This window comes from Eurosta solidaginis, chromosome 3, assembly GCF_040869045.1.
Source record: "Eurosta solidaginis isolate ZX-2024a chromosome 3, ASM4086904v1, whole genome shotgun sequence".
In the NCBI taxonomy this organism is placed as follows: Eukaryota; Metazoa; Arthropoda; class Insecta; order Diptera; family Tephritidae; genus Eurosta; species Eurosta solidaginis.
Genome location: NC_090321.1, coordinates 31,554,261 through 31,698,439, shown reverse-complemented (window position 1 = coordinate 31,698,439; position 144,179 = coordinate 31,554,261). Strand labels below are relative to the sequence as shown.

Genomic DNA, 144,179 nt, shown 5'->3' with positions numbered 1-144,179 from the left:
AATTTCAAAGGTGATTATGATGCCAGATTGTATGCGCTAAGAGGAGTATAATCGTGGCTATGTTGCCAAGATTTCACCAAGTCAAGTCAAGTCTATGCTAAGTATCAGTAATGGGCCCTTCACTCTCCATCGCACGGCTGTCGCAAAAATGTTAAGGTTCCCTGTGAGAAATATTACGATGGAATAACGCAACTGGTATGACGGCCTTTCCATGTGTAGCTCATCTTCCAATCATGTTTAGGTTTGAGCTTTTACCTTTTTGGGTATGTTGTATTAAATAACTTTTCAATACAATATGAGTTTTTTAAATTATTTTAAAAAAAGTTGTATTAATTTCATTCTGGACTCTTTTTTTTCTGCGCCAAAAAAATTGAACGTCTGCACGGCAAAAAACTAGTATTGAATATTTAAGAAACTCTGCGAAATATTAAAAAAAAATGTACATGAATATATCTTTATGTTTATGTTTTTTAAATCAGATAGATATTTTTTTAACATTTTGTATTTCCCCGGTTGCGCAAATGTATTAGTCTCGGAAATATGATTTTTTAAGCGAGTGATTCCCTCTATTTTTGTAATATTTGAGGGACTTGAAATATTTCAAACAATTTCTGAATCAAAAATTAAATTTTCCCAAATTTTTGGTATAAATGCATCCTCTGCATGTTGTTATTTTAACCATAGTTTCCTGCTGGGTTGCTCATGCTCTCGCTCTCACTAATACATTTATATATTAATATTTGCCTACCACTCCCTTAAAACAATTGCTCAATCTTTTTGTGAGCGAAATGAGAGGACTGAGATGAATACCGTTGAAACAGAGTTGAGTTTTATTTCGTATAAATCTTTGCACGAAAATATACATAGGTTTGAGTATACTATAAATTACATAGATTCCATACAATTTTTTACTTGTATTTTGTTGTTATGACTTTACAATCCATGCAATCCGTGCAATCCATGCATTCCGTGCAGTCTGTGCACCGTTTGCAAGGCAAAGCGAATCCCCTTAGTATGTTTAGTATGCTATTTTTTTTTTTTTTGTACAAGCAAAATGCATTGAGGCGTTCATGCAACAAACGGGTGAACTAATGGCCGCACTTGCATCTCTGCTGCTCTCCCGCTCGAATAAAGCAACGGTGAGTAAATCGTTACACTAAAATTAGCAAAACGATAGCAGCAACAGCATAACATTTTGTAACATATCCTGTTTGCAACAACAAACTTAAATCATAATAATACGAAATAATAATAGCAATAAATATTAATATGTAGAGCATTGTGGTTGCAAAGCCATGACCCATTGCAAACCAGTTGAAATTAACGAAATTTTTTTTTAAATTAAAACACTCTACTCCGAAAAAATGTATCATACTAGAGCTATTGACAATTTAATTGAAACTTTTTAGAATCTATACATATGTATAAAGAAGGATGTATGTTTATAAGCAGCTTATGGACTCGGAAACTACTCTCTCGCTTTTATTCAAATTTGTAGGATAGATTCGCTTCAACCCGGAGCGTGTTCCTATTCGATTTGCCTGAAATTTGGTATATAGGTAGCCCTATGCCCAGAATAGTATTTAAAATAAATAAATGTAAGGCGCGATAACCTCCGAAGAGATCTAAGGCCGAGCTTCTCTTCCAATTTGCGTCGTGCTCCTCTTGATTTTCTCTACAAATTGGCCGGAGGGGACCTACATGTTTTATGCCGACTCCGAACGGCATCTGCAAGGCAGATGAGTTTTCACTGAGAGCTTTTCATGGCAGAAATACACCCGGAGCGCTTGCCAAACACTGCCGAGGGGCGACCCCGCTTAAAAAAATTATCTTCTAATTGAAAAACCTTATTTCTAAAATTTTGATGTTGCTTTGCCCGGGAGTTGAACCCAGGGCATACGGTGTGATAGGCGGAGCACGCTACCATCACACCACGGTGGCCGCCCCAGAATAGTATTTGCGATACTATTTTTTCCGGGAAGTGGACCAGGGACCGATCTATTCGAACTAATTATATTCATGGTTTCTACCAATATAAAGAAGGATGTACGTTTCCATACAGTTTATGAACTCCGAAACCACTCCGCCGATTTTATTTGCAGGATTGTTTTACAGCTACCCGGAGAGTGTTCCCGTGAAGTTTCTTTCTGGGAAATCGACCGGGATCAATATATTTGAGCAAATTATATGGTATATGTATAAGTAGCCCTTTGCCCAGATTAGTATTTACGACACTTTTTTTCCGGGACGAGGGACCGACTGGGACTGAGACTGACACTGAGACTGGGGCTGGGACTGAGACTGGGACTGATAATATCGGATAGAGAAGAATAAGAAGAACTAGAAAGGACAGCAAAGAGCGACGGAGAATGAGACTGAGATAGAGGTAGAGTTAGACGAAGATAGAGAGATAGCAAAAAATGTATTTATATAAAATAAATAAATAAATGCAAGCGCAGATAACCTCCGAAGAGATTTTACGCCGAGCTTCTCTTCCAATTTTTACGTCATGCTCCTTTTAATTTTTCCTACAAATTGGCGGAAGGGGACCAACGTATTTTACTTCGACTCCGAACGGCATCGGCAAGGCTGATGAGTTTTCATTGAGAAGCTTTTTCGGAGTGTTTGCCAAATCACTACCGAGGAGCGACCCCGCATAGAAACATTTTTTTTTCTAACAGCAAAAACTTGTTTCTAAATGTTTGACGTTGTTTTGCACGGGGCTTGAACCAAGGATCCTCAATTTTGTAGGCGGAGCACGCAACCAGAGGCGCTATTTTCACGTCCACAACGCACATTTCAATGGTCGTCTGGCAATCGCCAACAAAAAAGGCGAAGACTGGCGAGGTCGCGCATAGGATCACATACCCAAATGCTGGTCCTACGTCAACTTCTATAAGGAGAGCATTTCGCTACTCTCCCACTTACGACATAATAGACACTTTTTTGGAGCAACAAGTGCTATAGACCGACTCGGTTTATTGTGACCAATATATCAAAAATTATCAAATCTTATACGCAGCGAACTGCTCCATAAAGACAGCGAGCGTTTACATTGACCGGGAGGGTGTGATTGAACAATACATAAAACACCGGAGTTATGCAATGGTTAACCGAGAGGCAATCAACTATATCATCAATACTATGTTAAACTTTTGCGTGTCCACAATAATTGCTGCGATATCTATTTCTTATTCAAGAATTCCCACAAAATCCATCAGTTGTCTTTTGGGATACTCATGTTTCTGGGTGTTCAACAGAAAGTTTTTGTTTAGCATTTCATTTCTCTCCTTTATGGGGAGTACTATCGCATCACTGTGTAGATGGTATAGCGGTATTTTGACAGGCTTGCAGTTTTTTCCATTCCTTAGGCTCGTTTCTGAGTTCTGCAGTCTGCGTTTTCTGAAAACGAAATTTACTCTAAGTCTTGAACTTTCCTTCCTTCTTTTAATTGAAAAACTTGTTTCTTAAATTTTGATATTACTTTTCCGGGCGCACGAACCCAGGATCTTTGGTGTGATAGGCGGAGCACGCTACCACCACACCATGGCGGCCACCTATGATTATATTCACATTAAATTTGAATGAAAGTTTTTCCAAAATGTGAATATCGGTTCCGCCGTTCTTTTTGGACTTGTTGTTGTTGTTGTAGCAGTATACTGAAATGACAGCCCTTGGTCGGGAAAAATCCCGAGTCGTTCCGGTACATAGAACCGGCTGCCTTGGGAAGCGCTTTTGGGCTTGTGGTTTGGTACTCTACACGTTTTATGCTCCTGCCTATATTTCCAGTATTTACTTTCCCAATCTTCCAAGTTACTGTTATGAGCGCTCAACTTGCAGGTTTAGTTTGTGCCTCATACAAGTTGTGGAGCAATTGGAGCGTTGTGCTATAATTTATTTAGGTAGGGCAATTGAAAATATATTCCACTTCTGAATTATGAAAGATGCATCTTAAGCCTACTACACATTTTTTGTACACATTTTACAATTTATAAAATTGTCAGTCTATCAGTATTCAACTCAAACTAGTTGCCAGATACTTCAATTTGAAGAATTTTTTTTTTTTATTCAAACACCACTTTTTAACATTAAGTCTGTACTTAAATCCTAAACATGTGCACTGTACATGTATTTATTATGATTTCAAAACAAATTAGTAATACAGTTTCCTTACCAGCAACAATTACCTGCAAGTCTCACTCACAAACGCCAAGGCCTGCTAGTATTTACGAGTAAACCTTTAATCCAAATGAAATGGAAATTACATTTTATCTATCATAACAAGCGTACAAACATATCACCACCATGAATAAACAAGATCTATATCAATTAAATGACTTGTGCATTAACACGCCTGAATGTATGTAGCTTCAATGCAACATAGTAGATACAACCGAGCAATATGCAACTAAGTTGCAACATTGCATGCTATATACCAGTGATGATAATCGTGGTACATTTGTACTTTTTTTGGTACATTTCGCTTTCCGAAAGTATGTTGGTACTACATTGACATATTTGGTACATTTTTGTAAAATACAGCACTACATATCAAGTCATTTGCAAAACAGCACTGAATGTACACAAAAATTTTACATTTTTCGAAGAAAATATATAATTAAGTTATTTTGTTGCCGAGCACAATTTGCCATTTGCAATTATGGATCATTTAAATATGCTTATGAAAAATAGCACAACTGATTCTAAAATTCTGAACAAATTTTGCATCAATAGAATTAAAGCACAGAAAATAATAACTCAAATAAATGAAAAAAACTGATATATGTACTTCAAAAAATTTTGTAGTTTCGATTCGAATTTTTCATAAAAAGTGCATTGATAGATTTTTAGATTTGATACCTTTGACCGATAGTAGCACGGAGGGTATTTTTAATGCCATTATTAAATCTTTGAAAGACCATTCAATACCACTCGAAAAAATTATTGGTTCCACAAGACAAGCAGTCATAGATAGAATTCTTGAGCAATGGGATGCCCTCAAGTATTATTTTAATCTTTACGCATTTGAAAATAAAAGCAGTAATCAAAATATTAATCTTATATATGATATTTTTCAAAGTCCTATTTATAAAGTATATTTTACATTTCTTTCTTATATTTTAAATGAAATAATTAATGTGAATATGGGAATGCAGTCTGAAGACATTCGCATACATTTACTTATTACCAAACTAAAAATTTTATAAAAAAAAATGTTATTTAGACCCCAGTCCTATTTGGATATTAAATATTGATTCAGATGAAAATCACTTAACCCCGGCTGAAGTTTACTGCGGTGTTAATTTTGGATATTATTCTATCAAGCAACCTTTTCGAAAAAGATGACGTACACATATTTAAGAGCTGTTAAACAATTTTATATACAATTTTGTTGTACTTTATTAAAGAAAGTAAATATTTTAATGATAAAACTTTGTTGTGTGCTGCAAAGCTTTCACCAGAAAGTATTTTAAGCGGTGAAACAAATAGTATTGTGTCTTTAGTTGTGGACTTGTTTCCGAAATCTGCATTTGATAGAATAGAGAAAATTAATTCTGAATTTAGAGCTTTAGCAGAGAATGAGAGCCTTAAAAAAGTCAAGAATTTAAATATATGCAGTTTTTGGTAAGAATTAAGATCAGTTAAAAATGAATTAATCACGCAAATGTTTTCCAATATCTTATAAATAAATGGACAAGATGAAAAAATGTGGAACCGTTTTCTGCTAAACTATAATTCTAAAGTATACAAGTTATATATGTATTGATAGGAAATTTTGAGGTGAAGTGTTATCCATAAATAAAAAAAATTTGAAAAATCATTTTAATATAAAAAATTTATACTATAGACACGCTGCACAGTGGCCAATTTGGCTTCGCTAGCGGCATTTTATTCATAGCTTCCAAAGTAAAGAAGTTATCTTCAAAAATTTTTTTTTCTCAATTCAGAAAAAAATCTAACAATTTTTGGAGAAAAAATTAAATTTTTTTTTTTTAATTTTTAATTTTTTTTTAATTTTTAATTTTTTTTTTAATTTTTTAATTTGTTTTTAATTCAATAAACATTTTCCACCATATATTCATATATAAAATAAGAAAAAAATTGTCAACTCAAAGAGAATCCATATTATAAAAGAAATATTAATCAGATTCTTCAGTATCAGATTCAGAGAAATCATCTTCAAAATGATGCATTATAAGCAAGCTTTTAACTTCCTTATCGAAACTAATATTTCTGGAATAGGAAATTGATGAGCCGTTGGACAATGAAGATATTAACGGATCGGAAGAAACAAAAAGAGCGTTAATTATATCTTCCATTGTATTTTTTTTTCAATTTTTTCTGGTATTATTTTCACGGATGTTCCGATAATCTTTATTTCTGGCTTCAAGCGCTTCCTCGGACATCATACCAAATTGGAAGCGAAAAATTATTGATTATGTCTGCTCCATGAATTAAAATTCTGTGAACAGACGAGGGCATGTAAAACCAAGGGTATAAAGTAACAAAAATTTCGGCAGTTTCCATTGCGTAAAGTCTGAATGCCTCCGTGTTTATATCGTATCCACATGCAAGTGCTCGTAAGACGACGCTGAATCGATATATTAAATTTTCGTTCACCCCAGTTATACGAGCGGCTAAATCTGGTTGTTGAAAGAACCTTCTTGCCCTATTTCCGTTGTTGGTATTTCCAGTAACAGCCATTGGTATGTCGACCAACAAATGCATTTCTTCTCGTAGCTTCTGCTGTATATTTGTTTTATTTTGTCCAACAATATCCTTGTCAGCACCACGAGTTTGCCACTTTTTTTATTGGTATTCTATAGGATATGTGCAAAATACATTCAAAAAACCTTATCCAGGCGTGGAGACTGGATAGCTCATATTGAAAGAGGTCCACTTTAATATGGAAAGCTCTTCACCAAATTTAAGTCATTCATATTTTTCGGTGTTGCCTTGCAGATTCCGCATATTTGCGAAGAAGATTCTGAAATGACGCTGAAAGTTTTACCATCAAGCATGGTCATGTGAAATTGGTGATCAATAATCAATGAGTTTACATATGTTGGTACAATATTTAATATTTGGCTCTTAATATTTTCAATTTCCCTGCGACTCCGGTCCGCCGTTTCCTTGTCGCAAAGTATTTTGATTGGTCGACAGTATCGTGTAGAAGAAGGTCGATTGTTTTTCCATAAAAATGTCGGTCCGTTCTGCACTTGCAGTGGTACAATACAAATTGAAAATAAATATTGGTCTCTCATGTTTCCTTCGCAGTCGTTAAATTTTTGCCTATATGTGGAATGGCCGCTGCTGCCATCACAACCCCATTTGTAGACAGCAGTTAAATGGGTGTTATTATTAATTCTAGATGGGATTTCAAAACTTTCAGAGTGTGCTTCCATGATCCTGTTTATTGTATGGTCCACAAGACTTTGTAGTGGCACTTCAGCATAATAATCAGTGACTGTAATGTCACTAGGATAGCACTTTTTTTTGGCGAAGCGTAATTTTTCGTAGCATGGATATATATCGGCGTTTTGGTTTTTTGCGCGCTGTGTGTGTGTGTACTTGCTTTTTGTGTACTTATTGAGAATTAGTGAAGCGAAATCATTTCCAAGAGAATAACGCCGTACCAATGTAGTCTTTGTTTTTGGTTTTGTATGTTTTCTGGATATTCGAAAATTACTGTATTTTTGTTGCTATTTTTTCACAACTTTATACTGTTAGCACCAAAAGGGGGTTTTGGCGTTCTTTCACTTTAGATGAACTTATTTAATTAGTTTACCGATACGTTTGCCAAAGTGAGAACCTCTTTTAACTCTATAAATAGTACATTAAATAAAACGTGGATTTACATAAGCTATAAGTCTTATAAGTAAAATTTAATTTAAAAAAACTGTCATAATTTTGTTTACAGAAGGTAAGAAAAAAAATTTCTTAATTAATATGTTAAAATTTGTGATTTTAATTATTGCATTTGCATCAAGTCCAAATATCCGTTCCTTTCCTGTACTTCGCTTTCTCTTCCTTTCCTTTCCTTCTATTTTTTTCTTTCCTTTGCTTTCCTTTCTTTTCCATTCTATTCTTTTATTTTCGTTTCCTTTGTTTACTTTCCTTTGCTTTCCTTTCCTTTGCTTTCCTTTCCTTTTCTTTCCTTTCCTTTCCTTCCTTTCTTTTCCTTTCCTTTCCATTCCTTTCCTGTCCTTTGCTTTCCTTTCCCTTCCATTCCTCTACTTTTCTTTTCTTTCATTTATTTTATTTTCATTTCCCTTCCTTTGACTTCCTTCCTTTCCTTTCCTTTCCTTTCCTTTCGTTTAATTTTCCTTTTATTTCCCTTCTTTTACTTTCGTTTCTCTTCAATTCATATTCCCTCCTTTCCTTTTCTTCCTTTCTTTTGCTTTCCTTTCCTTTCTTTTCCTTTCCTTTCCTTTCCATTCCTCTGCTTTTCTTTTCTTTCATTTCTATTATTTTCATTTCCGTTCCATTGATTTTCCTTCCTTTCTTTTCTTTACCTTTCCTTTCCTTTCCTTACCTTTCCTTTTCTTCCCATTTGTTTACGAGAAGCAGATTGATTAAATCATACCCTTCCTGCCAGAGCAATATAAAATTTCCCTATTTTGAGCTTACTTATTCATTATATTGCCCATCGAATGTTCCTATTATTATATTAAAATTAGAACAAATAAATAAATATAAATTAAAAATTTAGTTAATTTTGAACTATGTTATAGTTTTTTAAGATTTGGTTAGTATTGAAATTGTTAAATTTAGCAATATATTAATATTAATAAAAATTATAACGTTTTTAAATAACTATTTTTCTTACTAAGGTAAATATCAATAAGTATGAACAATAAAAATTGTATATGTTATTTTAACTGCTTATGTGGTTGAATTTCACTGGGCGACCTCGAGTTTATAGAATAGTTCAAGGCATATTTTCGATTCCACATTCATCCACAAACGTGGAAAGGGTATTTTCTATTCAAATTTAATTAAAACAAATTGTAGAAATAGACTTCAAATAAACACAGTTTCGAATTTAATAAAAACTAAAGACTTGATGAAATCAACTAACACTAGTTGTCATAATATAGATACGAAAAAAAGCTTTTTGTCAACCAGGGTATTTAAAGAACTCAAAGAAGAAGAACTGTTTATGTAGTAATTGAAACATGAGTTATTACTATAGATGTAGGCGACAATTTTTCAACATTTATACCTGAATCTAAATCTTTTCTACCTAAAATGTGTTTATGAAATATTTTTGCATTGAATGCAGCTGTTATTTTTTTTTTTTTTAATTTATTAATTTTATGTTCTTTGCTGCTACTCAGTAAAGAAATGTTTTTATATATGTACATAATTGTACGCTTCAATCGATAAACTTCTTTTATTATTTTGATAGGAAAAGTATTTCTTCATAAATCATATTTCCCTGTTATACTACCTTTAATTTGTGTTAGAAATTTTCCTGAATAAAAACAGTTTTTGGATAAAAAAGCAGAATATAGCTCTAGTTTGGTTAAAATTCACATCCGAAGACTTTTGGTACATTTTTGGATGATTTGGTACATTTTTTTCCACATTTGGTACAAAATGCAAATATCCATTTATCATCCCTGCTATAATACAATCCACTATATACAATCCACTGGACGCTTGTTCACTTGCTTTCTTAACAGGGACACACACACGCGCACACAAAACAACCACATTAATTGACAGCGCGTAGTGCCTTAACGCATTCAATAGCAAGGAATATACGAATTACATACTACATTAGTTAGATGAACCGCACCCATATTAGAAGCAGAAATTGTAGCTTATTTCGCATGAATGGTAATTGCAATGAAATACTTATGTGCATACATACATACGTACGTATGTGTGCGTATTTCAATGTATGCTTAAGCACGTACTTATCAACTTCGTAAGTAAGTATTACTGGCATACATTCGCATCATTTAATTTGAACCTTTACTCATTTGAAATTATTACATATATGAATGGGTATATGTGCATGAATGCAATATACATGGGTGCTTAAGCAGGCTTTTTATTTTGCTTGTTGTTGCTCACTTTTAATCAGCAAAACAAAATTATTGAGTACATCACTTTGCCACTTGAATTGCCCTATCAAACTACGCCACCCTTTTCATTATGTATTTTTATCAATGAACATCTCATATTTACTGTGAAACTCGACCTTCAACTAACATGTGCTGTATCGTGAAGTAGTTAAAATCATAAAAAGACAAGTAAAGGTGTCTAAGTTCGGGTGTAACCGAACATTATATACTCAGCGTGAGCTTCAATTGTACATTTCATTTTAGATAAATAACTTTTCTACTTAACACGTGGCACCGCCGGTTTAAAAAAAAATTTCTCACCATTTTCTCTTACAATAAAACTTGATAACTGAAATATTATTGATTCAAAACTATTTTTTGCTAAGTTATAGCTTATTATTCTAGTCTACGACTTGTTTTATATCTAAGTTGCCGTGGTCTTTAACCGATCCCGTCTATTTTTACTAGAAATATTTTCTACTATAGGAAAAATGTGTGTACCCAATTTTATTACGATCCGTTAATTGTTCTTCGAGTTATGGCTCCCGAAACATATAAAATTGCTTAGTCATAAAAGGGGCGGTGCCACACCCATTTTTTTAAATTTGAAATTTTTCCTATTTATTGTTATAAATCCACTTGGAAAATGAAATACCATTGATATAAAGCTCTTTTTTACAAAGATATAGCTTATTTTATTCATCCACGACCCTTTTAAAAATCTTTTATATTAAAGTGGGCGTGGTCCTTAACCGATTTCGTTAATTTTTCTTCAAAGCATTCCTTATAGTAAAGGCAACTCTCTGCCGAATTGTGTTACGATAGGTTACACGATTTTTTATTAATAATATTTGTAAAATTGGTTTAATCAGAAGTGGGCGGTGCCACGCTCATTTAAAAAAAAAAAATTTTTAATTTTTATCAAGTCTCAATATCAGTCCACACGTTAAATTTCAACATTCTAGGTGTATTATTTACTAAATAATCAGGTTTTTTGTGTTTTCCAAAATGTTATATATATAAAAAGTGGACGTGGTTATCATCCGATTTCCCTCATTTTCAATACCAATCTATTCTGGGTCCCGATAAGCTTGTGTACCAAATTTGGTTAAGATATCTCAATATTTACTCAAGTTATCGTGTTAACGGGCAGACGGGTGGACAGACATGGCTCAATCAAATTTTGTTTCAATACTGATGATTTTGATATATGGAAGTCTATATCTCGATTCCTTTATACCTGTACAACCAACCGTTATGCAATCAAAGTTGTACAAGTACAGCTGGGTATAAAAAGTAAGAGTCTAAGTTCAGGTGTAACCGAAGCTGTATTTACGCTGCTGTTTATCTTACATATTTATATATAAGCCTAACATGTGTATCGAATTTTGTTACGAGGGATTTATTTATTTTTAGGCTCTAGAAATTGTCTAATGCTTGATCGAAATAGGGGCGTGGCATCGCCCATTTAAATAAAAAAAAAACTCTCCCAATTTCCTCTTACACTAAAACTTAGTAAGTGAAATATCATTGATACATCTTTTATATAAAAGTGAGCGTGGCCTTTAACCGATCCCGTCCATTTTTACTAGAAATCTTCCTACTATATAATTAATATGTGTTTCTTCGTTAATGGCTCACGAAACATAGAAAATTGCTTAGTCAAAAAAGGGGCAGTACCATGCCCATTTTCAAAAATTTTAATATTTTCTAACTTTTTGCTGTAATTCCAATTAGAAAGTAAAACACCATTGATGTTAAGCTCCCTTTCGCAAAGGCATAGCTTAATTCAAAGAGATTAAGGCAAAGCTTCTCTTCCGATTTGCGTCATGTGTCAAATCGGCGGGTTGGAACCTAAAACCCTCGGAGTGTTTGCCAAATCAACTTTGAGGGGTGACCCTGATTAGAAAAACTCTTTCTATTTGAAAAAACTTGTTTCTAAATTTTTATGTTACTTTGCTTGGGAGTTGAGACCAGGACCCTTGGTGTGGTAGGCAGAGCACTCCACACCACGGCAACGGTCGTTGAGACTTAAAGTCTCAGCAAGCAGCAACAAAGTAGGGGTCACCTGTCCACTAAGCCGTTCTTAACTAAATTATCCCGTGGCACATTAAAATTATAACGTAGCCAAATAAGAGCCTCGTTTAGCATTTTATTGAGCTATGTAGATGATGCTCAGACATCATGTGGAGGCATTTCATAGCGGGGTTTAATAATTGTGAAACTTTCCCTTCCTTTTATAGCGTTAAGTAAGCTCCTCGAAGGCTTTGGGGTGTTTGATCAAGATTGAGAGTCCTCATGAATTAAAGTACAAACGCGACCATCTCGAGGACGTTTTAATATAACCACGTTGAACCTTTTCTGTCATCCAATTAGTTGGCAGTTGGATTGGAGAAGCTTTAGTGCGCCAGCCGACTGCCTTGTATTTTATCGGCAACGATTTTTCAGCTTTCCTACCAGTGCTGCCGGAAAGTGACTTGAGGAGTTTTTTACACCTTTACAATTTAATGGCAATTGCGCCCACATGTGTAGCGAAGTTAAGCCTACTACGAGATGACACCAATCGCTATCTAGTTTAATAGTTTGTATTGGCTTAACGCGTGCGATACGAAGGTACCCTGATGAAGCACTTAGTGCGTTAATGGGAATAATTCTCTTCGTACGGATTTATATCGGGCAAAGGAACCTCAACATCGATAGCACTCCCCAAAGCCTTCGGAGAGTATTTCATCGCTGCAAAAGGAAGAAGAAATATCAAGCTACCACCCACCACGGCGTTCGTCGTCTGAGACCATGAGTTCATCCTATATGCGAAAAATAATATCGCTGGTCATAATCAAACAATTCGGGGTGATAATGGCTACGTTTTGCTTTCAAATAGGTAAATATTTGGGATACCTTTTGTACCGGAAGGAACAGGAACTGACCTATTCTACAAAAATTTAGAGGAAAAATAATAGAAAAAGGAGGTGTGAAGTAGAGGTCGTAGATAGAGAGGAATCGATCGGAAAATAGGTATAAGAATAAAGTAAGAAAATGAGGTAAAGTGCAAAAAAATGGGAGAGAAAAGGTCATGCGCCGAGTAAAAGTTAATAGTTTTTAAACTATGATTATTTTTCTTACCCCATATTCATAAGAAATAGAAAAGGTCCCGAACCGATTAGGGCGGGATCCACAATATTTCCGCGCAAAACTCGCTGGACAAGAAACACCTTTCTGGGGTGGGAGTGCAGCAACAAATTAAATGGGGTTACTGCCTCCAAGAGGGTTAAGGGAACATCTCTATAAGCGCTTTATGAGATGTGGCACCAGCCAACACAGCTGTTTGAACCACACAAGCATAAGGTCTTAGGCAAAATACACACAGTATAGGTAAACGCCTTTGCCAGGACTCGCCCGGTGAACCCAATATACACTATTCTCCTCTTGCAGGAGAATGCACACTACCAAGGGAGACACGAGTCACCCTGGCTTAACTTCGTTATTGATACTGTTATAGGTTAAGCTCGTATTTGTCCCGAATCAACCCCAACAAACGTAATGTATGCCCTGCATGCGAGGTGTCTACACATGACCCCAATCATCTTTTCAATTGTAAAATGGAACCTACGCCTCTAACACCAACTTCCCTACGGTCCAATCCTGTTGAAACTCTTAGTTTCCTTGAACCCCGTTAGAGGACTTTGATGACAACTTGTGAGGGGTCGCACCCATAAAATGGGGTGAAGCATTGTTAACACAACAACAACAACAAACACCTTTCTGCTCAGGTGTGTGTACAGCAAACTCATCGAAAATCCAACAACTGCTTTGATAACACAAAACTAATCTTCAAATCAAGGCGAATTCAGTACCATTTGCTGTTATTCCAACAGCTGATTGCTTCTTCTTTATTTTTTCCATGCAACGCCTTGGTCAAGGGCAAGGCGAATTCAGTAGAGGTGGTGTTATCCCAACAGCTGATTGCTTCTTCTTGATAATTTTCCATACAAAGCCTTGTACAACAATATGTCAGTTAATCGAAATCTATGTAAATTTTCCTTTGACTTGACATTCTTCTGTACGGCGAATTGGTTGAATTCGCTTTGCCACCACCTGGTATAGATTTGCCTTGGTCAAGGGGAATACAAGGTGATGGCGAAGCGAATTCAATCAATTTGCCGTGCAGAAGCATGTCAAGTCAAAAGAAAGCTTTTATTGGCCCTACTAGGGCTGTGAATTGCATCCGGATTTTTCAATTATCCGGATAAACCGGATATTCGAATAACCGGATAGCTAAGCAAAAAATTCGACTATCCGGATTCACAAATGGGAAATACGGATCTCCGCTGTTCGGCTATCCGGATACCTAAATGGAAAATCCGGATACCCGTATGTCCGAATACTGGAATATAAAAGTTGAATATCTGCATATCAGAATTGAACCAAGCAACTATCGAAAAATTATTCACAAAATATATTTGTAGATTATTAAATTAACGTCAAAAATTAAAAACTACAATTTTACAAACAAGTGAAAATAAGAACAGTGACATTTGTTTATATTGTGAAAAAACGCTGTTAATTGATTTAAATGCCCCACGAATTTATTGTTTTTAATGTTAAATAAACATATATGGTACATCAATTTTTTGCTTTCACCGGATATCCAAAAATACGGTTATTAACCGGATCTTCATAAATCCGGATATCCGGATAGTTTCACAAACGAATATTAACCGGATATCCATGTCATCCGGATTTTATCCGTGTCAACGGATATCCGTATGGATACCCGGGTATTCGAATATGTGGATAGTCCCAGCCCTAGCCCCTATTATGAGAATTATTCGATCTTCGCTGGCTATCGAACATCCAAAATCGAATTTGAAATTGGTTTATGACATCTAATCTCTGTCGAAATTTTCATTGTGTATCTAATTTTGAAGCGAATTGAAATTTGTTGTCGACGCTGCATCGAATTACAAGAAAATTGTTTGAAACGTAAGTTGTTTGTGTTTATCTTCTACTTTTTTGCTATCTAATAGTAATTTAAAACTATTTGTATTAATCGTACATATTGTAGGATGCTTTATTTTTATTAAAATTGATATCCACACAAAAATTATTTAAAATAAAATGTTATATTTTCATGATGCAAAATTGAATAATAATGAAAATTTTTGAAAATAGAAAAATCAATATTGAAAATTTAAAATTACAAAGTTCAAAGTAACATAATTACAAAGTTAAATAAAAATAATTGAGTCAATATAATTTAAGACCCCTACAAATAGGTCCAAGCGCGTGAATACAAAACAACTGCTTGAAAGACTGGTTTCAAAAATTGAACAAAATCCGTTTATAACAAAAGGAACTCACACAGAGGATCTAATGGAAACAAGTAAGGAAGGCTAAGTTCGGGTGTAACCGAACATAACATACTCAGTTGAGAGCTATGGTGACAACATAAGGGAAAATCAATCTGGGGTAACCCTGGAATGTGGTTGTATAACATGTGTATCAAATGAAAGGTATTAAAGAGTATTTTAAGAGAGAGTAGGCCATAGTTCTATGGATGAACGCCATTTAGGGATATCGCCATAAAGGTGGACCAGGGCTGACTCTAGAATTTGTTTGTACGATATGGGTATCAAATGAAAGGTGTTACTGAGCATTTTAAGAGAGAGTGGGCCTTAGGTCTATCGGTGGACGCCTTTTCGAGATGTCCCCATTAAGGTGGACCAGGGGTGATTCTATAATGTGTTTGTACGATATGGGTATCAAATGAAAGGTGGTAATGAGTATTTTAAAAGGGAATGGGCTTTAGTTCTATAGGTGAACGCCTTTTTGAGAAATCGCCATAAAGGTGGACCAGGGGTGACTCTAGAATATGTTTGTACGATATGGGTATCAAATGAAAGCTGTTAATGAGTATTTTGAAAAGGAGTGATCCTTAGTTCCATAGGTGGACGCCGTTTCGAGATATCGCCATAAAGGTGGACCAGGGGTGTCTCTAGAATGTGTTTGTACGATATGGGAATCAAATGAAAGGTGTTACTGAGCATTTTAAGAGAGAGTGGGCATTAGGTCTATAGGTGTCCGAGATATCGCCATTAGGGTGGGCCAGGGGTGACTCTAGAATGTTTGTACGGTATGGGTATCAAACGAAAGGTGTTACTGAGCATTTTAAGAGGGAGTGGGCATTAGGTCTATAGGTGGACGCCTTTTCGAGGTATCGCCATTAGGGTGGGCCAGGGTGACTCTAGAATGTGTTTGTACGATATGGGTATCAAATGAAAGGTGGTAATGAATATTTTAAAAGGGAGTAATCTTTAGTTCTATAGGTGGACGCCTTTTCGAGATATCGCCATAAAGGTGGACCAAGGGTGACTCTAGAATGTTTGTACGGTATGGGTATCAAACGAAAGGTGTTACTGAGCATTTTAAGATGGAGTGGGCATTAGGTCTATAGGTGGACGCCTTTTCGAGGTATCGCCATTAGGGTGGGCCAGGGGCGACTCTAGAATGTGTTTGTACGATATGGGTATCAAATGAAAGGTGGTAAGGAGTATTTTAAAAGGGAGTAATCCATAGTTCTATAGGTGGACGCCTTTTCGAGATATCGCCATAAAGGTGGACCAAGGGTGACTCTAGAATGTTTGTACGGTATGGGTATCAAACGAAAGGTGTTACTGAGCATTTTAAGAGGGAGTGGGCATTAGGTCTATAGGTGGACGCCTTTTCGAGGTATCGCCATTAGGGTGGGCCAGGGTGACTCTAGAATGTGTTTGTACGATATGGGTATCAAATGAAAGGTGGTAATGAATATTTTAAAAGGGAGTAATCTTTAGTTCTATAGGTGGACGCCTTTTCGAGATATCGCCATAAAGGTGGACCAAGGGTGACTCTAGAATGTTTGTACGGTATGGGTATCAAACGAAAGGTGTTACTGAGCATTTTAAGAGGGAGTGGGCATTAGGTCTATAGGTGGACGCCTTTTCGAGATATCGCCATTAGGGTGGACCAGGGTGACTCTAGAATGTGTTTGTACGATATGGGTATCAAATGAAAGGTGGTAATGAGTATTTTAAAAGGGAGTAATCCCTAGTTCTATAGGTGGACGCCTTTTCGAGATATCGCTATTAGGGTGGGCCAGGTGTGACTCTAGAATGTTTGTACGATATGGGTATCAAACGAAAGGTGTTACTGAGCATTTTAAGAGGGAGTGGACACTAGGTCTATAGGTGGACGCCTTTTCGAGATATCGCCATTAGGGTGGGCCAGGGGTGACTCTAGAATGTTTGTACGATATGGGTATCAAACGAAAGGTGTTACTGAGCATTTTAAGAGGGAGTGGGCATTAGGTCTATAGGTGGACGCCTTTTCGAGATATCGCCATTAGGGTGGGACAGGGGTGACTCTGGTATGTGTTTGTACGATAGGGATATCAAATTAAAGGTATTAATGAGGGTTTTAAAAGCGAGTGGCCCCTAGATGTATATGTGAAGGCGTTCTCGCGATATCGACCAAAATGTGGACCAGGTGATCCGGAAAATCATCTGTTGGGTACTGCTAATTTATTTATATATGCAATACCACTAACAGTATTCCTGCCAAGATTCCAAGGGCTGTTGATTTCGCCTTGTAGAACTTTTTCATTTTCTTCTACTTAATATGGTAGGTGTCACACCCATTTTACAAAGTTTTTTCCAAAGTTATATTTTGCGTCAATAAGCCAATCCAGTTACCATGTTTCATCCCTTTTTTCGTATTTGGTATAGAATTATGGCATTTTTTTCATTTTTCGTAATTTTCGATATCGATAAAGTGGGCGTGGTTATGGTCAGATTTCGCCCATTTTTTATACCAAGAAAAAGTGACTTCAGGTAAGTACGTGGGCTAAGTTTAGTAAAGATATATCGGATTTTGCTCAAGTTATTTTGTTAACGGCCGAGCGGAAGGACAGACGGTGGACTGTGTATAAAAACTGGGCGTGGCTTCCACCGATTTCGCCCATTTTAACAGAGAACAGTTACCGTCATAGAATCTATGCTCCTACCAAATTTCAGAAGGATTGGTAAATTTTTGTTCGACTTATGGCAATAAAAGTATTCTAGACAAACTAAATGAAAATGGGCGGAGCCACGCCCATTTTGAAATTTTCTTTTATTTTTGTATTTTTTTGCATCATATCATTACTGGAGTTGAATTTTGACTTAATTTACTTATATACAGTAAAGATATTAAATTTTTTGTTAAAATTTGAATTTAAAAAAATTTTTTTTTAAAAAGTGGGCGTGTTCTTCATCCAATTTTGCTAATTTTTATTTAGCACATATAGAGGAATAGTAGTAACGTTCCTGCCAAATTTCATCATGATATCTTCAACGACTGCCAAATTACAGCTTGCAAAACTTTTAAATTACCTTCTTGTGAAAGTGGGCGGTGCCACGGCCATTGTCCAAAATCTTACTAATTTTCTATTCTGCGTCATAACGTCAACACATCTACCAAGTTTCGTCGCTTTATCTGTCTTTTGTAATGAATTATCGCACTTTTTCGGTTTTTCGAAATTTTCGATATCGAAAAAGTGGGCGTGGTTATAGTCCGATATCGTTCATTTTAAATAGCGATCTGAGATAAGTGCTCAGGAACCTACATACCAAATTTCATCAAGATACCTCAAAATTTACTCAAGTTATCGTGTTAACGGACGGACGGACGGACGGACGGACATGGCTCAATCAAATTTTTTTTCGATCCTGATTATTTTGATATATGGAAGTCTATATCTATCTCGATTCCTTTATATATGTACAACCAACCGTTATCCAATCAAACTTAATATACTCTGTGAGCTCTGCTCAACTGAGTATAAAAATTCAAAGTGCATCCTCGTACCCGATGCTCAGTTGAGACAATCCATAGTTCACAATCTGAGAATTGTTGCCAATTTCAAAAATGTTGGAATAAACTTGGCTCTTGCGCATTTTTGCAGACATTCATCTTTACTGGATAGCAAGGCCATGAACGCTTCTATGGTCAGCAGGGTCGTGCGCAAGGGGGGAAGGGGTGTTCAAACCCCCATTTGCTTACAACGACATAATTTTTTCATAAAAAGTGGTAGATGGAAGGGTGCATTTGTTAATATGGTAAATGTTTCTCTTTATTCCCGTTTCTATTAATTTTTATCGCAAAACTAGTCTTTACAATAACGGATGCTTACTGTGAGCTTCCATATGTTCAAACCGCAATACCGAATGAAATTTCGTTCGATCAGCTCTTTCGACCACGTTCAAATATCGAATTTGTCTCATAATAGTGGCCTGTGTAATTTTCGTCACTCATTCTAGGTATAATAAATTAGCTCCTAACGTATATTTGCTTGCCGGGGAAGCCTTTTTTCACTTCCATTTAAGTTCATCGCATTTAAATAGCAAATTGTTTAATTTCTCGTAACTTTTGACAGCAGACCACCAACTTAAAACATATCTTAAAAATTGAAATCGGGCTCATGTCATTTTAAATTTAAAATACTTTTTTAGAGATAAAATAACAGTGGACTATAACAGACTTAAAATGATATTTAATTTAGGACCATGTTTAAACCAATAAAACTATTTTATTGCGACGATGATTACGGGCCTTTGTCTTTGTTTGTTTTTTATTTTTACGAAGCACACTGTGCAGAGCTGTAAAAGTGTGCAATCATTTGAAATTTTAAATCATTGATTTAAGAATGCTGTTTCTTCATTCTTTCATTCTTTGTTAAGGAATGTGGCTTAAAAGTCAACCCATTCTTCATTCACTAGTGGGAAAAAAGAATGCACTCTTGAACTCTTCGAAGAAAGAATGAAGTAATTGAATGAAACACAAACATTTTTCAACACAGAATAACCATTCAAATGAATGCAGCCTTTGCTGAGTGTGCACACACTTTTCTAGTACCAATCAATTATGAAGAATGTCGTATAAGCACAAAACCCGCTCAAATATCACATGGTTGTTTTTAATTAAAGCCACTTCAAAATATCAACACAAAAATTTAGTTATTGACAGTGATGACCAGTTTTTTCGTTATTTAAATGGTAATAAAGCACAAAGAAGTTAATTGAAAAAGTATTTTTATTAAAATTATTCTAAAAATTTAATAATAAAAAATGTAAATGACAAATATTTCAACATCCCTGTTCCGAAAATTGTCATCTTTCCAAATAAGTGTTGCCAATGTGCCATATAAAAGGTACTTGCATGTAAAAGTACTAACCTACATTTGAACGTCCTCAATTGGTGTTTAAACAATTGAAGAAAATGTAAGTCGGTAGCTCTAGCGTGCCATCGATTTAAAGGGACACATTCGCATGACAAAATTAATGAAATCATCATGAATATCCACACAAAATTCGGTCTAAATTCGAATAACGTCAGAGCATCGGTGACAGATAATGGGTCAAATTTTGTAAAAGCCTTTAAGGAATTTGGCATCCCAAACAGTTTGGATGATGAAATTTTGGAGTGCAGCGATTTTGTTAATTATATTTATGAAAACTGTCTCCCTAAACACATTAAATGTGCTACGCATACGCTTAATTTGATTGCATCCAACGATTTTATTAAAATTTTAAAAAAGTACCCCTCAGCGTATGAGAAGCACACTTTTGTAAGTATTGAATATTCCATTAGCTAGATCCTTGCACCCTCATTTAAATAATCAACCTATAATATTATATTTCTAGTTAATTTCGAAGTGCTTGAGCTTATGGACTAGAGTAAATAGGTCTAAAAGCTCCGAAAGGATCAAAACAATTTTTGGAGCTCAGCTAAAGTATTCTGTTGTTACTAGGTGGAACTCCTTGTACGATTCCATATGTTCTTTGTGGTCCCATAAGGACAAACTTAATACGCTTTGCGAAATTTTTGAAATTGAAAAATTTTATGAAAATGATTTTGTTTATATGGAGGAGTATATTCATTTGTTAAAACCATTAGCCGAAGCGGTAGTTTTTTTGCAGGGTGATAAAGAAATGCTATATGGTTACCTGTTGCCAACACTTGCCACCATTTGTACAAAGTACCACTTAATTACAACAGATAAACTAACATATTTTTGGCAAATTGTGTCACCCTTGATCGAGGCTATCAGAGAGCGCTTTAAAAACTAATTTGCACTTCAAGAAGACGTTGATGAAGCCATAACTGCATCAGCTTTATGCCCAGACCTAAAACTCCAATGGGTACATGCACTGGATCCTATATATGGAGACGCAAAGGTTTCAGATTTGAGCGAGACGGTCAGAAGTATTCTCTCGATGAAGTGCCGAAATGAAATTGTCGCAACTAGTTCCTTAAACGATAGACCCCAATTTTTCGATTTTGGAAACAGAAGTAATTAAAATTTTAGTTTAATCATATATCACATTATATATTATAAAGTTTTCCAAAAATCATAGATAAAGCTGTTGCATCCGAAAGTTTGATAATCAATAATGAATATTCCAATTATATTGCAGATCCCAGCACTAGTAAAGGAATGCTTTATAAGTATCCAGAGCTGAAAAAGTGCTATATGAAATTTAATATTCCTTGGCCCTCATCAGCATCAGTAGAGAGATTGTTTTTAGCAGCAACTATATTGAATGCGCCGCGCCGTGGATCCCTTTCTGACGAAAATTTTGAAAAGCTTCTCTTAATGAAAGTTAATTAATAAGGTTTTGCTGTTGATATATTCTAAACCTTGTTAATTTTTTATAAGCGTTATAACAACTTTAATGTTATATACCCCTACATTTACCTCAAATTGCAATTACATTTGATTACCACTTGAAATATTTGATGACGTGTTTAAATGTCGGGCGATTTTCTCTTTTTTATCATAATTAAATGGTTTTCATTGTGATACCTCAATCAACATTTACAAAATTGATTATCTGGTATACAAATACATATTTTGCTTAATACAGGAACCATCGTCTCGCCACAATGACACAGCGAACATAATGGGACGCTAGACGGAACATACGCCGTTTCGATTAAAAATTTACATATTTGATCACATAGATTTATAACCTTTTAAAGAAAGCATTCCTTTAACATATCTGTATAGCTACTGAAGTATAAAAATATCAACTCTGAATGGTAAAAAAGTGTGCATTCATTTCAAGTTTACATTCAATAAAGAGTGGGAATGGCTCCTACATTCACACTCTATGTTGAATTATATTTTACCATTCAATAACACTCACACTTTAGATTTGAGTTAGAGTATATTAAGCCATTCAGGAATGGGAATTTATAATATGCAACCAATAAATCACAATTTTTTAAAAGAATGCTGAGAGAATGCATACTCAATTGATTAAATCTTTTTACAACTCTGGCACTGTCCCTACAAAAAATTTGGTCACAAAACTTACCTACGCCCATGCAAATGTGACTATGAATATAACCTATGACTGTAAAATGACTAGTGAAATGACGTGGATTGACGCGAGCGTTTTCGCAGGGGTGTTATTGCTGTAACTTTTCTCAAACCTCTCCTGTACCCTACAAGAATACTGACTATCATATGACTATCATCTGATTGTCAGCAATGTCAACCTAACGATCAGCGCCTCATACAAACTTTCTATCACAAACTTAAGCGGCTTGCGCAAATGTGATGTAAACAACTGTGTACGTGTGAGTTTTTGTCTCCTTCTTATACACCAACATGGCCTACTGATTAACTATATAGCCGTACTGCTCACTCTCATTCCTTTTCCTGGATCAGTGCTGACACTCTTACTATCAAAAAGTGTCATAAATGATAGTTTACTGTAGATATCAGGTTTGACTCTTATACTATCATAAATAACCATTGTTATATTCCGCCAAAAATGAAACAATGCTTTTTGCTTTTCATTTACTTTAGTTCATTACGTTTTTAATTTTGTACGTGATAAAAGCATACATGTTTCTTATTTGCTTAAAATAAATAGTTTTATAAGAATTCGAGTTCAGAATGTTCAATTTAAATTCAGGAAATAACAAAACAGCAGAAGAGCTATTTCCTCATGCGGAAACACATTTAAAAATGAATCATCACTAACCACTATTATTTTTCGCGTATTATACCACTATTATATTTCGCGCCCATACATTCCGACAGCTTTTGTATTTTTTAATATTATTTTCGATTTTTATTCTTTTAGCATGGAGCTTTGAAATGCTCTCTATTTCATTTTTTAAACTTATTTTTTATATGGTTTTCGTCGGTTGAAAATGGCGGAATTTAAAAAAATAACAAAACAACCGTGATAATCATTTATTGTCATATGACAGTCAGTAGTGACAAAATGATTAAATCGGATAAACTGTTCTCGCATACATAAAATTCCGTTGAGAATTATGTATCTGTCTCACATGCATAATGGTATCTGCTGTATGTTCTTTTGTTCTGTACCAGGTGTCCGAAGCTTTCCCAGTTTGAGTCCTTTTTCATGATTATAGGCTGTCGTTGGAAACATGCGGACATGCGTGAGCGAACAAAGGAACATACATAAATTTGAGTATCAATGTTTACGTCATCGCAGGATCAGCATTGTCAATTACAAGTGTGAGTGTATTAGTAAAACTATCAGCGTTTCTTGTAGGGTATATTGGAATATGTTGCACCTTTTTGCTTTTTTTGCTGTCAGCTTAACAGCTGATTCTGACAGCTGTTTATTTTCTGTTTATAAAATAACTTGCTTTAAGAATTCAGTTTATTATTTATTAATTTATATCAATTGCAGTAAAATCAATAAAAATGTTAAAGCCTCAATTACTTACCCTGTTTCTGCTGAGTAAGTTCCTATCAAAACCAATTTGTTTCTAGATATTAATCAAACAAGCTACTCTCCTTAGTCACCGTCCTCAGCAGCACCACAGCTGAAATGCCAACATTGAAGACGATTTTTAAATTCTTCGCCGGTAGCAATAGCGCTGATACAACCAACAACGCCACACGCACCAAGGACATCTCACAAATGACACCAGACGAGTTGGGTATTTCACGTGGTCAATGCCACTACGATTTTCTGTCGTATATAACATATAGTGAACGCTTGTATTGTACACCCGATGATCGCTATATATTACATTTACTACCAACCAACTATAACGAAGTAATACGCAAACCACCCATAATGGTGCGCTGCATGCAATTGGAACGGCCTGAAAATGCGACACGCAATGACAATACTTTACTCATGATGCAAAATGTTAAGGACATTGTAGCTCTGCTAAAACCAATTGGTAATGCAACTAAACGTCATGAACCAGGCAGTTGTGTATTCGTGCTATTCTACACCGCATCTAGTCTTGGCTGTGCACACGTTGCGCCTTATGCCAATATGCTGCCCATACTTTTTCCAACTCTACGTTTTGCCGCCATCGATGCATTCGAATTTCCTAGTTTTAATACAGAATTTGGCATTGTAGGTTTGCCAACGCTGTTGCTATTTCATCAGGGTCGTCCAATTGTCAAATTCTACAGTGATGTTGGCACATTTCATGCATTCGTTACACGTCATACCGGCATTAAGCATGTGGAACCCATTCCACCGAAGTCGGAAATGACCGGCCCATTGCCACTGCAGCCTGTGCAACAAATCGATTATGTTCTAATACTTGCGTGGTCGTTCATTTTATTGTGTTTGGGAAATTATTTTACAAAATCTCGTTTGTGCAAACAAATTGTCGAAATGATTAAACGAAATTGGCGTGAATCGGAAGCGCGTATGGAGCGCAATTGAAGATGAGACTATGGTGAGCTTTAGTTTTAAGGTATTTGTTTTGAATGTGTTCGTAGGATTCTCAATCTTTTTAATTTCAAGTTATAGAAATAAAAAAAAAATTTAAAACAATGACTTGTTCGACCATTTTGTAACTTTAGATAAAAGACGTAGAGGTTAGGACCAATCTTGGGCTTAACATCAACCCATCAAAGGCAACCATCATCCGCTTCACCAGAGGAAGAGTCCTACCAGCCCTGAGAGCAATAACAATAGATGGCGTGACACTAGAATATGGAACCGCTGTGAAATACTTGGGGGTCACCTTTGACACCAAGCTCCTATGGAAACAACATTTCGACTACATGAAAACTAGGGCCACGAGGTCCCTCATGTTATGCAAACGCCTAGCAGGCAAATCAAGAGGCTGTAGCCCACATGTGCTAAGATCGATGTATACCACGATAGTAAAGAATATGATAACATATGGCTCGATAACCAGGGCATCGAGAACAACTCGGGCGATGGCGAGGCAAGCATTGTCAAAATTTCAGCGACTCTCATGTGTGTGTATCCCGGGAGCTATGCGCACATGCCCTACAACAGCGCTGGAAGATATCCCCGATCTAACGCCGCTGCATATATCGATAGAGCAGTCAGCCAAGCGCGCCCTCCTAAATATCGTCAGGGAGGGCTCGGGCAAAGGTAAAGTCATATCGTCCCGGAACATGGAGGAATTGAGAGAGAAGATCCCATTCTCCCCTCAGCGGGCCAGGGATCAAAATATACCCGCGGTAGGTATGCCCGTCGTAAGAGGCGACTAAAATACCAGATTCAAGGGGCTGTGTAGCGCAACCCTTCAGGTTGCCAGCGCAATATATAGCTTCTCCACACCCAATTGTCAACTTCACCTATCCGCCGCGAATTCTGTTTCACTAACAGACGAGGGTCTGGCGACCCCAAGCTCCTCATGGAACTTGGGGGGTGGGGAGGGAGGGAATGGCCTGAAGGTTTAATGTGGCCACATAAATCGTTCCCGAGATGGTCGGGCTAGCACCTTAATGGTGCTATGGTACCGGAGCGTACCGGATCTGTATCCGGCAAAGGACCATCACATCGATAACACTCCCCAAAGCCTTCGGGGAGCAACCTTATCGCTACAACAACAACATCCCACTCTCTCAACTCCCGGGGGATGATATCCTCAGGCAGATGGTGTATGATAAAAGGTATAAAGTGGAACTGGGAGACAAGGGTACATGGGAGGAAAGCAGAATTGAGAGCATGCATCAGCTAAATGGGATAGTATGGTATACCGACGGCTCGAAGACGCCAGAGGGGATTGGATCAGGAGTCGTAGGACCCAGAGCCAAGATATCATTTCCCCTCTTTCAAGCGGTAGTATTCGCCATAAGCCGGTGCGCTGACCTGAACCTTCAGCGCAAATAATCCAATGAAAGAATCGCCATACTCAGTGACAGTCAGGCCGCCCTCAAGGCAATCTCGGCGTTTGAAATAAAATCAGTACTGATCCTTGAGTGCATTGAAAAGCTAAATCAACTAGGAGCACACAACGAGCTGATGCTGGCCTGTGTTCCTGACCACAGGGGAGTTGAGGGTGATGAGCAGGCCGACAGCCTTGCCAGAGAGGCAGCAACGACACGGCCTATTGGTCCCGAGCCGTTCCTGTCAGTAGGCCCGCAGGAAATTAGGGGGCATCTATTAGTAGAAGAAAGGGAAAAGAGGGAAGAACACTGGCGCAATATGCCAGGCCTGAAACAATCTAAGTTACAATTAGGGTGTTATAGCACAACTCGATATAGGGTGTTAATAGGCCTCTCAAAAGATAACCTAAGAATCCAAACAGCTATTCTTACAGGACACTGCAAGCTGAACAGTCACATGCAAAAGCTGGGTATAATATCGAACAACTCATGCCGATTTTGTGATCGATCAGCGGAGACGACGGACCATATCCTCCTGGAGTGTGACGCAATCTCAAAACGTAGGACTACGTTTATGGGCTCACCAGGGCCAGAGCATTCTCACATCAAATCCATCAAGCCAGGTGAAATGCTAGGGTTCAGCAGGGATGTCGGCTTGGAAGAGGTGCTGTGAAGCAGCTGAGGGCACAATAGACCAATGGTCGCAGTGCGATCCTCAATTAATTATCTATCTATCGAGGACCAATCTTCCCAAAACAAATCACAGCCGCGGATGCGATCTGGTAAACACCATACATCAACATTGAAAGGCTTTAAATGAGTCGCTTTCTATTATCTACTTGAATCTCCGACTAGCTTTCAGCGTGAACGGTTGTTGATTTTTTGTTTTTTTCTTTCTGTGCTCTCAATTCGTTTGACCTACACAAAAATTTAGCGAATTTCCTTCTCTATCTGATCCAGTTCAGGCTAGAACAAATCCAAAATACATTGTGGTATCCGCAATAAACGAAAACAAACCACTTACGCATTTCTCATGCTTTGCAGTTGAAAAATCGCTCCAAATCATAAGCAAAGATATCATCAGCGTATCAGAGCTTAGAGATGGAAGCCTCCTGCTCCTTGTGGAAAATATACAGGTAGCCCAAAAATTCCTAGCAGCTAAACAATTAGCAGGAATTTGTGAAATAAAGTGTAAGTATCACGAGAACTTAAACTTCGTAAAAGGTACAGTATATGCTCCTTACCTAAGCCACGTGCCAGAAGATGAAATTGTGAAAAACTGGGAGCCCCAAGGGGTGGTCTCCGTGTACAAATTTAAAAAGTTCGACGATAAGTCAAAAGAGAGTGGTGTGGTGTTACTAACCTTTGATTTGTATAAACTACCAGAGTCTATCGATGTCTCGTGGCATAAAGTGAAAGTTAGGGAGTACATCCCCAGCCCCATGCGCTGCAAAACATGCCAGTTATTAGGACATACAGCAAAGTACTGTAAAAACGATCCCTTATGTGTAAATTGCAGTTTACCTCTCCATAGCGACAAGAATTGCTCACGCACAAAGTGCGCCAACTGTGAAGAGGAGCACCCCTCCAATTCAAACAAGTGTTCCAAATTTATACAACAGAAAGAAATTCTGAAAATAAAAATTCGACAAAAATGCACACTAAAGCAGGCAAGGTCACAGTACCTCGCACAATTCCCACAAACTTCATCACCCACTTCTTATGCCGGCGCAACCAAAAATCACCCTACAAAATTAAATCCACCATCCGCTAACAAAATTAGCACTCCTCCAGTAACCTCCAATCTCAAAGATAAGCCAGGTACTTCTTGCACCCTATCTAAAGAAAACAATAGATTCTCCTTTACTGATCTCAAATCCAAAGAAACAGCAGTTCCATCATCATCCGATAGCAACAACACCACAGCCACCACCTTCTCCAACACCTCAGCAACACCAAATCCCAATATATTAGAAAACCAACAACAGTTAACATCATCTCGAATGAAAGCATAACCTTAACAACCGCACTATCACTGTCCGAACGCGACAACACCACCACAACTACCTCCACAGACTCACCCTCAATAATAACAACTGCAAACAACGAAGCTAGTTGGGCTCAATCAGCACCATCTACCTTCTCTCCCATCACAAACCTCACTAAACAACTTTTAGGACAAAACGACTATTACTCAACATATCCGGGATCTTCGGACTCGGATGTTGAGATGTCGAAATAACCCCCTCCTCCCCTCTTTTTCTTTTTTAGTTTTAGTTAAAACCTTTGCTCATTTTTACAAAATGCACTTTGGCATACTGCAATGGAATATGAAAGGACTTTTCAATAACTCACACGAATTACAACTCTTAATCAAAGAGCACTCACCATCATTCATAGCGCTGCAGGAAACGCACCTACCATGCAACAAAACCGCAAATATCTCGAATTCGTATACACACTATTTCCACAATTTACCCTATAACACCTCTGGCAAACAAGGCATCGCGGTCCTTGTCAAAAAAGGCATCCCACACAAATATATCCCTGTTCAATCGCGACTTTGTTCAATCGCTATTGAAATCGATTTAGGCTTCAGATTTACTATGGTGTGTGTATACATCCCTCCACAGCAAACATTCAATCTGGATGACTTAAGGGGATTAGTTCCTACTTTCAACACCCACGTCATTATAACAGGTGATTTTAACTCGTGGAGTCCGCTATGGGGTTCAGATGTAACAAATCAGAGAGGAAGGACACTAGAGGATCTAATTCTCACAGAGAACCTCGTCGTCCTGAACGACAATGCGCCAACCCACTTCTCGTCGCACAAAACTAACTAACGTAGATGTTACAATGTGCTCGGCCGCAATTGCCCCAAAATTCACTTCATCAACATTAGAGTGCTTACACGGTAGTGACCACTTCCCTGTAATCACAAAACTCACGGTCGGCAGCTCAACCTCAGCTCGCCCCAAACCGAAATTCCAAACCGATAAAGCAGACTGGTCCAAATTTCAAACAATAGCCTGCCAAACCATTGTCGAAGCTAAAAAGTCGAATAACGTCAACAAAGAAGCAGCTACTCTGCACAGAGCCATTCGTACAGCTGCGCACTTTTCAATTCCGCAAACACATTCAAAGCCCCTAAAAAAGATTGTCCCATACTGGTCTAGTACCCTCTCCACACTAAGGGAACATAAAAAGAATATGTGGTGCATTTATCGTAAAGGCCGAACAGAAGCCAACTTGTTGAACTATAAAAGAGCCAATGCTCTATTTAAAAGAGAAATGAAAGAAGCCAAGCGCAAAAGCCTCGAAGAGCTTACAGAATCCATAAACCCTTCCTCCAACCCCAGAAAAGTTTGGACCGACATCAGAATACTTACAGGCTCAAATGATTCACACTTCATCAAATTTATAGAAACTAACAGTGGGCCCATTTACGAATCAGATAAGATTGCAAACCATTTCTCAACTTTATGGTCAGATTATTCGAAAGACTCGAACTTTCACAAAGATTTCACGGACCAGAAATATGATGTTGTAAACGATGAATATCATATGCCTTATTCATCGATTAATAAACAGATTGAATGTCCTGTAACAACTTTTGAATATGACCTCACAATTGGCACCATGTCTGGTAAAACACCTGGCAGAGATAGAATATCTTATCCTATGCTCAAAAACCTCCCTATCCAGGTCAAAGAAAGAGTTGTCGACCTCTACAATAGTATAATCGATCAAGGGGTTATCCCTCAGATGTGGAAACATTCAGTTGTAATACCAATACTAAAAAAAAAGGACTGCGTCACGGAGGTTTCTGGATATAGACCGATCTCTCTCCTTGCCTGTTTAAGCAAGGTACTAGAACGAATCGTCGCGAAGCGGATCATGTGGTTTGCACTTAGAAATAAGTGCATTAGCTCACACCAGACCGCGTTCAAAGAAAATCAAGGAACAATGGACGCGCTCCTAGTTTTTGACAACTTTATCTCTAACGCTGTATCAACCAAAAATCATGTTTTCACGCTTAGCCACGATTTTGAAAAGGCCTACGACAGGATTGGAATTCATCTAGTCCTGAGACAACTCGCCAGATGGAAAGTCGGCTCTAAAATATACAGCTTCGTTAAAACATTCTTATTGAACAGAACATTCTCTGTTAAAGTTAACAATAGTTATTCAAATACGCGTAAGCTATACAACGGCATACCACAGGGCTCGCCCCTATCCGTTGTTTTATTTGTTATAGCATTTGATGAAATTAATAGTATATTCACTAAGTACAAAAGGATATCTCACGTTATCTACGCTGATGATGTGCTTTTATTCACAAAATGCAAAGAACACTCTCTAGTACAGAAAGATTTTAATGACATCCTTGTAGACATTTCCATCTGGTCAAAGTCGTCAGGTGCCTCTCTTGCACATGGAAAATGTAAGATATTCCACATTTGCAGAAAGCACATATGCCCACCTATAAGCTTAAATAATGTAAATATTGCCAATAGTTCTAGTCTAAAATTCCTTGGAGCTATTTTTGATAAAAAGCTTACGTTTAAGGACCATTGTAAATATCTAAAAGAATGTCTAACAGTACGTCTTAATATTATAAAATATCTTTCGTCCAAGCACTGCTTGGTACACACTGCAACACTAATAAATATCACAAAGGCACTAATCTTATCAAAGATAGACTACGGACTAGCCATTTACGGACATTGCTCAAAAAGTAACCTAAAAATAGTTACCCCACCGTACCACACAGCAGCTCGAAGAAGCATCCGTGCTTTTCCTACGTCACCACTAAATTGTGTACTAGCAGAAGCAGGACTTCCATCTATATGTGAGCGAGTAAAGCACAGCACGCTAAAACTCATCCCGAAGGTACTGCATGGCAATAACAGTTTGATTTACAATTTGTCAGCAGCCGAAGCCAAAAGAAAGAGGCAACTAAGGCAACCCTCCACGATAGCAAAGTGCGTGTTGTTGGCCAGAGAGCTGGGCTTAAACTCCACCCCTATAAGGCCTACAAATAACAAACCTCCACCATGGCAGTGCTTTAAGGACATCATTTGCACGGACCTAATCCGACATCGGAAAAGTGTAACTAGCCCGGTCGTGTACCAACAGCTTTTTAAGGAATTAGCCTCAGGCTTTGCAAACGATGAATGGCACTTCTTATACACTGACGCCTCGAGATTAAATTCAGTCACTGCGTTTGCGGTTGTCGAAGCAAACGAGAATACGTTAAAGGCAGGACACCTGCTTCCATTTTGCTCAGTATACACAGCTGAAGCCCTAGCGATATATTTAGCTGTGCAATATGCATCTGAAACCAAACAAAAATATATAATATGCTCTGACAGCCTATCCGCAATAAACATGTTAAATAACGCAAACAATAAATCTGATATTGCACTATCGGTTCGATCGATGTTAGCTGACAAAACAGAAATGATAAAAATTATGTGGGTTCCAGGCCATGTCGGTATCAAAGGCAATGAAGCAGCGTATCAAAGGGCAAAGTTGGCCACAAATGAGCCATTGATCTCTTCCGGAGTAATGCTGGCTCCAGACTTCAGACGGCTTATTGCAAATCATCTTGGAGCAACCAAATTGAGTGAATGGCAAAACTTCAATCACCACTACAAAAATTACAACATAAGTGGAGAAAACCCAGTTTTTCCACAGAAAGTCTTATGCAGCGACTTAAAAGCGTTTATACGTCTGCGTATCGGCCACACTATAGTAACTCACAGCCATATAATTAACTAAAAGCACACAGCCGCAATGTCCGTTTTGTGCTTCCCGGACATTGTCTGTAGTCCATCTTCTAGACGAATGCACAAATTTACAGAACGCCCGTCCATCTAACTGTTTGCGAAATATGGAACTAAAGAACATACAAACAGTAGCTAAATTCTTAAAATTGTCAAATTTGAAAAAACTAGTTTAAAAAGACAAATAGATATATGTACACATATGTATATAAGCATATGTAACTACCATTAATGATATAAGATTTAAGTAAAATACTAAGTAGTCTTAAGGAGAGCCGATGGCCTGTGTTACTTGTGCTCCTTCTATTGTAATTTGGTGATTTATCACCTCTTTTCTATATAATAATAATAATATTATCTACTTCGTTAAAGCTAAACAACACAGCATTATGGCGGCGTAATATGGTGCATATACTCCCTCTAACTCAATTAGAAAGAAACTTCTTTTGCATTTGAAAAAAATGTATTGTAATTTGACAGTTTCGAATCGCATTTCCATTCGAATCGAGTTATATTGTAAGTTACCAGTTTCACCAAACAAAGTTTCTACTTTTTGAGGAGCCAAGAGGCTTCCGGAACACATATTTAAAAACCTGTATATTCCTTTTACGTTTTCTTTCACGTTTTCAAAGCAAAGTATGCTGTTTTGTGACTGAAATAATAATCCCTTAAGGCTTACAACGTGGCAGTCCTTGGCTGAAAGCATGGGTGAATTCGAGACGCCATATAATAACAGCAGTATTGCTGAAGGCTTACTTAATTGATAGAATTATCCTAATAATCATGCTGATGTGCTGCAAAAGCACATTCATTCAACGAGCGCGTGACGTTGCCTCAGCTGCTCAAACTATTCCAAAGAACGTGGGGTTGGGTTATGTTGCGAGGGCTGAGCTGAGGCTATGGTACCAGCTTTCTACTTAGGCCGCCAATGGGCCCATTGTAATACCCTATGCGATCTCAAAGAGGACCCCTACCCTGCCTAAAGCGTGTCGAACCACTTCGTGGAATTTATAGATTTTGCTAGAGCCTTGACTTCATAGCTAGAGACCTCAGCAAGGTCATGTAGAAAAAGTTTACCAAAGATGGCCAACCTACGCCTACTAAGCGCTGGACACTGACAGAGAAGGTGCTGGACACTCTCCTCCTATTCTATACATCTGCAGCTGCGACAATATTCGAAGGTCATTACCCCCATTCTAGCACCATGCCTGCTTATTAAACAATGCCCTGTTAGAACCCTTATCAGGGACGATAGAACTGATTTGCTTAAAATCAGAAGCGCTCTTGTGCGCCCCTTGTCATATGAGGGCCAGGTTAGCCCGGATGTCTCACACGATGATATGGCTGGCCATAATCCATTTGCATTTCTTATAGTGCTTATGTTCACACGAAGCATGAAAGCGGCCATGGGTATACCTACCTAATCATTTCCCGGTAGGATATGGTCGGTTACCCATATAAGAGATCTGCGGCATTCAGTGAACGAGTTTGCGTTGTCGACGAATGAGTCCAGGGCCTTTAATATCGAAGAAAAAACTCTTGCTCATAAGAAGCAATTGCAACGCCATCCAGCTATATTCTTAGCGTCACAACCATTGAACTGCACTGAGTATGACAGCAGTGATGACGACGATATGACCACTCAAACAGTCAACGGAGCGTCCACACTCCCGGAAGTAACGTATAGGTACTGTCTGCATAGATCTTAGCACCATATGTCAAAATATCTCAACCTATCCGCCATCATCATCATTGATCATGAATTGGCACTTAATTGGGATTTTGGCAGTTTCATAACAAATCATGCCAGCTTCCCCTGTTTCGCGGTAACTGACGGCGATTGGGAGCACCATGAGAGGTCAAGTCTTCCTCCACCTTCGCAAACTGCTGTTTCGACTGAAGTACTTTCTTGGCCGTAGCTACATTATGCACTTGTTGGAAAGAAATGTCCTACATTTGTTTTCAAGCTTCGGGATGTACACACCTTGAAGAAAACTTGGGGTACACTATACCCAAGCCACCATTTTAGCAACATGGTCAACGAAGCATCAATACTTCCGCAAGTAACATAAAAGTATAAAATTAATTAAAATAACTTTTGAAAATTAACACCCTACTTATAGGTTTCTGAATTCGAACTGTAATTTTCTGAACTTGAAATGTAATTTTATGAACTTTAATTGTAATTTTCTGAACTTGAATTGTAATTTTCTGAACTTGAATTGTAATATTCTGAACTTAAGTTGAAGTTTTCTGAATTTAAATTGGAATTTCTGAATTTGAATTGTAGGGTCTGGTACGATATGTAGAAAATTTTAATATCGAAACTGAAAATACCGAAAAAAAAATGTCGAAAAAAAATGTCGAAAAAAAATATTTCGAACACCAAAAAGCCCGAAAAATAAAATGTTGAAAAATAAAGTGTCGAAAATAAAAATGTCGAAAAAAAAATGTCGAAATAATTCAATGAATGATGTTTAAAATTCGCGCAAATGGATTTTTCATATAAAACATCAACTAGGTACCTAATTATTGCAAAAATCATAAAAATTCAGGGTACTTTAGTGGTTCAGCATCACCAAACCTATGTAAACTCCCAAAACTATTTATGTTCAGAGTTCAAATTTGTTAAGAAAGAAAGATACTTATGTATATAAAATGTATACATATTAGGGCGGGTCGATTTAAAAATCGCTCATTGCTGTGAAAATCGTATTCTAGGGATCAAAATAAGAAACTTTGCCGAAGGAACCATACCTCTAAAACGAATTCTGATGTCCCCCCCTTTGGGACGAACTTTCGGGTAGGGGCAATTTCAATTCTACCTGCTGTGTCTTGTGGTGGCTTAAAAAAACAAAACAAGCAATTTTACGATCTGCAATTGTGTCACAGTGATACCTTCATTTTTTAAAACGGTTGAATAAAAAACCCACACAACTATGTTTACGACATGCAAATGCAACACAGTGATGCCTTGGTTTTGAAAGGGGGTTGTAAAAACGCTAATTTCTAATAATTTTTTTTAATTTCTTTTCTATTACTAAGTTAAATTCATTTTTCATTTACATATGTTCTGACTAAATAAATTTCTAAAGAAAATAAAGAAAAAATAAACTCCAAAAAGAAAAAACATAGGCATTTCAAAGTGGGATTTTTCAAAATTTGTCCCTACGACCCAAAGGGGGGGACATCAGAATTCGTTTTAGAGGTATGGTTCCTTCGGCTAAGTTTCTTATTTTGATCCCTAGAATATGATTTTCACAGAGCAATGGGCGATTTTTTTGCCTCCCCACAAATCGACCCGGCCTAATACATATATATGTAAATCTTATTAAATTTTATTCAACTCAAATTATATATACAACTAAAAGCTAACATTTGGAAATTCAAGAGGAAAAATACTTACATTTTGATATACATAAATATTTAAATAGAAAATGTGAAACGCAAAAATCTTAATTTAGAAGCTCATGTGTATCTGTGTGGGCTTTAAACTATTTGTTATTATTGAAACAATTATGATAATGTAGTGTATATGCTAAACTTAAAAAAAAATGGAGTTTGGAATACTCTTCTTTTTTATTTAAAATTTTATTTATTTCCTTTTTTCTTTGATACGCTTTTTTTGGTTTAATAATATTTTACGATCTAATTAAATTTATTTTATTTTTAACAACAATATATTCTTCTTTTAAGTGATGTATAAGTTTGTATACTCCAACATGGTCCTTGTCGATTATCACTTGCATTCTTCTATGCCAAGCTTCTACAGAGTTTTGCGTTGTTGGTATGTTTATATCCATTTGTTCATGTATTAACCAAAACGATGGTGGATACACTGAGAGATGATTTTTTACTGAAATCACGCCTTTTTTTGACTTATCTGTTGTGGCTATGTAGTCCTTTCCATCCATTTTAATATACCTGCAGTTTGATTGCTCATGGATTTTTTAATTTTCTCGAAGTATTGTGGTATTTCCTCTGCTTTCAAGAAAGCTAAGCATTTTAGCATTCTCACCTGCAAAGAAAAGTGTTCATCTTTTCCGTAAATCGAGGCAAGTTTTTCGCTTTGAACTTTCCGCCACAAAATCTGCCGAAAATGGAAAAAACAGCCTTTATTGCATTTGGAAAGAACGACTTCGTGGCTGAAATGATTGCTTTTTCGAAGTCAGAAATAATATAATCAGGGTTTAGGTGTATATTATTCTCGCAAGCTAGCTTAAGGATTTCGTAAAAACTTCCTCGTAACATTGTTTTTTTTGCTACTCATTAGGCAGTAAACGACAGGAACCACATTTCCGTTTAAATGGGCATGTATAGTAAATAGTTGTCTCAAAATTGTTGGTACAACTTTGAATGTCCCATCCACAAGTCATACCCTCCAATCCCCCAGAACCCCTAAGTTTTCTATTGTGCTAAAAGTTAAAATTCGCTCATTACCAAACTTTTTATCCGAGAGTAAAAAACGTTCCTCTTCCACGAGCTGGAGGTCTTCTGGAACGTTGATTTCATCCATAGTTGAAGGTTCCGTCAGTATGCTTGTTCTTACTCTTTTGATTTTTTGCAAGTTGCTCTGGGAACTCGGTAGGTATATCCTGCATTCTCTTTTACATCCAACTATAGATGCGTTTATTATTTGTGATGGTTTGCTCTTGCTAGTTTTGGCTTGTTGATTTAAATTAGCATTTGCTTTGTAAATTTCAGCTTCATATGCCAATGGATCGTGGACGTGTGCTTAAGCAGACTTTTTTACTATATGCACGTTTCCATCTAACACCGTGGTAACGCGAGCGTTACATTTAAATTAATTTTTCTTCTCGCACTTCCAGTAAAACAAATCTTTATACGACTTTTCTGAATGATATACATATCCGTTCAGAACAAGCTTACTCTTGCCCTTATTAGATGTAACAATTTCGACACTCATTCTTTTGGGCGTTGCAACAAACAAGAATCAACTAAATTGTTTCAAACAAAAAATTTAACTAAAACAATTAAAACAAAAAAAAGAAATACACATAGCCTTGAGTAACTTAAAAAAAAATAACAAACGCAAAGGTAACGTAGATTAAAGGAAAAGTAAAGCTCCATCATATTAAAAAAACCTCATTGTTTTTAAAAATTACTCATATGTGCCTCGTGTATACTTAAAAATGAAAAAAAAATAAGGTAACTTAGATTGAGAACTGAGTGAAGTGGAAGTAGTACATATTTTGAAAAAAGAAACATACACAATTATTTCCTGACACAAAATATTCATACTACCATTACAAAATGAATCTAAGATACTCAAAATCGAAACACATTAATTGATGCTTTATTCAGATCTTATAATAAAGCGCAACTGGGGCTTCTAAGCATTGAATTTTGTAGTTTTGCAGATTACGACCGACGTCGATATATAAAAACACCTATTTTGATATAAACGTTTCTTGAAAATTATTGGAAAAAATGGATTTGGCATGAAGTGCACCACAAGTATTCCACAAAACAGCAATGACATTTTTTCAGGAAATTGTTATAACTACGTATATATACATAATATGAATAATTGGAAAATTACCATAATTTTAAATGTATCTTGCAAATGTCCACTGAAAACTTGTCATCAATAACACTCCCCAAAGCCTTCGGGGAGCAACCTTATCGCTGCAACAACAACAGCAACAACAGGATTGCTATTGTTAAAGCTTTTTTTCTTTTCATATCATTTTATCTACGATCTCGTCCATAATTCGTTCCAAGGCATCTGTTTTGAGCAAATAAGTACTTACCTAAATTACTTAAGCACTGAGACTGATTTGAGACGAGGAACGTAGGAATTGAGTACTTACGCTTACATAGTTCATAAAAACGTTACACTCACGTGATGGTGGATAATTTTTTATATGTATTTTATTGAACTTGTATTTTTCTTATATCGCAAAATTTTACAACTTGCAGCGAAGTTTTTAACTAAAGTTTTAAAAAATAATTAAAAAAAAAAAGCTAAAATTACAGCTTTGTTTTCCGGGTATTAGAGAATCTGTTTTAAACCCGCAAGTTCTTATGAAAAATTATTTTATTTACGATAAAAAAAATTAAAACTGTTTTATGTTAAAATAACGCATTGCTGTAATTTGTAATCTAGAAAATATTTGCACGATTCCAAAAAATCTAAGTACAGTTTATGCGATCGATCCAACTATTTTTTGAAAAATTTGCGCAAGATATTTTTTTAATGGGATTTTAATAGCTACTTTAAAAGGCCTCTGAAGTACTAGCTGACAACTCTTGTCAACATTGTTTCAAGGTTTTGAAAATGTACTTAATTTTTGAAATGCATACAACAGAAAACATCAGTTACATATACTAAAATAAACAATACACAGTTTGCTTGAAAGCATAAAAAAACTATCTTTAACAGAAAATGATTTATAAGCAGTTTTAAATACAATTCTATAGGGTTGTTTAATTAAGTGAAAATTCAGTTTCAAAAAAAATGTAAAGTTTCTAATGCTTAATTGTTTTGATATTTTCCGGTTCTGCGCTCTTTTTTGTTTTAAATTGGGCTTCTAATACAAAACATTAGAGGATATTCAAATCAAAACTCAGTATTAAAACATAGGAGTAAGAAATCGTACTTGATTTTTTTTATATTTTACTGTAATGCTGGCTGGCAACGGCACAAAAAATGCTGCTGGTAACCATAGCAACGGGTGGTTGTGTCCGTATCGGGTGATTGTCGCTAAAGCGCCAAATACACGACACGAACATTTCCGCGAACATTCCCGTTATGTCATGTTTCTGCGACCTTTTCTGTCGTGTATGGTGGTGTTTGCCAGTTCGCGCAAATGTTCGCCAAAAATCAAAATATTTTAATTTTTGGCGAACATTTGCGCGAACTGTTCGTGCGTGTATGGCGAAATAGCTCATAATCGTAGGTATTTCTAAACGGAACAGACGTGCGCGGAAAAGTAAAATGGACAATAAAAAATTTATGAGTGAATTTATTGAAATGTATAAATCTTTGCCATCATTGTGGCAAGTAAAAAGCAAAGATTATTGTAATAGAATTAAAAAGAATAATAACTCTCTTTTTTACGCTTAATTGCCACAGCGAGCAATATTGCTGCAGCACAATTGTTGTCCGTATTCATCGCTGTCTGAAAGAGAACTAATGTTCGGCCAAAAGTTCGTATGGTGTAGGGCCAAAGCTGCGAACAAGATTGCGGAATGTTCGCGGAAATGTTCGTGTCGTGTATTTGGCGCTTTACCCGGCCACCCCACAAGCAGAAAGCATCAAGCCCATTTGTATTGAAAATTCGTAGCGTGCAAACGTAAACATGCCATCGGATGGCGATTTTTATTGCTTGTAAATTTTGCGAATTTTCATAAAAATTTTTGAACTTTTTTCTAAGAATTTTTTCGAGTATGCAGTTTTGTAGCTTATTCAATTTTAATATAATAAGATGCTTATCGTAAGCTACTAAGAAAATTACCTGATTTTTGGCAATTTTTTTCCATCCGACCTTTGCATTCGTAGGTTTCAATAAACCAAAACGTAAAATCGTTTTCTTCCGCGAACTTGCTCAGTTCACGTTCTCACAAAGCTAACACACTAATATATGTCAATCACGTTGGCCACGATCAAATTGACCAGCTGTCAAGCGAAAAAATCTAAAAATTTTGATTTTCATCAACGCGAAGCCAACAACAAGTACGTGTGAGCACGCTACCGCCGATCGTCCGTTGCTATGGTTACCAACAACATTTTGTATCCGTTGCCAGCCATCATAACTCATAAATAACGTCAAGATATTAAACAAGATTATCCTCTAAAACCAGTTAGATATTATAATTGTAATTATTTCATTTTAGTCTGAAAACCACTCTCTTTTATAGTGAGTACTTATTTGTTTATTAAAACAGCAAACTTTTGAGATACCAATGAAATCAGTTAAATTTGGAATATTTGCACTCATTACCATTGCTATCGAAAATTGTACCGGATATCTTATTCTGTAATGATGCCAAATTCGCCCACATTCGGATTTTGTGTACATCGTACAGCTTTTTTCGTAGATATAGTCAAATATCAACTGCAAGCAAATTACTTTGCCCCGAATAAACTTTTGAATCGCGCTGCAGAATAAGCTATTTCCACTTAGATATATGTACATACAGCCAAATACAGAAAAATTCAAATTTTACTGCAATCATCAGTTGCATTTATATGAAATTTCAAATATAATTGCAAAAATACAATCCAAAATATACTTCATAATACATAGCTAAAGTTTAGAATTTATATAATAACTCTTTATATTATAGCGAAATCAAATACACAGAAAGATTTTGAAACTGTGTGATTCATATGAAAATTGTTGATAAACTTGAAATCGAGCAGCAGGTACGGCAGAGGCAGAGCAACAACACGAGACTTAATAGTTGCCGAATCAGTTATGCAATTTCTTTGTTTGTTTTTTTTTTTTTTTTTTTTGTTATTAAATTTGCTTTTCATTACTACTCCACTAATTGAAAAAGTAGCGCGTATGTTGAATGCGAGCAACAAATAAACACGCCTCAAATTTTGTACATATATAATTTATGAGCATATGTATGTAGCATAAAAATATGTGTAATTGTAATTATTATTAAATATTAATATTTTTAATAAATGATACAGTTTTTATTTTTGAAGTGTCATTCGAAGCTAGCGTTTTTTTGTTTTGTTGTTTATATTTCGTTTCGTCTACACCTTTTCCAGTTTAAGTTCAGAAATTTACAATTCAAGTTCAGAAAATTGCAATTCAAGTTCAGAAAATTACAATTTAAGTTCAGAATTTCCAATTTAAATTCAAAAATTTACAATTCAAATTCAGAAATTTACAATTCAAGTTCAGAAATTCCAATTTAAATTAAGAAAACTACAATTCAAGTTCAGAAAAATACAATTTTAAGTTCAGAATTATCATTTCAAGTTCAGAAAATTACATTTCAAGTTCAGAAAATTACAGTTCGAATTCAGAAATTTATAAGTAGGGTGTTAATTTTCAAAAGTTATTTTAATTAATTAATTTTATACTTATATGTTACTTGCGGAAGTGTTGATGCTTCGTTGACCATGTTGCCAAAATGGTGGCTTGGGTATAGTGTACACCAAGTTTTCTTCAAGGTGTGTACATCCCGAAGCTTGAAAACAAATGGAGGACATTTCTCTCCAACAAGTGAATGATGACGCTACGGCCAAGAAAGTACTTCAGTCGAAACAGCAGTTTGGAAGCAGTGGAAGGGAGAGACCTCCACAGAGCTGCGAAGGTGGAGGAAGACTTGACCTCTCATGGTGCTCCCAATCGCCGTCAGTTACCGCGAAACAGGGAAAGCTGGCATGATTTGTTACGAAACTGCCAAAATCCAGATTAAGTGCCAATTCATGATCAATGATGATGTTGGCGGATAGGTTGAGATATTTTGACATTATGACACTAAGATATATGCAGACAGTACCTATACGTAACTTCCGGGAGTGTGGACGCTCCGTTCACTGTTTAAGTGGTCATATCTTCGTCATCACTGCTGTCATACTCAGCGCAGATCCATGGTTGCCACGCTAAGAATATATCTGGATGGCATTGCAATTGCTTCTTATGAGCGAGAGTTTTTTCTTCGCTATCTTGCAAAATTGATTTAAACGAGTTAAGATGTCCAATGCTTCCTTAACACATAGATACCATCTTACATACATTTATTTCCATTGGATGAAAAAAAAATACCCGACAAATTTTCTGAACTTGAATTGAAAATTCTGAACTTGAATTGTAATTTTCTGAACTTGAATTGCAATTTTCTGAATTTAAATTGTAATTTTCTGAACTTGAATTGGAAATTTCTGAACTTGAATTGAAAATTTCTGAATTTAAATTTGAATTTCTGAACTTGAATTGAAAATTCTGAACTTGAATTGTAAATTTCTGAACTTGAATTGTAAATTTCTGAATTTAAATTGGAAATTCTTAACTTGAATTGTAATTTTCTGAACTTGAATTGTAATTTCCTGGACTTAAACTGGAAAGGGTGTATATGAGCTCATTTGCTTAAAATACTATAAAATAAGTTTAAACGACGCGAAACAACCCATCATTTCGCTCGCAAGTTCCTAATACATGTTTTTTTTTACTAAAATAAATTTATACGCGCATTACTTTACCGCTACAAAAATTGTTTAATTTTTCAACCTCAACACTTTCGTAGTTGAAGCAAAAAGTTTATCTACTACACAAATCAAAACGTGCTGTGTCTTCATTAGCTTTACAACACACATTTATTAACCCACCCAAGCGCATAAATATTATTTTATGTAATTGGTTTTGTTTTTTTTTTTTTTTTTTAAATGAATTTACTGTTTAGATGTTTGAGATTTTGTAGTCGTTGTCTTAGTTGCTGCTGCCGTAGCTGAGGGATTAACAACTGTCTCCTCTGCTCCTGAGTCATCATCTTCATCTTCTTCTATAACTGCTGTTGGTGGTATTCCTTTTTGTTGCTCCTCTTCCTCATCATCATCGTCAATTATTTCGGTTATGGTCAGTTTTTGTGGCTCATGTGGCTGTTGATGTTGTTTGGTATGTTTAGAGCGATGATTACGACGTGCAGCCGAGGACTTATAAGGATGAGGATGGACACTGTAACAATTCGACAGTAAGCAAAAAATTGAAGTTGGTTAATTTAAGTTTAAACTTTAAAGTTGTATTAAAAAGACTAACATAAAAGAATTTATTGTATAAAAAAATTAGAAAAAAGTTTTAAACTAAAAGTTATACAGAGAATGCTGCAAAATAAAATATTAACGCAATGAATGGCATGCAAGTGATGGGTGATGGATACGGCAGGCGGGTGTGCGATGCGTTGCAGACAAATGGCATCATTGAATAGAAAAATAAGTATGAAATTTACGTCAAGTCACAAATTTGAAATGAATAGAAAACGACCGCACATCGACTCCCTTTCGTCGCCGGCAATAAAACTAACTAACGAAAGTTTATTCTGTTATGGTTTTTTTAAGTAATAAATCGAATATTATTTATGAACGATTGCACTTCCATTCTTTCTCGGCTGCGGCAATAAACGTTTGGTACGCTTTCCGTTCGGCCTTTACTGCAACTTCAAAACTTTAACCGAACAATTTTAACATCTTTTCAATACTGTCATCGCAACTTTGATTTGTACTCGAACATCCGAATTACGATCAGGTCTGTTATGGCTTTCATAGACAATTTCGAATGGCGTTTTTAAGGGGTTGATAAGCGCAATTCATAGCTTTCGCAGCTTAATTTTCAACCTCACATACGCGAGGCGCATCTTGTTACAAATATGAATATTTAGCATGCGAGGCTCTGGCAACCGCAATTTCCTCATGCAACTAGGAGGTGCGGGCGGAATGGCCTAGAAGGGTCAATGTGGTCATATCCTTCCCGAGATGATCGGGATAGTACCGTAATGGTGATTGTGACCGGAACGTACCAGATCTATATCCGCCAAAGCACCAAAAATTACAATTCAAGTTCAGAAAATTGCATTTCAAGTTCAGAAAATTACAATTCAAATTCAGAAAATTATAAGTAGGGTGTTATTTTTTTAAATTTATTCCAGTTCATACTACGTAATGTAATACTTATATGTTATTTGCGGAAGTGGTGATGCTTCGCTGACAATAGTGGCTTGGATATACTGTACCCAAAGTTTCCTCCAAGCCGTGTACATCCCCAGCTAAGAAATTAAACGGAGGATAACTCTTTGAAACAAGGGCATGAACTGTACTTATACGTTACTTGCGGGATTGTGGACGCTCCGTTGATTTCGTCATCACTGCTGTCATATTCAATGCAGATCAATGCTTGTGACCTTTAGAATATAGCTGGATGTCCTTGTAACTGACCTCTTATGAGAGGAGGAGAGTAAAGAGAGGAAAGGGTTTTTTTCTTAGTTATCTCCTTCAAGTGAGCAAAACTGATTAAAGTGAGTTAAGGAATCCAATGCTTCCTTAACAGACAGTAGGCCTTCATATCCTTGTATCAAATTATTAATGCTAACATTTACCATCTTACATACTTTAATTTACATTGCGTGAATGAAAAAGTTCCTGACAAACTTTCTGAGCTTGAATTGTAATTTTCTGAACTTGAATCGTAATTTTCTGAACTTGAAATGAAATTTTCTGAATTTGAATTTTAATTTTCTGAACTTGAATCGTAATTTTCTGAACTTGAAATGCAATTTTCTGAACTTGAATTGTAATTTTCTGAACTTGAATTGTATTTTTCTGAATTTAAATTGGAATTTCTGAACTTTAATTGGAATTTTCTGAACTTGAATTGGAAACTCTGAACTTGAATTGTAATTTTCTGAACTTGAAATGAAAATTCTGAACTTGAATTGTAATTTTCTGAACTTGAATTGTATTTTTCTGAATTTAAATTGAAATTTCGGAACTTTAATTGGAATTTTCTGAACTTGAATTGGAAACTCTGAACTTGAATTGTAAATTTCTGAAATTGAATTGTAAATTTCTGAATTTAAATTGGAAATTCTGAACTTGAATTTTAATTTTATGAACTTGAATTGTAATTTTAAGAACTTGAATTATAATTTTCCGAACTTAAACTGGAAAAGGTGTAGTCGATTTTCAATTAATAAAAAAGTTGCTACTCCACTAAACATCTATTTGAATAATCGACTATAAACAAAAGTCCCAATTTGAAACCACATTGTTTTTATTGTTCTAATAAATATTTTTTGCAAAGGCTGGAAAAATTTTAAAATTTCTTAAAAGCTCTATGAAAATTGAAAATTTTTTAATTATTAAACCGTTTTGTTGTCCGATACGTTTTGGTTTAATAACGTTAAGACTGCCAGTATGCCCATTGATTTTTGACCATTTTTATTTAAGAAGGGTACTTCGAGGCTTTCCTCCATACAAAACGTGTAAGATTTTATTTTTTAAATTAAATAGACCACATAACTGTTAATTCAAAAAGTTTGCTAAAATCCTAAATAAAAATTTGAAAATTTCATGAATATTTTTTAAATATTCTTATTTCTTCGAAAATGTTTTCGAAATTAGTTTACGTTTTACAATTCTTTACGATTTGTAACAAAAATAAAAAAAGGAAATTACCAATAAGGTTTGAAACTATTTTTGCAGCCAATTTTAACACCGAGTTGTAGATTAAATTCGATTGTTCAAGCATAGTCGAATTGAAAACTAAAATTATCGGTTGAAGAAAATCTGGGGCCAAAATGGTTGTTGTTGTTGTTGTTGTAGCGATTAGGTTACTCCCCGAAGGCTTTGGGGAGTGTTATCGATGTGATGGTCCTTTGTCGGATACAGATCCGATACGCTCCGGTAACACAGCACCATTAAGGTGCTGGTCCGACCATCTCGGGAACGATTTATATGGCCACATTGAACCTTCAGGCCATCCCTCCCTCCCCACCCCCAAGTTCCATGAGGAGCTTGGGGTCGCCAGAATCTCGTCTGTTAGTGAAACGGGATTCGCCGCTCGAAGGTGAGGTTGACAATTGGGTTGGAGAAGCTATATATTGCGCTACACAACCCCTTGAATCCCGGCCAAATCGTAACATCCGTGATCGTATAACTCGTCACGTAACAATATGATTTTCGGATTATGACATACGTGAACGTACTACTTCGATCGTAATTTTGGATCGCAACATACGTGACGAGTGACTGAACATCCACGTTCCGTTCCACTTTCATTCGAACACAAACTGGCGATCGTATACACACAAATTTCAATGAAAATGTAAGAAAATTGTTAAAATAGATGACCATATAATAACAAATTGCAAACTCTTATTATTAACAAAGGTCGAAATTAAACAAGCTTAATCCAAGCCAAAAGGAAATATTGGCGGAATTCATGGCAAGACACCCGCTTTGGCTTGCTTCAAATTTAACTTCTCCAGAAAGTAACTAAAAGCTTCTTAAGTTAAGCGCAATCTCTTCAAGAAACAGCAATAATTTTTTGTGACAAAGATATAATACATAAATGACATGCTTGCGCTTTGTTCGATAAGTCCAAAGGGTTATCCGCCTTTGAACTATCTTTTCATCGCCTTCGCTATTACTGGAGCTCAAACAAAACAATACAATTTGATCCATCGCAGTTATTTACTTTATTTTTTATATTTTGTCAACCAATTTGACAATTCAAAATCTATTGTGAGCTAAAAATACTATCCAACCTAATTTAGATCTTAGAATTTATTGTGAATTGAAAATAAATTACGTTCCGTTTGCCAACGAATGTTATAATCCCATTTTGTTTATACATTTGCCGTATCACGTAATTTTCTTTCGTATGGTTGCCGATCCGTGGTCGTATGTTACGATTAGAGCCCTGAACTGCTGAACGACGATTTTAGGAAAATTTTTCGATAAAAATTCGAAAATCGGAGCATGGCTATATAGTTTTGCTGTTATATTTTCCTTGTGGGTTTCGTTTTAATAATAGTAAAAGAGAAATAAACTAGATTATTCGCACCAAAGTTTCTGACGTATAATGTTTGTATAGTCCAAATTCCCGAATTTTCGACGTCACTTGCTGTCTTTTCAGTTTTTGCATCGTTATGGTGAAAATTTTCAAAGATTAGATGTCTTCCCCCTAAGAAATCGATGTTTAGTCGTTTTAAATTGAAGTGGTTATACGAAAGAAATTTCATTGATTGACATACAAGAAAAAAATTAAGATTATGATAAGACCTTTGTATTAAAATTATAAAAACTAAAAAGTTAAATTAAAAATAAGTATGAAAATTTTTACAAAAGACCTTGAATTCTCGAAAATAGCCAGTGTTCTTTACGGCAGATTCAAACAAAATATGTCTGGCTACATATTTGTTCAAAGATATAAAATAAACTTTTCTAAATTCATTGCACACAAGATAAGAGAGTTTCGAGTACAGAGTCCCTATTACCGAGGTAAAAGTAAAAATCACAATGAAAACACGTCAAGGTCATCATAGTCGAGCATGGAAATGATATATCACAGATATGATCAAGCCATCTGAGTAACCAAATAGTTGTCATTATTTTGAAGCAAAACATTTTCTCCCCTGTGATGACTTTCCGTCCCACACTAACCCCGCGGCAATTAGATTATAAGTACTAACCTAACATTTGCTTCAGCAGCAATCGCGCTATGGATACCAGAGTGTCTTAGATAACATAACTTCATTCCTGCTTCAAGCCCAACAACTGCAGAACAACAAGAAGAACAAAATTTTTGGTCCAAGCTTGCCGAATCGAAAGAGCAGATCTAAAAGTCTCTCGTCACAAGCTCAATCAATTTTTTTTGATCAGTTTTGAATCGAAAATCTATGGTAATTTTTGTATGCAACCCATACGACAATCATTACCACGATATACAATAAAAACTTCACCAACAAAAAAGAAATATTGCACAATTCGTCCATATAGCAACAAGCAATTACGAATAATCAACCAATGCTAACTTTCGAGGAAAATTTACTATTTCGATGTAATTGATACGCATATTTTCCAAACTACTTCCGATACTGTATACTCCTTGTTTCTTTAAATGCATAAACTCATCGATTTCTGGATCCGCGCTTTCTATGGCTAAAGCATTTGTTCAATTCAATTGCTACAAATAAAAATAGACTACACGCAGTTTCTTTCAGCAGACATATATTTACGGCTTTATATTTGATTACAACTTTCTGATAACTAAATTCTTACACATAAAACTGTAATTCCATTAGATAATTAATATAGTAAATTCAGTAGATGAAGAGACGACTGTTAGAATCAAAATTATCAAAACCACGAAGTTGGAAAATTCATATTTTCCTTACAAAGCAAATCGAGTATATTGATTTCATGCTCATTTTTGTTGATGGTTGTACTGGAATGAAATTCTACCAATAACAACTTTTAAAACGCATCCACAATCGTTCGACTGATATTAAATTACTGTTTTATATTTGTTGCTAATGTTTTTGAAACAGCTGTACCATTCTTTTCCGCTGTTTAATTTAGTCCATATCAATTATTGACATTTGTTTTCTGTTTCGTTCGCCAATACTTTCAATATTCTTAAATTATTAGTTCTGCCTTGATCTCGACTTGCTGCAATCGCTTATGTTTGTGTTATTGTTGTTTATTATGGGTTTACTATGATGTGTATATATGTAGTTGGACGGTAAAAACGTGGATTATATAAACGACGACGTCTGTTGAGTGAAGAATTATTTTGAAATTTTAATAAATGGACGACTTAAAAATAACCAAAATCACAATGTGAGATATTTTCTTTAAACAAGTCTAGAATACATCACATGTTTCCTGTTTCGATTCTTATAAATTTTTTAATTCTTTTTATCTTCCAAATTTTATTATAATTTTGTTTCAACGATTTTATATTATTAGTTTAATTGAACTTCTTTTATTTTCTTTTGCTTGATTTAAGTTTTTTTATCATTTTTCTTTTAAATTTTTTTCCTTTTTTAAATTCTTTTTACTTTTTTTTGTATTTTTTAATTTTTATACTCAGTTGAGCAGAGCTCACAGAGTATATTAAGTTTGATTGGATAACGGTTGGTTGTACATATATAAAGGAATCGAGATAGATATAGACTTCCATATATCAAAATAATCAGGATCGAAAAAAAATTTGATTGAGCCATGTCCGTCCGTCCGTCCGTCCGTCCGTCCGTTAACACGATAACTTGAGTAAATTTTGAGCTATCTTGATGAAATTTGGTATGTAGATTCCTGGGCACTCATCTCAGATCGCTATTTAAAATGAACGATATCGGACTATAACCACGCCCACTTTTTCGATATAGAAAATTTCGAAAAACCGAAAAAATGCGATAATTCATTGCCAAAGGCAATTAAAGCGATGAAACTTGGCAGATGGGTTGACGTTATGACGCAGAATAGAAAATTAGTAAGATTTTGGACAATGGGCGTGGCACCGCCCACTTTTACAAGAAGGTAATTTAAAAGTTTTGCAAGCTGTAATTTGGCAGTCGTTGAAGATATCATGATGAAATTTGGCAGGAACGCTGCTACTATTACTATATATGTGCTAAATAAAAATTAGCAAAATTGGATGAAGAACACGCCCACTTTTTAAAAAAAAAAATTTTTTAATTCAAATTTTAACTAAAAATTGTTTTTGTTTTTATCGGCCTATTGATAAATCATTCAAGGTTCGAATCGAGCTCAAGGCCAGAACAATAATTTTTTTCTAACGATAGTTATTGTTATTTTTTAATTTTTCTAAATTTGAAAAATTGAATTTTGTTTTTGGAATAGTAAGTAGAAAATTTTTCAGACAACCTGCCATAGCTGCGCAGATAGATCCATTTCGAAGGGTGCTAAGCCTTCATCATCAGTACGCTTTAGGCATGCTGCGTTAACCATTTAGCCATACAGCGGTGGTTTGTTTGACTGGCAAATTTGCTACTTCTATTCCTTTTTACCAACTATATTTATTCAGTGTTGCGCCATCTGGTGCAAAGCACTGATAATGCTGGATTTTTGTTTATTGTCAATTACTTTGTTTGACATTCCCAAGTGCTCATGGTTTATTAACAATTGTTTTTGTTTTTATCGGCCTATTGATAAATCATTCAAGGTTCGAATCGAGCTCAAGGCCAGAACAATAATTTTTTTCTAACGATAGTTATTGTTATTTTTTAATTTTTCTAAATTTGAAAAATTGAATTTTGTTTTTGGAATAGTAAGTAGAAAATTTTTCAGACAACCTGCCATAGCTGCGCAGATAGATCCATTTCGAAGGGTGCTAAGCCTTCATCATCAGTACGCTTTAGGCATGCTGCGTTAACCATTTAGCCATACAGCGGTGGTTTGTTTGACTGGCAAATTTGCTACTTCTATTCCTTTTTACCAACTATATTTATTCAGTGTTGCGCCATCTGGTGCAAAGCACTGATAATGCTGGATTTTTGTTTATTGTCAATTACTTTGTTTGACATTCCCAAGTGCTCATGGTTTATTAACAATTGTTTTTGTTTTTATCGGCCTATTGATAAATCATTCAAGGTTCGAATCGAGCTCAAGGCCAGAACAATAATTTTTTTCTAACGATAGTTATTGTTATTTTTTAATTTTTCTAAATTTGAAAAATTTAATTTTGTTTTTGGAATAGTAAGTAGAAAATTTTTCAGACAACCTGCCATAGCTGCGCAGATAGATCCATTTCGAAGGGTGCTAAGCCTTCATCATCAGTACGCTTTAGGCATGCTGCGTTAACCATTTAGCCATACAGCGGTGGTTTGTTTGACTGGCAAATTTGCTACTTCTATTCCTTTTTACCAACTATATTTATTCAGTGTTGCGCCATCTGGTGCAAAGCACTGATAATGCTGGATTTTTGTTTATTGTCAATTACTTTGTTTGACATTCCCAAGTGCTCATGGTTTATTAACAATTGTTTTTGTTTTTATCGGCCTATTGATAAATCATTCAAGGTTCGAATCGAGCTCAAGGCCAGAACAATAATTTTTTTCTAACGATAGTTATTGTTATTTTTTAATTTTTCTAAATTTGAAAAATTGAATTTTGTTTTTGGAATAGTAAGTAGAAAATTTTTCAGACAACCTGCCATAGCTGCGCAGATAGATCCATTTCGAAGGGTGCTAAGCCTTCATCATCAGTACGCTTTAGGCATGCTGCGTTAACCATTTAGCCATACAGCGGTGGTTTGTTTGACTGGCAAATTTGCTACTTCTATTCCTTTTTACCAACTATATTTATTCAGTGTTGCGCCATCTGGTGCAAAGCACTGATAATGCTGGATTTTTGTTTATTGTCAATTACTTTGTTTGACATTCCCAAGTGCTCATGGTTTATTAACAATTGTTTTTGTTTTTATCGGCCTATTGATAAATCATTCAAGGTTCGAATCGAGCTCAAGGCCAGAACAATAATTTTTTTCTAACGATAGTTATTGTTATTTTTTAATTTTTCTAAATTTGAAAAATTGAATTTTGTTTTTGGAATAGTAAGTAGAAAATTTTTCAGACAACCTGCCATAGCTGCGCAGATAGATCCATTTCGAAGGGTGCTAAGCCTTCATCATCAGTACGCTTTAGGCATGCTGCGTTAACCATTTAGCCATACAGCGGTGGTTTGTTTGACTGGCAAATTTGCTACTTCTATTCCTTTTTACCAACTATATTTATTCAGTGTTGCGCCATCTGGTGCAAAGCACTGATAATGCTGGATTTTTGTTTATTGTCAATTACTTTGTTTGACATTCCCAAGTGCTCATGGTTTATTAACAATTGTTTTTGTTTTTATCGGCCTATTGATAAATCAATCAGGCTTAGCACCCTTCGAAATGGATCTATCTGCGCAGCTATGGCAGGTTGTCTGAAAAATTTTCTACTTACTATTCCAAAAACAAAATTCAATTTTTCAAATTTAGAAAAATTAAAAAATAACAATAACTATCGTTAGAAAAAAATTATTGTTCTGGCCTTGAGCTCGATTCGAACCTTGAATGATTTAACTAAAAATTTAATATCTTTACTGTATATAAGTAAATTAAGTCAAAATTCAACTCCTGTAATGATATGATGCAACAAAATACAAAAATAAAAGAAAATTTCAAAATGGGCGTGGCTCCGCCCATTTTCATTTAGTTTGTCTAGAATACTTTTAATGCGATAAGTCGAACAAAAATTTACCAATCCTTCTCAAATTTGGTAGGTACATAGATTCTATGACGGTAACTGTTCTCTGTGAAAATGGCCGAAATCGGTGGAAGCCACGCCCAGTTTTTATACACAGTCCACCGTCTGTCCTTCCGCTCGGCTGTTAACACAATAACTTGAGCAAAAACCGATATATCTTTACTAAACTTAGCCCACCTACTTATCTGAACTCAGTTTATCTCGGTATAAAAAATAGCCGAAATCCGACCATAACCACGCCCACTTTATCGATATCGAAAATTACGAAAAATGAAAAAAATGCCATAATTCTATACCAAATACGAAAAAAGGGATGAAACATGGTAACTGGATTGGTTTATTGACGCAAAATATAACTTTGGAAAAAATTTTGTAAAATGGGTGTGACACCTACCATATTAAGTAGAAGAAAATGAAAAAGTTCTACAAGGCAAAATCAACAGCCCTTGGAATCTTGGCAGGAATACTGTTAGTGGTATTGCATATATAAATAAATTAGCAGTACCCGACAGATGATTTTCTGGATCACCTGGTCCACATTTTGGTCGATATCGCGAGAACACCTTCACATATACATCTAAGGGCCACTCGCTTTTAAAACCCTCATTAATACCTTTAATTTGATATCCATATCGTACAAACACATTCTAGAGTCACCCCTGGCCCACCCTAATGGCGATATCTCGAAAAGGCGTCCACCTATAGACCTAATGCCCACTCCCTCTTAAAATGCTCAGTAACACCTTTCGTTTGATACCCATATCGTACAAACATTCTAGAGTCACCTCTGGCCCACCCTAATGGCGATATCTCGAAAAGGCGTCCACCTATAGACCTAATGTCCACTCCCTCTTAAAATGCTCAGAAACACCTTTCGTTTGATACCCATATCGTACAAACATTCTAGAGTCACCCCTGGCCCACCCTATTGGCGATGTCTCGAAAAGGCCACCTATAGACCTAAAGCCCACTCCCTCTTAAAATGCTCAGTAACACATTTCGTTTGATACCCATATCGTACAAACATTCTAGAGTCCCCCTGGCCCACCCTAATGGCGATATCTCGAAAAGGCGTCCACCTATAGACCTAATGCCCACTCCCTCTTAAAATGCTCAGTCACACCTTTCGTTTGATACCCATATCGTACAAACATTCTAGAGTCACCCTTGGTCCACCTTTATGGCGATATCTCGAAAAGGCGTCCACCTATAGACCTAATGCCCACTCCCTCTTAAAATGCTCAGTAACACCTTTCGTTTGATACCCATATCGTACAAACATTCTAGAGTCACCCTTGGTCCACCTTTATGGCGATATCTCGAAAAGGCGTCCACATATAGAACTAAGGATTACTCCCTTTTAAAATACTCATTACCACCTTTCATTTGATACCCATATCGTACAAACACATTCTAGAGTCACCCCTGGCCCACCCTAATGGCGATATCTCGAAAAGGCGTCCACCTATAGACCTAATGCCCACTCCCTCTTAAAATGCTTAGTAACACCTTTCGTTTGATACCCATATCGCACAAACATTATAGAGTCACCCCTGGCCCACACTAATGGCGATATCTCGAAAAGACGTCCACCTATAGACCTAATGCCCACTCCCTCTTAAAATGCTCAGTAACACCTTTCGTTTGATACCCATATCGTACAAACACATTCTAGAGTCACCCTTGGTCCACCTTTATGGCGATATATCGAAAAGGCGTCCACCTATAGAACTAAGGATTACTCCCTTTTAAGATACTCATTACCATCTTTCATTTGATACCCATATCATACAAACACATTCTAGAGTCACCCCTGGCCCACCCTAATGGCGACATTTCGAAAAGGCGTCCACCTATAGACCTATTGCCCACTCCCTCTTAAAATGCTCAGTAACACTTTTCGTTTTATACCCATATCGTACAAACATTCTAGAGTCACCCCTGGCCCACCCTAATGACGATATCTCGAAAAGGCGTCCACTTATAGACCTAATGCCCACTCCCTCTTAAAATGTTCAGTAACACCTTTCGTTTGATACCCATATCGTACAAACATTCTAGAGTCACCCTTGATCCACCTTTATGGCGATATATCGAAAAGGCGTCCACCTATAGAACTAAGGATTACTCCCTTTTAAGATACTCATTACCATCTTTCATTTGATACCCATATCATACAAACACATTCTAGAGTCACCCCTGGCCCACCCTAATGGCGACATTTCGAAAATGCGTCCACCTATAGACCTATTGCCCACTCCCTCTTAAAATGCTCAGTAACACTTTTCGTTTTATACCCATATCGTACAAACATTCTAGAGTCACCCCTGGCCCACCCTAATGGCAATATCTCGAAAAGGCGTCCACCTATAGACCCAATGCCCACTCCCTCTTAAAATGCTCAGTAACACCTTTCATTTGATTCCCATATCGTACAAACACATTCTAGAGACACCCCTGGTCCACCTTTATGGCGATATCTCGAAACGGCGGCCACCTATGGACTAAGGATCACTCCTTTTCAAAATACTCATTAACAGCTTTCCTTTGATACCCATATCGTACAAACATATTCTAGAGTCACCCCTGGTCCACCTTTATGGCGATTTCTCGAAAAGGCGTTCACCTATAGAACTAAAGCCCATTCCCTTTTAAAATACTCATTACCACCTTTCATTTGATACCCATATCCTACAAACACATTCTAGAGTCACCCCTGGTCCACCTTAATGGCGATATCTCGAAAGGGCGTCCACCGATAGACCTAAGGCCCACTCCCTCTTAAAATGCTCAGTAACACCTTTCATTTGATACCCATATCGTACAAACAAATTCTAGAGTCAGCCCTGGTCCACCTTTATGGCGATATTCCTAAATGGCGTCCATCCATAGAACTATGGCCTACTCTCTCTTAAAATACTCTTTAATACCTTCCATTTGATACACATGTCATACAACCACATTCCAAGGTTACCCTAGGTTCATTTTCCTACATGGTGATTTTCCTTATTTTGTCTCCATAGCTCTCAACTGAGTATGTAATGTTCGGTTACACCCGAACTTAGCCTTCCTTACTTGTTAATTTTGTTTTTATATTTTTTTTTACTTTTTTTACTTATTTTTTTTTTTTTAGTTTTTTACTTATTTTTTTTAGTTTTTTTTCTTATTTATTTTTTTAGTTATTTTTTTTACTTATTTATTTTTTTTTTTAGTTTTTTTTACTTATTTATTTTTTAGTTATTTCTTTATTTATTTATTTTTTCTTAATTTATTTTTTATACTTTTTTTATACCATTTTTATTTACTTTTGTTGTTCTCTTATTTACTGTCCAAATCAATTTTAATTTTGTTGTAAACCAGTTTTTTCTTATTTATTGGCTTTTTTAAAATTTGTATTAGCTTTTATTTTTCATGTACGCCTGATGACTTCAGAACGAAATACCGACCGATTAAAAACTATAAAATCATCATAAAACTTGGTTTTATTTAATTTTTTTTTTTATTTAATATTTTGTTTTTAATTTTTGGTTTCTGATTTCGAACTGTTTTTAATTTTCTTATTTCTTAGCTTAATTTTATATATGTTTCTCCTAAATATGTTTTTATTTTTTTTATAAATTTTTTTCATATTTCCTTATTTATTTTTTATTGTCTTATTTGTTATTTTAAAGTTAATTTGATTTAAGTGTTTTACTTAATCATTTTTGTTTTTTAAATTACCATATTTATTTTTTTCTCTTTTCATATTATTTTTATTCATGAATTTTCTTTTTTCATATATATTTATTTTTTATTTATTTCTTTTTTCTTTATTTATTTATTATTGTTTTTCTTTATTTATTTATTTTATTTTCTCTTATTTATTAATTATTTATTTTCTTTAGTTATTTATTTTGTATATTATATTTCAATTTTTAATTTCTTGTTCATTCATTTTCCTTAGGATTTTTTTCTTTTTGTCCTATTGTTTGAATTTTTTTTTTTTTTTTTTGTTATTTATTTTCTTTTTTGGTCGTCAGTATAAACTGTTATTTTATATTTTTGAGCTCACGGCCGGATAAAATAAAACACTTTTAATTTTGTCTTGAAAGCGCATTTGAAGATTCAGTCCTGATGATGAATTCAGAGTGAAGTCGAAATATTGACGAATAATTAAAATAAAACAAATTAAACTAAAAATTAAGTGTTTTATTTTTTGCTTTTGTTATTTTATTGTTTTTCTTTACTTAGTTTTTTTATTTTCTTTTATTTATTTATTATTTATTTTGTATATTATATTTAAATTTTTAGTTTCTTGTTCATTCATTTTTGTTTTTTTTTTTTTAGGTTTTTTTCTATCTTATTACTTTAACATTTTTTTGTTGTTATTTTTGGTTTATTATTTACTTTATTTCGATTTATTTAAGTTGTGACCTTCTTTTAGTTATGTCCTTTTTATATATCGATAGCTTAAGGCTCTAACAAGGGCTAAATAATAAAATAAAATAATTATTTTAGATATATTGTAGGCAAAGTATGCGAAAACGGTCGAAAGGAACCATCCAATCTTGAAATTCCTCAAAACGAAACTTTTGCACAAAAGTAATTGGTTTAATACTACGCGAGATATTATAATAGTTCAATCTATATTTGTTTTTCGAATTCGTTGACGTGGTTTAAACTGTAAACGAGAAAAGCAATTACTAAATCTAGTAGTAAAGTAAATTTGTGTAGTCGAGGTTATAATCGTTTTTATACTCAGTTGAGCAGAGCTCACAGAGTATATTAAGTTTGATTGGATAACGGTTGGTTGTACATATATAAAGGAATCGAGATAGATATAGACTTCCATATATCAAAATATTCAGGATCCAGAAAAAATTTGATTGAGCCATGTCCGTCCGTCCGTCCGTCCGTCCGTCCGTTAACACGATAACTTGAGTAAATTTTGAGGTATCTTGATGAAATTTGGTATGTAGGTTCCTGAGCACTCATCTCAGATCGCTATTTAAAATGAACGATATCGGACTATAACCACGCCCACTTTTTCGATATCGAAAATTTTGAAAAACCGAAAAAATGCGATAATTCATTGCCAAAGGCGGTTAAAGCGATGAAACTTGGTAGATGGGTTGACGTTATGACGCAAAATAGAAAATTAGTAAGATTTTGGACAATGGGCGTGGCACCGCCCACTTTTACAAGAAGGTAGTTTAAAAGTTTTGCAAGCTGTAATTTGGCAGTCGTTGAAGATATCATGATGAAATTTGGCAGGAACGTTACTACTATTACTATATATGTGCTAAATAAAAATTAGCAAAATTGGATGAAGAACACGCCCACTTTTTAAAAAAAAAATTTTTTTAATTCAAATTTTAACAAAAAATTTAATATCTTTACTGTATATAAGTAAATTAAGTCAAAATTCAACTCCAGTAATGATATGATGCAACAAAATACAAAAATAAAAGAAAATTTCAAAATGGGCGTGGCTCCGCCCATTTTCATTTAGTGTGTCTAGAATACTTTTAATGCCATAAGTCGAACAAAAATTTACCAATCCTTTTGAAATTTGGTAGGAGCATAGATTCTATGACGTTAACTGTTCTCTGTGAAAATGGGCGAAATCGGTGGAAGCCACGCCCAGTTTTTATACACAGTCCACCGTCTGTCCTTCCGCTCGGCCGTTAACACAATAACTTGAGCAAAAACCGATATATCTTTACTAAACTTAGCCCACGTACTTATTTGAACTCACTTTATCTTGGTATAAAAAATGGCCGAAATCCGACCATAACCACGCCCACTTTATCGATATCGAAAATTACGAAAAATTAAAAAAATGCCATAATTCTATACCAAATACGAAAAAAGGGATGAAACATGGTAACTGGATTGGTTTATTGACGCAAAATATAACTTTGGAAAAAGCTTTGTAAAATGGGTGTGACACCTACCATATTAAGTAGAAGAAAATGAAAAAGTTCTACAAGGCGAAATCAACAGCCCTTGGAGTCTTGGCAGGAATACTGTTAGTGTTATTGAATATATAAATAAATTAGCAGTACCCGGCAGATGATTTTCTGGATCACCTGATCCACATTTGGTCGATATCGCGAGAACGCCTTCACATATACATCTAAGGGCCACTCGCTTTTAAAACCCTCATTAATACCTTTAATTTGTTATCCATATCGTACAAACACATTCTAGAGTCAACCCTGGCCCACCCTAATGGCGATATCTCGAAAAGGCGTGTACCTATAGACCTAATGCCCACTCCCTCTTAAAATGCTCAGTAACACCTTTCGTTTGATACCCATATCGTAAAAACATTCTAGAGTCAACCCTGGCCCACCCTAATGGCGATATCTCGAAAAGGCGTCCACCTATAGACCTAATGTCCACTCCCTCTTAAAATGCTCAGTAACACCTTTCCTTTGATACCCATATCGTACAAACATTCTAGAGTCACCCCTGGCCCACCCTAATGGCGATATCTCGAAAAGGCGTCCACCTATAGACCTAATGCCCACTCCCTCTTAAAATGCTCAGTAACACCTTTCGTTTGATACCCATATCGTACAAACATTCTAGAGTCACCCCTGGCCCGCCCTAATGGCGATATCTCGAAAGGCGTCCACCTATAGACCTAATGCCCACTCCCTCTTAAAATTCTCAGTAACACCTTTCGTTTGATACCCATATCGTACAAACATTCTAGAGTCACCCTTGGTCAACCTTTATGGCGATATCTCGAAAAGGCGTCCACCTATAGAACTGAGGATTACTCCCTTTTAAAATACTCATTACCACCTTTCATTTGATACCCATATCGTACAAACACATTCTAGAGTCACCCTGGCCCACCCTAATGGCGATATCTCGAAAAGGCGCCCACCTATAGACCTAATGCCCACTTTCTCTTAAAATGCTCAGTAACACCTTTCGTTTGATACCCATATCGTACAAACATTCTAGAGTCACCCCTGGCCCACCCTAATGGCGATATCTCGAAAAGGCGTCCACCTATAGACCTAGTGCCCACTCCCTCTTAAAATGCTCAGTAACACCTTTCGTTTGATACCCATATCGTACAAACATTCTAGAGTCACCCTTGGTCCACCTTTATGGCGATATCTCGAAAAGGCGTCCACCTATAGAACTAAGGATTGCTCCCTTTTAAAATACTTATTACCACCTTTCATTTGATACCCATATCGTACAAACAAATTCCAGAGTCACCCCTGGCCCACCCTAATGGCGATATCTCGAAAAGGCGTCCACCTATAGACCTAATGTCCACTCCCTCTTAAAATGCTCAGTAACACCTTTCCTTTGATACCCATATCGTACAAACATTCTAGAGTCACCCCTGGCCCACCCTAATGGCGACATTTCGAAAAGGCGTCCACCTATAGACCTAATGCCCACTCCCTCTTAAAACGCTCAGTAACACCTTTCATTTGATTCCCATATCGTACAACTAGAGACACCCCTGGTCCACCTTTATGGCGATATCTCGAAACGGCGTCCACCTAGGGAACTAAGGATCACTCCTTTTCAAAATACTCATTAACAGCTTTCATTTGATACCCATATCGTACAAACATATTCTAGAGTCACCCCTGGTCCACCTTTATGGGGATTTCTCGAAAAGGCGTTCACCTATAGAACTAAAGCCCATTCCCTTTTAAAATACTCATTATCACCTTTCATTTGATACCCATATCGTACAAACACATTCTAGAGTCAGCCCTGGTCCACCTTTATGACGATATCCCTAAATTGCGTCCATCCATAGAACTATGGCCTACTCTCTCTTAAAATACTCTTTAATACCTTCCATTTGATACACATGTCATACAACCACATTCCAGGGTTACCCTAGGTTCATTTTCCTACATAGTGATTTTCCTTATTTTGTCTCCATAGCTCTCAACTGAGTATGTAATGTTCGGTTACACCCGAACTTAGCCTTCCTTACTTGTTGGATATTGGCGTTGTATGCTTGGCAAATTCATTGTCGATAGAATACGAGAATATGAAGTAAGTTAAACAAGTGCTGGTTCTTCTTTTCCATTTTCGTAACTTTGGTCCGTAGAAGATAGACTCACCATTAAGTATACCGAACTGATCAGGGCAACGAACTGAGTTGATATAGCCATGTCCGTCTGTCCGTCCGTCCGTCTGTATGTTTGAACGCAAACTAGTCCCTCATATTTTGAGATATCGCAATGAAATTTGGCACAAGAATGTATTTTTGTATTATATTAGACATTTGTCGGATCCGGTAGGATCGGACCACTATAACATATATATACCATACAACCAATCGTTCAGATAAGACGATTTTGGTCATTCCTGCCGCAAATTAGAAAGTATAAACGTGAAACTCGGTGATATACATTCTAATATATCATGGAAGATATCCTGAAAAAATCACTTTGATCGGAGCTATATATAGTTATACGCCATACAACCGATCGTCAAGATAGAAAGATTTTTGTCCATTTCTTCCTTAATTTAGAAAGTATAAACGTGAAAGATTTTCTGAAAAAATCACTTTGATCGGAGCTATATATAGTATATATCCCATACAACCGATCGTTCAGATAGAAAGATTTTTGGCAATTTCTCCCTTAATTTCCAATATAAAAACGTTAAACTTGGTGATATTTATTCTAATATATCATAGAAGATTTCATGAAAAAATCATTTCGATAGGAGCTATATATAATATATATCCCATACAACCGATCGTTCAGATAGAAAGATTTTTAGCCATTTCTCCCTTAATTTCCAATATAAAAACGTTAAACTGGGTGATATTTATTCTAATATATCATAAAAGATTTCCTGAAAAAAAAAACTTTGATCGGAGGTATATGTATATAGTATATACCTATCCCATAAAACCGATCGTTCAGATAAGGGGGTTTTCTGCCATTTTTTTATATTTATCTTAAAATCGTTTAGGTATGTACATCTGTTCACTATATATTTCTTATCTTATACAGCGCATTATTTGGAATTACGAATGGGATAAGATTATTGTTCAGCCCCATTCATGAAAGGTATGAAGTCTTCGGCACAGCCGAAGACAGTTCCATCCTTGTTTTATTTAACTTGGTGGGTTTTTTAATTTAACTTATAGTGACACAAACCTTGTCGTAGTTTCCGTGTTGTAACTGTGACTAGTTGGTATTGTGGTTAACGGCGATGATGGTGGCGTGCGCAATGGACGACGAGCCTTAATGCCGCGATGATAAGGGTGATATCGTGCAGTAGCGGCTGGGGAACGACGCATTGAATTCGATGAAAAGTGGTTATTTTTATTGTTGTTATTTCTATTATGACTGTTGTTGTGGTTGTATTCGCTACGTGACTGTATATTCTCAGTGTAGAAATTGGCATTAAACGAATCAACTGACGATGAATTATTGTACAACGTAGAGCTGTATTTAAAACGAAGTGCGAAAGTCGAAGAAAATTTATTGTAAAAACATTTTTTAAGCGCTTTACATATTTTTTTTTTTTTTTTGTTGGTGAAGAGTGATGATTTTGATATCTATATTTTTTTATTGCGAAGAGTCTTGCAAAAATTTTAACTAGTTCTTGAAGCGAATGAAATATTAAGCAGATGAACGCAATATGGTCAAATAATGTAGAATAAATTAAAAATCCGTAACTGTCTTTGGTTACTCAATTTATTACGCTTATTTTAATATGTTAAAATATTAAGGTATTGGAATACATATTTGTAAATATGTCGTTACGTTATGGAATAAATATGCTGCGCCAAAAATAATACATCAATTTTAGTTTGATACCTAAATAGTCCCAAATGTGTATAACAGAGCTGAAAAGAATACGTGGTAGGATTTGGGACACTGAGCTATTGTAACTGGCAGTGTGTTCAACTTATTTTTGGACAAATCAGTGAAAGGTTTAAAAGTAATGCGTATTTCATGTTCAAAAACGTGATTTTTAAATTGAGTTGGCAGTATTAAACTCAGATATAGCAGTAGAAATTTACAACGGAGCACGGTACTATTTATGTACTTGCAAAAAATTTGTTTACTACAACAAGTAAGGAAGGCTAAGTTCGGGTGTAACCGAACATTAAATACTCAGCTGAGAGCTTTGGAGACAAAATAAGGGAAAATCACCATGTAGGAAAATTAACCTAGGGTAACCCTGCAATTTGTTTGTATGACATGGGTATCAAATGAAAGGTATTAATGAGGGTTTTAAAAGGGAGTGGGCCTTAGTTGTATATGTGAAGGCGTTTTCGAGATATCGACCAAAATGTGGACCAGGGTGACCCAGAACATCATCTGTCGGGTACCGCTAATTTATTTATATATATAATATCACGAACAGTATTCCTGTCATGAGTCCAAGGGCTTTTGATTTCGTCCTGCAGAACTTTTCATTTTCTTCTACTTAGTATGGTAGGTCTCACACCCATTTTACGAAGTTTTTTCTAAAGTTATATTTTGCTTCAAAAAACCAATCCAATCACCATGTTTCATCCCTTTTTTCGTATTTGGTATAGAATTATGGCATTTTTTCATTTTTCGAAATTTTCGATATCGAAAAAGTGGGCGTGGCGTGGTCATAGTCGGATTTCGGCTATTTTTAATACCAAGATAAAGTTAGTTCAGATAAGTACATGAACTAAGTTTAGTACGGATATATCGATTTTTGTCAAGTTATCGTGTTAATGGCCGAGCGGAAGGACAGACGGTCGACTGTGTATAAAAACTGGGCGTAGCTTGAACCGATTTCGCCCATTTTCACAGAAAACAGTTATCGTCATAGAATCTAAGCCCCTACCAAATTTCACAAGGATTGGTCGACTTATGGCATTAAAGCTATTCTATACAAATTAAATGAAAAAGGTTGTTGCACCATATCATTACTGGAGTTGAATGTTGACATAATTTACTTATATACTGTAAAGATGTTCAATTTTTTGTTAAAATTTTACTTAAAAATATTTTTTTTAAGTGGGCGTGGTCGTTCTCCGATTTTGCTAATTTTTATTAAGCATTCATATAGTAATAGGAGTAACGTTCCTGCCAAATTTCATCATGATATCTTTAACGACTGCCAAATTACAGCTTGCAAAACTTTTAAATTACCTTCTTTTAAAAGTGGGTGGTACCACGTCCATTGACAAAAATTTTACTAATTTTCTATTCTGCGTCATAAGGTAAACCGACCTACCAAGTTTCATCGCTTTAGCCGTATTTGGTAATGAATTGTCGCACTTTTTCGGTTTTTCGAAATTTTCGACATCGAAAAAGTGGGCGTGGTTATAGTCCGATTTCGTTCATTTCAAATAGCGATCTGAGATGAGTGCCCAGGAACCTACATACCAAATTTCAACAAGAGCTCAAAATTTACTCAAGTTATCGTGTTAACGGACAGACGGACGGACATGGCTATATAAATTTATTTTTTCGCCCAGATCATTTTGATATATAAAAGTCTATTTCGATTAGTTTATGCCGTTACGGATTACCGTTATGCGAACAAAATTAATATACTGTGAGCTCTGCTCAGCTGAGTTACAAATTATAACGCCTGAAAGTGGAGACTGAGTAATAAGATGTTTTCCAATTGAATTTCTATGCGACTGTCGAAAAAGGAGTACGTAAGATGAAAGCGATGAGTATTCATAATAAATTAAGAATTATTAAAGTTCAAACATAGAAAAATTTAGATTCATTGAAGGATAATGTAAAGTGCAAATGATTTATCAAAGAATTTCGAACTACAAAACGATAGTCACAAATAATCAGAATTAAAAAAAAAGTTATTAACAAAATTTGAAGCTGTTTAATTTACAAAATGGCCTACCTCATATACTCGCTTTCAGGATGAAAATTTGGCTTTTCGGGACGCATTTATTTTAATAGGTGAAGCTTTTACTGTTATTAATTAGTTTGTGAAGTTGACTAGAAAGATGGTGTGAAATTTTAAAAAGTCGTAGTCCATCAGTTGCTCTAAAGAGATAACTGCCTTTTTAACGCTTTATTTGCAATTATTAGTATTTTAGTATGTCTGTGTATATAGAATATGCATAAATATTTCTGGCAACTATTATTGTATTTTTTAGTTTTTATTACAATATGTAGATAGATTTTTTTGGACAAACTTCGTTTTTGAATAGATTATTGCTTGTAGTTAATAGGAAATTCGATTTTTAGGTTGTTTGGTATCCAGTTTGGAGTGTTGGGTAATGATAGCAGTAGTGGTTATAAAAGTAATACATATTATAAATATATATATATATATACATTTTAAGTATGTAATAGCAGTTGTATTTTAGTAGTCGAAGTTAAATTCAATCCTCAAGCAATTTTATTCATTGTCTCTATTTATTTGTTTCTTATATTTTATCATATCTGCAAGTAGATACAAAGTAACAAATTTTTCTTTGAGTAAAGCAATTTGCAAATGATTTTCTTTTTGTTGTACAAAAGCAAAAAATATTGCAACACAAGTATGTTTAAATGCATAGAGGGATTTTAAATAAAATGTAAAAGGCAAATAGCGAAGACAAAAAAGACAAAAGCAAAAAAATACACAGAAAATTAACTTCGATAAAAACGAGTGAATATCGTTACGGTTGTTAGTAAAATTAATAACGCATTTTTAAAACAAGAGGACGAGACTACAAAAAAGGAATAACCACAAGGAATTTAAATGTATTATCATTTAGAGTTAAGGACAACTCTAAAAAAAACACCGCACGCGCCTAATTTTATACAATACGTAAACCATACAAAACTTTCTCGCGTCACAAAAACATTCAAAATAAATGTTTATTAATAAGTAAAACTTTACTAACACACGCTCACACAAACCATTTAGCTCTTCTTCCCCTTTGACAATGTTTACACTTATTCCTACAACGTACATACACCAATTATACTTTTAATTTTAAAACAAATAAATTAGTACAAAAAATTGTTCCATACAAAAACTTACCTAGCTTGTTCTTGTGGTGGCGCAGTCAATGCTGGTAATGCTCTGCGATGGTGTCCACCACTACCATGATGCCTGCTATAATGACGTGGACGTACGTCATCATCATCATCGGCCGATTCAATTGTGATCATCTCCTGTGGACGCGTACCGCGTACAGAAGACATACGAGCGCGATTTGTGAATTCACGGTCGAAATCCTCAGCTTCTTCTTCATCCAAATTTATAAATTCTTGACGCTCTTCCAATTGTCCTGAACGTAAGTCTTGTTCTTTTTCAATAATATGCCCACGTTCGCCAATATGATGTCCAATAGCCATTTTCTTCATACCACGCCTCGAATCTTCTACAGTTTTACGCGTCTCACGTATGCCGCCGGGACCAGTTTTTGTGCTAGTTGTAGCCTGATATATTTGTGGACGACCATCTGGCCCAGGTGACATGGTAATGACAGAGCTAGAACAATACGATGCACCATTGGGGGAGCCGATGTCTGTGAACAATACAAATATATTGTGATTTATTTAAGTTTTTGTTAAATACATTTATATGAGAAGTATCAACTTACTACCTGCGCTGAGTAATCTATTTATATTTGGCATTGCAGGAAAACCGAAAAGACCACCCATTGGATTACCGCCATGTGGATTACCACGTTCCACAAGCGCATTTTGTTGGAAGCCTGAATCAAACGGAGCAGCTAGCATATTGAATGGATCAGGCATGAAAGAATTCATCAAACGATTCATTGAACGCATTTGCTGATTCATTGCATTCATGTGATTGCTGAAATTTATATAGATAATTCAATTAGATAAATACGTAGTATACCTATAATTATTGAGACAGAGTTACATGAGGGCATATATTATACAGTTTTATATGAAATATAAAAAAAGCAACGCAGTTGAGTGGTTCTTACGAATGTGACCGTCGTCGTGCGCCAGCAGGCATTTTCACAAACAATTTATTTTACTTCCGAAAAAATATATGTGGATTATATTAAACAAATCGCCCAAAACAAAAAAAATTAAGTCAGATAATTGAGAGGTCTGACTTTTGAATGAACCAGACCAGTTTACTACGTGTAAAGAATGAAAAAGCATTAAAGAGAAGTTTTCGAGTTATTTATTTATTTATTTATTTTTTTTTTTTTTTTTGACACTTGATTTCAATGGTGGGGATTCTGAGATCGACATATACCAGGTTATATTCCAAAAGTATTCATTACATCGTATGTACATATATTATTTCAATCTATGGTTTGCCATCTTTTTCCAAATTGCTCCACCAACACCCAAATAATGCACTAGATAGACAGATAGATAATTAATTGAGGATCGCACTGCGACCATTGGTCTATTGTGCCCTCAACTGCTTCACAACACCTCATCCAAGCCGACATCTCTGATGAACCCTAGCAGTCCACCTGGCTTGAGGGATTTGATGTGAGAATGCTCCGGCCATGGTGAGCCCATAAACTTAGCTCTACGTCTTGAGATTGCATCACACTCCAAGAGGATATGGTCCGCCGTCTCCGCTGATCGATCACAAAATCGGCATGTGTTGTTCGATATTATACCCAGCTTTTGCATGTGGCTGTTCAGTCTACAGTGTCCTGTAATAATAGCTGTTAGAATTCTTAGGTTATTTTTCGAGAGGCCTATAAATGCCCTGTATCGAGTTGTGCAGTAACCCCCTAACAGTAGCTTAGATTGTCTCAGGCCTGGCATATTACGCCAGTGTTTTTCCTTCTTTTCCTTTTCTTCTGCTAATAGATGCCCCCTAATTTCCTGCGGGCCTACTGGCAGGAACGGCTCAGGACCAATAGGTCGTATCGCTGCTGCCTCTCTGGCCAGGCTGTCCGCCTGCTCGTTTCCCTCGACTCCCCTGTGGCCAGGAACCCAAGCCAACAGTAGTTCATTGTGTGATCCTAGTTGATTCAGCCTTTCCACGCACTCAAGGACTAGTGCTTATTTTATTTCAAATGCCGAGATGGCCTTGAGGGCGGCCTGACTGTCACTGAGTATGGCAATTTTCTCATTGGGGTATTTTCGCTGAAGGTTCAGGTCCGCGCACTGGCTTATGGCGAATACCTCCGCTTGAAAAATGCTGGGGTATGCTCCCAGGGGTATTGATATCTTGGCTCTGGGTCCAACGATTCCAGATCCAATCCCCTCTGGGGTCTTCGAGCCATCGGTATACCATACTATACTGTTTTGCTGCTGAATGCTCTCAATTCTGTTTTCTTCCCACGTACCCTTGTCTCCCAGTTCTACTTTATATCTTTTATCATATACTATCTGCCTGAGGATATCATCCCTCGGGAGTTGAGAGATTGGGATCTTCTCTCTCAATTCCTCCATGTTCCGAGACGATATGACTTTACCTTTGGCCGAGCCCTCCTTGACGATATTAAGGAGGGCTCGCTTGGCTGACTGCTCTATCGATAACTGCAGCGGGGTTAGATCGAGGATAGCTTCCAGCGCTGTTGTGGGGCATGTGCGCATAGCTCCCGTGTTGCACAAACATGCCAGTCGCTGAAGTTTTGACAGTGCTTGCGTCGTCGTCGCCCGAGTTGTTCTTTATGCCCAGGCTATTGAGCATATGTTATCATAGGTTTTACTATCATGGTATACATCCATCTTAGCACGTGTGGGCTACAGCCCCATGATTTGCCTGCTAGACGTTTGCATACCATGATGGACCTCGTGGCCCTAGTCTTCGTGGAGTCGAAGTGTTGTTTCCATAAGAGCTTGGTGTCAAACATGATCCCCAAGTATTTCACTGCGGTTCCATATTCTAGTTCCACGCCATCTATTGTTATTGCTCTCAGGGCTGGTAGGACCCTTCTTCTGGTGAAGGGGATGATGGTTGTCTTAGATGGGTTGATGTTAAGACCCACATTGGCGCACCATTCCCTTGTAATGTTCAATGTTCTTTGTATTATGTCACAGTGCGTACTCTCGAATTTACCCCTTGCAATTATGACGATGTCGTCAGCATATCCTTGGCATTATGCCACTGTCTGATAGCTTTTGCAGGAGTTCATCCACTACTAGGCTCCACAAAAGGGGTGACAGGACACCTCCCTGGGGGCACCCTCTGGTAATAACCTTAACTGCGCTGCTGCCTACTTGAGCTTCAGCGATTCTTGTACGGAGTAGATTGTCAATCCATCTCTGGATAGGCAACTGAACTCCTCTTCTCTGCAGTGCTATGTTTACGCTTTCGTGAGATGTGTTGTCAAAGGCACCCTCGATATCAAGGAAAGCGCAAAGCACTGTTTCCCCTGTTTCGAACGCCCTCTGTATAATGCACTAAGGCCAGAACCATGTGCGTAGGTTTCTGCGTAATTGAGGTAATTATATATATTTAGATATATTCTGATTTCATGGTTTATTCCAATTAAGATAATTTTATTAGTTTTTAAATAATTTAAATTTAATTTTTTGTCATTTCGATTCCCGCACGATCCGCCATTTTGTTCTCTACAGCATGAATACCGTCCTTTTATAGCACACGGTTGAGTTGTGGGGAAAACGAACTTGACGCGACGACGTTACAAAACGAAGTGAGTTATTTATTTTTGAAGGTTTTTTAAAAGGCTGCTGCTATTGATTATCCAAAAATTCTAGTTCTTTTTTCAATTGTCTGCCTTTAGTTTCTAAAGAAATCGGTAATATTGTTGTAGCGAAGCCTTTAGGGAGTTTTATTGATGTTTATGGTCCTTTGCCCTTATAGATCCGGTACGTTCCGTAACAAGCACAATTAAGTTACTATCCCCCACCCCTTGTTCCATGAGGAATTGGGTTCGCCAGAGCCTCAGCTGCTAAATGTGTGTACGAGACTCTTATACATATTTATAACAGGATTCCCCTTGCGTGAGGTTGACAATTGGAAGCGGAAGCTGTGACTTGCTCTTATCAATCCTATAAATCGATAATGTTTTATATTAGCTCACAACTGTTAAATTTACTTAAAAAGTCGAGTATCCTGGTTAAATACAATAAAAAAGGAGAGCGTTCTTTAGTAGATTTTTCGTAGTTCATGGTCGAAAATTTTACAGAAAATCAACTCGTCTAAAAAGTCTTTAACCTTTTAATAATAAAGAGACTGAGTCATGAAGCGTGCAACCTCACTACTCCAGCTGTTTAAAACTTATTCAGCTCCCTACGTTACGGAGTCGTAGGGAGATGGTAGGTGTGTTATTTGTAGTAAAACTTATTAGAGCGATGGTAAATAGCCCTTTTCTGCTCGGGGAAATTTTATTTAATGTTCCCTTTCGACCATCTAGACATTTTCAACCGCTTCATATAAACACATGCAGATCGAATTTTGAAATACACGAACCTCTTCGTTGTCTGTGTACTGACTTCAATAAGCACTGCAAAAACATTAGGGGGCTCATGAAACTTATAAGGTGTAAAATTATATCCATTTACACACGCTGTTATATGAACGCACCTAGTAATATTCTTGATAAACTTAATTGTTTATCAGCTGTATTATTGCCAAAAAAAATTTTTTTGATTGTTATACAAATTAAAAAATGCCAAGATTAAGTGAAAAATCAAAACTAAAACGTCTTTACTAAGATATACTTGTAAATGACTTGCTGATGATGGAGATTTCTGATGAAAATGCCTGCTATAATGTCCGCAAGGTTGCATTCCTTTGAGTTTACCGCGTTTAGACAATGAATTGTGCGCGTAAATTTATACAAGTAGTGCAAATGATTTTTCATACAAAATTTGACAGCTCGTTTACGCACTAGATAAATGTATACATTTACACACTTTATAAGGCATTAACAAGGTTACATGAGTTCCCCTATTGATACGTGTGACTCACTCTACGTAACAAAAAAATATCTGCTGACTACCTTAAATACGAAATGATTTGGGTGGGTGGCTTGGAATCACGTCCTTTCCAACCTCCCACTCTTACCACTAGCTCCAGTAACTATGGGTGGATGTTTTGGAATCACGTCCTTTCCAACCTTCCACACATCGCAGCCCTACTTGTTGTGTGTCAAATATACTTCAGCTGCTCGAAATCACGTCTTATCACCACCTCCAGTAACTTTGGTAAGAAAATAATTATGTTCTGCACACAGACAAAAAATGCTATACGTTCCGTTATTGATTGATTGGTAGTTTAGTAATAATATTACCGTAAAATACAAATATCCAGCGGTGCTATTAAGCAGCGTGACAATGTTTATCAGTAACCAGCACTCGCTGGGCGCTGGAGCAAAATCGTCCTCCCAAGGCTAAAAAAATGATGATGAACTTATTTAATTGGCGGTTAACCGTTTAAATGGCAATGGCCGAACAAAAAGGCGCGACAATCGCTTCTATAACCTGCTAACTGGTCAAATGGCTCACCAAGGGAATTTAAATGTTTTCCAACTGGTTCTTCTAGCGCATTGCGGACCGCTCTTTTCCTCTGCTACCATAGGCGGGTTCCGATAAAAGTACTTTCTTAGCAGCTTTCTTAGTCAGCATAGCCGGTGCGTTTTAATTCGCTGGTCTATGTTGATAACTGCAAAACGCTCATCATTAAGTCGTCTTCGGCACTCGCCGTCGCTAACGCATAGAGGTTCGTAAATCTTCGAAGAGCTTTTCTCTCTAACACTCCCAGAGCCACATCATCTGATGTTGTCATGGTCCATGGTTCTGCACCATATAGCAGTATAGCAGGAAGGGTACGATAAGTGATTTTTAAAGCATAATTTTGGTGTGCCGAGAGGACTTTACTTTTGAATTATCTACTTCCGATTGCGTGTGGGCATGTATCCTCTGGGTAGCCACTGACATACTAGGTTTAAGGGTTAGCTGGAGGATTTTCATCGTCAGCGTCAGCCCACCACAAAGTACGGCTGCGAGCGGGCGCCTGTCAGGGATCAAGCGGCCCGCTATATAAACTTACAAATTCATCCCCACTGAACTTGGAATCGGCCACGTCAAATCACACTATAATTAAAAACCCAATGCCGATGATCACTAAAGTAAAAAAAATTCCAACAAATCTCTTATAATTGGTTATGCCCACCAGAGAGGGTTCAAGTTCGTCCTTCCGCGCTAGGTGTTACCTAAAATGTCTCGTGCTTGCAAATAAACCGGTATTTTCTTAATGCTGAAAAATATTTAAAAATTAGATTTTTAGCTGGAACTTTTCAAGCTCTTTAGAGCATTAAGGATGGCACGGATTTTATGCTTTGAAACGCTGCACATCTGGTTGATTGTTATTTAAAAAAGCGTTCACCTCAAACCGCTTATATCAATCGGGTACTTTCATTCTGTTGTTGTTGTTGTTGTAGCGATTAGTTACTCCCCGAAGGCTTTGGGGAGTGTTATCGATGTGATGGTCCTTTGTCGGATACAGATCCGATACGCTCCGGTAACACAGCACCATTAAGGTGCTGGCCCGACCATCTCGGGAACGATTTATATGGCCACATTAAACCTTCAGGCCATCCCTCCGTCCCCACCCCCAAGTTCCATGAGGAGGTTGGGGTCGCCAGAGCCTCGTCTGTTAGTGAAACGGGATTCGCCGCTCGAAGGTGAGGTTGACAATTGGGTGTGAGAAGCTATATATTGCGCTACACAACCCCTTGAATCCCTAGCTTTCATTCTGTTGTTGCATCTTATATTATTTCATTACTACCCAACGTAACTCGTTTTGTAAGAATAATTAAATCACAAGTAATTGAATCATTTTTTCAAAGCAAAGTATGAATTATTATTTAAATTACGCTCCGGTTTCGGTTCTGGTTTCGTTCTTCAATATTTATTTCGGGTTCGTTCCGGTTTCGATTAAGGAATAGAAATACAAAGTTAAGTTTGAGACAATATACTTATTAAACAATGAATGCATGTAAGCACATATAAAGAAAACAAGAAACTAATTAAGCTCCTCACAGTTCCTTGCTCACAACCCCAGTCCCGGTATGGCCTAGAAGGTTTAATGTGGTCATATCTATTTTCCGTGGTGGTCGGGCTAGTAGCTTAATCGTGCCTTTATTACCGGAACGTACCGGATCTATATCCGGCCAATCAACATCGATAACAATCCCCAAAATCTTCGGGGTCTTTATCGTTAATACAAAAACCCCTATTGTAAATTAATACCATATCAATTAAATAATATTGTAATTCTAATTATCTACAAGTTAAAAGAGTTTCGTGTTTCCAATAGCTTGAATTTTTGGCAAAACAGTTTGGAACTGGCTCAATGCCTTAAACAGTTTCGACGTTTTACGTACTAAGATACCGGTTTTTGGTTACGTATTCGGTTTTATTCCTTGTTTGAAAGAAATTTTTGTAGTTTTCCAAAAAATTATACGTAATTTGACGGCATTCCAATCGCATTTCCATTCGGATTGAATTACAGATTAAATAAATAAAAGATTAAATAAATAAATAAAAATAAACGGCAATAATAGTACGTCCCAGGATATTCGAGAACAAGTTGACAAAAATTGTACTGCTTTCCTAACTTTTCTCGGCCATTCAAAAGCGTTTGACTCGGTCAACTACACCGTTCTCTGCAACAAGCTGGACAACCTATTTAATTTCTCCAACTGTGCAACAGCCCCAATCAGATCGTATTTGGCCGAACGAACTCAGGCAGTAAGTGTTGGTATTAGAAAGTCTGACTTCGTCAGTGTTTTAAGAGGCGTCCCACAAGGCTCAATCCTTGGTCCCGTTATTTGTTTTGTATATAAACGATCTGCCTGGTGTTCTCAAGTATTGTAATATTCACATTTATGCTGACGACGTGCAATTGTATATGTGCTGTCCTAGTGATCGTACCAGTTCGTGTATTAATAACTTAAATTACGATTTGTGTCAAATTATTACATGGGCTTCTATGAACGGCTTATGTCTAAACCCTATGAAGTCGAAATGTATAGTCATTCATAGAAGGTCACTAGATAAAATTAAAATGGAAAATTTAATTTTAGACAACACTATTATAGAATACGTTGACACGGCAAAAAATCTAGGTGTAGTTTTTAACAAAACGTTGACATGGAAAGATCACATCTTCCGCACAGTGGGAAAAGTGTATGGGATGCTTCGTACACTCTGGCTTACACAATATTTTACTCCGTTACATATTCGTCCACTAATAGCAAAAACGTACTTAATACCTACGCTCCTTTATGGTTGTGAGATTTACTCTAATTGTGACTATGTATGTAATAGGAAACTTAATGTTGTTTATAAAAATTTTGCTAGATACGTATATGGGTTGAAAAGACTTGACCACGTCTCTCATCATGCTTACAGGTTGCTAAACATTTCTTTCGATAACCTTATTAAACTTAAAACGCTCACTACGCTACATAAATTAATATATATGAAGGAACCTGTCTATCTGTATCGGAGGCTAAATTTTCTCCAGTCGTCTAGATCTGTTCTCCTTACCCACTTCAGACATCGTATGATAATATCTGATCGCCAGTTTTTCATTACTTCCATACTTCTTTGAAACTCGCTACCTTCTAGACTTAGGCTTATAAGCAATGCTCTGCTCTTCAATAAAGAATTAACAAGTTTCTATAATAACATCGGCAATTAAAATACTGATTTCTTCTAAGCAAATGTACTCTACCATTAGTTTTCGCTTCCCAAGGCAGTCGGTTCTATGTACCGGAGCGGTTCGGGATTTTTCCCGACCAAGGACTGTCATTTCAGTGTGACCCCTTTTAATTTGTTTCGTCCCTCCCACAGATTGTCGCCCTCCCAGCAGTTCCTTGCAGCAGGACTGCTACATATTCTCTTACTCCAGGAAGGTATCGAACCCAATCCGGGTCCGTCTCCTGACCCCGGTCCTGAGAAATGGTTTTGCTGCATTTGCCAGAAAAGAATCTTTTTAGGAGGTCATACTCTGTTCAGTGTGTCTCGTGCAAGGGATGGTTGCATCGGACAGGTTGTTCTGGGCTTGATCCCAAAACCCGACGTCCACGTAACTTTTATAAATCTTTTGTGGCTCCTTGCTGCTCACGCCCAAGGGCGTCCCGTAGTCTACGCCTAAGCGGCCCCCCACTACCTTCCACCAGCCTCGCTGCTCAGCAAGCCACAACAAGTACCCGCTGCTGCTCGCGTCCCACGGCGCCAACAACTCAAACAGCTGATACCACTCATAACTACTACCTTCGTAGTAGAGCTGGTAGCAATGCTGAGCATCAGCCCCTGCCCCCGTCTTCTTCTCCCCCTCTTTTATGGCAGCAATCGTGCAGGTCAGGGAAACAGACTCTTAGTCCCTACCTCCGTTTGCACCGTCTGCCAGCACAGAATATATAGGTTTGCGACATCCGCTCAATGCAGCTCCTGCCTTGGGTGGTGCAACTTTCCTAGAAGTTCTGGTCTCCGCGATGGCAACCCCTCGACGGGTTTCATCGCGCCATGTTGCCAGGTCGCAAACCCAAATCATCCGGGTACCCCAATGCTTGCCCAAGGGCGCCCAGTCCCAAGGCCACAACAACAATTGCGTCCTGACCTTCCACAACCTAGGCGTAGTCACCCGTCACTTACCCCTAGAGTGGCGGCGTCACCCCTCATGCACTTCAGAATTCTGCAGTTAAACTGTAATGGACTAACTGGGAAGATTACGGAGATAGTCGATTTCATGAAGCGGCACAACATCCGCATTGCTGCGATTCAAGAGACTAAACTCACAGCAAGATCTGCATTGCAGACCTGCTCTGGGCATAATGTCCTCATGAAAGACCGCGACAGCGGAAATGGAGGCGGCCTCGCGTTTATTATACACCACTCTGTGCAATATTATATATTTGATCATGGCAACGACCGCAGGGAAAATGTCTTACAACGTCAAGGCCTATCTGTTCGGTCAGGCGATGCAAATCTAGAAATCATCACCATCTACATCCCTCCTGTCACCTGTTGCCCCAGTGGATACCGCCCTAATATCGAGGCCTTACTCACTGGCAACAATCGCATTATCTTAGGCGATTTCAATGCCCATCACGACCTATGGCATTCAAACTTGCGGGCGGACAGTAGGGGTGAGATGTTGGCGGATCAAATAGAAGAAACGACGATCTGCACAATAAACGGAGACGCCCCCACACGTATGGTAGGAAGCTGTCATAGCTCGCCAGATACCTCAATCGTGAGCGCAGAACTCGTAAACTGCGTCAACTGGCAGCCGATGGTAACATTGGCATCCGACCACCTGCCTATACTTATTTCGCTCGAGCGTACCGCCGACTTCATCGTCACCGAAAAACGCACTTTCATAAACTTCAAGAAAGGAAAGTGGGAATAATATCAATCTTTTACAGACAATTGCTTTGCTGCCCTCCCTATCCCAACTGATGCCCGCCAAGGGAAGCGTGCCTTCCGTAAGGTCATTGAATCCGCCTCGGCACATTTCATTCCCGCCGGGAGAATTCCCGAAATCCGGCGCTTTCTGCCGACAATATATAATGCATCCTACGGTTGACAAAGATAGACGGAGAGCCAATAGACACGCACATAAACACAAATTCAGCGCGTCACCAATCACCATCACCGCTAGAGAGGTTGAGGGCGCCATTGGTCGCGCTAAACCATCCAAAGCAGTGGGCCCAGACGGCATAGCCATGCCGATGCTTAAAAATCTAGGGAAAGAGGGTTTCAAATATTTAGCGCATGTTTTCAACCGGTCTCTTTCCACCTTTGTCATACCCGAGAAATGGAAAATCGCCAAGGTGGTCCCGCTACTAAAGCCTGGCTAACATAGGTGAGTCATATCGTCCGATATCTCTCCTATCGCCAGTGGCAAAGACGCTTGAAGCCATTTTGCTCCCTTATTTCCAATCACATTTGCAGCTAGCCCCTCATCAGCATGGCTTCAGAAAACTCCATAGCACTACCTCCGCGCTAAATGTCATTAGCACCCACATAAATTGCGGTTTGAATCAATACCCCACCATAGACCAGTACTCGTAGCGCTAGACCTATCAAAAGCCTTTGATACGGTCAACCATGGCTCGTTACTGCAAGACCTGGAAGGGTCTACCCTTCCCCCATGTCTTAAAAGGTGGACCGCAAATTATCTAGGTGGTCGGCAGGCATCGGTGCAATTCAGAAACGAAACATCAAAACGAAGGAGAATTAAACAAGGGGTGCCACAGGGTGGTGTCCTATCCCCACTTTTGTTTAATTTCTACATATCTAAGCTACCTTCACCACCGGAAGGAGTCACAATCGTTTCCTACGCCGATGACTGCACAATAATGGCCACAGGCCCAGAGATCGATGAGCTATGCAATAAAATAAAAGACTATCTCCCTGATCTCTCCAGTTTTTTCGCCTCGCGAAACCTAGCATTGTCACCGACTAAATCTTCCGCGACCTTATTTACAACATGGACGCCCCAAATGTCGACCATATTGAACACCCACGTCGATGGCACTACGCTACCGACTGTCCTACACCCCAAAATCTTGGGTGTGACGTTTGATCAGGATCTACATTTTCGTGCGCACGCAACCGCAATTGTTCCGAGAATTCAGAGCCGTAATAAAATCCTCAAATCCCTTGCTGGCAGTACCTGGGGAAAAGATAAAGAAACGCTCATGACCACATACAAAGCAATTAGCCAGCCGATTACGTGCTACGCGTCACCCATATGGTCGCCAAGCCTAAAAACTACCCACTGGAAGAAACTACAGGCCTGCCAAAATACTGCTCTCAGAATCGCCACGGGCTGTCTTCTTATGTCCCCAGAACACCATCTGCATAATGAGGCGAGAATACTCCCCATCAGGGAGAGAAATGAGATGCTGACCAAACAGTTTCTGTTGAATACCCAGAAACCTGGGCATCCCAACAGAGATCTGATTGACGAACCAGCACCGCCTAGGGGCTTAAGGAGTCATCTCCGTAAGCATTTTGAGGAAATACGGCACCTGAGAACCCAGCCGTATGAAGCGAAAAAACACAAGCAGGTCCTTGGTGAACTCCATAGACAGGCGTCGGACATTTATGTCGGGAATTGCCCGGTGAATCCAGTACTTGAAGAAAAATATCCAGAACTCGCGGAAGAGGAACGCATACTCCCCAGGGAAACGCGTTGTTGTTGTTGTTGTTGTTGTAGCGATACGGTTGCTCCCCGAAGGTTTAGGGAGTGATCGATGTAATGGTCCTTTGCCGTTTACAGATCCGGTACGCTCCGGTAACACAGCATCATTAAGGTGCTGGCCCGACCATCTCGGGAACGATTTATATGGCCACATTAAACCTTCAGGCCAATCCGGTATTTTAGTCGCCTCTTACGACAGGCATACCTACCGCGGGTATATTCTAACCCCCTGACCCGCTGGGTTCAGGGAAACGCGTGTCACTCTTGCTCAACTTCGTTCTGGATACTGTAACAGGTTAAACTCTTACCTATCCAGAATCAACCCCGACATACAAAATGTATACCCCGCTTGCAATGTGTCCCCACATGACACCAACCATCTCTTTAATTGTAATGTGGAACCAACGCCTCTAACACCCCTTTCCTTATGGTCCACCCCTGTTGAAACGGCAAGTTTCCTTGGACTCCCGTTAGAGGATATTGATGACAATTTGTGATCGGTCGCGGCTATTAGGTGGGGCGAGCATTGCTACAACAACAACAACAACAACAACAACCATTAGTTTATTTATTAAATAGATTATTTATTGTAACCTTTTCTTAGCCATAGTCATTAGCTTTAAGTTTCAAGTTTAAATTGTTCCTATTTTATGCCTTTTACCGACTAACACTATAAAATAATTTTTGCCAAATTGTTGTTCTGGGATGAATTGCCTAATAAATACAAATACAGGGGGTCGCACGTGGTCATAACAAATCGTTCCCGAGATGGTCGGGCTTCGTACCGGAACGTACCGGATCTGAATCCGGCAAAGGACCATCAACATCGATAACACTCCCCAAGGAGTGTCCTTTTCACTACAACAACATCAACAACAAAAACCTAAATCACTGTACTTATATCCAGAGTTGTATAGAATTCGCGAGAAAAATCGCAAAAACAATAATCTGTTTTATACCATCTTGTGCTTAATTCACAGGTAATTCTTTACTTTATTTTATTTTTATTTATTTATTTATTATTACGGTCTTTAAGACCTAGTTTAGGTTAAAATAAGAGATTAAACATAAATACTCCTGTCACATTTAGTCACGTACAATATAAAAACAATTTTTCTTTGAACTTACTAATATTTTCACAGTCTTTCAAATCAGAAGGTAACTCATTATACATTTTATACCCTAAATATTCACAAGAGACCTTTTGGCGAACTCAGTTCTTATTCTAGGCTGTCTTATATTATTGCAATTTCTAGTTCCATAATTGTGGATTTCATGATTATAATGTATTTTACTACTCAGGTAATTCGGTAACGTTCCTAACCTAAGTTGGTGTATAAATTTCAATGTGAAATAACTAACTGACTGTTTAATACTAAGCCAGTTTAATCTATTGAGCATTACAATTTTTGGCGTTCTTGGAGGACATTTTAAAATAAATCGCATTGCCTTGTTTTGCTGTATTTGAAGTTTCTTAATATACATATCATTACTTAATAGCAGAATACTAGGACAATAAATAAAGTGTGGTTCAATAATTGAAAGATATACCAATATTTTATGACTTTGACTGATATGTTTACATGTTCTATACATGAAGCCTATTTTCTGTGCAATTTTCCTTTCCAGATAAGTTACATGCTCTCCAAAATTTAGATTAGGGTGTCAAAAGACGGGCTTGGACCCAGGATCACGAATCCGAAAGCGGAAATTGGAAATTTTATTTCTTTTCGGAGATATTTTCAAACAAAATTTTAAATTTTCATGTGGTTGTTGTAATTTTATAATTTCGTCGTACCCACAAGAAAAACTGTGGGTTGTTGTTGTAGCAATGCTTCGCCCCACCTAACAGCCGCGACCGATCATCAGGGTTAGGCACCCTTGGGCATGAACAGCAAGGAGCCACAAAAGATCTATAAAAGTTACGTGGACGTCGGGTTTTGGGATCAAGCCCAGAACCTGTCCGATGCAACCATCCCTTACACGAGACACACTGAACAGAGTATGACCGTCCTAAAAAGATTTTTTTCCGGCAGATGCAGCAAAACCATTTCTCAGGACCGGGGTCAGGAGACGGACCCGGATTGGATTCGATGCCTTCCCGGAGTAAAAGAATATGGAGCAGTCCTGCTGCAAGCTGCTTGGGAACGAAAAAACTGTGGGTAAAAGTGTTTGGCGCGGATATAGATTTAGTCTCCAAACCGGTGTTGGACCCACCCAAGGGTAATTTTTTATATGCGCGGCCGAAGGCCGCCAATGCCGAAAGGTGTTCTACGCAAAACCACTATGGTTCCCACCCTGATTTCGGAGCGCTTCGGGCAATTTTTCGGTTTTTTGGAAATATCTTTGGTCAGAACTAAAATTTGGAATTTCCTTTCCGTCTTTTGACACCTCTCCCGATATTTTTGGACAGGAGTTTGGAGTTTTAGCAGTGGTACCCGTAAGTAAAGAATTACCAATTCACATTGTGGTATATTAAAAAGCAATTAAGAAAAATGTTTAGGAAGATCGAGAATTATAAACTATAAGGGAAGAGTGGTGCGGTAAGGGGGAACTTAAGATAATTATCGATTTATTTCATGCATAGTGCTGCAGCGTCGTCACAGCTGACATCGCAGTTGACGTAGATACAAAATCATATATTTACGTGTACTTCAATATGTGGGGCCCTGCATATTTGTATATAACCGCAACTACATAATTAATGGAAAAATGTCTCACAGCAAGTTATACAAACAAAAATATCACATAACATACAACTTATTGTACAATCATGAATTTGTCACAAATTTAAAAAAACCAATGTGATTAACCCAACAATTGGCTATATTTCGTTAATCAATTTTTTCACACCCTTTTCCAAATTTAACAGCCGCTTCATCCCATTCAAGTCACCTTTCCTACAAACATTTGGATTTCCATAAATCGTATTTTTATGCTATTCTCAACCACAAAACATAATTTTCTGAAAACCCCCAGCAGTTTGTAAGCAATTTAGGTACACATGTTCTTATATATATATTTTTTTCGTGTCGGCGGAGCACCCAGTGCCAATTAGCAGTAGCACACAGCAACAAACTTACCCCATAAAAAGGTCATCGTCGAAGTCTCCCATCAATGAGCCAAATAGCGACATTTTGATGTGATTTTTTTTTTTTAACTTGATTCCTTATTGATTATTCTCAATGATAGCGGTATTTTCAGCAATCAATTATGTTGAAAATCAATTAAAACACAAGATTTTTAAGACTTGTACTAAAACGCGTTTACGCTTTTTGATGCTTCGTTAAAATTTTCTACAAATTTCTGTGCTTTTGCCGAGCGCTAACGAAAAACGATTGTGTGTGCACTGCCACAGAGTTGCATAGGACGCAGGTATGGTAGGTTGCAGGATTGATATGATTGTATGATTGACAATGCAGTACAGTGAAGGCCGAAATTATAGAATATAACATAATATAGTACATTAAGAGCCAATTAATGTAGACTTATAACCATAAAAACATAACCAGATAAAACAGCTGACCGAACCAACCTTATGGAAATCTATGTAATCTATAAATGGTGCCATACCATAACGCTGAAGCCATATCCATACCATAGCCTACCAATTGGTTTTTGGTTTATCGCCATATCCATAACCTAAAAATATTTGAGTTGGAGAATTTATTAACTTTTTGTAGATTTTATTTATTGTTTTAGATACGTTTTGACTAAGATACTTATTTTTTGTGATATATGTTTGTAATTTTTTGCGGTTTCTTTATTTTTATGAAATTTTCACGATTTTTAGGTTAAGGCAGCAATAACTGATGCCAATTTGATATGGATAAGTAAAAATATGGTTATGACTATTGCGCTAGGGTTAAGGAAGTTTAATTGGCTCTTTATGTCGAAACAAAAAGATATACGGCTGTACCCCAATGCTTGCCCAATGACGCCCAGTCCCAGGGCCACAACAGCGATTGCGTCCTGGCCTTCCACAACCCAGGCGTAGTCACCCGTCACTTACCCCCAGAGTGGCGGCGTCTCCCCTTATGCACTTCAGAATTCTGCAGTTAAACTCTAATGGACTAACTGGGAAGATTACGAAGATAGTCGATTTCATGAAGCGGCACAACATCCGCATTGCTACGATTCAAGAGACTAAACTCACAGCAAGATCTGCATTGCAGACCTGCTCTGGGTATAATGTCCACAGGAAAGACCGCGAGAGCGGAAATGGAGGAGGCCTCGCGTTTATCATACACCACTCTGTGCAATATTATATATTTGATCCTGGCATCGACCGCAGGGACAATGTCTTAGAACGTCAAGGCCTATCTGTCCGGCTGTAACCCAAGGCGAATGATGGCCAAGCGAATTCAACCAATTCAACGTGCAGAAGAATGTCAAGTCAAAATACGAGCTATAATCCAAAAATGGAAAAGGTATAACCCAACACAAGTTCGTTGACAGAGGCCTAAAGCTTTAGAGAATCGCCAACAACGGACAGCAATAGAGATTGTCCTACCGTTAGGGTAATTCACACATTACCTACTTGAAGATTAACAAAACACGCTATTTTTTCTTTAAAATTTCACAAAAAAGTTATTGAAAACGTTAAATCGTGGTTATTACATCAAAACCAAATTTTTCTACCGTTGGAATTGATGATTGCAATCCGCAATTTGATGGTTTAAGCCTAAGTTAAAGTTGACATAGTCATAACGCCATAGTCATAACTATATTTTTACTGATCCATATAAAATTGTTATCAGTTATTGGTGCATTAACCTAAAAATCGCGAAAATTTCATGAAAATTAAGAAAACGCAAAAAATTACAAACATATACCACAAAAAATAAGTCTCTTAGTCAAAACGTATCCAAAACAATAAATAAAATCTACAAAAAGTTGATAAATTCTCCAACTCAAATATTTTTAAGTTATGGATATGGCGAAAACCAAAAACCATTTGGTTGGCTATGATATGGTTATGGCTTTAGCGTTATGGTATGGCACCATTAATCGATTACATAGATTTCCATAAGGTTGGTTCGATCAGCTGTTTTATCTGGTTATGGTTAAGTCACCATTAACTGTCCCTTTAATGGCCGTTTATGGCACCGTTAATCGGTTACATAGATTTCCATAAGGTTGGCTAGATCAGCTGCTTTATCTGGTTATGGTTAAGTCACCATTAACTGGGCCTTTAAGGGCCGTTTACCTTTGACGTATCCATATCCATATAAAACAGCTGATCCAACCAACCTTATGGAAATCAAAGGAGTATGTGAAGTAGACAAGGATGCGTGATCGTTTGGAATCTAATTTCTTGGTGAACAAACACTCCTTACTTCAAAGAACCCTTTCCTTCTGTCAAGGCCTAGGGTTAAAACTTCCCGCGGGCCGGATTTAACATGAATGTGGCCCTTTTTAAACTGTCTCAGGTCGAAAATTGTCGCCCCCGGCTAGGTACGGGTACATGCTTAGTATGGATGCATGAAATGGATTGCTGTCTGCGTCCAAGGATGTCCTATGGCCGGCGCCTTATCGCATCTCCACCATTTCAAGGTCTATCAATAGTCGCGATTCTCTAGCACATCTCTAAAAAGCATTTTCTATTGATTGATACCATTTGACCCGCAAGATTACATCTCCGCAATCAATGGTAATCATTTCCAAATTGGAAAAAGAAGCGGTAAAGATGGGTTTGATGGTGAATGAGGACAAAACGAAGTACCTGCTGTCATCGAGCAAGAGTCAGCGCATATGCGCCTTGGCAACCACGCTACTGTTGGCAGCCATAATTTCGAAATAGTAAAAGACTTCGTTTATTTGGGAACCAGCATCAACAACATCAGCACTGAAATCCAGCGAAGAATCAATCTTGCCAATAAATGCTACTTTGGACTAGGTAGGCAATTGAAAAGTAAAGTCCTCTCTCGGCGAACGAAAATCATACTCTACAAGTCACTTATCGTACCCGTCCTGCTATATGGGGTAGAAGCAATGGACCATGACAACAGCAGATGAAGCGGCCATGTTATGCGAATGAAAGATGATGCTCCGGGCAAGAAAGTGTTTCTATCGGAACCCGCCTAAGGAAGCAGAGATAAAGGGCGGCCCCCACTCCGTTGGAAGGACTAGGTGGAAAACGATTTAAACTCCCTTGGTGTGACCAATTGGCGCCAGTTGGCGGAACGAAGGAGCGACTGGCGCGCCTTGTTGGACGGCCATAACCGTTTGGACGGTTAAGCGCCAATTAAGTAAGTAAGTAAGTAAGCAATGGTAATGTGTAATCTACGCTTCCAACAGCACCTTTTTTTGGTTCAAGCCTGTTGGAACTGCTAGTTTTGATCAAATTCCGTTAGAGAATTTTGACGACAATTCAGGAGTGCCTATACAAGCGGGCGAAACATTGTTATCACAGCAACAACAACAAACCAAGGTTCAACTCGGGTTTGTTATGAGATTTTTCAAGAAGACCCAGAAGTTCGAATGTATCTAAAAGGGGCGAGACAAATTCAAAAGTTTTTAATGAGGGGCCCTCTTTAGCTCAGCTTCACTCAAAATTCAGAAACTTGGCAACAAACGGTTTGAGAGAGTAAAAGGCTTAACTCTCTTTTATTGATTCCTAATTCAAATGGAGTCTTCACAAAACTTCTTATCGTAATCCCAAGCAGTCTAATAAAGTTTTAAATAGCACTTTCATTTACGCTCAAACCACGACCAGTATTCTTTTCCAGCTGCTCCCCAATCCAAGACCTTAAACTGTCGACATATGTGTAACCACTTGGATAGCCAGGACGTCCACAACCACGCCCCCAAGATACTAATCCCACCAGTTCCCCATTATAAATCAATGGACCGCCAGTATCGCCTTGACATGCATCGTGTCCACCATTCACAAATCCCGCACAGATCATACGCTCGGTGACTTCTCCCACACCATATATGGAAACACATTCTGATTGGCTAACGATTGGCACTTGAATCTCTTTTAAGTAATTTGATGATGGTCCAAATTCCTCACGATAACCCCAACCGACAACTGTTGCCAAATGTCCAGCAGCTGGACGTTGGCGACGTATATTTATGCTACGCAACGTTGCGCCATCAGCCGTAAATTCAAATGGTAAGTCGACAAACAACAAACCAATGTCATAGTCGGCTGTATAAGTTGAAAACTCAGCATGCCCAATCCATTTGGTAGCGGGATAATGTTGACCATCACCACCAGTACGTCTATTAGCCGCTGCTACAATCATTACTCTGTCGGTTTGTATCTCACGTATGCACTGCGCAGCGGTGAGTACTGCGTGCTCCGAAACTATAACACCAGCGCATTTGTGCCAATAGGGTCCATTGTCTACTAAACGATAACGTATGGAAATGAGGTAAGGATGTTTGGCGACGTCCACTTCGTGACCGCCAATGATGAAGGGTTGTATTTGTACTAAAGCGGACGATACGGTTGCGAAAAAAACGATGGCGCTGAAAATTATGATAGCGAGCTTTTGGTGGTGCTGCATTTTTTGACTTCTTGTGTTATTGGTACTACTACTATTTGAAAAGAGCCGAAGTATACTAACTAAGACTCAATTGCGCTGCGGTACATAAGTCAGGGGTTCTAACCATTTGGATTATCAGGTTTTTTAATCTTATTACAATAAGTGCCCGCTTATCGATAATATGCGATAAGACTTCTTAACTATTTGAGTATATAGCAGCGGTTTCTGCTCTTTCACTGACAGACACATAAAAATGTGAGTCTATAGAGCCAGAACTCCATTACTCGAGGCACTGTACAAAGATTCTACTACCTGAGAGATATGGACGGAAGCTGGGGGATGGACGGTGAAGAAAAGCTTAGGTTTCATATGGTCCCTCATTTTTCGGAGTCCCAATTGATACAGTTGCATCACAGCAGACGGTTACAGGTCTAATACCCTCCATTTTCCATGGTGAAAGCCAGCTTCCATGTGTCATTAACTATTTTAAGTGCTAAAAGTCTTCGGATAGCGATGACACAATTCCTGCGCAACTTGAAAACTCTTTGAGGGTTTCATAGAAATGGTTGGCTGCCATAAGGGTGAAATGTTTGAATTTTGGTTATCCTCGAGTTTGGAAATACTGCCCAATTCAAAGGCAGGTCCCACCATAATACTTAAAAAACGCTGGAACGCCTGTGTGATATTTACGTGAAAAGCAGGATTTATCGAGCACGGGTTTTCTGACATCAAAGGGAGCTCAGACCATTTCTCGGTACACCCTGTTGTGATGACGTGGTGGTTTGAGTTATGCATATTAGCCGCCAGCCTTAGTAATCTAAGTAGGTCTTTTCACGAGGTGGTACAAGATCTCTGAATTTCTAAAAACTCTCAATTCGGTAATACCGCTGACGCTGTCTTACAGAGTTCAGAACCTCCAGATTCTTCTTGACAGCAAGCTGAAATGACAACTTAATGTGGAGGACAGGCTGTACTATGCGGAGGTCAAGCCCAATCTCCTTTATGGGGTCAGGAGTCTAAGGGAAAGCACTAGACACTTCTTTCCTTGTAAAGAAGATTGCAGCGATTGTTGATGTTTGCTTACGAAACAATGGGCCAGACTGGTAAACTTTTTCAAGAGAAAGAGGGGAAGCCAGTTTTTTGATAGTAGCTTAGAATTTTATATTTACTAAACAAGTCAGGCGGCTTTGCAACCGTTAGGTGGTTATCAGAGCATATGGATACCACTGACGTATTATATTGTAACGAATTTGCTGCAAATCCTCTTATTTGCCCTTTTGCTAGGTTCGTATCGCTAAACTGTTGAATAAATAACTCCAATATTGAAGAATGGAAAAATGGCCTTTATTAAAATACTTCACAATAACACTCAAACTGTGCAACGAATAACTTAATAACCAAACTGATAGCTTAATGAATTCCAGCGCCTCCACATCTGTCGCCTTTTATACTCTTTGACTTTAACATTCGCATCTTCTAGTCGCTTCCAGAATCTACTAGTCCATTAGCTCTCAAACATCTCAGCTGTAACTACAATTGCACAATTTTATAGTTTTTCTCATTGCATACTTATAGAAGTATATCAGATATATGCATGTATTTGTGCATTGACTCTCCGCTGCTCGTATACGTACATGGTACATATATGTAGACGCAGTTATTCTTTCGTTTATGTAGATACATGATGATTGAATTATTGATGTGCATTCACGTCACTGCTTAGCATCGGCTTAGAGCTGGCAGCACTCCTTAGTTTTGCTAATATTCGTAACACTGCCCTCCACCTAAGTCTGATCGTCCCGATCAGACAAATCTCTCGATCTAAACGCTGCTAGCATCGCCAAATGTACCACTCTTCTACTCCGTGGTTTCTCAATGCTTTGTATGCGGTAGATGGTATCACTGATCTTCTTCACAACCTTGTACGGGCCTTCCCAACTGCACCGAAATTTGGATGGAACACCTTTCCGCCGGTGAGGGTTGTATAACAGTACCAAATCTCCCGCCAAGAAACCTTTCGAATTATTGTTCTCATGGTACCTGTGTTTCATCGTACTACTCAATACCTTGGTTCGTTCCTTCACACTCTGTTGTTTGGCCGATGAACTACTTCGTAGAGCTTGCGCTGGACGGATTTGCTTTGCATAATCAGTATCGTTCCCACGTTTCCCCACAGTAGTGCGCTCTGGCTTGAAACTACCCGCGCATTCTTCATCGGAAATTCGTTGCTTCGTTTTCCTGTGTCTTTTAGGTTTTGTCAATGCCAGTGTTTCTCTCGCAGGTACTTTTGATTTTGATTTATTTGGCCCATTCGATCTATCAACCTTTGCCTTTGACTTTCGTCAAGTACCCGATTACTGCTGAACCCTTTTTCCAACTAAAGTTAAGTGGTATGTCCTGGTTCTTATAGCGCATAATTTTTCTCCGCATATCGATCCTGATGTCATGGTCAACCAAGAAGTCCACTCCCAATATGACTTCATCAACGATCTCCGCCACAACGAATTTGTGTAGAACCATGACTTTTCCAATTAATACCTCACATACCACTTCGCCTTGGACTTGATTATACTCGCCTGTGACCGTACGCAACCTTGCTCCAGGTAATGACTTTACTCTCCTGTAGACCAAATCAGATCGAATCAAGGAATGAGATGCCCCAGTATCTACAGTCAGTAAACGCTCTTTACCATCCACATTCCCTCTGATGGTAAGACTGCTTGATTTCCTTCCAATCTGCGACACAGATATCACAGGACATTGAATAGCCGGGGCAAGTTTTCGTTCTTTACATCCGACACGCTCTTTCTCATTTCCGCCAGCTTTGCGTTTATGGCCACCCACATTGTTGGAACTATTAGGACCAAGATCGCAATGACCTGCAATTTGACCTGGGTTGCCGCACTTGAAACATTTAATAACTCCGGCATTCTTCTGTTGAGATCCCTTCAGTGCTTCAAAAATTGTGTCTACCCACTCTGGCCTTTCTACTTCCACACGGCGTGTTTTGAAAACTGGCTTACACAGAAGCGACGCTGTTTCCTGAATCAGAGCTTGTGACACCGTTTCTGCGAATGTTGGCTTTGGGTTTGCGTATGTAGCTCGCTTTGTTCCGACGTCCCGTATGCCATTTATAAAGCTCTGAATCTTTACCCGTTCAGTGTATCCCACGGCTGCGTCCGCATTCGCTAAATGTGCTAGCCTTTCAATATCCGACGCAAACTCTTGCAATGTTTCACCAGGCCTCTGGAAGCGGTTCAGCAACTCCATTTGGTATATCTGTCTCCTATGCTCAGTTCCGTATCGTCTCTCTAGAGCGCCCATCAATGCTTCATAACAGTTCCGTTCGCCCTCTGGAATGGTTTGTAAAATCTCAGCTGCAGGCCCTTTCAACGCCATGAATAATGCAGCAACTTTATCTTCCGCATTCCAGTTGTTCACTGCTGCGGTCTTCTCAAACTGTAGCTTAAAGACCTGGAAAGGAACAGAACCGTCAAATGATGGTGTTTTTACCTTTGGATTGTTTGCTCAAACAGCTGAGCGGTTTAGTTGTAACTGCTCCATACGACCTTTTAACGCTTCTATTTCGGCATCAATTTTGTACTCGAGTTGTAAAATTTTTGCATCCTGCTCTTCAAGTTTCACAAAGAGCTGCGATGATACCTGTTCTGAAATTTGTGCCGACATTTCAGATATACGTGCCTCTTGCGCTTTCAGTTGAGATGCCAAATATGTCTTCTGTTCTTCCAATTGTGTTTCCATCTTAGATGTTACCTGTGTCGAAATTTCTGACATACGCGTTTCTTGTGCCTCAATCTTCGATGTTATTCGTGTCTCTTGGGATTCCATCTGTGATGACATATACGTTTTCTGTTCTTCCAGTTGTGATGACATGTTGGTGGATATTTGTGATGACATTTCTGTTATACGTGCCTCTTGCGCTTCCATCTTGGATGTTACTGTCGATATTTGAGCAGTTATTGCAGCCAATATCATGTTCAAGTCTGTGCTGGTAATTGTCTGCGGTGTTTCATTTTTCTCCTCCAATTTTGTTGTCTCATCGCCATCAAGATGAAAGACATACTCGTCCACATCAATTCCTTCTGCTTCCATTGCCTCTCGTAGCCGTGCCTGAAGTTCAAGTTTAACGCCGCTTGTATTCAATCCACGGCTCTCCAACTCCTTCTTCAGTTGCTGGATCTTCAATTCACTGAACTTTGCCATGTCCTTGTTGTCCTCTGGAACTTATTCAACAATTCCCCTTCTGACACCAATTGTAACGAATTTACTTGCAATTCCTCTTATTTGCCCTTTTGCTAGGTTCGTATCGCTAAACTGTTGAATAAATAACTCCAATATTGAAGAATGGAAAAATGGCCTTTATTAAAATACTTCACAATAACACTCAAAATGTGCAACGAATAGCTTAATAACCAAACTGATAGCTTAAATGAAACTGACTTTCAAAATAATACTGCTATTGCTCGCTAAATATCGTCTTAGTCGTAACTGCTACACTAGTCCATTAGCTCTCAGACATCTCAGCTGTAACTACAATTGCACAATTTTATAGTTTTTCTCATTGCATACTTTCAGGAGTATCTCAGATATATGCATGTGTTTGTGCATTGACTCTCCACTGCTCGTATACGTACATGGTACATATATGTAGACGCAATTATTGTTTCGTTTATGTAGATACATAATGATTGAATTATTGATGTGCATTCACGTCACTGCTTAGCATCGGCTTAGAGCTGGCAGCACTCCTTAGTTTTGCTAATATTGGTAACAATATTATAGAAAATATTTAAGTACTGCAATAATAACCTTATGCCTGGTTTTCATTAGGTTAAAGTGTTTTACATTAAAAACTTTATCAAGCTGACCCGATGGTCAGTTGGTATCAAATGTGTTTCCATTATGTCACATAACTGACTCGAAGTCGACAAAGAAGTGTGTGGTCAAAACCTAACCACAAATCTCAACCCGCATCCTTGTTATAAGCTATGTCACATTTTATGGAAATTTAAATTGAAGGGATGTTAGTTGGGGAAACGTCCGTCCGTCCCTCTATCCGTAAACACGATAACTTGAGTACATTTTGAGGTATCTTAATAAAATTTGGTATGTAAGTTCCTGGGCACTCAAATCAGATCGCTATTTAAAATGAACGAAATCGGACTTTTTCGATATCGAAAATTTCGAAAAACCGAAAAAGTGCCATAATTCATTACCAAAAACGGATAAAGCGATGAAACTTAGTAGGTGGGTTGACCTTATGACGAGGAATAGAAAATTAGTACAATTTTGGAGAATAGACGTGGCACCGCGCTCTTTTAAAAGAAGGTAATTTAAAAGTTTTGCAAACTGTAATTTGGCAGTCGTTGAAGATATCATAATGAAATTTGGCAGGAACGTTACCCCTATTATACGTGTGCTAAATAAGAATTGGCAAAATCGGATGACGAACACGCCCACTCAAAAAAAAAAAATTAAAAGTCAAATTTTAACAAAAAATTTAATATCTTTACAGTATATAAGTAAATTATGTCAACATTCAACTCCAGTAATATGGTGCAACAAAATACAAAAATGAAAGAAAATTTCAAAATGGGCGTGGCTCCGCCCTTTTTCATTTAATTTGTCTATAATACTTTTAATGCCATAAGTCGAACAAAAATTTGCCAATCCTTGCGAAATTTGGTAAGGGCTTAGCTTCTATGACGATAACTGAATATAGGAGAAATCGGTTGAAGCCACGCCCAGTTTTTATACACAGTCGCCGTCTGTTCTTCCGCTCGGCCGTTAACAGGATAACTTGAGCAAAAGTTGATCGAAATCCGACTATGACCACGCCCACTTTTTCGATATCGAAAATTTCGAAAAATTAAAAAAGTGCCATAATTCTACACCAAAAGCGAAAAAGGGATGAATAAAGCATTGTGTTTGGATTGGTTATTTGACGCAAAATATAACTTTAGGAAAAACGTTATAAAATGGGTGTAACATCTACCATATTAAGTGGAATAAAATGAAAAAGTTCTGCAGGGCGAAATCAAAAGCCCTTGGAATCATGGCAGGAATGCTGTTCGTGGTATTACATATATAAATAAATTAGCGGTACCCGACAGATGATGTTCTGGGTCACCCTGGTCCACACTTTGGTCGATATTTCGAAAACGCCTTCACATATACAATTAAGGGCCACTCATTAATACCTTTCATTTGATACCCATATCGTACAAACAAATTCTAGAGTCACACCTGGTCCACCTTTATGGCTATATCTCGAAAAGGCGTCCACCTATAGAACTAAGGCCTACTCTCTTCTAATATACTCTTTAATACCTTCCATTTGATACCCATGTCATACAAACACATTCCAAGGTTACCATAGGTTCATTTTCCTATATGGTGATTTTCCCTTATTTTGTCTCCAAAGCCCTCAGCTCAGTATCTAAAGTTCGGTTACACCCGAACTTAGTCTTCCTTACTTTTTTAACCTCATTTCGTCACAAATAATGAAACAGACCTACATTCTTTATAGCATCAAGGACTTTCTGCGGGCTAAAAGGTTGTGTACATTAAGATATCAGGGAACAAATATTTTCGGATGTTCTGTTAACTTCCATACACTCACTGATGAAGTATTCTTCTGGGTACTACTGTTCCAGTAGGGTTTATAAAATGGATCATATACATATATTAACCCTCCGATGAGTGAGAAGGTCCCTAGGGACCTTTTTGCCTTTTCAAACTGAAATTACTCCTACTTCGGCCACTACAACACCCCCCCCCCCCCCAAAGTTACTCTGTATTCCAAGAGTATTTTGTTATTTTGTTGCGCATCTTTTGGAAAAAAAAGATCATTACTTTAGGAGTTATTGAGGTTTTAGTGAGAATAGTACGCGGACGTGTGAATTGGTATGGACCTTGTACTGAATTTCAATAATAAATGCATGTTTTTGGGCATCATTATAATTTTTTTATTGTTTCAACACATAATTTACTTGTTCTGAACACAAATACCTAAACTCAAAGACATTAGGGATGATGATAAAAACAAAAAATTCTAAGAAAAATTCGAAGACATTAACTTTATTGCTTTCAAGGAAAGGCACAATATTCTAATTTTATACTACTAGCAATAAACCAGTTCTTAGAATTTTTTGTTTTTATCATCATCTCTATTGTCTTTGTGTTCAGGTAGACGTACGAAAGAGTATAAAAGAAGTTGTAGTTTCGTAAACCAAATCAGTCAAAGTTTAGACAGCGGAGAATAAAATCGTGTGTGATAGAAACAAAAATATAAATATGGCAGATGCAAGTAATTTGGACGGTGCTGAAATGGTTATACGCCGTAGTAGAATTTACCAGCAAATGACTGCGGATGAAAGGCGTGCAGTTGATAGTAGATTTGCTGATTTTATGGATGAAGAAATTGATATTGCTGCAATTGATAATTATGAAGTTGAGGATGATGAAGATCGCACATACCAACCTGCTGAAGAGTCAGATGCCGAAACTGAAGGATACGTCGAGCTAAATGAAGATACTGATGACGACGATGATGAAGAGGAAGAAAATGATGGACAGGAAACGAATGAAAGTTACTATATTGGTAAAGATGGCACCCAATGGAGTAAAAAAGCACCACCAACATCACGCACTCGTAATCATAACGTGGTCGACTTCACAAGAAAGAAACCTGGACCAACAAGAAATATACACGACCCCTATACAATAATGCGTTCAATCATGACACAGGAAATAATACACTTGTAAAGGCAGGGAGGTTACAGCTGCATGGAGTTTGGCGAATCCCACGAAGAAAAAGGAGTGGAAGCCAGTGACAGTGAAAGAGTTTGACGCCTTTGTAGCTATTCTTTTGTATGATGGACTCACAAGATCAAACCATGAGCCAGCTATGGAATTATGGGGTGCGACGCGTTGCCCAATATACAAAGCTGGGTTGTCGTACGATCGCTTCATGTGTATAAAGCAATTTATTCGATTCGACAACGAAAATACTCGATAACAGCGAGTCATCAACAGCAATACTGCGGCTATTGACGATATTTGGCAAATGTTGCAACATAACTTGGCAGCAGCTTACACTCCTCATGAAGCACTAACAGTTGATGAGCAGTTGTTCCCTTACAGAGGCCGCGCCCGCTTCACACAATATATTCCGTCAAAGCCAGCTAAGTATGGTGGTTATGCGACTCACAGAGTTATTATCCTGTGAAGGGAATGATATATTCTGGAAAACTGCCAAACCAACAACAGGAGATAAACCAAGGGCAGAACGGAGTGCAGGATCTTGTAGAAAAATATTTAGATGCTGGCCGTACTATATACGCGGATAATTTCTTTACCACTCTTACCTTGGCGCGTATTTTGATGAGGAGGAAGACCGCATATGTTGGTACAGTGCGCTACAACAAAACATTCATTCCACAGGAGTTCAAGAAGAACCCGAAGCGCACCATCAATAGTACATTATTTGGTTCAACGAAGGGGATATAGCGTTATGCTCATACGTGCCGAAAAAAATAAAGTGGTGAACGTGCTCTCCACATTGCACTACACCTGCCGCGTTGACGAGCAAACCGAGAATCGGGAGCCCTATGACATATTAGATTACAACGCCAATAAATGCGGCGTTGATACCATGGATCAAATGCTAGGCACTCACAGCTGCAAAAGAGCAACACAACGATGGACGTTGACCATGTTTTATAATATGCTGGACGTCGCTGCATTGGCTACTTTTACGATTTACAACGAAATGAAGCCTATAAAAAGGAGTGACAGACGGCGGTCGTTCTTGTTACTGCTAACGAAATAATTGGCCACACCAAATATCGAAGAACGTGCCCTAAACAACCATATAACGTCATATCCAAGGATACGCAATGCGATGGAAGCATTCGATGTCAGGGTAAGAAAAACATCTTCAAATTCAAGAATAGAATATATATTTATTTGTTTTTTTTATTTTTCTTTTCATTTCAGTTATTACCAAGACCGATGGAAGGCAATGCACCGTCGTTTGCGGCTAGGTCAAGTAGACCGTCATGTCGCCTTTGCCGTTCTGAGTACGGGTGGCAGCGGAAAACGCGGGCATACTGCTTCGGTTGCGGCGACGCTGTTTGCGGAGAACATAGCACACTTTTACATCGCTGCACCACTGGCGCACAGGGCGGGGGACAAGAAGTACACGCTCAACAACAATAATTTTTTAACTTTTTTATAACAGTCTTAAGAAAATTCAAGCAAAAAAAAAATTTTTAAAAATTGAAAAAATTATTTTTGTATGTAGAATTTAGTTATAAACAATAAAAACAAAACAAATCAAAAAAAAATTTTTTATATGAAAAAAACATGATTTAAAACAAAAATGTCCGTAGGGACCTTTTCACACGGCCGTGAAGTTCAGAATTGTCACTCATCGGAGGGTTAAGTTAGACTTCTAGCAATATGTCGATGAGGTCGGTATTTTTTTACTTATACGCGTACAAACATGCATGCAAACAGACGAAAGTTCAAATTGATGACTTTGCTACTCTTGTCCTTATCCTTATTGGGTTTATTCAGCCAATGCTCACTTTTTGTACTCGAAAGCAAAGTCTTGAGATAAGAATGATGACTCATATAAAATAAACATAATACACATAGATAGCGGTTTCTACTGAAAAGATACAAAAACATTCGCACAGAATAAAATAAAACGCTTATAAATTTTAAATTGTTTGATTTTATTAAAAGCATCAAAAACTTAAATACTGAAGGGATTTATTTACTCCCTAGCATCACAATTCACTATAAATTTACTTTTTTTCATAATTTTTGCTGCGCCATACTCTCAATCCATTGCTTGAAATATACCAAATTTGTATAAACGCCAGGATAACCTTCGCGGCCGCAACCATTACTCCACGACACCAATCCCACAGCTAAACCATTAGACACCAATGTGCTACCCGCATCGCCCCGACAAGCATCGATCACAACACCAGTGGGACTGACAACACCTGCGCACAACATCGCCTTACTTATGCGTCCCTCACCATATGCCTGCCTGCATTCCGCTGCACTCAACATACGCACACTAGCTTCCTGTAGTCTGTCCGAATTATCAGCTCTCTCCTCTGTAGCACCACCCCAACCAGCTACTGTTGCAATGGCATCGTTTACAGGTAGGCTCCTTGACAAAGCAATCGGTTCAAACGCAAACCAATCCGATTTTGTTAATGGAATTTGCAAACGCAATAATGCCAAATCATTATCGATGAACCAGATATTGAAATCCGGATGTATGATTATCGAGTTGACAAGTGTAATATAACCTATGCTTTGTAAACGATAGCTACTACCGGCCACAATTTGCAATTGCTGAGGTTTCAAGCCGATGACGCAACGCGCCGTTGTCAGCACAAGTTCTGCGGAGTAAATAGTGGCCGAACAACGATGGATGAATGGCAATGATGAGTTATGCTTGTAGCGTAATGAAACTAAATGTGGCGCCGCCGTGATGTCCACCTCTGTACCACACATAATGCGCGTTTCGGCCGTAACGTAGGATGCCAAAGTTACTGAGAGACAAAAGCTCAAAGCAAAAAAGTTCAGTGAACTTGCGAAGTGCGCGTACATTTTTTATATATCCATGCGTAGTGTGAACGAATTGAACTGTATATGAACTCGCTTTTTTGGTAACACTTGCCTATACGATGGCACCTAGAACTCTTCTTTTCACACTCCCTTTACTGGTGACCATCTTAGCCGCAGGTGTCATTATTGCACGGCCAGTGCTAACACAAAAGAACTCGCGAGTTCGAATTCAAGGGTACGTGAATTCAAAGAGGTTCGGGAAGTTGTGGGCTAACGATTATTTCCTTCAAGTGAGAGAAATTCCATGATTGAAATTTCGGCACCATTTTGCCTATTTTGTAGAAAAAAACTGTTTTGTACCCCACTAATTGTAAAATTGCCTGGGCCCAAAACTAGTCATAGTTAAATACGTACCAAATTGTCATATCATTCTAACAATCAATTACTGGGTCGTAAAATAGTTTCTTTCACGCTATCGCCTTCGTTTTTCGATTTAATTTTCTTATTCTAGCATATGGGGCTTTCCATGCCATCCTACCGATTTATTTTGTATTTTTCTTTTACCGTGGTTAAAAATGAAAATTAGAGACCTCCGAGAAGAGTTTGGTCGAGATTCTTTTTCAATTCTCGTGGTTCTACTCTTCTATTTTTACTACAAATTGGCGGAAGTGGGGCCTACATGTTTTAGACCAATTTCGCATTGCAGATGAATTTTCGCTTAGGTTTATCCAATGCTTCTTCACATTCCATGAGACTTCTCGATAAGGTACTGTGTGAGATTATTGCCTTAATCGCCGCCGAACTATCAATATATATATTAACGCGACTGAAGCTTAAGCAACTTCCTAAATTCCCCTAGGCCTTAAGCCTCGTTGCAGTGGCTAACGCGATATTTTTGGCCATTAGGTCTGCAGGCGGAATGTATAGCATTTGGATGTTACTTTCTTCTGGTGGTTGCACTTACAACCGGCCACATAACAATCGGGAGGCACGCACAACGGCTGGGTGTTCCCTATAATGATTACTGCAGGAGCTGCAAAGAGATAGAAACAATCAAACATTTTTTGTGCGATTGTCCCGCGCTTTGGCACAAGAGGAAGGAATCTCTGGGATCTCCCTTCTTTGACGATATTTTTGGTCTAGCTAAGTTGGAACCTAAGCAACTCCTGACGTTTGCTGTATCGACCTGTTGGTTTCATTAGGGGAGAGATCCACATGGTATCACAATGGTACCTTTTTGGGCCTAAGCGCACTGGTGCTCGCACCGGTGGCCACTCTAACCTAACCTAACCTTCGCTGAGAGTCTTACCTGGGACCTTTGGTATGGTAGGCCACGATGGTCACCGGGCTTTGTTTGGTACAATTCAAAAAATGTTTCCGGTACTACATATACCTTTCATGAAAATGAAATGGTCTATTAAGCTTTGTCCGAATCTCGAAAATTGTAAGTTCTTGAAGGAGTAGGGATAAACCCATCAATAGGTTTCCCAAATTATCAGGATAACGAGCTGAGTTGAATTATCCATGTCCATCTATCTGTCTGTCAGTTTGAACATAAACTAGTCCCTCAAATTTTGAGATATCTTGACGAAATTCCGTGAGCGAGTTTATTTCTGTGTCAGATTGATAATTTTTCGGAACCGACGGATCGGACCACTATAGCATATATCTCCTATACAATCGATTTCATACATATATCTAGTGTTGTCTGGCAAAGTCGATCACACTGACCATATATATATATATTATATACCCGATACAACCGACTGTTCAGTTAAGAGGGTTTTAGCCATTTCTTCTTCATTTGAAATTTGTATTTTCGAGTATCTTTTTAAAATGTTCATAAAAGGATCCAAAGATGTTAAAAATTTCAAAAAATTTTTTGTTCAGGGCTGTTGAAAAATGTGTATGTGGAAGTGCAAATCACAATATATATATAAAACAAGTAAGGACGGGACTGTCTTCGGCTGTGCGGAAGACTTCATACCTTTCATGAATGGGGCTGAACAATAATCTTATCCCGTTCGTAATCTCCAAATCGGATGTATAAGATAAGAAATATATAGATGTACATACCTAAACGATTTTTAAGATAAATATAAAAAAAATGGCAAAAAACCCCTTATCTGAACGATCGCTTGTATGGGATATATATTATATATAGCCTCGATCGAAATGATTTTTACAGGAAATCGTCTATGATATATTAGAATATATATCACCAAGTTTTACGTTTTTATATTGGAAACTAAGGGAGAAATGGCCAAAAATCTTTCTATGTGAACGATCGGTTGTATGGGATAGGTATATACTATATACATATAGCTCCAATCAAAGTGATTTTTTCAGGAAATCTATGATATTTAGAATAAATATCAGCAAGCTTAACGTTTTTATATTGGAAATGAAGGTAGAAATTTCCAAAAATCTTTCTATCTGAACGATCCGTTGTATGGGATATATATTATATATAGCTCCGATCGAAATGATTTTTACAGGAAATCTTCTATTATATATTAGAATATATATCACCAAGTTTTACGTTTTTATATTGGAAACTAAGGGAGAAATGGCCAAAAATCTTTCTATCTGAACGATCGGTTGTATGGGATATCTTCTATGATATATTAGAATATATATCAACGAGTTTCACGTTTATACTTTTTAAATTGCAGCAGGAATAACCAAAATCGTCTTATCTGAACGATCGGTTGTATGGGAGATATATGTTATAGTGGTCCGATCCTACCGGATCCGACAAATGTCTAATATAATACAAAAATACATTTCTGTGCCAAATTTCATTGAGACATCTCAAAATTTGAGGGACTAGTTTGCGTTCAAACAGACAGACGGACAGACGGACAGACGGACGGACGGACATGGCTATATCAACTCAGTTCGTCGCCCTGATCAATTCAGTATACTTAATGGTGAGTCTATCTTCTATATTTCTCAACGTTACAAACATCGGACCGAAGTTAATATATCTACCATTAGATGTTCATGAAAGGTATAATTATATATGCACTGGAACTTTTTTAAATTGAAAAAAAAAAAATATTTTAAATGTTTAAAGAATCCTGATGCCCCCCTTAATGAATAAAATTTTAGAAACATTTTTTTATGTCAATTTGTTAGTGTAAATTTCCATATCATACCGAAGTGCCTTGGCTTCATATGGAGGTGCTTTTTCTTTGCACTTTCATATGAAGTTCAGGCACTTTCATACGAAACGAATTTATATGTGAGTGCATATGGGAGTGCTATAATTTTTTTTTTTTTATATTCAAAGTGTGAATTTATATTTGTGCCTATTCTTCAGGGCAAAACAAAAACAAAAGTGCTATAAGTGTAAAGAGATTGAGCAGCTCTGTTTATATTTTTACTTTTATAAATCAAAAAGCAAGCAATATTTTAATGGGTTATCTTTATTATATAGAAAGTCATCAAAAAATAAAAAATTACAAAATTATTAAAAAGAATTACAAAATATTCTCCGATTCGCTGGATGAAAACATTAAAAATAAGCCATTGAAACCTGCTAAATCCATAGACATGATGAGTTGGCATGGAAATCCCCATATATATATGAATTACCTAGAACATATACAAAAATTTTTGTTACACCACCTTTTTATGTTTTTGTTTTTATCTTAACTTTATAAATAATATCATAAACGTTATAAACTGGTTGTTTTATTAGCGTGTATAAGGTCATTAATTTATCTGCCTACTGATATTGGCAATAAATGCCCTGCTAGACAGCAATCAGTCATTTAAGGCATCAATTGACAGATATGGCTGATGGAAATTTATATCACAGCGTAATACGGCCCATACATGACACAAAAGCCATGCGCAAATATAAATCGACGAAATTTGTGCAAATGAGAATCATATCAAAATCGTTTTAATTTTAGCGCAGTTTTCTGCGCAAATAGCGCAACCAGTGCACACACCGGGCAAATCCTTGTGCAAATTGGTAATTGGCACAAGGAGACTTGAGCCGTGTAATTGGCGTATAAAGCAAAGCATGATGTAATAATAAAGGTGATGTCAACAACATAACCTCACTTTTTCGGCAGCTCTAAATTTAGCACCTACTTTATCTTGACTATGATTAGCTCCAATTATTTTAAAGAATACAATTCTGAGTCCCGCATAGAGAAAATATTTGATGACGACCGCTTAAGATAAGAGTCCCTCTGAGGAAAGTCCACGGTTGGGCTACAGACAAGTTGCTTTTAGGTAAGCGAGAGTTTACCATGTTTTCCATATCGAAGTTGCGATAAAGTGACGCTCGTCTTACTGAAAGACGCATACTTTTGGCTTGTGTAATGGCTGAAAATGTGGTCGATATAATTGGGTACAATGGTCTTGACTCAGTGGAGGAAGTCACTGACACGGTTATCTGTTGTGTGACCTAGCTTTATCATACTGCTATCGGAGATGTCAACTTAATCGCCTGGGAGGCGGATCAATTTTCAGAAATGCATGTGTAAACAAATATTACAAAGGTACTTTGTAGGTGCAGTCGTGAATGCAATCAGGAGGAGGCCTTCAGGCAGCATGCAATTCCTTATTGTACCAGTCGAAGATTGTTCTCAGTGAGCAGTTGTGAGAGCAGATTAGAGTAAAAATCAGTTGTCTAATTTGTGAGCAATTTCTCTATTCTGTAACAATCACGATATGATATCTTTGGTTTCGTACTTCGATCGGGAGACAGGCGAAATATGTATATACATCAGGAGATAGTTCCAAAAAAAAATCAAAATTAATCGCGAAATCATACCCAAAATAGTTCCCGAAATTAACTCAAAAGCAAATCCTAAAAAGTTTCAAATTAGCCGCACCATGATCCCAAGCCTACTTGATTTGGGCCCCAGAGAGCCCAATGAACCCGAAGAAGCCTCGTGAAAGCACTACCCGCTTTCCCAAAATAGACATTAATTTATAAGAGTCATTTGTCAAATACGGAACAGTTGTATCGATGGATGTTCATTTGTTGTGTCAGTTGCTACGTTCACGATGTGAACACGGTGACCGAAGATTTAGATGGGGATAACAGATTATTTCGAGGCATAGAAGAAGTGTAGTAATTGTTCGTTTCTAAACTACATAGACGCCTGCCTGCTATTCAGACTAGCACCATTCTACCTCATTGTGCAATGGGGGAAAGAAGATCACTCTATGGCATAGACTAAAGTATCATGATTGGCTGGGTCATAAGGTTCTGACAAGTCAATTCCTACAAAAACTCTCCGGTGGAGCGCGTTTTGTACGGGGACAGAGTCTGGTGCTCGGCATTTCTCTTGCTCAAAACTAATTACATTGGCAGCTAGTGATTAAGCACCAAACATTCCGAAGATATTGCCGGTTCGGTGAGTATTGCCCCATTCAGTGTAACCATTCTTGAACGAGATGCACTGCAAGGAATGAGCAATACTACCACTGCACAGATCTGAACCGAGCTTGAAAGTTGTAGAGTGATACGCGACAATTTACCGTAGGAAAATCCCGAAGGTATAATGTTTATATGTAAACCAAGTAAGCTAACAAAACAGATAGTGCCATGCTATTGACAGCAGCATTTTCGTATACACGGACGGCTCTAAGCTAAGCGGTAGAGTTGGAGGTGGAATATTCTCAAGGGACCTTGACCTCCAGCTCTCCTTCAGATTACCCGACCACTGCTGCGTATTCCAAGCAGAAGTTGCAGCCATTATAGAAGCCGCAGCTAGAATAGGGACACACAATGTCGGCATAGAAATCTTTATTTTCAGCGACAGCCAGGCTGCCATAAAATCTCTTGGCTACTCTACTCGTTCAATTCTGAACTAGCACTAAACTGTCGCCGAACTCTTCAAGAGATGGTCCCTGGACATAGGGACATCGAGGGTAACGGCATTGCAGATGAACTCGTTAGGCTGGGTACAACCAGGCAGATTCTTCCCGGCCAAGAACGCTTAGGTATGCCCCTGTCCACATGAAAGCTGATGCTAAAAGAATACATCCACCGCCAAGCCGACGAAAGATGGCTATAAACACCGGGGTGTCGAACATCGAAGGAAACCTGGCCAAATTGGGATCTTAAAAGATCCCGTTATGTTTACAATCTAAGAAGGGATACAATTTCCACACTTGTAGGGGTACTAACTGATCATAGGTAGGAATGCAAAAAGGGCTAGGAGCGCCTTATAGTCGATGCTGCAGGAGTTGTAAAGAGGATGAGGAGAGGAAACGGTGGTTCACCTCATCTGCAACTGTCTGGCACTAAGCGCAGCATGGCAGCCATTTCTAGGTGCTCCATTTTTAGATAATCGGAGCCAGGTTGTGGAGCATGGCGTTAAGGACCTGGTAGCTTTTATCAGGTCCTCAAAATGGTTCGAAGAGGAAAGGTAATGTTGTATTTTCGTGGTATCACAATGGGCCTAATACCACTGGCCTAAGTGTGCCCTCGGACAGCCACCTCAACCTAACCTAAGCTAACCAAAATTCATTTGTAACTTTTTTTCGGAAAATATAGCTCTAAGTTTAAAAGTTATAAATTATACAAAGCTTTCTCACAACCCGGACTCGGATATCAACTTATGTTTTTAACCTTTTTTGTACCTCTCTATGGGAGATCGAACCGTACATTATGCATTATCGTGTAGTCTCTTTGTTTATTGGTAAAGCACGCAGATGGAAATGCAAACATTTCAATAGTTTTACAAAAATTATGTTGAGAAGAAGAGAGCTTCACCACTCAGCTCTTAAAAAAACATGAAAATCAAGCGAATCCGTAATACAGTCACCTTTTTAGAAAAAGAAAGGTTGTTATGACAGCTAACAGGGATAACTCGAGGAAACTGTACAATAAAGTCCGTCGGATTACAGTGGGTAACAAGACGATATCAGCGTAACCAAAAAATTTAATTAGGTGGTTTTAGTCATCCCAAAAAGTTTCATTTGCTATTCGGCAATCACAATAAGTGCTGTCACCTCTTACTGACATTCGCAAGTAAGGATCTGAACGCTTTGGCAAACGAAAGTATGACAGTGAGGTAGGACATCCAATTTCAAGAAAACTGTCTGATCCTATATAGCGTATTGTGCCCAACACTGAAGTCCATCGCAGAGTGGACCTTACCTTTAGAAGACAAACAAGTCCAATCGAAAATAGCGTAATTTTGGTTTATAAATTTGTTGATATTGTACGTACATATGTATGTAGAGTTTATAATGAAAATAATGGTAGATAAGTGTTATTCATATATATTAGGGTGATCCGGAAACAATCAAATGAATGGTGTCTAAAGCAAAGAAATTTACATTAAAAAAATTAACTCTTTAAGTCTTTTTTAATGTAAGCTGAAGTTTGATCCCCATGCTGATCGTCTAAACCATTTCCAATGGAGTTCGAAATATATATCTTACTAGCTTTACCCGGCGTACGTTGTAACGCCCGAGATCGAATGAATGTTGCGTAATTTTTTCTGTTTTGTTTGTTGATAATTTAGTTTCTTGTTCTGTAAATTGAATTCAATTATGTACGCATGAAATTTTCGTTTAAAACATTTTATTATTGTATCTTATTGTAATGCAAGTGGGTACACAATATTTTTGGTTTTTTCGTTCGGTGCAAAGATAAACAAATTTTTTGGCTTCCAACTCTAGAGCAAGCAACATATAGCTGTTCGTGGGAAACGCATGGACTCTCTAAATTTAATCCTGCAACAGTAAGCGATTGTCCTTCGTTGCTTCTAAATTCTTTGGGTCTAAATTCCGAAGAAGCATGATTGGTGAGCCAATTTTCAAAGTTAGTATATGCGCAGGCATTCCAGATGGTTCTAAATAGTTTATAAATTCAATTCGATAATTCACAATTTGATCTTCATCTGTAACTGTGACGATCGATTTATATTTGGCCACTTCACCAGAAATTTGGGTTTGAATGCGATCATTGATTTTGTTAACATGATCATTTTTGGGAGATAAGATTGCTCGTTCCCATAGCAAAAAAAAACGTTTTATTTAAAATTCTTAATTCTGAAATATAAAAAACCCCTTCGTCTTGATCGAAGGAACCTATAGCCAAAATTTGGTGATGATTGAAGTGTGTGAAATACGTTTCCATAGCGAACACACACACAGAATTTGATTTTTATATATATAGATAGATGTAGATAGACTGAAGCTAACAAATTTTTTTAACGGCGGCAGATTACTAAACATCCAAAGGGAATAATAGCCAAATTCAACAAATGCAGTCAAACTTTAGGTGTTAAAATAATCTAAGATTGTACGGCAGCCATAGTTCTGGAAAATCCCATTTGTAGGGAAGGTGCCACGCCCCTTTTTTCCCAATTCCATATTTTACTGGAGGTGTTAGGTCTTAACATCATATAGCTTCTTACCAATTTTCATTATCCTATCATTACTACATCCAGAGATATATTCCATTTGTATGGGAGGTGCCACGCCACCTTTTTCCTATTTCCACATTTTCTTGGTGGTGTTAGGGATTGACTTCATATAACTCCTTACTGAATTTCAATGTTCTGGCATGTATACCTTCAGAGTTATGCAGTACCAAATATTCCATTTGTATGGGAGGTGCCACGCCCCTTTTATATATATCGAATTTATGTTTAGCCTAAAACATTCGTGTTAATCGAAGGAACCTATAGCCAAAATTTGGTGATGATTGAAGTGTGTGAAATACGTTTCCATAGCGAACACACACACACACATAGTTTCACTATTGTTTTACTATAAATAAATAAATAAATATGTTATATCTTTGACTGTGGTATGACAGTTTGAAAGAGAGGCTGAAAAATCATTTCTTTGGTTTATAAGAACCTCCCTAATATACATATTCATTTTAAAATTGCTTGATTACTTAATATTGACGTGTACAAGCCTTTTATCAGCGCCAATGGACATGAATTTCTGTCATAAAATACTCCGTAGGAATATTATTTGTATTATATAATAAAAATTATTTTCTAACTACTTTCGTTTATGAACAGGCCTAACCAAGCAGGGTATTATAGCAGTATTCTATGGTCCAGATCCCTTCTGTGGACTCACAATAGTACAAACGAGGAAAAACCATAAAGAAAGACAGCAGTTCAGCCAACACTGGATTGAATGCCCAGGGCAAAGACAGGTTAAATTATGCATACTACGAGCAGAGTACCAACATTCAAACTCATTAAACTAATACCCCTACGAATGAACCTACGAACTTTTACCGGGTGGAATACGGGACACTGTAGTCTACGACGCCACCTAAGTAAGTGTAGTATGAAACGGCGGCTGCGAATGCGTAGCTCCGGCAAGGCAGAGGCACTCCCATTTTGGTGACGTGGCTCTTAATCTCTTCGTTATATGGAGTAAAAAGCCTAAGAGGTACTTAAATTTAAATAAAGCTCGAGCATGATTATAATTTCGTTTAAGTATGATCATAAAAAAATTTCCAGTTAGTATGCCTCTCTCTCTCTTTGGAGATATGAGCAACTTTGAGAGTATAGAGAATGCTCCGATTTTAAAATTGGTTTTTGCATTTGAAAGCTCAGCTGCGTGAGATGGATATGTTTAATAGAATTAGAAGGTATATATTATAGGGGTGTACACTCAGAGAAAAACGCCGTTCTAAAATCCAGCACCACCGGACTCAGTTCAAGCTTTTCATTTTCTTACTTTTCCGTTCTTAAAATACGAACGACCTGTTCTAAAACAACAACCTTGTTCTTGAACTGACACCAATATTCTTGAAAAGAGAACGGCTGGTCTTAAAATATGAAAAAATGTTCTATTAATGAGAACAATGTTCTTAAATTAAGTTCAAAAAAAATAAACGGTATAATTCGTGTGCACCGCAATGTTAAATACAACATTTGGCACAAGGTATTAAGCAGTTGTAGTGGCCCAGCGACTACGATGTTGCGGTTGTGATCATGTGGCGCGAGTTCGATCACCGTCAAACTCTAAAATTTTTTTTAAATAATTTGTTTATGTTCTATTTTTTTTAACTCTTATTTTTCGTTCAGTTCCATTCACATATGAGTAGGTATTTTTATGTGAAATGTTTTATGTATATATGCAGATTACGTCTTCAAAAAAGGATAATTTCTCACTAAGAGGAATGTATGAAAAAATGTATAAATGCATTTTTTTCTTAAACTTTTGGATGTTAATAAAAATTTTTTTGTTATATTTTTTATTTATGACAAAAAAATTATTATTAATAAAAAAAAAAGGTTACTAATTTGAAAAATTACCTTCCCACTCCCCTCCTCTCCAAAGGTCAAGCACCACCGTTCTTGAATTGAGACCGAAAAATGTTAAATCGACTACAAATCGTTCTCGTCGCGTGAGAACGAAAAATCTTAAATCGAGCCCAAGTAGTGTTTGAAATAAGCACAGAAGGTTCATATTGTGGTGCACACGAATTATACCGTTTCTTTTTTCTTGAACTTAATTTAAGAACATTGTTCTCATTAATAGAACATTTGTTCATATTTTAAGACCAGCCATTCTCTTTTCAAGAATATTGGTGTCAGTTCGAGAACAAGGTTGTTGTTTTGAGAACAGGTCGTTCGTATTTCAAGAACGGAAAAGTAAGAAAATGAAAAGCTTGAATTGAGTCCGGTGGTGCTGGATTTTAGAACGGCGTTTTTCTCTGAGTGTATAGGCCGGCCCAAACAAAGTCTCTCCAAAGCTTCTTTGCATTCTAGGACACTTATTGATGAAGGACTACAGCTTAAGCACGCTTCCCCCAGAACTTCTGCTTGTTTCTTCACGACAACAATTTCCGCCTGAAAGACCCTGCACTGATCGGCAGCCTGAAAGATATACTTTTTTCTGGATGGACACAGCAAACAGCAGACCCAACACCTTCGATGTACACGTGTATAGTATCTTCTACAATTCCCGCATCCTTGCACTAACCCTTCGGCTTTATTGTGGCCCTAAGATCTCTTTCGGAGCTCAGGCGTGAGATCATGTACTTCGTGCATCCTAGCATGCCGTTGTATGCAAAGAGTGCCACGAAGGCTTTATTCGCCAGAAAAGACTTAACTAATAGGACTGTAGTACTACGGGTGCAGATAACTGGTTCTTTTCGCTTTCGTTATGAAGAATACTAGAGCCCTTCTCGAAGATTGCAGGACGCGGTTCAGTTTTATGCAACCCTCATAGATTATTCTAAGCCATTATATAATCGTACCACCTGCTATATGCAACAAAGCAGTGAATATCTTATCTAAACTTGGCGATTTGAACTTGGCAAACGTTTTTATCGGCCATTCAATTTCGGTGTTTATCAGCAATCTTGCTACTGCTCGCTCCGTATGTGTTTTGTAGACGTTGTTACACAATTCTTCCGTGTCATCTTCTTATGGTTATTTTATGTTAAGTAGCACATCAACGGTCTCTTCAATACTCTGCGACCATTTCCCGTCATTCTTTTTTATTAGTCCTTTGACTGTATTCCTTAGATATGATTTTCCTCAGTCTTGCCGTATCGCTGTAGCATTCTACGTCCGTACACACATTTTTCCACGATACCCTTTTCGATCTGCTGATTTCACATTTGTAGATTCTCAACAAATCTCTATATTCGTCCCAGCATTCGGCGCTTTCAGCAACTTTTGCCAGCTTAAAAATCTCCTTTACATGCCCTCCAAGAAGACAGAATCCCTTGCTCCACCATTGTGGATTAGCTTTTTCATGGAATCTTCTCCGAGCATAAGCTCTGTTTAACGCAGCTGTGTGTACGTCTGATAAGAAGTTTATGCACTCCTTGAAACTCTTCTACAGTGGTAAACTCTTTAGGTTACCCCTGTCTTCCAGCCAAAACCGATTAACACGTTGACTGCCAAGCTTACCTAGCAAAAATATAAATGTTGTGCCCTGAATTACAACGGGATTTTTTTACAACGCATAAAAGTCATGCTCCCGACGCGTTTAAGCATGTTTTTTTATGCTGTGATCACCGATGAACACTTGCTGTTTATTTTAAACTATTAATTTTTTTTTTTGCAATGTGTATCGCCGTTGATCACATTGGGAAAATGTAAATCAGTGTAAGGCTAGAGTTCATAGCGAGCAGTTACAAGTATTCAGTGAAAAATCGAAGTGAAATTGTGCGGGTATGAATTCTGGGGAAATACGCGAGGTGTTGGAATCAGAAAATTCCAGTGACAGTGGGGAAGATTTTAGTCCAGATGAGAAATCGTACATCCCAGATTCCAGCAGTGATACATCGAGTGATGACAGTATCCAACAAGACAATCATGTGAGTGCTACCAATTTTAATAATATCGCAGATAAACGTCAGACTGGAACTACGACAGAATGGAATCGCCTGTGATCGGAGAGACTTTGATAACTTTTGAGGAATGCTTCAATCTACCCCATACCTCGCAACATGATGCCTGTTCGCCATGTCAATATTATAGAAAGTTTTTGACGGATGAAATCTTGGATATTGTTGTTGAAGAGACAAACAAAAATGCTAACAATCAAATACGTGGGATCAGTACTCGCAGCAACAGTATGATGAATCAATGGAAGGACACTGATCGCAAGGAGGTCATGGAATTTCTTGCAATAGTCATGTATATGGGTATGGTCAAATATCCTTCAATGGAGGACTATTGGAAAGCAACTACCCTGTTCAATTATCAATTCGTCCCAGACGTTATGACTCGCAACCGGTTCCAACCGGTTCTTGGTAAAATTCATTCACTTCGCAGATAACGCTCAGTCGTCAGAAATAGTGTCTAAAACTTTTAAACTTTGTGTTTTGCTATGGACTAAGCTATTTTTTTCTTTTAAAAAAAATTTGCATCTTTCTTAAAACTCCTTCGGTTAAGGCCCTAGCCCCTAAATTATAGGGACCTAAGCGTGTATCACCGGTGATACATTGGCAACTGGGGTTAGTTTTTTGTTGCGATCACCGGTGATACACTGGCAGTCAACGGGTTAAAAAAAATAAACCAATTTTTCTTTAATAATTTCTTTTTATTAGTTACAAATTATTCACAAATTCACACTCAAATCTCAGCCCACAGCGATGTCTCGATCCGTGCAATCTTTTCATGCAGCCAAGGCACGAAATATGGCACATTTGTATAAACGCCCAGGTATTTAGCAAATGCACAGCCATTACCCCAAGATACTATGCCTGCTACTTTACCATTAACCAAAAGAGGGCCACCTGAGTCTCCTTGACAGGAATCCTTACCACCAATTCCACGTAACCCAGCGCAAAACATTGCATCCGTTATACGACCACCACCGTAATCCTCATTACACTCCTCGTTGCTCACAATAGGTACTTTAACTTCATGCAAATAATTTGGACTAATTCCTCCGGAAGCAGTTGTACCCCAACCGGTAACTGTCGCAGTAGCACCTTTTTTCAAGGGAACTTCCGCTAGCTCTACTGGTTTAATGGTGATATTGTTAATTGGTAGTGGGGCAGCCAAAACCACCAGGGCTATATCGTTATTTGTAGTATCGGGATCGTATTGCTCGTGCATTATCAACTCCTTAACAGGTAAAAGAACACCGTCGGCACTACGTCGGTAATTAGTGCCAGCAACAACTTTATATTGGCTAGCTACCTTACCGATAACGCAATGTGCTGCCGTTAGAACAATGCGTTCGGTAATAATGCTACCGCCACAACTATGCGAGTATGAGTCCGCAATACGTTCATCGTTGCGGAGTTCCATGTCGGTGTTTTCTTCATCTATCGCACGAGCCCAGCACACATCCAAAATGGTTAAAGCCAAGAAGGCTGTGAATATTGAATGAATTTCCATCACAATTTAGCGGCCAGGATGTTAATTTGAAGTGTACGGAGTTGTAACTGATCAAGACCTCGGTTTGTTTACGACTAACTGGCGTGTCGTCGACAATACCATTAGCGTGAATTGAAAATTAGGAACATATTTAAAATTTTACGATTCTTGAATAAATTAGCACAACACATATTTGGCTTATCAGTGCTATCGATCGAGTTTAGTAAGTATGTATTTAAATCTTTTCTAAGCTTTCTACCGACGTGTTTATGAGTTATGATGTGATAACCTGAACCTGCTCATAAAACCACATTTGGTTAGCACGCAGAAAAGTTTTTCATCGGTGGGCAAGTATCTAAAAACTCTATGTTAGAGAAACCCGAAAAAACGTGTTCATTGTAATTACTTTCTAGAATTTTTTTTTATTTCCTTGATACCTATCTTTGACATTTCTGTTAAGTAAATTACAAAAACAGATATCGCTCGTTTAGGAGCATAGGGCAAAAACGAGTTCTCTCCACCGAGTTCTGTTATGGGCTAGTCTCTTAACCTCTCTCCACGACCCTTCCGACTGACATTCGGCGTGAACAGTTCCAATCCATGTCGTCCGGGGTCGTCCCCTCCGCCGAGTTCCTTGTGGGTTCCAGTCAAGCGCCGTTTTTGCTATACATGATTCTATATGATTATATATGGCCGATCCATCCTTTCTAGAAATGAGCAGAAGTTATTGGAATCCTAATATCATGATCCCAAGGCACAATGGCCGTAATCAATTTTTTTGGTATTAATACTAATATCATAAGTTAAGTAGCTCTAAAAATTAAAAACGGCCTGTACATGAGTACATAATGAAAATGCAATGAAAATCAAAATCCACGCCTATCAACCCATGTAAGTCCAGGCGGTGGACATATCGTTGCATTCTCGTTTTAAAATCACGAAAACACGGCGAAATGTATTTCTACTTACGCCCTACCTATACGTGAATGGATGCTTTAGGCAGTATCTCCACCGTTTCAAACACGATGAAATAACATATATGACCATTGTAGAAGTGAAGCAGTAGAGGATATTTACCATGTATTTTTTAATGCCCAAGGTACCAGAACTGTATATGAAGACTGCATAGCATATTTGGGGAAAATTACACTCCCAAGACATTCGTCGGGCATATGCTTGAAAGTAACGAACAATGGACTGGGGCATGCGACGTGTTCGCAGAGATTATGAAGTGGCTAAGGGGTCGAGGCAGCGGTGACCACGCAACATAAAGAAATACAAGACGCGCATTTGAACACTGCCTCTCCAACAGCGTTATATGCAAAAAAGAAATGAAATAGTAAAATCAGAGGTACGGACATACCGACGGTGACATACCTCTCCAGTCATACCAACCGCGGAATAAGCAAAGAAGAAATGAAATATTAAAGGCTGATATACGGATTATAGTGATATACGCTGATAAGGCCCTTTCAAACGAAGAAATAAGTACGTGGAAGTGAAGAAGCAATAACTCTAACTCTTTAATAGGGGCAACTAGTGATGTTACACACTCGCTAAGTATTGAGTTGGATGTTAGCCCCAGCTTATCCGACGCCGTACGACTGATAAAGTACTTCAACAATGCGCCAAGGAATGTAAAGCCTCCCGACGGGATACTTGGCGGTAGTATTGGATGGATATGGTAAGTAGTTGATAGAAGTTTTAGTGTTATTAGTGTTGTAGTGTTGTTGTGTAGGCATGCAGAGCCCTCTGAAATTTTCATAACAGCTAAGATTGACCAATAGCTAAAATAGCTGTAATTATACTCAGCTAAGCAGAGCTCACAGAGTATATTCATTTTATTCGCATAACGGTACCTCGTAACGCCATAAACTAATCGAGATAGATATAGACTTCTATATATCAAAATGATCTGGGCGAAAAAAGAAATTCATTTAGTCATGTCCGTCCGCCCGTCCGTCTGTCCGTAAACACGATAACTTGAGTAAATTTTGAGGTATCTTAATGAAATTTGGTATGTAAGTTACTGGACACTCATCTCAGATCACTATTTAAAATAAACGAAATAAGACCATAACCACACCCACTTTTTCGATATCGAAAATTTCAAAAAACCGAAAAAGTGCTATAATTCATTACCAAAGACGGATAAAGCGATGAAACTTGGTAGGTGGGTTGACGCAGAATTGAAAATTAGTAAAATTTTGGACAATGGGCGTGGCACCGCCCACTTTTAAAAGAACGTAATTTAGAAGTTTTGCAAGCTGTAATTTGGCAGCTGCGTATGTAATGTTCGGTTACACCCGAATTTAGCCTTCCTTACTTGTTTTCATTTTTTTTTTTCTTAGTTAAGGAATGCACTCTTGAAGTATTTAACGATATCGTGGATTGGTATTTATCAAAATATTGAATTTATGGCAAGAAAAACTCGATTGCGTCCAATGTGGTCACATTTCTTTGGTACACTTTACACGGATCAATAAAAGCTTGCAATAAGTACGAAATAATATTCACATATTTATTTATCTAATTTTTTAATTCATTTAGTATTAAAATTTGATTAATTTTTAAGTCCTCAGCGATGTCTCGATCTGCGCAATCTTTTCACGCAACCACGGCCGAAAATATGGCACATTTGTATAAACACCCGGATATTGAGGAAATGCACAGCCAATACCCCAAGATACTACACCAGCTACTCTACCATTAACCAAAAGAGGGCCACCTGAGTCATTTTGACACGCATCTTTGCCACCAACGCCGCGTAAGCCAGCGCAAAACATTGCATCCGTTATACGACCAGCATAATCCTCATTACATTCCGCATTGCTCAAAACAGATACTTTAACTTCTTGCAAATAACTTGAACTGTTACCTTGAAATGAAATTGTACCCCAACCGGCAAGTGTTGCAATAGCACCTTTTTTTACGCTATCTTCAGCTAACTCTACAGTTTTGATTGTGTAATTATTAATTGGCAACGGAGCAGCTAAAACCGCTAGGGCAATATCATTATTTATTGTACTGGGATTGTATTGCTCGTGCATTATCAACTCCTTAACAGGTACAATCACACCATCGCCACTACGTCGATAATTAGCGCCAGCAACAACTTTATATTGGCTAGCTACCTTACCGATAACGCAATGTGCTGCCGTTAGAATAATGCGTTCGGTAATAATGCTGCCGCCACAATCATGCTCATATCCATTCTTTGGTTTCAAAACATCCTTTAAGCGCATGCTAACCTGATGTGGATGTGCAGATATATCAACTATTTGACCGCCAACAATACGTCCATCGTGGCGGTGTTCTATGCCTGTATTCTCGTCATTTATTGCACGAGCCCAGCACATACCCAAAATGGCTAAACCCAATGGGGTTCCAAATATTGAACATATTTTCATAGCAATTTCCAAACGATGATGTTCATTTAAAGTTGATGTTGTTTTTAGTGATCAATTCGCCAATTTATTTGCGACTAACTGGCACACCACAGACGAAGCAATTGGTATGAGTTGAAAATGAGGAACACGATTAAAAAATGTATGATCCTTGAGTAAAGTGCCACACTACATATGTATTTGCCTTATCTGATACTGTCGATCGATTTTACTGAGTATGTACTTAAACTTTTTCTATATTTTTGAAGTTATATACGTATTTATGATTTAAGATAGATATAATTACATACAACTATTCATAGAAATTTTGTTAGCTAATATGCCGTAAAGTTTGTGTGAGCAACACTGAAAGTAAATAAAATGAGCAGAGGCCATTGGGCATCCTATTATTTAAACACTCACTAGAAACATTAGCCTTGTTTTCTTTTACATGTATATACAACTGCATTCGCTGATAAAAAAAAACGGTTATCATCACTTAGATGATTAGGAGACCCATCTAGCGGCAATTATTGAAGACTCGCGGCAGTAGTAAATAACTTGTCCTGAATAGCGGAGATACGCACCTCTGTTGATGATGAATAGTGGACTCACACACTTTTCGATCGTAGAATTGGAGAATAGCGTAGAGATAAACTGGGGCCCTATTCAGTAACTATGAGTTTTGAAAGGTACATTTTTCTTTCATACAAATTATATGAAGAAAAAGTGTACATTTTAAAACTCACAGTTACTAAATAGGGCCCCTGGACCCAGAGTCTAACTCATACTCTGAAAGTTAGCAGTACCAATTTGCTGCGCAACAATTTCAAAAGTGTAAATAAAGTTACACACTTACCGTCTGTTTAAAGTTTAAGTGCATGTGTATATACATGTAATAAATAACACAGGTATTCCCACTGTGCGTTTGCTGATTAATGGATTAAACAGATGCAGTCACGATGTACGTCATTTTCCACTGACAGCTCGCAAGTGGAATAAAGTGATACACTTAACGACTGACATAAATACTTCAATTCTGCACAATTACAAATTTCATTATCAAAATAATAGCTGTGTTTTTTTTACATCTATAGACGTTTACGCTTAAACTTTATATGGACTGCTAAGCGTCAAACTTTAAATACACCTCTGAAATTGCTGCGCATAAAATTTGTTGTACTACTAAATTTCAATACTCATTATACTCAGATGTAACTGAAATATGTGTCAATGTTTCACGCTCTACACTAATTCTATGTATTCGATGCGTGTCCACTATTCATCGCAACTGATTCAGCTATATGTTATACATTATGGCCACCAGAGGTTTGTGTCTCCGATTTTAGGTACACCCTGTTATGTAGCTAGTTATTTAACGACTGCCGCTAGATGGGTCTCCTAAGCATTATCTAACCGAGGGTAAGCGCTTTTTTACGGGCAAACGTAAACGTATACGCGTGTAAAAAAACACGGCTAATAATAGCTTTTCCTTCATTAGCTGACAAGGTGATAGCCTAATCTCCTCATTAAGCACAAGTATATCACCTGCACCGTGTGCCGAAGTCCACACTCCACTTCTGGAGTTTCTGTTAGACTTTCGTAGCGTAATTTTTGCATGGAAAGTTGCAAAGCAAATGTTAAAAAAAACCCGCGATCTTAAAAAAAATATTGAAACTGGTTTGTATGAAATTACTTTTTGCAAGTTACTTCAGGCCCTTATTATGAGCATTTTTCGATCTTCGATCTTCGCTGGCTATCGAAAATCGAATTAAAAATTGGTGTTATGACATCTAATCTCTGTCGAAATTTTCGTTGTATATCTATTTTAATATTAATATCATCTGGGTCCCGAGACACAGCAATATACCTGGCAAATGTTACGCGCATCTATTCGTTAAATACTATTTAGAAATTAATTAGTAAATAGCCATAACTTACTTAAATATAATCTTATGTGGTATCACAACCTACCTTCTTGTTGTACAAGTGAGCTTCGTCGGCCGGGGTGGCTACCACTAAACCCAACATTGCCTAACTTAATCTACCTATGTTGATGATCATTTGCCGAGGTACAAGCACGAACAATTGGAACGATTTGATATGACCACGTTAAAGTTTCTACGTCATCCCTCCTTCCGTAAGGAACTTTGGGTCACCAGACCTACTGCTAAATATATGATGATACTTTCATATTTGTAACAGGATTTGCAACGCAAGGTAAGTTTGACAATTAGGTTGAGCAAACTTTAAATTACGCTCCCAATCCGTTGAATTTCGAAACTTTTCACTCTTTCATTTCACCAATACTTATAGCATTTTCGATACAAAATAGGTGCATCATTCTCGCCATGTTGATGAGTGATAGGCGCGCTCCCGCATATCGATGGCTAACTAATGTCATGTTTGTACTTTTTTGGTTTTCAGAGATAGATGCCATAACTGACTTGTTCAAGTGAATTTTTTTGGAAAAAATTTGTTACTACAATTCGACCAAGTTTGGTGGAGGTCATAGCGTTTCGAAGTCTGGATGATCGGATGTATCTGGCGGTTGGAACAATCTGTCCCGAAAAACCATGGGGAAAAAAAGATATCATTTTTTATCAATTGGTCAGGTGTTGCTCACCATCTAAGTACTTTCTATTACCTGCTGCAGGCGATTTGCACGGGCTTCACTGGAAAACTGTTACAGCTCGCCAAATATAACAATTGTTAGCGTAGGGCGATGGATGGTCTTAACTACATTAAAGTACATCCAGCCTTAACCAGATGGATCGGCTGCATGTTAAATTGCAGGATGATTACATCACAATGGGGATTGTACGAGGCCACGAAATCAGTGGACAGGGGAACGCCGCAGGGAGGGGTGCTATCACGTCTGCTGTAGACGCTGGTCATCAACCAACTGCTCAGGTGATTCGTTGAGGGACCCGTAAAACCTACGGCTTACGCAGATGACGTTGCAATTGTCATAAGTGGAAAGTGCCTTCCAACGATTAGTTCTTTGATGGATCGGGCGCTTCGGGATATTCATACCTGGGTATCTAATGTCTGGTTGAAAGACAATGCGGAGAAGACGGATATGGTCTTGCTTACAAAGAGGTACAAGGTCCCAAATTGGATCAGGCCTAAGTTAGGAGGGGTGACCCTACAGGAGAAACCTTGCGCAAAGTATCTAGGAATCATCCTAGACAGTAAGCTGTCATGAAAGCTCAACGTGGAGGAGAGGGTGGAGAAGGCTTCAACGGCACTTTATGTATGTGGGGTGTACGTGGGGCTTATCGCCCTCTCTTTCTCATTGGGTTTTTACAGCGATTGTAAGCCCTATCCTATACTATGGAGTTCTTGTTTGGTGGAAAGCCACACAAAACGCAACCTATCTCAAAAAATTAGAGGGGTATGCAGACTATCAATGCTTAGCATTACGGGAGCCCTGAAAACAACCCCGACAGCTGCACTGTATGCCATTCTGCACATTCCACCTGTGGATCTGGTAGCAAAGAACATAGCGTTAACAACTGCAACCAGGCTCGGTGCCTCGGGGCAGCTTGAGCGCCGACCATACGGCCATAGTAGTATAGCGTCATCAATCACAAGACGAACAGACTACCTGATTCCCTATCTGCGCTTCGAGGGCGATCTTAAGGCCACAATAGAGGTGGACGGTTGGCGCAAGGGTGGTCAAATGGCGGACGAGGCGATATATGTGTACACAGATGGTTCCAAAATAGTGGAAGGAGTAGGGTCTGCGGTATACTGTGCTGATTTGGAAATAAACATATCCTACAGGCTGCCGGATTACTGTAGCGTTTGCGGAAATAGTAGCCGTAACCAAAGCAGTAGAAACCCTGGAAGAGAATAGCTTAAGCTGCAACCGTGTTAACTTTTATATTGACAGTCAAGCAGCAATTAAGGCAATAATCTCGCATAGCACAGCATCTAAATGCGTGTTAGAGTGTAAGCAGTCTCTGGAGGGAATCGGGACAGGGAGAAGCATTCATCTATATTGGGTCCCAGGGCATATGGGAATAGATGGGAATGAAAAAGCGGATGAACTAGCTAAAGGGCGCATCCCTTGAAGCTTTCTCCGTAGACGTCCCAATTAGACTGGGCGAAATTAAGCGAAGGTGAGAGGTGCACATGATCGACCAAGCAGGAAAGGCGTGGGTTCAAGCGCGGGGCTGTAAAGTGTCGAAGATTATGTGCAGGTGTTACAACCTTAGACTAACAAAGTTGCTTCTATCATTAAAAAGAGAGGACTGTAGACTCATGACGGGTATTCTGACTGGGCACTGCCTTCTGGCGTCACATGCCTTTAAATTAGGCTTGATCAGTGATAGCAGATGTAGAAAGTGCGGGCTGGAGGAGGAAACGATCGAGCACGTTCTGTGCTCTTGCCCTGCGCTTTCCAGGCTAAGACTTCAGCTATTAGGAGCGATACAGCTGTCAGATCTAGAAGCAGCAAGTGGCTTAAATCCTAGGAAGCTTCTAGTATTTGCCAAGAGGACGGAGTTATTTTATAACATAGGTCCTGCTTTTTGATAGGGTTTTTCAGTTTGATCGTTAAAACAAACTTCTGGTAACACTACGGCCTTATTCAGTCCTCATGGACCGGCCAGTTCAACCTAACCTAACCTAGCGTAGGGTTTACAAAATTCGTTGTCTCGCGACCAATGCCAATGCTATCATCTGAACCTCTGGTCACACTCCTCTCAATTGTTTGATCACCTGACTTCAGAACAACGAATTCATTGTCACCATTATGACTGATGGCCAATCCGCAAGCTCATTGACCCGGCTTAGCTCCTTCGATCTACAATAAAATTATGCAAAGTCTTCATTGCTCGACATTTTGACAACTCGTACTTTGACGATTTTGCTTTGTCGCATTGTTTGTCGATCTGGAAGCGTAATGTGATCGTCGCTCCATGAGGAACACGAGTACGATGCCATGATGATGACGAGCCGAGTCGTCTGCGGAGCCGCTTACAATTGTTTTAGGAACTTATTTTATATACATATGTACGTATTTCAACTAAAATTTGCTTTCTTATCACCCCCTGTCAACTTTTTTTCTTAAATTAAGTATCCATTTCTGTATTCACAGTATTTTTAAAAAAATTTGTTTATATTTATTATGACAACCGTACTGTTACATAGGATAAATATTTTCGTCCAAAATATTTGCACAACTGATCAACATATTATTTTATGTTAAACATAATTACTAACTTATGAAACCAATAAGAGATTATTAAAGAGCTCGCAAAGCTTCAGTTGAGTATAGTTAAAATTTTTACAGTCAAGTAACCGTTTCAAATCGTACAAACATTTTTCAAAATGGTGACTCAATTGGTTTGCATTTTAGCACTGCTAATCACAGTAGCAAGCTCTAATGCTGTCGCTATTCGCGGTGGCGTTGCTACTACATCTGCTTCGCATCCTTACTATGTGTCCATACAAGATTCGGATGGTACACATGTTTGCGGCGGTGCTTTAATCAGTAAAGATGTTGTAGCCACCGCCGCAAGTTGTTTAGCTGACTACGTCGTCTCTGAATTGGTAGTACATGTTGGTTCCGGCAACTCCATCCCTATCGCGATCTCTAAATTTGACTCCGCATACGATTTTGTTACTAATGAAAATGATGTGGGTCTACTTAAATTGGCACAGCCAATTGTTTTATCTTCAACGGTTGGTATCATTTCAGTTGCTAGCTCACAACCCACCACTGGCGCTAGTGGTGTGGTGGTCGGTTATGATACAAACAATAAGTTGGTAGAAATTCCAGTGAGTGTTATTAGTAGCGCTGATTGCGCATCAGGCAAATATAAATACAACGAAGATGAAGTATTCAATTCAGAAGTGTGTGCTCTTGCCACGACAAATGACGCCTGCGATGCCGAACCCGGTAGTCCATTGGTATCCAATAATCAATTAATCGGTTTGGTTTCATGGGGATATGGCTGTGCCAATAAAGGCAACCCAACTGTGTACACGAATATTGCAACATTGAACTCATGGATTTCAACCTCATCAAAGAGCTTGTAAATTTACTTATACAATAATTAATTTAGTAAATTGTAATAAATCATTTTATTTGAATTGGTACTAATTGCTTTAAATGTATGAAAACATTTATATGAAACAATTTATAATTTATTTAATATTTTACCAAATTATTAAATAAAAACAATTTTGTATTAAAACTATTTCTTTCTTTGCTTATATAATAATTTTCTTAAATTTTAAATAAAATTGTGTAATTGTCGTGGCAGTGGAATTAATGCTCTAGTTATTAATAAAAAATATTAATAACAAAAGAAATTATTATTAAAATTCCAAAAAGGTTTGAAAAAAACGCATAATATGAATTTTTTCATATATTTCCCCTATCGAGAAATTTTTCTTATTTGATGATGCAATCTGAATATATATTTAAAACATTTCATAACAAGTTTGAGAATTATCTGTGCATATATGAATGGAGCTGAAGGAAAAATAAGAGTTAAAAAAATAGAATATAAAAAAATTGTTTTAAAAAACTTCAGAGTTTGACTGTGATCGAACTCGCGCCGCACGATCGCAACAGCACCATCATATACGCTGTGCCACTACAACTGCTTAATAGCTTGTGCCAAATGTTGTATTTAACATTGCAGTGCACACGAATTATACCGTTTCTGTTTTCTTCATATTTTAAGACCAGCCGTTCTCTTTTCAAGAAAATCGTTGTCAGTTCAAAAACAACGTTGTTGTTTTGAAAACAGGTCGTTCGTAGATCGAATTGAATTGAGTCCGGTGGTGCTGGATTTTAGAACGGCGGTTTTCTCTGAGTGTACAGGCTAGGTACACTCACAAACATCAGAGTGCCCATATATTGCTGTTTAAATGTTTTTTTGAAGGATTAATTTTTGAATTTTCCTCCATATCAATGCAATTTGATTACTCCTTGCGACTAAAAAATGAGTTTTCACACAATTTAACAAAATAAATAATAAAATATGATTACTTTGGCAATGCGCACACGAGGCTACGCGTCATAGACGCGTATTAGACGCTGCAGGCGAAATCTGTACGCTTTGGTGTTGAACACATGTACTTGAATGGAGAGCTGCACACGAGGCGCAAGCTGCAAGAAAGCGACAAAGCATGAAAGCTTCGTGTAGCTAAGCGTACAGCAATATTGGTCGCTGAGCGAACGTACGCTTGAAAAAAGGAAGAACAAGATATTCGTAACATTTGTATACTCAGCGTGCTTTGCACACAGAGTATATTAACTTTGATTGGATAACGGTTGGTTGTACAGGTATAAAGGAATCGAGATAGATATATCAAAATCATCAGTATCGAAAAAAAATTTTATTGAGCCATGTCCGTCCATCCGTCCGTCCGTTAGCACGATAACTTGGGTAAATATTGAGGTATCTTCACCAAATATGGTACACGAGCTTATCTGGTTCCAGGATAGATTTTTATTGAAAATGAGCGAAATCGGATGATAACCGCGCCCTCTTTTTATATATATAACATTTTGGAAAACAAAAAAACCTGATTATTTAGTAAATAATACACCTAGAATGTTGAAATTTGACGTGTGGACTGATATTGACTCTTGATAAAATTTGAAAAAAAACATTTAAAATGGGCGTGACACCGCCTACTTGCGATAAAATCAATTTTACAAATATTATTAATCATAAACCAAAATCCGTTAAACCTATCATAACAAAACTCGACAGAGAGGTTGCCTTTACTATAAGGAATGCTTTGAAGAAAAATTAACGAAATCGGTTAAGGACCACGCCCACTTTTATATAAAACAAGTTTAAAAGGGTCGTAGACTAAAATAATAAGCTATAACTTAGCAAAAAATAGTTTTGAATCAATGATGTTTCACTTGTCAAGTTTTAAGGTAAGAGGAAATGGGGAGACATTTTTTTTTAAACGGGCGGTGCCACGTGTTATGTAGAAAAGTAATTTATCTGAAATGAAATGTACAATTGAAGCTCCCACTGAGTATATAATGTTCGGTTACACCCGAACTTAGACACCTTTACTTGTTTTCGAATAAAAAATACTTTTAAATATGAACGTTTTTAAGCATCTGGGGGTATAATATTTGAATATTTTTTGATACAAAATTTCAAAATATACTGGCTGGGCGAATGTACCTAAATTTTAATGTTTTCTTGTCACACTTAGGCTGCAACCATTGTGAATTCATAAAAGTGAAAAATCTTTCTATTCCTCCATTGCCATACTTACTTGTCAAATAATAGCTGACAGGGAGAATGGCTGTCGCGAATGGCCAGAAAATGGAAGAAAGGTTTGTTTTTTGCACGCTCTTGTTAAATTGAAGTGCCATGAATCGCCCATTTGTATTTCAAATCAGCTTTTCTTTTAATTCCGTATAGACAAAATCAGACTTCATATTGATTTTAATTTATAAAATCTAGTTATTAGATAAAATATGAGCAGCCAGTTAAGCAAACATTTTAAAATATGTAAATAATGCAATATACCAGTCGTTTACAAAAATGTTTGAAAAACACTATTGGCATTTGATTTAAGTAACCGAACAGCGATTGAACAGGTCATCGAGGCTGTTTATTATTGTGAACGTTTTTTTCATACATTCGCCACATGTATGAATTCACAATGGCTGCAACAATCACAAAAATTTGATAGTATTTTTTTGATTTCGAATTAAAAACTTATTGCGGATACAATTTTTTTTTTTCAACTTTTTTTTTATTACTTTTTTCTCATTTACTATTGCTCACCTTATTTCGTGATATTCATATACATATTTATTTTATGAACCAATATTTACGCTAATTTTGTTTTAGCAGCAAATATGAACAAAATAAATACAGACATTCAGTATTTATTTTTAAGCTGGCTTATATCATAACACTATGTGAAACCAAAAAAATTCATGGGATGCCGTTTGTTAAATAGATCTTCAGGACATAAGAATAACTGCTTACAAAATTTTCCCTGCAAACACCGAAGTTATGAATCACGATAAAAAAGGGGGGTTCCTTATGAACCTATAACTTTGTTGGCTTTAAACCGATTTTCGGAATGCCCATATGTGTTTTAAAGCAACTTTTCTTGTAAATTTGTATATAAAAAATCAGACTGCATATTAATATTCATTTCCAAAATCTATTTAATAGATAAAATATGAGCAGTAAGTTTTGGAAACATTTTAAAATATGTAAAAAATGCAATATACCAGTCGTTTACAGAAATGTTTGGAAAACACTGTTTAGAAATTGGTTTAAGTAATCGAACAGCAATTGAACAGGTGACCGCGGCTATTTACTTTTGTGAACGGTTTTTACAAACTTGTATGAATTCACAATGGCTGCTACAATCACAAAAATTGTATTTGCTGTCTTTTTTTGATTTCGAACATTGTAAATTCATATTTTGGGAGTAGTACAATTATACTTCACTTCGCAACTGATATCGTGTTTAAATCAAACTGATTAGTTATTCCTCAGCTTGCGCTGCTTTTATACTCTATGTTGCCTCGTCAGCATATTTCTCCAAAGATCTAGATGTTTCACCTTCTAGAATCTCCTGCTTGGTTAGCAGCGATATACATGTATATTTGTAGTTTATGCGTTTCTCATAGTCATATGCGTGTGTATGTGTGAGTAACTACTTCGGCTGATGACTACATGTGTGTGTGATATCTCGTCGTCGCATTCTATGTATGTGTATAAATTATGATTTATGTGTTCATGTATACCAGTATGGCTCGCTTTAATGTTTTTGTTGTTGCGTGATTATTTACTAACAGCCTAGTGATGTCAACATTTGCCACAGTATGAAAAAAACGTTCACAATAATAAACAGCCTCGATGACCTGTTCAATCGCTGTTTGGTTACTTAAATCATTTGCTAATAGTGTTTTTCAAACATTTTTGTAAGCGGCTGGTATATTGCATTATTTACATACATATGTATTTATATTATATTTGCTTAACTCGCTGCTCATAGATTTTAGCTGGCAGGGAGAACGGCTGTAGCGAATGGCCAGAGAATGAAAAAAAGTTTTGTTTTTTGCTCGTGGCTAATAAATGGAATTGCCATGAATTGCCCATTTGTGTTACAAATCAGCTTTTCCTTTAAATGTGTATACACAAAATCAGACTACATATTAAAATTCGTTTCTAAAAACTAGTTAATAGATTACAGCAAACATTTTAAAATATGTAAATAATGCAATATACCAGTCGTGTACAAAAATGTGTGAAAAACACTATTGAGCAAATGATTTAAGTAATCGAACAGCTATATAACAGGTGATCGAGGCTGTTTACTAATGTGAACGTTTTTATCAAACATTCGCCACTTGTATGAATTTACAATGGGTATGGCAATGCAGAAATAGAAAGATTTTTCACTTGTATAAATTCACAATGATTTCGAATTTAAAACTTATTGCGAGTACAATTTTTTTCAACTTTTTTTATTACTCTTTTCTCAGTTATTATTGCTCACCTTATTTCGTGATATTCAAATACATATTTATTTAGGAACCAATATTTACGCTAATTTTGTTTTAGCAGCAAATATGTATGATATAAATACAAACTTTCCGTATTTACTTTTAAGCTGGCTTGTCTCATAACACTATGTGACACTAAAAAAATTCATGGGATAAGATATCGTTTGTTTAATAGATTATTGATAATAATATTAAATAATAATAATATAATATTTCTTCGACAGATGTCGCAGCACTGTAAAAAAATCAATTGGGAGGAACGCAATAGAAATAGAAATAATGAAAACAAAGGATAGGTCAATGGTTTGAACAGCGGGGTCAAAATGTTGCGGATGAAGGAGTTGAGCAGCTTCCGTAATGTATCTATACAACGGACTATGACAGTTATTTTAAAATGTGCTTGCTTTTAATTTAATTTAAAAATACTTTCAATTATAAAAACTATATCCATTGTGAATTCATACATGTGGTGAATGTTTGAAAAAACGTTCACAATAGTAAACAGCCTGGATCACCTGTTAAATAGCTGTTCGATTTTTGTTCAATAGTGGTTTTCAAATTTTTTTTTAAGACGACTGGTACATTGCGTTATTGACATATTTTAAAATGTTTGCATAACTGACTGCTCATATTTTATCTATTAACAATGTTTTAAAAATTAATATTAATTTGTTGTCTCATTTACTGTGGATACATTTGAAACAAAAGTTGGTTTGAAACACAAATGAGCACCCCAGGGCACTTCAATATCTCAACCGCGAGCAAAAAACAAACCTTTCTTCCATTCTCTGGGCAACCGCTTGTATGAATTCACAATGACTATATCATAACCATTAGAAAAATAAAAAAAAAATTTATGGCGCGATAACCTCAGAAGAGATTTTAGGCCGAACTTCTCTGCCAATTTGCGTCGCGCTTATTTAAAATTGTTCCTACAAATTGGCGGGACGGGACCTACTTGTTTTATGCCGACTTCGAACGGCATCTGCAAGGCATATGAGTTTTCACTGAGAGCTTTTCATGTTCAAATACACTCGAAGTGCTTGCGGAACACTGCCGAGGGGCCACCTAATTGAAAAAACTTGTTTCCAAAATTTTGATGTTGCTTTGCCCGGGACGTGAACCCAGGATATTTGGTGTAGTAGGCGGAGCACGCTACCATCACACCACCGCGGTCAATTATAAGAACAACAAATATATACATATTTAAGTATGTGAGCTCGACTCGAACCCATCATCTATTATTCTCCCATCGGGTTAGGGAGTTGAATATACCCGCGGTAGTTATGCCTGTCGTAAGGGGCGACTAAAATAACAAATAGGTTGAAGGGGTTGTGTAGCGCAACCCTTTCAGATTACCGGCGCAATATAAAGCTTCTCCATACCCAATTGTCAACCTCACCTATCCGTGGCGAATTCTGCTTCATTAACAGCTGAGGCTCTGGCAACCCCGAACTCCTGATGGATCTAGGGGGATGGGAGAGCGCTATGGCCTTGAAGGTCGCATGTAATAATAACAAATCGTTCCCGAGATGGTCGGGCTTGGTACCGGAACGTACCGAACCTGCATCCGGTAAAGGATCATCAACATCGATAACACTCCCCCAAGGCCTTCGGGGAGTTTCCTTATCACCACAACAACAACAACAACAGTATATGTTTATGACAACTACACGCATCGGAACAACTCTACATAGATCTAAGCAAATAAAACTGTACCAGATGTTTTTTGCAAGAGAACATCACGAGATATAAGTATATCTATTCATAATCTTTTAAAGCATTAACAACTAAAGGTATATTAAGGCGTATCACGATCACTATTGCCCGCGAAAAAAGAATTTACACACATTACAGCTTCGTCGATTTTAAAGCCGCCTTCGACAGCACAAAAAGGATTTATCTATATGCTACTATGTCTGAGTTTTGTTTCGCCGCAAAACTTACACGACTGTGCAAAATGATGTTGAGCAACACCATTTGCTCAGTCAGAATTGGGAAGGACCTCTCCGAGCCGTTCGAAACTAAATGAAGTTTCAGACAGGGTGACCGCCTATTGTGCGATTTCTTTACTTTGATGCTGGAGAAAATAATACATGCTGTAGAACCTGACGGCTCTGGAACAATATTCTATAAAAGCGTGCAATTACTGACGTATGCTGACGACATTAATATCAACGGCATGTACAACCGCGCGGTAAGTTCTGCTTACTCCAAACAGGAAAAAGAAGCGGAAAATAAGGGTTGAATGGTGAATGAGAACAAAACAAAGTACCTGCTTTCATCTAGGAAGGAGTCAGCGCATTTGCGCCTTGGCAACCACTGTTTCCAGCCACAATTTCGAAAAAGTAAAAGGATCTGTTTTTTTGGCAACCAGCGTTAACATAAACAACAACATCAGCGAAAGAATCACCTTGCCAGTAAATGCTCCTTTGGACTAAGTGGGCAATTAAAAAGTAAGCCCTCTCTCGACAAATAAAAATCTTGCTCTACAAGAAACTTGTCGTAACCGACTTAGTAACTATATAACATCTGATGAAGCAAGTGCTCCTCGAAAGATTTACACACCCCAACACGTTGGCAACGGCGAGTATCGAAGAAGGTTAAATGATGAGCTACACTCGTTTTACACAGAAATCAACATAGTCCAGCGAATTAAGTAAAACACAGCGGATACGCTGGTTGGCCATCTTATGGCAATGCAAAACGATACTCCAGCTAAGAAAGTATTTTTATCAGAACCCGCCAACGGAAGCAGAGGAAGAGGGCGGCCCACACTCTACTGAAAGGACCAGGTGGAAAATGATTTAAGTTTCCTTCATGTTACCAATTGGCGCCAGTCAGCATAGCGAAGAAGCAACCCCGCTTATTTTTAACCGGTTTTATTTAGCTTGAATTTGAGTAGCGTTTTATACGAATTTTGTAATTTAAATTTAAGTAACTTCCCGATAACCATGCAATAAAAAGAAAAAACTTCGCTAGGTGGCGCATGGATCGCGATATTCAAAAAAACGTATTTGTGGTCCGATTTGGCTCATATTTGGAACATATATTACACACGAGAATAGAAAGCGACCTATGAAAAAATCGCCGGCAGGTGGCGCAAGGATCGAGATCGATCTTGCACAAATATTACATACAGTAAGTGACATCAAAATACTTTGGAGCACATAATTTTTAAATTTAAGTAAATAAAATAATTAAAAAAATTGTTTAAGTCAAACGGTTTATTGAAAATCACACTGTAACGAATTTACCGCAAATCCTCTTATTTGCAACCTTCTGCTAAGTTCGAATCACTAAACTGTTGAATAAATAACACCACTATTCAGTAATGCAAAATGGTCTTTATTAAAGTACTTCACAATAAATAACTCTACTATTGCTCGACAGATAGCGTGCTTAATCAAAACTGATTATTGCGCCTCTACTGGTGTCGCCTTTTATCAGGCATGCTTAACCAACGAACCGATATCATTTCGTTACGATAATTAACGTTAATAAACGAAACAAATTCATTTCGTTTCGTTTATTAACGTTAAAAACGTCAAATTAACGAAATGATTTTGCTTCGTTTTCTGCCATATCAAAACGAAATCAAATCGTTTATGTTGATTATTAATTTCAAACTATGCTGGCAAAGCTGATTGATGGCGGAGTCATTAAAGGTGAAAGCATTAGCCAAGCTGATTGCAACTTTGCTCACGAATTTTGACAGTACGAACATTTCTCAGAGTATTTTTGACATTACCACCAACGAATTACACAAACAAATTACATGGAGTTTGTGTGTGTATGTCCGCTCGCTGTTACCACCTTACGGCTTCACCATGGCTATAGCATTGCCAGCACAATTCAAACATAAAGTATCACGTTTTTGTTAACGTTTTTAACGTTAACGAAAGCTTTTCGTTTCGGCTAAAAACGAGATACAATTTATCTTGATAATTTCTTTATCGGTAATATTTCGAAGTGTTTCAACGGAAACGGTGGAAATTTTTTGATAAACGATTAGCTTAACGTTAAGATGCATCCCTGCCTTTTATACTGTTTGGTTTACTCGTTGACATTTCTAGGCGGTTCTGTTCTAGAATCTACTAGTTGGTTATCTGCTATAAGTTTCTCAGCTATAACTACAGATTCACAGTTTTTATATCTCCTCTCACAGCTCATGCGCGTGTGCTTGTGAGCGACAGTTATATTGCATATCTCAGATAAGATATCTGCATGTGTTTGTGCGTTGCTTCTCCGCTGCGTGTACGTACATATGTGTAGACATAATGATTGAATTATTGATGTGCATCAAGTCACTGCTTAGCATCGGCTTAGAGATGGCAGTACCCCTTAGTGTTGCTAATATTCTTGACAATACTTATGTACATACATCAAGTAATAATAATACTAAAAGCTAGAAAATAATTTGGTAGGTTCTAGGTACTAGTCATCATACTCCTCATCAATCTCTGGCGTTGAACAGAAAAATAAATAAAAGCGTGGGCCGCGTCAAATTTCTGTTGATAGTCAACCGCTCATGTCTTTATAAATTATCTTTTAATATATGCATAAGTAAGACCAACTGAACCTTAATTAGGTTATGCTACGCCTAACGTTTTAAGGAATTCCAGGCGGCCAAGGCTTTTATTTATTTTTCTGATAAACGCTCTAAATTAATTAGGAATGTGACGACTAGTACCTTACATACTTATTTATTTAATTGGCGCTTAACCGTTTAAACGGTTATGGCCGTCCAACAAGGCGCGCCAGTCGTTTCTTCTCCAACTGCCAACTGCCGCCAATTGGTCACACCAAGGAAGTTTAAATCGTTTTCCACCTGGTCCTTCCAGCGGAGTGGGGGCCGCCCTCTTCCTCTGCTTCCATCGGCGGGTTCCGATAGAAACACTTTCTTCGCCGGAGCGTCATCTTTCATTCGCATAATATGGCCTAACCAGCGCAGCTGCTGCGTTTTAATTCGCTGGACTATGTTGATGTCTGCGTAAAGCTCATCGTTAAATCTTCGGTACTCGCCATCGCCAACGCGTAGAGGTACATAAATCTTTCGAAGAACTTTTCTCTCAAACACTCCCAGAGCCGCTTCATCTGACGCTGTCATGGTCCATCCTTCTGCACCATATAGCAGGACGGGCTTGTGACGGACTTGACTTATAAGAGTATGATTTTCGTTTGCCGGGAGAGTACTTTACTTTTCAATTGTCTACATAGTCCAAAGTAGCATTTATTGGCAAGAGTGATTATTCGATGTTGTTGTTAGTGTTAATGCTGGTTCCCAAATAAACGAAGCCTTTTACTATTTCGAAATTATTTGAGATGGCCTTCAAAACTAAATGTATTTAATTAGCAAAACTTGCTCGTATTACTTTATACAATGGTTTTTGTAATTGATATTAGAGAAAAATTGCAAAGTTCACAAACGGCGATTTTTACTAGGACATGTTTCTGAATTTCACTTCTTCATCAGCTAGTTTCTCGGGAGCTGAGTATTGAACTCGAATCTCCAAGATTCATGCTGGTTTAAAGGCATATGCCTTTAACAACTCTAATATCAATATTCAAAACTAAAATTTTATATAACACTGTGGAACAAATTCAGGTTAGCAAAAGTTAGGTCGATTCTGAGAGTGAGGGGTGAAAATAGAGGCTGAATTAGAAGACTCGTATCGCGGCGTTTGTTTATGTTAGTTCGAATTTTTTTTAATCGATCTTCGAACTTTGCAGTCAAATGCCGATTTTTAGCATATTGTTTGTATGGTTTTTTAGCTATGATTGGTATTTTTTCAATCTGTTAAAGCCAAATTATTGCTAGAGACCTGTGCAACAATTAAAATAAAAATAAAAATTTATTTAGAAAATTTTTGTTGGTAAGGTAACTAGATTTATCTAATATCTTTGTCAGAGTGCACAATTTAAACATGTTAACGATTGAGAACTATTTTCGTTTCAGGTACAGAGGAAAAAATCTCCAGATGCAATAATCGCTGAAATTTGTTGGTGGCATAAAAGCACCTTTGAAGAAGAGGATGACGAGGAAAAAGAGGAAGAAGGGGAAAACAAAGATGAAATTCCAGAATTTAAGTTGGACGAATTTATCGACCTTTCTGATAATGATGACGATGACCAAGATATTAGAGGGATCAGTGATGTTGATACACAGCCGCCTGCTAAACGGCGACTGGCCAAATCATTAATTTAATTTATTTAATTTGCTTACTTAAAACTTTTCATAACTAACATTTCAAAATTATATTTTTCCCGTATTTTTATAATTTCTTTCTCAACGTTTCTTCAAAACCAAAAAAAAAAAAATCCAACATTTTGCTTCATGCCTTACCTTCTTTCATTTATTTTCAGTGGCATTAATTTAAGTGGAAATTTTATATATGTAAACATGTAAAACATATTGTTTGATTTGAAAGAAAATCAATAAATCGAATCTAATCTATGTAGCAACAGTAGCGTGGTTGCCAAGGCGCATATCCGCTGACTCTTTGCTCGATGACAGCAGGTACTTCGTTTTGTACTCATTTACCATCAACCCCATCTTTACCGCTTCTTTTTCCAGTTCGGAGTAAGCAGTACTAACGGCGCGGGTGTTTAGGCAGATGATATCAATGTCATCAGCATACGCCAGTAATTGCACGCTTTTATAGAATATTGTTCCAGAACGGTTAAGTAGACTAAGATGACTAGTACCTAGGACCTACCTAATTATTTTCAAGCTTTTAGTATTATTATTACTTAATGTAAGTATTGCTTTCAATAAAACCGTTTAACTTAACCATTTTTTTTTTATACTCAGTTGAGCAGAGCTCACAGAGTATATTAACTTTGATTGGATAACCGTTGGTTGTACAAGTATAAAGGAATCGAGATAGATATAGACTTCCATATATCAAAATCATCAGTATCGAAAAAAAATTGGATTGAGCCATGTCCGTCCGTCCGTTAACACGATCACTTGAGTAAATTTTGAGGTATCTTGATGAAATTTGGTATGTAAGTTACTGGGCTCTCATCTCAGATCGCTATTTAAAATGAACGATATCGGACTATAACCACGCCCGCTTTTTCGATATCGAAAATTTCGTAAAACCGAAAAATGCCATAATTCATTGCCAAAGACGGATAAAGCGATGAAACTTGGTAGGTGGGTTGACCTTATGATGCAGAATAGAAAACTAGTAAAATTTTGGACAATGGACGTGGCACCGCCCACTTTTAAAAGAAGGTAATTTAAAAGTTTTGCAAGCTGAAATTTGGCAGTCATTGAAGATATCATGATGAAATTTGGCAGGAACGTTACTACTATTATTATATATGTGCTAAATAAAAATTAGAAAAATCGGATGAAGAACACGCCCACTTAAAAAAAAAAATTTTTTTAAAGTCAAATTTTAACAAAAATTGAATATCTTTACTGTATATAAGTAAATTATGTCAACATTCAACTCCAGTAATGATATGGTACAACAACATACAAAAACAAAAGAAAATTTCAAAATGGGCGTGGCTCCGCCCTTTTTCGTTTAGTTTGTCTAGAATACTTTTAATGCCATAAGTCGAACAAAAATTTACCAATCCTTTGAACTTTGGTAGGGGCATAGATTCTATGGCGGTAACTGTTTTCTGTGAAAATGGGTGAAATCGGTTGAAGCCGCGCCCAGTTTTTATACACAGTCGACCGTCTGTCCTTCCGTTCGGCCGTTAACACGATAACTTGAGCAAAACCCGACATATCTTTACTAAACTTAGTTCACGTACTTATCTGAAGTCACTTTACTTGGTACAAAAAATCCGACTATAACCGCGCCCACTTTTTCGAAATCGAAAATTACGAAAAATGAAAAAAATGCCAAAATTCTATACCAAATACGAAAAAAAGGATGGAAGATTGTAATTTGATTGGTTTATTGACGCATAAAATAACTTTAGAAAAAACTTTGTAAAATGGGTGTGACACCTACCATATTAAGTAGAAAAAATGAAAAATTTCTGCAGGGCGTAATCAAAAGCCCTTGGAATCTTGGCAGGAATACTGTTCGTGGTATTACATATATAAATAAATTAGCGGTACCCGACAGATGATGTTCTGGGTCACCCTGGTACACATTTTGGTCGATATCTTGAAAACGCCTTCACATATACAACTAAGGGCCAGTCCCTTTTAAAACCCTCATTAATACCTTTAATTTGATACACATATCGTTCAAACACATTCTAGGGTCACCCCTGGTCCACCTTTATGGCGATGTCTCGAAACGGCGTCCACCTATGGAACTAAGGATCACTCCCTTTCAAAATACTCATTAAAACCTTTCATTTAATACCCATATCGTACAAACACATTCTAGAGTCACCCCTAGTCCACCTTTATGGCGATATCTCGAAAAGGCGTCCACCTATAGACCCTAGGCCCACTTCCTTTTAAAATGCTCACTAACACCTTCCATTTGACACCCATGTCATACAAACACACACGGTTACACCCTAACTTAGGCTTCCTTACTTGTTTATTATTTTTTTAATTTTGAAATCTTCACATTTTGTACTTTGTTTTCATGATACGCTCTAAAGTACTGCGCATGTATGTTTGAATCGATGCACGTTGCATATATAAACCCGAACCGGAAAGTAAGGAAGTTCATTCCTAATAAAATGGCTTCTAAATTGCTTTGTGTTCTAACATTATTGAGCGCAACTGCGTCCACTTACGCAGACGGTATTCAAGGTGGTATAGCCACTTCAATTACCACACATCCTTACTACGTCTCTATACAATATTCAAGTGGCATACACATTTGTGGGGGTGCTTTAATTAGCCCAGATATCGTCATTACCTCTGCCAGTTGCGTAGCTAATAACGTTGTCTCTGAATTGTATGCACGTGTGGGTTCCAACAAATATGCCAGTGATGGCCAAGAGATCCCGATTGCAGCTTATACATTTGACAGATCATGTGATTTTGTTACCAATGAATATGATGTTGGTCTATTCAAATTAGCAAAGCCAATTAAGGCATCTTCTACGGTTGGTATTATTGAAGTGGCAAGCTCAAAACCTGTAACTGGTACTAGTGGTGTGGTCATCGGTTGGAACACAAACGAAGACTTGGTCGAAGTTCCCGTGGATATTATAAGTAGCAGTGATTGTGCATCGGGACCATTTAGATACAATGAAGATGATTTATTCGATTCACATGTGTGTGGCCTTGCCGAATCCAGCGAAGCATGTGGTGGTGAATCTGGTAGTCCATTGGTGTCCAATAATCAATTGGTTGGATTGGTTTCATGGGGTTATGCTTGTAGCAATAAAGGTAATCCAGCCATCTATACGAATATCGCAGCAGTGAAATCTTGGATTGCAAGCGCTTCAAATACCTTGTAAATTTGTTATTATTGTATTAAACTTGTGAATATTCTTTGAAATTTTAGTTGTGTTTTTAATAAAAAATTTAATTTCATATCCATTAACTTATTTCTGAGGAAATTCTCTGACTGCTTTTAAATTGCTCCGTTCAGAATTTTCGTTTGGTTAACTTAGGTTAGGTTAGGTGGTAGCTGCCGTGATAAGGATAGCTCACTTGGACAACACGAAGGTCCGTTGTGATACCACATACACCAAAAATAACGGTGACTTAGATCTAGCTACTAAGAGAATCGTTGTGTATCAACGATAAAGCTCCGAATGATACCGATCTCAACTTTAGATAAATCTTCGGGAGATCCAAGTGAGTCGCGACAGAAGTACTTTCGCCTAGTTCTGGCAAAAGCTGGGCAATCAAGCATGAAGTGATTTGGTGATTCCACCTCATCATACTCCATACAGCTGCAGCAGGATGGAGTTTCCAGTATATTGAGACGTACCGTATTGATACCCACGGGACAGTGCCCTATCAAAACCCCAATGACCATTGATAGGTGAGCCTTAGTGAACCCAATTATTTCAGCAGACCTCCTGCCATCCACTTTCGGCCAGAAAGATCTTGCTACCCTGAAAGACATGGTGTCGGCCGAACGTTTTCTGAGCTAACTCGAGGCCCAGTTGTGGAGGAGCAATCCACAGGTGGCCAGCGGAATCCCGAAATCCCTACAGCCATCTTCATCCAGTTTAGTTGTACCGACGCGGGCTAAGAGATCCGCTTCCGGGATATCACTATGGCCCGGGACACATATAATCTTAATTGTAAAATAATTCGATGCAAACGCAAGCGAAGTCAGGCACTCCCAGACCACCCTCGATCGCACTGTAGTTGAGCTCAAGGCCTTGATAGCCGCTTGGCTATCAGAGTAGATGTTAAATTCCCTAACCGTAGTAGCACTGGATACCATTTCATCCACCGCTACCTTAATCGCAGCAACTTCCGCTTGGAATACACTGCAATGATGAGTCAACTTAAACTTGCGGCTTACATTTAGCTCCTGACAAAAGCACCCCCCCCCCCCCCCCCAACCTTTCCGGCAACTTCGACCCATCCGTGAACAAGTTAACCGGTCCCATGCCCCAGATAATTCCTCTTCCCCACTCCTCTCTCGGTGGAATGACTGGGGTGAAGGTTATATAGGGAGCAGTTATCGGCATACAATAGTCCGTTCTGTCCGGGATAAAGTCGAAACTGGTAAGAAGGCTAGAGTGTCCGAAGTCAGAAAGCCCATAGCCCATATCAAGAAGCCTGACCAACGACCTTGCCGTGGCCACCTTTCCCGCAATATCTACTGGGTATATGTTCAGCATGACGTTCACAATATTTTATAACATTATTATTATTATTGTGACACAATTCTTTAGGAAGCAGGGCATCCATATACCGGCCCTGAATCAGAGGTCTGGTTCACAGATGAATCAAAATTTGGTGATGGAAAAACCGGAGCTGGCATATATGGGTCGAACTTCAATAAATCGAAAACAATGGGATGCTACCCTACTATTTATTTAGATCTATTGTGCTTTAACTTTCAGCCTATAGCAGTATGGGAAGGCTTTTAATGTACTTCAGTACCTCTTCAGGCTTTTCGCTCCATATAACGAAGAAATTAAGATTCACGAGTGATGGTGCCAGAGCAACACATTCGTAGAAAATGTGATGCGGCGTTTCATCTTCCAGCACACAAAAGTGACAGATTCAAGTTCGTAGATCCTCTCTTATCAATGAGTTTGGCTGATACTCTCATAGCTGGGAAAATAAATCATTCAATCCAGTGTTGTCTGAACTGCTTTGTTTCTCAGTTACATATTGTAACGAATTTAGGGTAATTCCGCTTATTCCAAACCTTCTGCTAATGTTCGAATCGCTAAACTGTTGAATAATTAACTCCAATATTCAATAATGCAAAATGGTTTTATTGGACTACTTTGAAAGTACTTCACAATAGCACTTCCTTCACAACTAATTTCGTGTTTAAATCAAACTGCTTCGTCATGCCTCAGCCTTCTCTGCTTTTATACTCTCGGTTTCCTCGTTCACCCATTTCTCCTAAGGTCTAGTAATTTCGTGAACTTCATGCTTGGTCACCAGCTATATACATGTATATTTGTAGTTTGTATCCATATGCGTGGGTATATGTGAGTACTACTTCGGCTAAAGATGACATCAGTTTGTGAGTATCTCTCTGCTGCCTTGTATGTACATATGTGTGTACATGATGATTGGTTTGCTTACGTACATACGAGTGGCTGCTTAGTATCGGCTTAGTGATGGTGGTATCGCTTAGGGATGATAATATTTGTCACAATATGTTTTGCCTAGTGTGTCCCTTTGTGAGTCCACATAAGAACTCTGCATCATAGAATACTGCTATAGCACCCTGTTTGGCTAGGAAGTCTGTCTGTTCATTTCTTTCAAATTCCTGATGCCCAGGAACCTATGCTAACAATACCGTTTTGGCTCCCAGGTCTCTATGCATTCACTCACTAGGTTAGAAGTTATTGTATAGGACTACAAGGCACGTAAGGTTGATTGGATGACTGATATAATGAGGAAACTCCTCACCATTCTCTACCGCAAACCCTTCTATTGCATTAATTTCTGCCTGAAAAATAGTGGGGCAGCATACCCTTTGTATCAAATTCTTGAATTTTGGCCCACAGATGTCAGCTAATGTTTTTCGATCATCCAGTCTGTATCCATCCGTAGTGCCGGAACCGAAGCAAATGCTTTTGACTGAGGAGAATTACTTCCGGAGGGTTTACCTACGATTACAAAGGGTGATGCAATTTTTGTTCTCAAATACTAAATATCTAGGTGGGAAAGGTAGAATTACTCAAAGTGGTAGGAAAGCATACGATATACTACATCATATTCGTCTGGTATCCGGCAGAGTGGACAAAACTTTGTTACAAAGTTTTTCATGGCAGAAATACAGTTGGAGAGTATGCGCATCACTACCGAAGGGTGATCGCCTTTTTGAAAAAACCTTTGTTGTATCCTAGGCCTTTTAGCCGTTACGTAACCAGTTACGGCGGCCAACGTCACCACACCACGTTGTGCTGTGTTGAAGCCTCGCGCCAAGCAACATCGAAATTTAGAAAAAACATTATTTTGTTTTTCAATTAGAAACAAATTCTTTCAAGCGGTGTGGCCGTCGGCAGTGGTTTAGCAAACACTCCGAGTAACTATAATTCTGCCATGAAAAGACATATGCCCCGCAAATGCCGTTCGGAGGTAGCAAAAAAGCTTGGGGACTACTGCGCCAATTGCAGAATAAATTAAAAAAGAAGCCCGACACAAACTGCAAGAGAAGTTCGGCTGAAATGTCCACAGAGGTGACTCACAAAGTGTTGTTATTGTTTTTCTTTTTTTAACCAGTTACATGTTTCACGGTAACTGTCAAGGGATACACGTCACTTGCATATATATTAGTCTCACATATATTAGCCCCGCGTATACACAATTTTTATGCATGGAAGTGCGCGAAGAGATGTATACACGGCTGTTTTGTTGAACTCTTTATGCCAGAGAGTGTTTACAAAAATAATTCATGTGGCTAGATATTCAGGTTGAAGTTGAAATTTGTTTCTTTTAGGGTTTTTTGGTTGTGACCTCTTTGTATATCACAGACCTGTTTAATTTGAATTAATTAATTAGGTGCCTATATTTATCGCCAATGATAATATGAATTGTTTTCCGAAAATCAATTACTAATTGATTGCAATTACAAAAAAATAAAAAACTCATGGTTTTTACGATGATTGACAAAATTAAAAATAATAAAAAAATAGTTAAACGGATAATCATTGGTAATCACTATTTATTACTTTAATTAAAATTAAAATAAATTTAATAACACAAAAGAAAATAACGCAAAAAATAATGAAATAAAATAAAATAAAACAAACAAAAATAAAATAATAAAATTTAATAAAATAAGATAGCATAGAATAAAATAAACTAGAATAAAATAAAATAAAAATAAAACTGAATAGAATACAGTAAAACCAAATAAAATAAAATAAAAAAAAATTAAATAAATTAAAATAAATAAAATAAAATAAAATAAAATGCAATAAAATAAAATAAAGTGAAATAAAATAAAATATTTTTTAAACAATTGTCAAGCTCTAGGCCAGATCAAATATATAGAAATTTAAACCACAAAATGATTATGTGTAAACATATATTTGTCAATTTTTATTTTTTTCGATATTTCGACTTCATTCTGAAGTCATCTTCACGACTGAAAAACATTAATAATATTAAAAACAAGAGACATATAATATTTCCAAAGCACACACTTACACCGTGGAATGCACCTGGTCGACTAACTTAAAAATTTAAAAAATATACATAAGTACAAAGGAAGAGTGTTTAAGGAACTAAAAAACAGTAATGTAAACAAAACATTACACAAATAACAAAACGTTAATTTATATGACCTAGAGCTTGACTATTTTTTAAATATTAACAATGAAGGCCGATAAAACAACAACAACAACTAAAACAAAATAAAATAAAATAACGTAAAATGAAATTAAAAAAATGCATTAAAGTAAAATAAATAAAATAAAATACAATAAAATAAAACAATAAATTAAAATAAAATAAAAAAAAAATAATTTATTTAATAATTTGGGAAAAATTTAAACAACGTGACATCAGGACGGACAAGGCGACAGCTGTTTCGATTATACCTTGTAAATCTCTTCAAAGCCTTTTCTCCCGGGAGTGGGAGTTGAACTCGCACCCCTACGATAGTTGAAATGGTTGTAAACGCATTCAGCTACGTCATGCCTGTTGTGAAGTCTTTCCCAATTGCCTTCTTTTTGCATATTTTAATCTTTTACACATCGCATACTTCGTATGCAATTATGTGTTTAAGCTATGCTTGGTACGGCGGTTTTCAAAGAAACTTTGGTTTTGTTGCTGTTTTCGTTCTATTTATAGAACTACAACGAATTAACCAATTTTGTCTGTTTGTATGATTTTTAATAATCGGGGATTGCCCATATTGCTTTTTTTTTTTAAATGTATGAAAACATTTATTTGAAGCAATTTTTTTAATTTTATAATTTATTTAATAATTTGGGAAAAATTTAAACAACGTGACATCAGGACGGACAAGGCGATAGCTGTTTCGATTATACCTTGTAAATCTCTTCAAAGCCTTTTCTCCCGGGAGTGGGAGTCGAACTCGCACCCCTACGATAGTTGAAATGGTTGTAAACGCATTCAGCTACGTCATGCCTGTTGTGAAGTCTTTCCCAATTGCCTTCTTTTTGCATATTTTAATCTTTTACACATTGCATACTTCGTATGCAATTATGTGTTTAAGCTATGCTTGGTACGGCGGTTTTCAAAGAAACTTTGGTTTTGTTGCTGTTTTCGTTCTATTTATAGAACTACAACGAATCCGTCCTGATGTCACGTTGTTTAAATTTTTCCCAAATTATTAAATAAATTATAAAATTAAAAAAATTGCTTCAAATAAATGTTTTCATACATTTAAAAAAAAAAGCAATATGGGCAATCCCCGATTATTAAAAATCATACAAACAGACAAAATTGGTTAATTCGTTGTAGTTCTATAAATAGAACGAAAACAGCAACAAAACCAAAGTTTCTTTGAAAACCGCCGTACCAAGCATAGCTTAAACACATAATTGCATACGAAGTATGCAATGTGTAAAAGATTAAAATATGCAAAAAGAAGGCAATTGGGAAAGACTTCACAACAGGCATGACGTAGCTGAATGCGTTTACAACCATTTCAAGTATCGTAGGGGTGCGAGTTCGACTCCCACTCCCGGGAGAAAAGGCTTTGAAGAGATTTACAAGGTATAATCGAAACAGCTATCGCCTTGTCCGTCCTGATGTCACGTTGTTTAAATTTTTTCCAAATTATTAAATAAATTATAAAATTAAAAAAATTGCTTCAAATAAATGTTTTCATACATTTAAAAAAAAAAGCAATATGGGCAATCCCCGATTATTAAAAATCATACAAACAGACAAAATTGGTTAATTCGTTGTAGTTCTATAAATAGAACGAAAACAGCAACAAAACCAAAGTTTCTTTGAAAACCGCCGTACCAAGCATAGCTTAAACACATAATTGCATACGAAGTATGCAATGTGTAAAAGATTAAAATATGCAAAAAGAAGGCAATTGGGAAAGACTTCACAACAGGCATGACGTAGCTGAATGCGTTTACAACCATTTCAACTATCGTAGGGGTGCGAGTTCGACTCCCACTCCCGGGAGAAAAGGCTTTGAAGAGATTTACAAGGTATAATCGAAACAGCTATCGCCTTGTCCGTCCTGATGTCACGTTGTTTAAATTTTTCCCAAATTATTAAATAAATTATAAAATTAAAAAAATTGCTTCAAATAAATGTTTTCATACATTTAAAAAAAAAAGCAATATGGGCAATCCCCGATTATTAAAAATCATACAAACAGACAAAATTGGTTAATTCGTTGTAGTTCTATAAATAGAACGAAAACAGCAACAAAACCAAAGTTTCTTTGAAAACCGCCGTACCAAGCATAGCTTAAACACATAATTGCATACGAAGTATGCAATGTGTAAAAGATTAAAATATGCAAAAAGAAGGCAATTGGGAAAGACTTCACAACAGGCATGACGTAGCTGAATGCGTTTACAACCATTTCAACTATCGTAGGGGTGCGAGTTCGACTCCCACTCCCGGGAGAAAAGGCTTTGAAGAGATTTACAAGGTATAATCGAAACAGCTATCGCCTTGTCCGTCCTGATGTCACGTTGTTTAAATTTTTCCCAAATTATTAAATAAATTATAAAATTAAAAAAATTGCTTCAAATAAATGTTTTCATACATTTAAAAAAAAAAGCAATATGGGCAATCCCCGATTATTAAAAATCATACAAACAGACAAAATTGGTTAATTCGTTGTAGTTCTATAAATAGAACGAAAACAGCAACAAAACCAAAGTTTCTTTGAAAACCGCCGTACCAAGCATAGCTTAAACACATAATTGCATACGAAGTATGCAATGTGTAAAAGATTAAAATATGCAAAAAGAAGGCAATTGGGAAAGACTTCACAACAGGCATGACGTAGCTGAATGCGTTTACAACCATTTCAACTATCGTAGGGGTGCGAGTTCGACTCCCACTCCCGGGAGAAAAGGCTTTGAAGAGATTTACAAGGTATAATCGAAACAGCTATCGCCTTGTCCGTCCTGATGTCACGTTGTTTAAATTTTTCCCAAATTATTAAATAAATTATAAAATTAAAAAAATTGCTTCAAATAAATGTTTTCATACATTTAAAAAAAAAAAAGCAATATGGGCAATCCCCGATTATTAAAAATCATACAAACAGACAAAATTGGTTAATTCGTTGTAGTTCTATAAATAGAACGAAAACAGCAACAAAACCAAAGTTTCTTTGAAAACCGCCGTACCAAGCATAGCTTAAACACATAATTGCATACGAAGTATGCAATGTGTAAAAGATTAAAATATGCAAAAAGAAGGCAATTGGGAAAGACTTCACAACAGGCATGACGTAGCTGAATGCGTTTACAACCATTTCAAGTATCGTAGGGGTGCGAGTTCGACTCCCACTCCCGGGAGAAAAGGCTTTGAAGAGATTTACAAGGTATAATCGAAACAGCTGTCGCCTTGTCCGTCCTGATGTCACGTTGTTTAAATTTTTCCCAAATTATTAAATAAATTATAAAATTAAAAAAATTGCTTCAAATAAATGTTTTCATACATTTAAAAAAAAAAGCAATATGGGCAATCCCCGATTATTAAAAATCATACAAACAGACAAAATTGGTTAATTCGTTGTAGTTCTATAAATAGAACGAAAACAGCAACAAAACCAAAGTTTCTTTGAAAACCGCCGTACCAAGCATAGCTTAAACACATAATTGCATACGAAGTATGCAATGTGTAAAAGATTAAAATATGCAAAAAGAAGGCAATTGGGAAAGACTTCACAACAGGCATGACGTAGCTGAATGCGTTTACAACCATTTCAACTATCGTAGGGGTGCGAGTTCGACTCCCACTCCCGGGAGAAAAGGCATTGAAGAGATTTACAAGGTATAATCGAAACAGCTGTCGCCTTGTCAGTCCTGATGTCACGTTGTTTAAATTTTTCCCAAATTATTAAATAAATTATAAAATTAAAAAAATTGCTTCAGATAAATGTTTTCATACATTTAAAAAAAAAAAGCAATATGGGCAATCCCTGATTATTAAAAATCATAAAAAAAAAATAAAATAATATAGAATAGAATAGAATAGAATAGAATAGAATAGAATAGAATAGAATAGAATAGAATAGAATAGAATGAATAGAATAGAATAGAATAGAATAGAATAGAATAGAATAGAAGAGAATATAATATAATATAATAAAATAGAATAGAATAGAATAGAAAATAATAGAATAGAATAAAATGAAATAAAATAAAATACAATAAATTAAAGTAAAATAGAATAGAATTGAATATAATATAAAAGAATACGATAGAATAGAATAGAATAGAATAGAATAGAATAGATAGGATAGAATAGAATAGAATAGAATAGAATAGAATAGAATAGAATAGAATAGAATAGAATAGAATAGAATAGAATAGAATATAATAGAATAGAATAGCATAGAATAGAATATAATAAAATAAAATAGAATAGAATAGAATAGAATAGAATAGAATAGAATAGAATAGAATAGAATAGAATAGAATAGAATAGAATAGAAGAGAATAGAATAGAATAGAATAGAATAGAATAGAATAGAATAGAATAGAATAGAAAATAAAATGAAATAAAACGAAAAAAAATTAAATGAAATAAATTAAAATAAAATAAAAAAATAACATAAAATAGAACAGAATAAAATAAAATAAAATAAAGAAAACAAATAAAATAAAATAAAATAAAATGAAATAAAATAAAATAGAATAAAACAAAATAAAATCAAATAGAATAGAATAAAAGAAATAAAATAGAATAGAATAAAATAAATTAAAATAAAATAAAACAAAATAAAATATAATAGAATAAAGTAAAATAAAATAAAATAAAAAAACAAAATAGAATAAAACAAAATAAATTCAAAAAGAATAGAATAAAATAAAATAAAATAAAATACAATAAAACAAAATAAAATGAAATAGAATAGAATAAAATAAAATAAAATGTAATAAAATAAAATAAAATAATACAAATAGAATAGAATAAAATAAAATACAATAAAATAAAACAATATATTTAAATAAAATAGAATAAAACAAAATAGAATCAAATAGAATAGAATAAAATAAAATACAATAAAATAAAACAATAAATTAAAATAAAATAAAATAGAATAGAATAGAACAGAATAGAATACAGTAGAATAGAATAGAATAGAATAGAATAAAATAAAATAAAATAATATGTATTTAATTAGCGAGCTTTGCTCATATTGCTTTATACAATGGTTTTTGTAATTGATATTAGAGAAAAATTGTAAGTTTACAAACGGCGATGGTTACTAGGACATGTTTCTGAATTTCACTTCTTCATCAGCTAGCTTTTCGGGAGCTGAGCGTTGAACTCGAATCTCCAACATTCATATCAGTGCAAGCCTTTAGCTGCTACGCCATATGAATGTTCCGTTGTTCGCTGTACAATTGGTCTCTAAGAGTTGCCTTTTTGTTTATATTCCTTTTGATCACCATGTAGGCACATACACTCTGTATGTAGTTTATTCCTAATGGTGTGGATATGATTTTTAGGCGCGCTTTTGAAAGCTTAGTAACATTTGTTCGGATTTTTACAGTATTTGTTTTTAATATTTCCGATGTTACTATTATATCAACATGATCATATGTATTTAATTAGCGAGGTTTGGTCATATTGCTTTATACAATGGTTTCTCTAATATCAATTAAAATAAAATAAAATTAAATTAAATTAAATAAAATAAAATTAAATTAAATTAAATAAAATAAAATAGAATAGAATAGAATAGAATAGAATAGAATAGAATAGAATAGAATAGAACAGAATAGAATAAAATAGAATAAAATAGAATAGAATAGAATAGAATAGAATAGAATAGAATAGAATAGAATAGAATAGAATAGAATAGAATGGAATAGAATAGAATAGAATCGAATAGAATAGAATAGAATAGAATAGAATAAAATAAAATAAAATAAAATAGATTAAAATCAAATAGAATAGAATAGAATAAAATAAAATACAATAAAATAAAACAATAAATTAAAATAAAATAGAATAAAAAATAAAATAGAATAGAATAAAATAAATTAAAATAAAATAAAAGAAAATAAAATAACATAAAATAAAATAAAATAAAACGAAAAGAAATAAAACAAAGCGAATGGAAATAAAATAAACTAAAATAAAACAAAATAAAACGAAAAGAAATAAAACAAAGCGAATGGAAATAAAATAAACTAAAATAAAACAAAATAAAATAATAAAATAAAATTTAAAAAATGAAAACAAATAAAATTAAATTAAATCGATAAGTTATACATTTTTTGTCTAAGAGTTGTGGATTTATCATCGAACAATTATCGATATGTTATCAATTCCTTATCGGAGTGTTATCAAAAAGTTATAGATTACTTACCGAAAAGTTATCGATATATTATCAAAGGCATATCAATTTGTTTTAGGACACTTGTTGTTATCGGAGTGTTACCTATTTTTTATCGGCTTGTAATGATATCAAAACGATATCGATTTGCTATCGAAAAGTTATTTTGATGTTAGTTGTCCGGCCACTTCAGTTGGTTGCTTAGGCCAGCTCACCACCACGGCTGTCACCGCTACAGTATAAATAAAATTCAATGCATATTCTGCAAATTTAAAAGTGTGCGCAATTTGCAAATTTCAAATTCAAAATATAGAATACTGCTCGTCAAATCCTTGTGTTTATTAAACCAAAAGCTATACCACCCTGAATATAGCAAAGGACGGCTCGGGCACAGGAAAGGTCATCTCCTCCCGAAACATGGAGGAACTACCAGGAAAGATCCCTATGCCTCAACTCCCGAGAGATGATATCATCAAGCAGGTTGTCTTTCAGAAAAGGTATAAAGTAGAATTGGGAAAAAGATAACGTGAAATGCAATCCAGCCGGACTAGAGAGCAAAAAAACTCAGAAAACTTTTGAATAACGCCCTCAATAACGTCTCAACAGCGCCTTATCTGAGAATTCGGTCGAAGACAGGCCAATCTCAGAATTAGCTTCATAAACGCTCCAGCTAATGTCGAAATATATTGAAAATGTGTTTTGGAACAAGTTCTGAGTTTGGGCGTTTTTGAAAACAATTCTAAACTAAGGCGTTATTCAAAAGTTTTTTGGGATAGGGCATTTTCGTAAGGACAGCCGAGATAGGGTGATGTTCCACTCAGCAGTCGATATGGTCCACAGATGGCTCGAAAACTTCAGAGGGGAATGGAGCTAGTGTCTTTGGACTCAGATCCAGAATATCAGTGCCTTTGGAAGAATACCCGATCATAATTCAAGCAAAAGTATACGCCATGCGTCAGTGTGATGAGCTGAACTTTCAGTGCGTATACTCCGAACAAAATCATAGCCATACTTAGCGACCATCGAACCGCACTCAAGGTAATTTCGGCGTTCGAAATAAAATCAGCACTGGTATTGGAGGGCGTGAAGAAGTTAAGCCGACTAGGAATGCACAATTTAGTACTGCTGGCTTGGATCACAGGACACAGGGGAGTTGAAGGTAATGTGACGGGCGGATAGCCTGGCGAGGGAGGCAGCGACTACACGTCCCATCGGGCCTGAGCCGCTACTGCCAAGTGGCCCACAGGAAATTAGAAGCATTTATTGTTACAAAAGAGCACTGGCGTAATGCGCCAGCCTTTAGCAAATCGAATACACTTTTAGGAGGATGTAGTAATAATCTCTATAGGGCAATCAGGAGTATTTTAATGCTTGTCGGTTCTGTGATCGTTCAGCAGCCAC

At 37.1% G+C, this 144,179-nt stretch overlaps 8 protein-coding genes across 11 annotated transcripts; 3 read left to right on the top strand and 5 right to left on the bottom strand.

Moving 5' to 3' along the window:
- Positions 1 to 23,747: 23,747 nt before the first annotated feature.
- bug (thioredoxin domain-containing protein bug) lies at positions 23,748 to 24,990 on the top strand. 2 transcript variants are annotated; one of them, XM_067777423.1, is made up of 3 exons: positions 23,748 to 23,881; positions 23,943 to 24,845; positions 24,973 to 24,990. In XM_067777423.1, exons 1-2 carry the CDS (start codon positions 23,845 to 23,847, stop codon positions 24,830 to 24,832), a joined length of 927 nt encoding a protein of 308 aa, XP_067633524.1. In that variant the 5' UTR covers positions 23,748 to 23,844; the 3' UTR covers positions 24,833 to 24,845; positions 24,973 to 24,990. The 2 variants fall into 2 exon arrangements, with proteins under 2 accessions (XP_067633524.1, XP_067633523.1); XM_067777422.1 differs by lacking the exon at positions 24,973 to 24,990 and having other exon boundaries at positions 23,943 to 24,946.
- A 12,935-nt stretch (positions 24,991 to 37,925) lies between these two features.
- On the bottom strand, positions 37,926 to 80,203 carry Mlf (myeloid leukemia factor). 3 transcript variants are annotated; one of them, XM_067771339.1, is made up of 5 exons: positions 79,967 to 80,203; positions 65,350 to 65,564; positions 64,782 to 65,271; positions 60,944 to 61,234; positions 37,926 to 42,709 (listed from the first exon to the last, which is right to left on the bottom strand). In XM_067771339.1, exons 1-5 carry the CDS (start codon positions 80,017 to 80,019, stop codon positions 42,427 to 42,429), a joined length of 1,332 nt encoding a protein of 443 aa, XP_067627440.1. In that variant the 5' UTR covers positions 80,020 to 80,203; the 3' UTR covers positions 37,926 to 42,426. The 3 variants fall into 3 exon arrangements, with proteins under 3 accessions (XP_067627440.1, XP_067627439.1, XP_067627441.1); XM_067771338.1 differs by having other exon boundaries at positions 65,347 to 65,564; positions 79,967 to 80,202; XM_067771340.1 differs by lacking the exon at positions 37,926 to 42,709 and adding an exon at positions 47,741 to 48,302 and having other exon boundaries at positions 65,347 to 65,564; positions 79,967 to 80,202.
- Positions 80,204 to 83,458: 3,255 nt separating this feature from the next.
- On the bottom strand, positions 83,459 to 84,445 carry LOC137246311 (trypsin eta-like). The gene has a single exon (XM_067777421.1). The coding sequence runs from the start codon at positions 84,398 to 84,400 to the stop codon at positions 83,564 to 83,566; it is 837 nt and encodes a 278-aa protein (XP_067633522.1). The 5' UTR covers positions 84,401 to 84,445; the 3' UTR covers positions 83,459 to 83,563.
- Positions 84,446 to 94,119: 9,674 nt separating this feature from the next.
- On the bottom strand, positions 94,120 to 95,095 carry LOC137246310 (trypsin eta-like). Its single transcript, XM_067777420.1, has one exon. The coding sequence runs from the start codon at positions 95,036 to 95,038 to the stop codon at positions 94,226 to 94,228; it is 813 nt and encodes a 270-aa protein (XP_067633521.1). The 5' UTR covers positions 95,039 to 95,095; the 3' UTR covers positions 94,120 to 94,225.
- Positions 95,096 to 107,995: 12,900 nt separating this feature from the next.
- Positions 107,996 to 108,923, bottom strand: LOC137246309 (trypsin zeta-like). Its single transcript, XM_067777418.1, has one exon. The coding sequence runs from the start codon at positions 108,820 to 108,822 to the stop codon at positions 108,049 to 108,051; it is 774 nt and encodes a 257-aa protein (XP_067633519.1). The 5' UTR covers positions 108,823 to 108,923; the 3' UTR covers positions 107,996 to 108,048.
- Positions 108,924 to 111,301: 2,378 nt separating this feature from the next.
- LOC137243531 (trypsin zeta-like) lies at positions 111,302 to 112,404 on the bottom strand. The gene has a single exon (XM_067771335.1). It carries the CDS (start codon positions 112,209 to 112,211, stop codon positions 111,372 to 111,374), a length of 840 nt encoding a protein of 279 aa, XP_067627436.1. The 5' UTR covers positions 112,212 to 112,404; the 3' UTR covers positions 111,302 to 111,371.
- Positions 112,405 to 117,527: 5,123 nt separating this feature from the next.
- Positions 117,528 to 118,238, top strand: LOC137243533 (trypsin-like). The gene has a single exon (XM_067771337.1). It carries the CDS (start codon positions 117,528 to 117,530, stop codon positions 118,236 to 118,238), a length of 711 nt encoding a protein of 236 aa, XP_067627438.1.
- Positions 118,239 to 131,385: 13,147 nt separating this feature from the next.
- LOC137245873 (trypsin theta-like) lies at positions 131,386 to 132,185 on the top strand. The gene has a single exon (XM_067777076.1). It carries the CDS (start codon positions 131,386 to 131,388, stop codon positions 132,112 to 132,114), a length of 729 nt encoding a protein of 242 aa, XP_067633177.1. The 3' UTR covers positions 132,115 to 132,185.
- Positions 132,186 to 144,179: the final 11,994 nt, after the last annotated feature.

Bases quoted from the DNA above. Each gene is read 5' to 3' on its own strand.
- bug (XM_067777423.1), top strand. From the start codon at position 23,845: ATGTTAAAGCCTCAATTACTTACCCTGTTTCTGCTGA. The intron at 23,882-23,942 runs GTAAGTTCCTAT...TACTCTCCTTAG, and splicing joins ACTTACCCTGTTTCTGCTGA to TCACCGTCCTCAGCAGCACC.
- Mlf (XM_067771338.1), bottom strand. From the start codon at position 80,019: ATGTCGCTATTTGGCTCATTGATGGGAGACTTCGACGATGACCTTTTT. The intron at 65,565-79,966 runs GTAAGTTTGTTG...TATAAATTTCAG, and splicing joins GACGATGACCTTTTTATGGG to CAATCACATGAATGCAATGA. The intron at 42,710-60,943 runs GTTTGTGTCACT...GAATTGTTACAG, and splicing joins AACACGGAAACTACGACAAG to TGTCCATCCTCATCCTTATA.
- LOC137246311 (XM_067777421.1), bottom strand. From the start codon at position 84,400: ATGCAGCACCACCAAAAGCTCGCTATCATAATTTTCAGCGCCATCGTT.
- LOC137246310 (XM_067777420.1), bottom strand. From the start codon at position 95,038: ATGTACGCGCACTTCGCAAGTTCACTGAACTTTTTTGCTTTGAGCTTT.
- LOC137246309 (XM_067777418.1), bottom strand. From the start codon at position 108,822: ATGGAAATTCATTCAATATTCACAGCCTTCTTGGCTTTAACCATTTTG.
- LOC137243531 (XM_067771335.1), bottom strand. From the start codon at position 112,211: ATGAAAATATGTTCAATATTTGGAACCCCATTGGGTTTAGCCATTTTG.
- LOC137243533 (XM_067771337.1), top strand. From the start codon at position 117,528: ATGGTGACTCAATTGGTTTGCATTTTAGCACTGCTAATCACAGTAGCA.
- LOC137245873 (XM_067777076.1), top strand. From the start codon at position 131,386: ATGGCTTCTAAATTGCTTTGTGTTCTAACATTATTGAGCGCAACTGCG.